We start from the raw sequence: 144,179 nt of genomic DNA, 5'->3' as shown, positions 1-144,179 counted from the left end.
TACAGTTCGATACACAGTTCAAGGTCTACCGCAAAAAGACTCAGCCCAAGACTACAAAAGTCGAAGTTGACGGTCTTAGTGAAGCTGTTGTCCCCAGGGAAGTCAACTCACCAGGTATGCATATTGCTCTTTAGGACAATGGAAATTCAGGTGCGTCATTGGCACTTCTAGGGACTGCTTTAGCCAAGTAACGTTAACGTTGGGTTAGCCTAGGCTATATCAGCCCTTTGACAATAGCCTATTTTTTTTTTGAGGGGGGGGGCAATATGGCTTATAAATTAGGGTCATGTGGCAGAGGACCATTCCCCAGCTCTGTCCTGGTTTTGCAATCCTTTTTTACCTAAGGAGTCATAGAGTACGTTATGCACTCTAGTAATTCAATATGACCTGGACTTTAGCGCCTCAGTCAGTTTAAGTGAGAAAATGACTTGTGGACCACCACTCAAGTTTATACAGTCTTTTCTCTATTTGATTCTTCCCATACACATTATCCTAGTAGCGACCTGTGCTCATTCTTCTGGATTTCATTCTCATTATTTCTAGATCGATCAATGGTGCTGTGTGTGCATCTCACATACGCCATGCACTGCTTTGCATACAGTCATACATTCGTAGCCAGGCCAGGTGCGTTTTCCAAAGTGGAACAATTAGGAAAGAGTGGTTTTTTTTTCTGTGCCTGGGGTATTGACTCCCATTGGAGTTTACAGGAAGTTGTTGTGTGTAGCAACTCCACCCAATTTCTCTGGCACGCACACTTACTTCCTGATAGGTGAGCTTTCATGGGGACATATGTTGCTTTCAAGACAACTGGGAACTCGGAAAACGAGGTCAAATTATGACGAAATTCGGAGCTCTAGTTTAGAAAGTGGCCCGAGTTCCCGAGTTTGATGAGCATGAAACGATTTTTCCCCTTCGGAGGTCTTTTTTCCGAGTTCCCAGTTGTCTTGAACGCTCGGAAGTCGGGGAGATTTCCGAGTTCCCACTTCGCAGTTGTTTTGAACGCCGTAAGAGACTGGGCCAACCAGTCAACCAGGTTTGCATGTGCACAACAGGATTGATTTGTGTAATCGGATGGAATGTTTTTCTGACCTGTAATAAAGTCGTGCTGAATGCAAATAATGTCCCAGAATATACATGTCTATAATAATGTGTGCTGGGACACACAAACATGCCTACAATACACATTGTCTCTCATTTGAAATGCTATGAACCACATTGTGGTTTTGACCGTCCTATGTGTCCACCCTGCTCCATAGGTGTGGAGAGACTCGGGGGTCAGCTCTTTTTGTCCTGTTTTGTTTGTCCATTCCAGCTCTCATGGTTTCACTCGGTATGTAAATCATAGGTAAATAAAAGCTTGAGAGACCTACAGCAGACCTACTAACTCCCCTCCTAGAAAGGTGATTTTTTTTTTCCTTTGGCAGCTAGGCCCTCATCGTACATTTTATTTATACTTATATTATTGTGTATTGTTGTTAATCATATTTTCATCTTGACCAATGAAGTTCACGATTTACTACTCTTTGACTATAAAAATTGCACTTTTTAAGCATTTAACTTCCCTGGGATATGTGGGACGGTAGTGTCACACTTGACCAAAAGCCAGAAAAAAATGCAGCGCCAAATTGAAATATATTACTATAAAAATCAATCTTTCATGAAATCACACATGAAAGACACCAAATTAAAGCTACACATGTTGTGAATCCAGCCAACATGTCTGATTTCAAAAAGTATTCATGGCGAAAGCACACCAAACGATTATGTTAGTTCAGTACATAGCCACAGAAAAACAGCCATTTTCCCAGCAAAAGATAGTAGTCACAAAAAGCAGAAATGGAGATAAAATGAATCACTAACCTTTGATGATCTTCATCAGATGACACTCATAGGACATCATGTTACACAATGCATTTATGTTTTGTTCGATAATGTGCATATTTATATCCACAAATCTCGGTTTACATTGGCGCCATGTTCAGAAATGCCTCCAAAATATCCTGAGAAATTGCAGAGAGCCACGTCAAATAACAGAAATACTCATCATAAACCTTGATGAAAGATACATGTTTTACATATAATTAAAGATACACTTGTTCTTAATGCAACTGCTGTGTCAGATTTCAAAAAAACGTTACGTAAAAAGCACACTATGCAATAATCTGAGACGGCGCTCAAACATAACAACATTTCTCCGCCATGTTGGAGTCAACAGAAATACGAAATTACATCATAAATATTCCCTTACCTTTGATCATCTTCATCAAAATGCACTCCCAGGAATCCTAGTTCCACAATAAATCGTTGTTTTGTTCGATAATGTCCATTACTTATGTCTAAGTAGCTACTTTTGCTAGCATGTTTAGTGCACATTGTCAAACGCTCGCGCAAATGCAGGCGAACTCGGACGAAAACTTCAAAAAGTTATATAACAGGTCGAATAAACTGGTCAAATTAAGTAGAGAATCAATCTTCAGGATGTTGTTATCATATATATCCAATAACGTTCCAACCGGAGCATTCCTTCATGTCTGTTCAAGTTATGGAGCGCAAGGCGATATCATGAGGAAAGCGCGTGACCAGACCACTGACTCATTCCCCTCCCATCCGGCCCCACAACACAGCATAAGCTTCATTCCACGTTCTACAGACTGTTGACATCTAGCGAAAGGCGTAGGAAGTGCAAACAGATCCATATCTTACAGGGAATTGAATCGGCGATGAGTTGAACATTGACCAGTCTCAGAATTCTCACTTCCTGTTTGGATTTTTTTTCTCAGGTTTTTGCCTGCCATATGAGTTCTGTTATACTCACAGACATCATTCAAACAGTTTTAGAAACTTCAGAGTGTTTTATATCCAATAGTAATAATAATACGTATATATTAGCATCTGGGACAGAGTAGGAAGCAGTTCACTATGGACACGCAATTCATCCAAAAGTGAAAATGCTGCCCCCTATCATAAAGAAGTTAAGCAATGTTTCCTTGTGAATTGAGCTGATCATCGTGACCAGCTTCAGTGTTAAACTATCGTCGGCTCTTTCCTCTTCCCACAGATAAGTTCTGCATGCCCAGGGTAGTGGGTTCCTTCCATACAACTCTATGCACAATGACGACGACTGAACAATTTACGCAGTAAATTTAAACATTTTAAAAAACATTTACTGGGAATAACTGTGCAGATGCAAAGTTTGGTAACAGAATAAAAACGAGGTCTCTCTTACTGTAATTCTGTTACCCAACTTTGCATCTGCACAGTTTTTAAAATGTTAAAATTTACTTTGTAAATTGTTCAAAGTAATCGTTGTGCATAGTTTGAAGTCAATGGTTTAAAAAAAAATTTTTATTTTTTATTTTAAAAACAGTCAGTGAAAAATCTGAGTCAGTGTAATTCTGTCACTGTGTAAATGCCCCGGGTTAAAAGACAGGCCATGTTAGGGTTAAGTATGTTTTCTTGGTAATTAGGCCAACCAATATCATTTTTTCCCTCTACATCTTACATTTCCCCCTGCCCCAACTTGTGTATTGTTGATCATTATTTAATGTGCATTTAATCTCCCAAAGTCCTAACTCCTGAACTGGATTTGGCAGTACGTGTTTTGTTTCAACTCAAACTGCCAAAACACAGAATGATTTTGTCAACACCTTTTTCAGCAGGCTCTACTGCTTAGTGAATTCCCTTGTCTTTTTCACAGCATTCGGTAGTGGTTCTATTGTTGTTGCTTTGCTGTAGGGCAGGGATGGGCAACTTTGATGGGGGTGGGGCCCCAAAAAATCGGAACTCATCGGCTAATTGAGTGACTGACATAACAATAGAAAACCTGCTGATGCACAACCAAATTTCGATAGTGCATCTTGTACACTGAACAAAAATATAAACGCAACATGTAAAGTGTTGGTTTCATGAGCTGAAATAAAATATCCCAGAAATTTTCCATTTCTCTCATTTTGTACACTTTTCTTTATATCCCTGTTAGTGAGCATTTCTCCTCTGCCAAGATAATCCATCCACCTGACAGGTGTGGCGTACCAAGAAGCTGTTTAAATGGCATGATGCCACAGGTGTACCTTGTGCTGTGGACAATAAAAAGACACTCTAAATGTGCAGTTTTATCATACAACACAATGCTACAGATGTCTCAGACTGTATGGCGTCGTGTGGACGACCGGTTTACTGATGTCAACATTGTTAACAGAGTGCCCCGTGGTGGGGTTACGGTATGGGCAGGCATAAGCTACGGACAACGAACACAATTTGGATCTGTACACAGTTCCTGGTAGCTAAAAAATGTCCCAGTTCCTCCATGGCCTGCATACTCACTAGACTTGTCACTCATTGAGCATGTTTGGGATGTGGGACAACATTCGGTCTACAATTTAAAGTGAATTAAATTTGAGTCTCAAGTGTAGTTCTGTTAGCTTGGAACGTGCAAAGTTCTAACGTGCATCACTATGGCAGTTTACTGCATATACTGTTGTCCTTTAAAAAAAATGGTCAAAATAGAATCTTCTCCTTAAGGTCACAAGCCTTGTCAGTGGTCATACACAGAGCATTACGCCTCTTGAAGTGGTAATCTACTGTTCAACAAAGTGTCCCACTCCAAACCACAGAAACCTCCACCACAGTGCACCCCATGGAGGGACAGGGAGACGTGCCAAAATTCATCTGTGGCTTGTGTTCAGACACACTCACTCCACTAGGGTCCTGGTGGAGTTCATCCTTAAGTGCTTCACATCAGTCCAGCAGGCTTCTAGTCCAACTCATGTCTGTTTCCTACTTTATGAGTAGGCTACTGAAAATAGAATTTATGGCTGTCCCCGACAAAAAAAATAATAATAATGTGTTGTCTGTTCTTTCGACCACTCGAAATGTTTAACCATGTATTTTTCCATATATAGACATCCTATGTATTTGCATCAAATCATCTACTGTATATGCATTGAGCTTTTCTGATGCTTTAAGGGAACTGTTTGACAAAATAATGAAGACACACATGACTAAAGGCAGTCCAACCGCAATTGATTTGATTGTGCCGTCTGGCTCAGAACATTTTTAAAAAGACAGCGAGAGACTGTGTGACTAGCACCCGTTGTCTCTCTCCTCCCTGCTGCAGCGACCGCCACAGAACGTCAATGTATAGCGCTGTGCGTGTTGCTGAAGCTGCAACAAAATTACAGCCATTTCTGACTGAAAAGTTACATTCCCGAAATTCCTAATTTGTTTAGGGAAAAACATTCCCTCAACCCTTGCCCTCTTTACATGACACGTTTAGGTGTTGCATTTACGTGACCAATAGGACATATAGCATATCATAATCACATCAATAAATTGGTTAAAATAAAAAATCTGAACACTAACACTTTACAGCAAAATGGCTGCAGAGGGCGTGACAAACTTGAAATGGGGGAATGTTTACTAGTTGTGCAGGAGGTAAAGGGGAAGTCATGTGTGGAATAAATTTGTTTAGTTGTGGAAAATATGGTATGGAGCAAGCTCTGTGTGCATATTAGGCCTATGTGTGCCAAACAGGTGTTAGATTACAAAATAATCTTTCTGACTGTTTGGAATAATGTAAAAAAACACCAAATAAATGATAAGCGTGCCAGAGTTTCTAGTAAAGCCTTCATTACAGCGAAGACTAAACAGTCTCATTCATTCATTAATGCAATTTCCGAAATGGAACGGTTTAGGCCTATTTATTTTTTACGCTAATTATTCAAAGGTCGCTTTGTTTTATTTTAAAACTACAATGCTTGATTGCATTTCACATCATGAATGACTCGTGATGACATGAACGAATAAATGATTGGTACAGTAGCCTATATAAGTATTGCAATATAGGCCTGAGTAAGTTATGGTATTAAAACTAAAACAGGATGTGCTCTTAGGCCTACAGGTCGATGGTGGTTATACAAGGCTGCTATACTAAGCTTACTAATGATAATGACATGATCATAAAAGTAATAACAATAAGGAGATCAAGGAAAATGGAGGAGGATTATTATTATTATAGGCTATTAACCAAAAACTTAAACAGGGAACAGAAGCTGGATCTGTCTTACATTAATATACAGTGCATTCCAAAACTATTCAGACCATTCACTTTATCCACAATTTGTTACATTACAGCCTTAATTTAAAATGGATTGAACAGTTTTTTTTCTTCCACTCAATCTACAGACAATACCCCATAATGACAAAGCAAAAACCGGTAGGAAGGTAAACGATCTAGAGCAGGTTTTCATCAGATCTCTCTGTACTTTGCTCCGTTCATATTTCCCTTGGTCCTGAATAGTCTCCCAGTCCCTGCTGCTGAAAAACATCCCCACAACATGATGCTGCCACCACCATTCTTCACCGTAGGGATGGTACCATGTTTCCTCCAGATGTGACGCTTGGCATTCAGGCCAAAGAGTTTTTAATCTTGGTTTCATCAGACCAGAGAATCTTGTTTCTCATGGTCTGAGAGTCCTTTAGGTGCCTTTTGGCAAACTCCAAGCGGGCTGTCATGCCTTTTACTGAGTGGCTTCCGTCTGGCCACTCTACCATAAAGGCCTGATTGGTGGAGTGCTGCAGAGATGGTTGTCCTTCTGGAAGGTTCTCCCATCTCCACAGAGGAACTCTGATCTCTATCAGTGACCATTTGGTTCTTGGTCACCTCCCTGACCAAGGCCCTTCTCCCCTGATTGCTCAGTTTGGCCAGGTGGCAAAGAATGATGGAGGCCACTGTCTTCTTGGGGACCTTTACTGCTGCAGAAATGTTTTGTTACCCATCCCCAGATCTGTGCCTCGACATAATCCTGTATTGGAGATCTATGGACAATTCCTTCAACCTCATGGCTTGGTTTTTGCTCTGACATGCACTGTCAACTGTGGGACCATTTTATTTATACATGCATACATACATACATGTGCCTTTCCAAATGATGTCCAATCAATTGAATTTACCACAGGTGGACTCCAATCAAGTTGTAGAAACATCTCAAGGATGATCGATGGAAACAGGATGCACCTGAGCTCAATCTTGAGTCTCATAGCAAACGGTTTGAATTAGGGATGCACGATATATCGGTGAACATATCGGAATCGGACAATATTAGGTAAAGATGCGTACATCTGTATCTGCCCGACGTCTACTTTAATGCCGATGTGCAAAACCGATGTCAAAGCTGACATCCATACCTATATAACGTAGGTACATGATGTAATAACGGCATGAAAAATACAGCACTAACCTAGCCCACAATGTCTGCTGTGGGCATCAGGCAGTCAACAAGTCGAGCAGTCATTTGAAAGAGTAAGAACATTTCTGCGAGACAACTCAAAGGCGAAATCCATTAACACCAAGATGATGGAATTAATTGCCCTTGACAATCAACCGTTCTGTCGTGGGTGATGATGGCGTTCGTGACTGGTCGAGCACCAGTACACGCTACCAAGGGTGCTATTTTTCAGATGTTGCCCTACCGGAGTTAACACAGTAATAGCGTCACTGTTATTAGCTTCACGGCATACAATGTAACACCTTTTGGGTCTGCGTGTCAAAAAAGATAGATACACGTCAAATAACACTATTTGACAATAACACTATTGACGCGTTAAATAAGCTTTTAATTTGACATGTCAAAAAAGTTCTATTATAGAATGTTGTGTGTTCTGAATTTGAACCTGCAAGCCAACTGCCACCACTACTATCAGTAGCACTGTCAAAGCTGTACAAAAAAGTATTCTAACACCGGCCACGAACGATGTGTTTACAATACCGCGTTGGTAATAAACCATTATTTGTTCGACCACAACTTCTGGGGTAGCTAGCTAGCTTTAGCTTGGTACCTAGCTAGCAACAATACAACAGGCCTGAAAACAATGACCAGTAGAAACTGCAGTCATTTTTGTTATTCTTAGCAATGATTTGCTGTTCGCCGATTGAAATTGAACTTCAGTTCATGAAAATAAATAGCTAGCCAGCTACTTAACCCTGTTCCCCAAAGCTAAAGTTATAAGCAGCCAGCTAGCTTCATCTGGCTAGTGAAGCTCGACCGGACTGTGTTATGAGTTGTGAAGCTAGCCACAATAAGGATTAGGCACAATAGTGGAATTTGCAGTTTGCCTTCAAAATAAAAGTGCATATTTGAAAGTAATGCAGAAGGTTACAATTGGTGGAAACATACCTTATTTAGACTAGATAATGGTAAACAAGGTTGGAATGTGAAGCAATGAAATGGGCTATTAGTTTACTCCGTGACACCCACAGAACCCAACTGTGAAGAGTTGACGCAAATATTAGCGTTATAGCTCTTATCGCGGGACTGTGACTGTGAAATCACCTCCCCAGTCAGTCTATTGTGTGTATTGACATTCATATTGCACTGCACAGCTTTACCTAAGGATTGGGGGTCAATGAAATGGAGTAACAGTATACTCAATACACTATCTTTTTTCCCAATGTCCTCCTCAGAGTAATCAGACTCAAAAATCCACGCAGTATTGTTTTCCTCAGGAATAGTGTTAAATACACATAGGTTGACAATAAATGTGGCTCAATTCAGTTGTTTCAGAGTCCCGCAATAAGAGCTACGGCGCTAATGTTCTCTGGGTGTCACTGAGTAGACTGATACCCCATGTCATCGATCCACAAACCATACTGTAGGTAAGGCTGTACAGTGAAATAAGTTTGCCCACAATGCAATTCTAAAGTATAATATTTCCAGTGTGATTTCACCAAATTTGTCAGATTAACAAATTGTTATTTGTTGATTTTTATATAACATTCCAACCTCGTTTAGCATGATCTATTCAATTATGGCATAATTCTACTATTTGTATTCATTTGCATCACTGTCAATGACATACTTTTATTTCGAAGGCTAACCGCAAAGTTCACTATTGTGGCTAATTCTTATTGTGTCTAGCTTCACATAGATGGGTTCGACCACCATTAATAAAATAAGAACCGTCTTATAAATTAGGGTTATTTTAGATGATGACACCTGGCTATATAGTTAGCTAGCTAACAATAGCTACCTTAACAGATTGTCGTTTGCTATGTTTTTGGGGAAGAACATTGTTTGCATCTTTACCAGCATCATAGCATACGTGTGGATGAATCGGTGTGACATATGAAATACGAGTGATAGTGTAATAAATACGTAAAAAATTTATGAACGTGTTAAATTATGTGACATGTAGTCCTATTCAGGTCCTGATTGGTCAACAAGCTTATTTAACGTGTATCTTTTTTGACACGCAAAGACCCAAACGGCGTTCCATAGAAATAGGTTTTTGATTATGTTTTACTGGTAATGGGGCCATATGTAAATGTCAACAAAATAGCTTTTGTGTGTGTAACCTTTTTATTTAACTAGGCAGGTCAGTTAAGAGCATTTTTATTTACAATGACGGCCAAACCCGGACGACGCTGGATCAATTATGCGCAGTCATATGGGACTCCCAATCACACCCAGATGTGATACAGCCTGACTTCGAACCAGGGACTGTAGTGACGCCTCTTGCACTGAGATGCATTGACTTAGACTGCTGTGTGTGTGTGTGTGTTAACTATTTACCTGTACTAGAATGCTTAATAGGCCGCTAAATTTTTTAATATTGGTATCGTTTTTTTTAGCCAAGGAAAATATCGACTTTCGGTATCGGCCAAAAATGTAATATCGGTGCATTGATTATTTTTATATATATATTTTTATATACATTTGCAAAAATGTCAACCTGTTCTCACCTTGTCATTATGGGGTATTATGTGTACAATACCAGTCAAATGTTTGGACACATTTACTAATTCTAGGGTTTTGTTTATTTTTACTATTTTCTACATTGCAGAATAATAGTGAAGACATCAAATCTATGAAATAACACATATGGAATCATGTAGTAAACAAATCAAAATATATTTGAGATTCTTCAAAGTAGCCACCCTTGATGACAGCTTTGCACACTCTTGGCATTCTCTCAACCACCCTCATGAGGTAGTCACCTGGCATGCATTTCAATTAACAGGTGTGCCTTGTTAATTTGTGGAATGAATTTTCTTCTTAATTTGTTTGAGCCAATCAGTTGTATTGTGACAAGGTGGGGTGGTATACAGAAGATTGCCCTATTTGGTAAAAGACCAAGTCCATATTATGGCAAGAACAGCTCAAATAAGCAAAGAGAAACAACAGTCCATCATTACTTTAAGACATGAAGGTCAGTCAATCTGGAAAATTTCAAGAAGTTTCTTCAAGTGCAGTCGCAAAAACCATCAAGCTCTCACCAGGACTGCCACAATTAACTCATAGGTCATTTTTAAAGGCTCAGTTGGAACAATAAAACAGAACCAGAACCATTTAATGTGAGTCTCAACTACTAAGCTAGTTAGTTTTACATCATCCTTTTTGAGGTGTAGAGTGTTTGTCATGTGCATAGCTAGTGTTATGATTACCCTATACCAAACCGGTTAAGCGACCTCTATACGATGAGATGAACTGCATTTTTCACAAGGGTTGGCTTGAGCCGTACTCTACAAAGTCTCACCTCGGGATCAACTGCTCATGGTCAGGCTCTTGCGGTTGGAGCTAATATGTATATATCGGATCATATCTGTGCTGTGTCTATTGTAGCTCAGGCTTACTTCCACGACCATCCAATGAACGTCTTCTCTGGTTCCTTTGGGTCATGTGAGCCTTCTGTCATTGTGTTTTCCAAATTCTTATTGGACTAGTAGATGGGAGTGAGAAAGGAGATGGGTAACTCTAGTGAAAATGTCTTGCCAAAGGATCTAGCGTATTCAAATATATATGAAAAAAAATATGTATGTGATCTGAAAACAAGATTGAAAGATGTCTGCAGGAAGAATGGAGTGTCTTTTGGTTAATGAACTACAGTAAATAAGTTGGATTTATTTACGGTAACGGAATTTCATCATCGGTCCTTGAGCTGTACTACACATAAATGCACAATTATGGATATGAATGTAATTCTCTTCATAGTGACGCATCCTAAATAAGTAAACAAAGGTACAAATCTGCAATATCCATTTTTTTGCATATTTGGGTCTTATTCTATACACTGGCTATTATTTTAATGAGCTCCGCCCCCAAACAAGACAAAATTTGGTTGGACCGGACCAAATCTGAACCAATTGTAGACGTTTTAATAAGTTTGGACATCAAAGTAGAGTACAGTAGAGTACAGTCTGCGTGGTCAAAGAGCTCTTTTCATGTCATCCAACAAATGTGAACGCCTGGAGTCTGTTAAACGGCATTGGCACTCGGATTGAAACCGGTGATATTGTCAGTGTCAATAAGGATGCATGAGAAGAAAATAACCCCATACCTACTGTAAAATATAGTGGTGGGTCTTGCTTCCACTGGTCCATTTGTTAAGGTCAATGGCATCATGAACTTTACCTAGTACCAGGACATTTTAGCCCAAAATCTGGTTGCTCGTGGACTGAAGCTTGGCCGCAAGTGGATATTCCAGCAAGACAATAACCCCCAAGCGCGCATGAAAATTGTTAATTGACCACAAAATAAACATTTTGCAATGGCCGTCTCTGTGTTTGAATCCCATTTGAGAACCTGTGGTTTGAATTGAAGAACTACAGACGCCTCAAGTCCTGAACTGGCAGCTTCATTAAATAGTACCCGCAAATCACCAGTCTCAACGTCAACAGTGAAGAGGCGACTCCGGGATGCTGGCCTTCTAGGCAGAGTTGCAAAGAAAAAGCCATATCTCAGACTGGCCAATAAAAGATTAAGATGGGCAAAAGAACAGATACTGGACAGAGGAACTCTGCCTAGAAGGCCAGCATCCCGGAGTTGCCTCTTCACTGTTGACGTTGAGACTGGTGATTTGCGGGTACTATTTAATGAAGCTGCCAGTTCAGGACTTGAGGCGTCTGTTTCTCAAACTAGACCCTAATGTACTTGTCCTCTTGTTCAGTTGTGCACCGGGGCCTCCCACTCTTTCTCTTCTGGTTAGAGCCCCCCCCAAAATGTAATACTTTCTGAAGGCTCTGCTCCAAGTAGGGCTGGGCGATATGGCCTTAAAATCATATTTTTTTCCTGACTAATGGTCGATTCAAGGTACAGTGCATTTGGAAAGTATTCAGACCCCTTTTTCCACATTTTGTTATGTTAGTCTAATTCTGAAATGGATTAAATAGATTTTTCCCTTATCAATCTACACACAATACCACATAATGACAAAGTGAAAACCCAAACTCAACAAATAAAAAAACATATCACATTTACATAAGTATTCAGACTCTTTACTCAGTACTTTGTTGAAGCACCTTTTTAGCAGCAATTACAGCCTCGAGTCTTCTTGGGTATGACGCTACAAGCTTGACACACCTGTATTTGGCGAGTTTGTCCCAGTCTTCTCTGCAGATCCTCTCAAGCTCTGTCAGATTGGATTGCTGCACAGCTATTTTCAGGTCTCTCCAGAGATGTTCGAGCATGTTCAAGTCCAGGCTCTGGCTGGGCCACTCAAGGACATTCAGAGACTTGTCCCGAAGCCACTCCTGCGTTGTCTTGGCTGTGTGCTTAGGGTCGTTGTCCTGTTGGAAGGTGAACCTTCGCCCCAGTCAGGTCCTGAGTGCTCTGGAGCAGGTTTTCAGCAAGGATCTCTCTGTACTTTGCTCTGTTCATCTGTCCCTCGATTCTGACTAGTCTCCCAATCCCTGCCGCTGAAAAACATCCCCACAGCATGATGCTGCCACCACCGTGCTTCATTGTAGGGTTGGTGCCAGGTTTCCTCCAGACGTGAAGCTTGGCACTCAGGCCAAAGAGTTCAATCTTGGTTTCATCAGACCAGCAAATCTTGTTTCTCATGGTCTGAGAGTCTTTAGGTGCTTTTACTGAGGAGTGGCTTTCGTCTGGAAGCCACTTCTGTGTTTGTAAACATTTCTATAAACCCTTTTTTCGCTTTGGCATTATGCGGTATTGTGTGTGTGTGTGTGTGTGTGTGTGTGTGTAGATTAATGAGGGGAAAAAATGTATTTGATACATTTTAGAATAAGGCTGTGATGTAACGTGGAAAAAGTTAGAGGGGGCTGAATACTTTCCGAATGCACTGTATGCATGCATACATACATACATACATACATACATACATACATACATACATACATACATACATACATACATACATACATACATACATACATACATACATACAGTTTCAATATGGTAGACATTGCATTTGTTTTTATCAAGTTTACAAACTATAATTTCAAGTTTATCAAAGTTTCATATCTTCAACTTCTCAGATTCAGTTTTCAAATTCAGTTCTCTAAATTCAGATTAAAACCCAGAGACAACATCCTGGTACTTAGACAGCTAGGAAGGATAAGACCAAAAAGACAACATGAGAACAAGTGGACATAAATTAAAATGAAAAAAAAAACAGGTTCTTGTGATACAGGCATTTGGAATATTGTGCAAAAACAAAGTTATATCGTCCAGCCCTAACTCCTAGGCATGCTCTGAATCCTGAATATGTGCATTTTGTTACTACAAAGATTAGCTAAATAAATTTGTCTTGACACATTGCATCATTGGTTAATAACAGGGAAGCTGATCTCTGATTCGCTGAGATTATTTTCCTATGCCAAAAGTAGAAGTGCTGGCCTATTCAAGTACACTGGCTGGGAAGCATGTGATTTTTACAGCACAGGTCAACATACTGTATCCATGGTGACAGTGTAGTGTGGGATCACTGTAATTCAAACATTTTTGACTAACGTTAAAATGGGTCCCTAGCTGCCAGTTCTGAGGATTCTGCCAGTTCTGAGGATCCTGCCAGTTCTGAGGATCTCCTTCCCAAGATGACATCAGATGACTTTATCGGCAAGTTGTCTATTTTTCTCACTCCTGTTTCTTTTTATTCCTGTTGTCTTTCCTTCCCTGTAAATTTAAATTGATAACTGTTTAGTGAATGATATGCTCTCTCTCCTTCCTATTCTCTCTTAATCTGTCACTTCCTGTTTTAGTGGTGCTGACCTTCAAACTTTTTCTCCTGTCCAATTAGAGCTGTGCCAGGCCAGTCCAGAAACGGGGCCGTGCCGCGCCTCCTATCGCCACTACTACTACGACAGCTCCACCGGCGCCTGCCAGCCCTTCACCTACGGAGGCTGCCTTGGCAACAAGAACAACTATGATACCGCCGAGACGTGCCTCGCCACCTGCACAGGTGCTCTTCAACCTCCCCCTCTCTCACCTCCTCCCATTATTACCTGACACTACTCACCCCCCACCAACGCCAACAGCCTCCCCACCCAGCAACCCCTCCCCCTCTGACATTGACTTATTTTTAATCTTTCCAGTGACCGTCGTCCCTGGCTCTAAGGGAAGGAAAGGGTCTGGTGCAAACAAAGCTACAGATGACAAGCGCATTGAATATAAAGGTAACTGGATAGAGGACATATATTTCTGCAGTATGGCTTTTGGCTAGCTCCTTTTTATGTTGCGTTTCAGTGTAAACCATTCCCCCTGCACAGTGTAGTTAGCTGTTCTGGGATCAGTCTCAAACATGTCCTTCCTGATGTGATTGCCTTTTTCACAAGTTGAGGTTATCAGGTTTGAGATCAGTTCTGATTGTCCCCTGCTCCTCCTCTCCTCCACAGATGCTTGCGTGGTGGCCTCGGACTCGGGCCCTTGCCGTGCTGCCTTCACTATGTTCTACTTTGACCACAGCACTAGCTCCTGCCAGCATTTCATCTACGGTGGCTGCAAAGGAAACAGCAACCGTTACCGCACACTGGACGAATGCATGGCCCGGTGCACTGGAGAGGACGGTAAGGATGGACTGCATTTCAGCGATATGATAAATGGGATGATAATATAAATTGTGTGGTTATGGGAGTGATTTAAGTTAGCTTCAGCCTTCTCACAGAGTTCAAAATCCCCCTTGGAATATTTCACATTTTGTTGCGTGAAAAGTGATTGAAATGGATTTCATTGTGTTTGTCATTGACCTACACAAAATACTTCATAATGTCAAAATGAAAAGAAAATTCGACAAATGTTTACAAATTAATATAAATATTTACCCCTTTGTTTAGGCAAGCCTACATTAGTTAAGGAGTAACATTTGGCTTAACAAATCACATAATAAGCTACATGGACTCACTCTGTGTGAAATAATAAGGGTCGACATGATTTTGTTTTATGACTAACCCTTCCTCTGTCCCCCATACACACACACAGACCAGGGAGCTTTTCAATAGCGTCATAAAGAAGGGCAGTGACTGGTAACAATAACAAATGTAATGTCTCTTTAAGCATGGTCAAGTTAATAATGATGCTGTGGAGGATGTATTAAAGCCATCCAGACACAACAGAATCAGTAGTCTTTCCGAACTGAGCTGCAGGGTAGGAAGGAAATGTCGCCATGAGGCCATTGGTGATTTTTAAAACAGCTACAGGGTTCGATGGCTGTGAAGGGAGACAACTGAGGATGGATCAACAACATTGTAGTTACTCCACGATCGTGCTGAATGATTAGTGCTTTTTGAGGATGGTTCGATATTTTTTTATTTTTAATAATCACGTAATTTTTTTTTTTTTTACATTAAATGCACTCTGCATTATGTGGTTGAATTCTGTAACACGGAATAAAACAATTAACAAACGTCTTATGGTGGTAGTGACTTCCCATGACTGCTTATCACTTATTAACCGTCAGTTATACACAACAAATATTTCATTAAAATAGTCGTGTGAATTACATTTGTTTTATTCGATGACTTTATTTAATTCCAAGTCATCTCTTCTCTATAGAGCTGCTGTCTTGACAACGTCACTATTTTAGTAATTCTTCAAAGTAAATAAGCATACATTCATAACTGCTGAATACCAATACTTTGCGAAGCGACTGCTCTCTATGTATCCCCTCTCGATCCCCACATTCTTGTCTCTTACATAGCAGGCGTAAAAGAAACAGAACGGACAAGTAGCAATGGATTATGGTCATTGTAGTTAGTTTATCACAGAACACGTGATCATTTTGTAGAACATTGGCCTGTTGAAAACATTGCACAGTTCGTGCATGATCATATTTATATCTAGAGCAACTGCAGCTTAATAGTCCTAAAACCCGGAAATGAGTTATCTCTGGTTCGTTCAGCCATTCCTATAGGGAAAGAATAGGGTTTAGGGATAAACTCCAAAAATAAGGTCTGAGGTTAACACCGGCTTAGGAGATCTTTATACGTTTTGTTCTATGACATAATATCCATAGGTTAACGTGACATTTTATGAATTATGAGAAATTCACAGCGACATTAGCTGATGACGATTATCTCATAGAACAAAACGTATAAATTCTCCTAAACTTGTGTTTACAACAGACCTTATTTTTGGCGTTTATCTCAAAACTAAATTTATTTCCACATAGGCTTTGTCCAGCTAACCATGACGGAGTTGAGGCGTCCCTATGCTTCCCACCTCCCGAAACAATTCAGAAGAGTTTGTGCAGTATTATGACATTTTGCAACGTTTTGGACTTCGGTGAGGGTTTTTTCGGGTGTTGGGGCACATTTCTTTTCTGGAGGTAAGCTGAAGTTTGGAGACCAAGTTAACACCCTTTCGTCGGTGATTTGGTCAACAGCAGAGGTTCTTCAATAAAGTCTTCGTTGTCATTCAACGAGAGACGACTCGTTTTCATGCACATCTTTTCATTCAAAAATACTGCACCAAACATCTTGGTTAGATGTAAAATTGCGTGACTAAAATCTCGGCAACGTCAAAATGAATGACAGATTTTTTTTGAATAGTCTTTGATTAATTCTGACTTGGAAGAAGTGACTACAGTCTCAAAATGGACAAACAGTACTATTGCTGCTTTTTTTACAAGTTTTTCAAGCGAAGGTCTTTTAAGGAAGTATGTAAGCACACCTGTTCGGTTCGTCTAGCCGAGTTTGGCTAAATGGAATTATAATAATTGAAACATTGTTCAATTATTTTAAAAAAACAAAATAACCGACATATCAGTTAATCGCTAGGCACTAAACCACAATAATCGCTTAAATAACAGACTGAAAAGAATATGAATATTCTAAAACATGCATTAAAGTAATACTGCAAAAAACAGCAAAGGAACAAAGTTTTTTTGCCTAAATACAAAGCCTTATGTTTGGGGAAAATCCAACAGAACACGTCACTGAGTAACTGCCGCCTTATTTTGAAGCACGGTGGTGGCTGCATCATGGTATGGGTATGCTTGACATTGGCAAAGACCGGGGAGCTTTTCAGGATAAAATAAATGGGATGGAGCTAAGCACATGCAAAATCCTAGAGTTCAGTATGCTTTACACCAGGCACTGGGAGAGGAATTCACCTTTCCTACTTGGAGACAATGAAATGTGAGCGTTCAATGCCTGCGCTCCCATTCCAACACCAAATTGAATATTCATGGTCTTCAGACTTTCAATAGTCAAGTCAACAAGAAGACATTTGGAAGGATGTTCACGTGAGGCAAGGATGAAGTGGATGTAGTGATATATATTTTTCTCTTTTCCGATTCCATCCTTTTCACAGGTGAGCATGGGAAACACAATGGCCGTAACCGCATGACACCAGGTAAGCTAACCTTCCTTAAGTTCTAGGCTGGCTGGGAGGTTTAAAGGGTTGTGTTCTACCGGGTGTGATATAGCAGCACTTAACAGTTCTGAATACAACTTCAGGAGAGTCTCTAAAGAGGTTTGGGATTCACATTTTCTGGGGGGGGGTGTATATGAACTTGGCTTGTGCGAGTCAGAATGGCTCATAGGAGCAGGAGCCCATCTCCTGTTTCTGCAGCTTGAGGTACAAGTACAACCCCCGGACAGAACGCTAGTCTATCGCAGGGCATTACCACCAATCTGTCTACTTAATGCTGAGTGCCTCAGGCCCCATTTGTACGGTCTTTGGTATGACCCGGCCGGGGATCCAACTCCAAACCTTTCAATCTGAGGGTGCGGACACTAACCACAAGCCACTGAGTTGGTCTCATTGATAAAATTAGACACTTATAGACAACACCACGTGATGTGAAACCAAAGAGCGATAACAAACAACCGATACATTCACTGAGAATATACTGTGTAGAAGACCATTAGGAACACCTTTCTTTTGCCTCAATTCGTCAGGGCATGGACTCTACAAGGTGTCAAGTGCTCTACAGGGATGCTGGCCCATGTTGACGCTAATGCTTCTCATAGTTGTCAAGTTGGCTGGTCGGCCTTTGGAACCGTTCTTGATACAGAAGGGAAACTGTTGAGGAAAAACCCAGCAGTGCTTCAGTTCTTGATACTCAAACGGTGCGCCTGGCACCTACTACCATACCTTCTTCAAGGCACTTAAATCCTTTGTCTTGCCCATTCAGCCTCTGAATGGCATACACACAAGCCATTTCGCAATTGTCTCGAGGCTTAAAAATCCTTCTTTAACCTGTCTCCTCTACTTCATCTACACTGATTTTGAAGTAGATTTAATGTCCAATAAGGGATCACAGCTTTCACCTGGTCAGTGGAAAGTGCTGGTGTTCATAATGTTTTGTACACTCACTGTATACTCCCCTACGTATTTATTTGGACAGTGACGCTCCAACTTTTGGATTTGAGATCAAATGTTTCAGCGCCAGTACAGACAGAATGTCACCTTTTTGAGGTTATTTTCATACATACATACTTCGGAAACTATTCAGATCCCTTGACTTTTTCCACATTTTGTAACGTTACAGCCTTATTCTATAATGGATTTAAAAAAATATATCCTCAGCAAGCTACACACGATACCCCATAATGACAAAGCAAAAATGTTTTGGGGGGAGATTTTTGCAGATGTATACATATTTATTTTATTTATTTACATAAGTATTCAGACCCTTTGCTATGAGACTCAAAATTGAGCTTGTGTGCATCCTGTTTCCATTGATCATCCTTGAGATGTTTCTACAACTTGATTGGAGTCCACCTGGAGTAAATTCAATTGATTGGACATGATTTGGAAAGGCGCGCACACACGCCTGTCTATATAAGGTCCCACAGTTGACAGTGCATGTCGGAGCAAAAACCAAGCAATGAGGTCGAAGGAATTGTCCGTAGAGCTCCGAGACAGGATTGTGTCGAGGCACAGATCTAAGGAAGGTTACCAAAACATTTCTGCAGCATTTGAAGGTCCCTTAGAACACAGTGGCCTCCATCATTCTTAAACGGAAGAAGTTTGGAACCACCAATGCTTCCTAGAGCTGGCCGCCCGACCAAACTGAGCAATCGGGGGAGAAGGGTTTTGGTCAGGGAAGTGACCAAGAATCCGATGGTCACTCTGACAGCCCGGAGTTCCTCTGTGGAGATGGGAGAACCTTCCAGAAGGACAACAATCTCTGCAGCACTCCACCAATCAGGCCTTTATGGTAGAGTGGCCAGACGGAAGCCACTCCTCAGTTAAAGGCACATGACAGCCTGCAAGATTCTCTGGTCTGATGAAACCAAGATTGAACTCTTTGGCCTGAATGCCAATCGTCACGTCTGGAGGAAACCTGGCACCATCCCTACGGTGAAGCATGGTGGTGGCAGCATCTTGCTGTGGGGATGTTTTTCAGCGGCAGGGACTGGGAGACTATTCAGGATCGAGGCACAGATGAACGGAGCAAAGTACAGAGATCCTTGATGAAAACACGCTCCAGAGCGCCCAGGACCTCAGACTGGTTCACCTTCCAACAGGACAACGACCCTAAGCACACAGCCAAGACAGTGCAGGAGTGGCTTCGGGACAAGTCTCAATGTCCTTGAGTGGCCCAGCCAGAGCCCGGACTTGAAACCGATCGAACATCTCTGGGGAGACCTAAAAATAGCTGTGCAGCAACGCTCCCCATCCAACCTGACAGAGCTTGAGAGGATCTGCAGAGAAGAATGGGAGAAACTCCCCAAATACAGGTGTGCCAAGCTTGTAGCGTCATACCCAAGAAGACTCAAGGCTGTAATCACTGCCAAAGGTGCTTCAACAGAGTACTGAGTAAAGTGGTTTTTAAATGTGATATATATTTTTTTTCTTCTCAATTTGTCCAAATACTTATAGCACCTTCAAATGGGAGGACTAGATGCATAAAGTGCTTTAATTTCTAAGTGGTAAAAGGGGTATTTATGAAAATACCCTCAAATAAAATATCTGTACTATTGCCTCATATAAAACATTTGATCCAAAATCCTGGAGTATAGAGCCAAATTAAAAGTTTTAGCTTCACTGTCCAAATAAATACGTAGGGGAGTGTACTCAATAAATAAATGCGTTCTTCCTTGCCCTCCAGCGTTCTTCCTGGTGGCTACGCTGGCAGTGATTTCAGCCCTGATCCTGGTGGGTCTGATCCTCATCACCATCCGGCGCTCCAGGCTGCAGCGTGACCACCGCCTCCTCAGCGACAAGGAGGACCTGCTCCCCTACGAGCAGCTGTCTGAGGAACAGCTGCCCGAGGAAGAGCTCCCCAAAGTGGCCACCGCACCATAAGGAGGGAGCCCCCCCCCTCCTGCTCCTGCAGAACGCCATGGAGCCACTGTCGCCTTACTCCACTGTCACTTTCCATTCTAAATATCACTGACCCAGAATGCCTGCATCTGCTGATTTGTCAAGGGATGTATTCATATACAATGGGAAAGTGTTAATTTGTTAATTATGGCTTTTTGTCCGAATAGCCACTGTACTAATTACTTAGATAAATTGACCACCCGAGAGGTGTTTAGGCCAGGGTTTGACGTTTTAGTGAGTGATTTAGACTGAGCTTGACTTTTTCAGATCGTAGTGAATTTCTGCTGCTGTCATTTACTTTTGTTTATTTAAAAGGCTGAAATTTTGACGGGCAGTCTCCCATCACAGATTAATTCTAATCCTGGAGTTAAACACAAACTCAATGGAGAATCTCCACTTTTAAAATGCTTTTTAGTCCAGGATTAGGCACGTCAATGTGTGTCCAGGAAACCCCACCTGAATGTGGTTTTAAAACCTTTTGTGACCTTTGCTTTAGTTAATGAACGATCTGCTATACTATGCACTCTTTTACCTGTGAGATGTTATTTTGTACGCCTATATTCAATGGCAAAATTGCCTTTTTAAATCAAGATATAATAAAGTAAATTTAATGAATGAATAAAATATGTAGTGCAACATGTTTTACTTACAATTTAAATCTTAAACGTGACATGGATGACATGACCATTATTTTTCATGATTTACACTAATACCGAACACTTATCTCTTCCATGTTGAATGTAAATGTTCAGTGGCTTATTGTGGGCTTTGTTGTTCTACTTGAAATGCAGCAGAGAGATGGATGATGTCAACAGTGCGTCCTCTGTATTAACTACTGAATGCATTTACTAAATAAAATATACTGGTACTTTTTTTTGATTGCTGAATGTCTCTTTATAAAGCAAATTCTGTACAATGCAGTGCAAAGTGCCTCACATAATGACTAAAACATAATACATTTATAAATGAGTACATAGATAAATGAAGATGGTTAAACAGTAGACAATTAAAAGTGCCCTAGGTAAAAGGTATGTGCTTTTTCTTAATGTCAACAGTTTGTCAACTCACTCCCATCTGCATGTTTTACTAGAGATTGGAGAGGACAGGGCTGGAGTTTTTCTTACCTCTAGAGGGCAGAAGTGACCATGATACATACCAGTGGTGGAAAAAGTACCCAATTGTCATACTTGAGTAAAAGTAAAGATACCGTAATAGAAAATGACTCAAGTAAAAAAAGTCACCCAGTAAAATACTACTTGAGTTAGTCTAGAAGTATTTGGTTTTAAATATACTTAAGTATCAAAAGTAAAATATAAATCATTTCAAATTCCTTCTATTAAGCAAACCAGACGTCACCATTTTCTTATTTTTTACATTTACGAATAGCCAGGGTCACACCAACATTCAGACATAATTTCCCTAATGAAGCATTTGTGTTTAATGAGTCCGCCAGATCAGAGGCAGTAGGGATGACCAGGGATGTTCTGTTGATAAGTGTGTGAATTGGACCATTTTCCTGTTCTGCTAAGCATTTAAAATGTAATGAGTACTTTTGGGTGTCAGGTAAAATGCATAGAGTAAAAAGTACACTATTTTCTTAAGGAATGTAGTGAAGTAAAAGTAAAAGTAGTCAAAAATATAAATAGTAGCCACCCGGGTGGCGCAGTGGTCTAGGGCACTGCATCGCAGTGCTAGCTGCGCCACCAGAGTCTCTGGGTTCGCGCTCTGTCGCAGCCGGCCGCGACCGGGAGGTCCGTGGGGCGACGCACAATTGGGCTAGCGTCGTCCGGGTTAGGGAGGGTTTGGCCGGTAGGGATATCCTTGTCTCATCGCGCTCCAGCGACTCCTGTGGCGGGCCGGGCGCAGTGCGCGCTAACCAAGGGGGCCAGGTGCACGGTGTTTCCTCCGACACATTGGTGCGGCTGGCTTCCGGGTTGGAGGCGCGCTGTGTTAAGAAGCAGTGCGGCTTGGTTGGGTTGTGCTTCGGAGGACGCGTGGCTTTCGACCTTCGTCTCTCCCGAGCCGGTACGGGAGTTGTAGCGATGAGACAAGATAGTAATTACTAGCGATTGGATACCACGAAAATTGGGGAGAAAAGGGGAGAAAAAATAATAATAATAATAATATATATATATATATAAATAGTAAAGTACAGATACCTCCAAAAGCTACTTAAGTAGTACTTTAAAGTATTTTTACTTAAGTACTTTACACCACTGATACATACTCCCTGGTGAAGAAACTAGACTGATATTTGAGGGCGCTCCTTAAACTGACCCTATTAGTACATTTTACGTGAAGTTTTTTTCTACATCAAAACATCCTATTCAGAATGATCATAGTAATGTAGGTTCTTAAATGCCATTTGTATTTCACTATCAATTTATCACTTTGCACATTTCGTCGCCATGCAAAAAAGCTCATGATAACCTCTTAGTTTATCTTGATGGGGTGAGTCGTTTTGTATTAATTGCAGAAATGGGCTAAACATTTTAATTCCAATTTTGAAAATGACCTAGCTAATTGAGCAAACTTAATTCCGTATGAATTGGTTTCAGGCCTGGGAAATGGTTAGTGATAAAGTAGGTAGTCTACTACAGAGGCTGTGGAGTGGGTGTGGTTCTGTGTTGTGTTCCTGGCTCTTTCTCAATTAATTTATCTTGATTCCTTGCACCCTCTCTCCTCGCCTCCTTCTCAAAATCCATTGGAGGGGAGTGACTTTGGACCTTCTCCTCGAATGCTGTTGAAAAGGAGGCGCAGAGATAGAATGCGAGGAACCACGGAAAGACATTGAGATAGCGCCCCCCAGTGTAAAGTTCACCTTACTCTCCTGTTCCTTTCTGCTGAAGAGGCTCAATACGAAGCAGCTGGCCTCCTTGTCGTTGTGTCCTTGGGTGCTAAAGTCCTCTGCTTTCGCTGAGCTCTAAAATGAGGCCCTAAAGACAAAATTATTAGCTCACTTCCAAACCATGTAAATCCAACTTCTCCTCCCGCAAACACACACACGCAATCACACTCTCATTATTAGTCAATGAGATTCAAACTCATTTCCATAAACAGTCAAACAGAATGATCATTACAATTGTGCCTCGGCTCAGACACAAAGCATGGAGGTAACTGATGATCAAAGAGGATGGTGGGGGTAGGAGGAGAGGGGGATAGATAGAGAAACCAAAGAGAAAGTACAGGGGAGTGTTAGCGATAAGGATGTTGGGTAGAGCAGAGAGACTTCAAAAGCAGAACTCCAACAGCGCAGCATGGGGGATAATGTTTATAGAGAGCCTGTAACCCTCACTCACTGTCTGAAAGCAGATACTCTGGACACTGCCCACCCCTATAACTCTCACTGATTGTCCAAGGTAAGTCCATAGGACACTGTCAGCCCTGCTTCTACAGTCTAATCCTTCTCTTCTCTCCACAGCGTGCTCCCAGGCCTGTAACTTATAACTCTCCTCCTGCAGTTCCAGTGGTGTGCATTATGCAGGGCTTTGTTCAGCCCGGTGTGTACCCTGGCCTTGGTAATCTCTCTCAGTGTTGTTGTCAGTGCCTGTGGTCATCTGTTTTCCATCCGGTGTTGGTGTAATTGTGCTTATTTAGCAAGACACCCCCTCTCCTCCTCAGCCCCCAACCCCCAACCCCTAACCCCCCACCCCCTTTACACCTCCACCACTCACCAGCTGCCTGCAAATTTGAGGGATGCTCTGCATTCCTGGGACATGAGTGTGACTGTGGTCCCCCCTTTTCCCATTCTCCAACAAAAATGGTGTGTTAGGGTTTGTGTGTCAGGAAGTTATAGATGGTGTGTTTGTCTGTTTGGTATTATGGCAAGGAAAAGTGAGTGAGTTTGTGTGTTTATGTGTGTGTAAGCTCTTCATTCTGAAAGGCACCTCAGTCTGCCCCCCCCCCCCCCCCCCCCCCCCCCCCCCCCCCCCCCCCCCCCCCGACCCCGCCCCCCCCCCCCCCCCCCCCCCCCCCCCCCCCCCCCCCAGCAGGATAGGACCTGTAACAGTGGGCCAGTTCACCCCCGGTACTCCCCCTCTCCTCAAGCCCGCTCCCACCCATCACCTCATCTTTAGCAGGCTGATGACAGAGCCCTGAAACTCCACAGAGCCAACCACAGGAACTGACCCCAAATCAGCCATGCCAGAGACGAGGAACAGAGGAGAGAAAGAGAGAGGGAAGGAAGGAAGGAAGTTATCAAAGGAACGAATTAGAGGGAGGAAGAGTTGGAGAGGTTATGGTGTGATAATAGAAAAGAGTGAGAGACAAAAAGGGAGGAAAGACAAAGGGAATGTGAGGAAATGCGAGAGAAAGAAAGTAGTGAGGTTAAAGCTAGGAAGAATACTTCTCCACTAAGTATGATGTCATGACTTTGGCTCTCTAGAGCGTGGAGGGGAGGTCCTAAAGGGAAGTTGATATCTTGGTAGAAAAGGGGACTGAAATCCGAGTGACCCCGACTAAAATTGAAAGCAGTTGCGAATCCTCTGGAGGACCGAAGTGTTTGCGATCCAGACTCCGCTCCCAGTTCCCACGACACCAAGCGACCTCCACTTCTCTTTTTTTCTCCACTTCCCCTATATTTTCTCTTTCTTTCTCTCATTCTTTCGTTGGTCCCCGTGCCTATAAATGGGAAGTCTGGTGGCATTTTGGACCGTTGGTCATAACCAGTCTCACTTAAAAAGGCAAAACGAAGAGGGGGATGGGTTCACTGGGTTGGAGTGGAATGCTTATAAAAAGCGACCTTGAGATTGATAAAATGTCCATGAAATGGAAAAAGGTTTTGGCGGATGGTTTAGGAGATGGTGAGGTGGCTAGACTACACCATGTCCCCTCTTTTCCTCCAAACACTTCCTGGTATGTGGCTCTATTTCACTGATGATTTTGATTTGTGAAAGTGTGAGAGGAAGAACCGAGAGCAGTATGATGATAGAGGGAATGTGTGGAGGAGGGAAAGTGTTGTCAAAGACATATGTTGGGCAAAGTGTTGATGGGTTTATACATGTTTGTAAGTCGAGGCCATGAGAACCTTTCAGGCCATGAGAACCTTTCAGGCCATGAGAACCTTTCAGGCCATGAGAACCTTTCAAGCATAAAACAAGATTGACAAGATACAAGATATGTTATGTAATGTTAATATAATAATAACAATATATAACATTTAGCAGAAGCTTTTATCCAAAGCGGCATACATTTTACGTATGGACACCGGGAATCGAACCCACAATCCTGGCGTGGCAAGTGCCATGCTCTACCAACTGAGTCAATGATGGTGAAGTGTTGTGTATGGGTATTTTGTCTATTTAACAGTATCCAAGTTAAATATGTGGCTACACCTGTATGAAGAGGTACGTACTGTGTATGTTCTCCCAACCTCTTCATTTCGGACGCCCATTCTATGATAGAGTGCCATTATCACGACTTCCGCCGAAGTCGGCTCCTCTCCTTGTTCGGGCGGCGTTCGGCGGTCGACGTCACCGGCTTTCTAGCCATCGCCGCTCCATTTTTCATTGATCCATTTGTTTTGTCTTGTTCCCTGCACACCTGGTTTTCATTCCCCAATCACACTGCATGTACACTGCATGTATTTATTTATTATTTTATGTCTTTGTGTGAAATTGTTTATGTTACGTGTTAATTGTTGACACGCCAGACTGGTTTGCTTATACCGTGTTGTTCACGAAGATGTTTATTGTTAAACATAAATTATTGTGACTGTTTTGCACTTTTGCCTATGGGCTGGAGGTTTTGACGCAGTTGCATCCGTCTGTTGGTTTCTCCTGCCTCAATAAAGTGTGCGCCTGAACACAACTCTCTGCTCTCCTGCACCTGACTTCGCTACCAGTACGCACACACCTGACAGCCATAACAAATATTGGTCTTTCTTTTAATGCAGACTGTATGCTAAATGCCGCCAGACTCCATGTTACATCAGGGATACGTTTATAACCTATTGTTACCTTGAGATGAAGACCAAATGGCCCTTGATGGCTGTACGTCTCTAAACCTCCCTTGCCAGGACAACAGACCAATCAGGGCCTTGATGGCTGTACGTCTCTAAACCTCCCTTGCCAGGACAACAGACCAATCAGGGTGTTGTATCTACTGCGAGTTAAAGCCAGGTGAAATCTGTGTCGTATTCCTCATGGTAGCCAAGTCGATGTGTGTGGTAAACCTTACAGGCAATTCACTGTATTGATGACATTAGAGGAATGGGAGAGAGGCGTTCTTAGTCGAGCAGCTATTCACCTCCGGGGTAGGACTCTTCAGTTTGGTGTCAAACTTGAGGGAAGTTAAGCTATTTTCAGGTCATTTCAGTTGTGGTGAAACTGAACGACTTGGACTTTTGTCAGAATGACCCTATTGTGTTATTACGAGATGCAATCGTCAGTGTTTAGGAATGTTTTGGTGGAGATTCAAATGTGTAATTAACTGCTAGTCAAACAACATTGTGCGTAGAGACAGGGCAAATTTTTACCACGGTCAGTATTTCATTCTTATGGTTATACCGGTAATGTGGAAACCGTGTTAGTACTTTGCTTGTAACGACATGATGAGGTGAAATTAGCCTATGAAACGCTGGCTATGAAACGCTCTACCCATAATGCTTCTCCTCCTCTCTTGACGTCTTCTCCCAGACACATGTCAGTCACACCACTCAGACACAAACAGGGAAATACTCTGGAGTGAGACATGAGTGGGGTAGCCACTTTGTAGTTTGCCAGCAATGATTACAGACCACATCGAGCTATTGAGCTATTTCATTTGAGCCAATGAAAACAGAGATACCAGGGAGTTTACCTGGGGGGTGGGTGTGAGAAGCGACTGTACTCTCTCATTACCCTCAGAGACACTTCCAGGGCGATCCTGCCGCAGGGAACAGATGAGTAATAGATAATTGTGCAGACATAACGGATGATTCATTGTAGGCAAGGCGACAAAGTTGACACTGGCACAGTAATGAGTTCAAATGCGGCTACGTACATTGCACAACTGTAAGATTATTCAGTCTTATATGAATAATCCATGTTTACTGTTCGAAGGTAGTGCCGCTGGTTTGAATGTGACTAGCTCTCTGTATGCATATGACCATGTTAGGTAACTGAAGTCATCTAAGAGCTGGCTTTTATTTCCCATCCACCTGGAGGGATGGAGCTTCATCTGACACTTATATTTGGCTGAATCATTTTGTGGTTTGAGCTGTAAGGTCTAAGTGAAACCAGACGAGTCTCCTCAGGCCACAGGCTCGGAGTGGGTCTTTCACCACGGTTGTGGAGGTAGAGAGAGGACCCACCGCAGGGAAAAAAGATGAGAGGCTTTTAAAGGTGTGCTGACAAAGGTATTATGAACAGGGAGACAATAAGACAGTGTAACAAACTCTCTCTCTCTCTCTCTCGCTCTCTCTCTCTCGCTATCTCCCAGACAATCATGAAGTACACACATTCCAGACTAACCAACACATCCTAGTAGGCTACAGAGATATTTACATAAATAACTTCCCAGACACATCATCATATGCTACGGTCACAAGAAGCAGGCCTCCTTACTGTCCCTAGAGTTTCTAAGCAAACAGCTGGAGGCAGGGCTCCATTTTTATGGAATGGTCTGCCTATCAATGTGAGAGACGCAGACTTGTTCTCGACCTTTAAGTCTTTATTGAAGACTCATCTCTTCAGTAGGTCCTATGATTGAGTGTAGTCTGGCCCAGGAGTGTGTAGGTGAACGGAAAGGCACTGGAGCAACGAACCGCCCTTGCTGTCTCTGCCTGGCCGGTTCTCCTCTCTCCACTGGGATTCTCTGCCTCAAACCCTATTACAGGGGCTGAGTCACTGGCTTACTGGTGCTCTTCCATGCCGTCCCTAGGAGGGGTGCGTCACTTGAGTGGGTTGAGTCACTGACGTGATCTTCCTGTCTGGTTTGGCGCCCCCCCCCCTTGGGTTCGTGCCGTGGGGGAGATCTTCATTGGCTATTCTCGCCCTTGTCTCAGGATAGTAAGTTGGTGGTTGAAAATATCACACTAGTGGTGTGGGAACTGTGCTTTGGCAAGGTAGGTGGAACTGTGATTTGGCAAGGTAGGTGGGGTTATATCCTGCCTGTTTGGTCCTGTTCGGGGGTATCGTTGGACGGGGCCACATTGTCTCCCGACCCCTCCTGTCTCAGCCTCCAGTATTTATGCTGCAATAGTTTATGTGTTGGGGGGCTAGGGTCAGTCTGTTATATCTGGAGTATTTCTCCTGTCTTATCCGGTGTCCTGTGTGAATTTAAGTATGCTCTCTCTAATTTTCTCTCTCGCTTTTTCTCTCTTTCTTTCTTTCTCTCTCTCGGAGGACCTGAGCCCTAGAACCATGCCTCAGGACTACCTGGCCTGATGACTCCTTGCTGTCCCCAGTCCACCTGGTCGTGCTGCTGCTCCAGTTTCAACTGTTCTGCCTGTGGCTATGGAATCCTGACCTCTTCACTGGATGTGCTAGCTTGTCTCAGACCTGCTGTTTTCAACTCTCTAGAGACAGCAGGAGCGGTAGAGATACTCTGAATGATCGTCTATGAAAAGCCAACTGACATTTACTCCTGAGGTGCTGACCTGTTGCACCCTCTACAACCACTGTGATTATTATTATTTGACCCTGCTGGTCATCTATGAACATTTGAACATCTTGGCCATGTTCTGTTATAATCTCCACCCGGCACAGCCAGAAGAGGACTGGCCACCCCTCATAGCCTTCCTCTCTTGGTTTCTTCCTAGGTTGAGTCACACCTTTCTAGGGAGTTTTTCCTAGCCACCGTGCTTCTACACCTGCATTGCTTGCTGTTTGGGGTTTTAGGCTGGGTTTCTGTACAGCTCTTTGTGACATCAGCTGATGTAAGAAAGGCTCTATATAAACAATTGATTAATATACAGTATTGTAAACAGTCATTCAGACACACACACACATCCTAACCAACTCGTACCCTACTATTTCCACAGTGTGAACAGGAACCATGCTTATGCAGCAAATACCACTTGACTTGATCCAGTCACGCACGCACACACATGCGCGCACACGCACGCACACACACACACACACAGAGAAACATACACACACAGATACATACAGTGGGGCAAAAAAGTATTTAGTCAGCCACCAATTGTGCAAGTTCTCCCACTTAAAAAAATGAGAGAGGCCTGTAATTTTCATCATAGGTACACTTCAACTATGACAGACAAAATGAGAAAAAAAAATCCAGAAAATCACATTGTAGGATTTTTTATGAATTTATTTGCAAATTATGGTGGAAAATAAGTATTTGGTCAATAACAAACGTTTATCTCAATACTTTGTTATATACCCTTTATTGGCAATGACAGAGGTCAAATGTTTTCTGTAAGTCTTCACAAGGTTTTCACACATGTTTGCTGGTAGTTTGGCCAATTCCTCCATGCCAGATCTCCCGTCTAGAGCAAGTTGATGTTTTGGGCGCTGTTGCTGGGCAACACGGACTTTAACTCTCCTCCCAAAGATTTTCTATGGTTGAGATTCTGGAGACTGCGCTAGCCCCTCCTTTCCGTTGCCCGGGCGGTTGTATTTGGGTCATATGTTCATGCTCGTAAAGACCCAGCCAACGATTGATTCTTCAATGCCCCTTTGCTGATGCGATAGGAGGTATTTTCACTTAAATCTCTACGATACATGGCCCATTACATTCTTTCCTTTACCACGGATCAGTCGTACCCTGGTCCCCTTTGCCCAGAAAAACAGCCCCAAGCATTGATGTTCCAACCCCCATGCTTCACAGTAGGGTATGGTGAATTCTTTGGATGCAAGTAAAAGCAATTCCTTTGTCCTCCAAACACAACGAGTTGAGTTTTACCGAAAGTTCTATTTTGATTTCCATCCTGACCATATGACATTCTCCCAATCTTCTTCCCTGGGATCATTCCAAATGCTCCTCTAAAGCAAACTCTCAGACCGGGCCTGGAACATGTAAACTGGCTTAAGCAGGGGACCACGTCTGGCACTGGGCAGGAATTTGAGTCCCCATAGGCACGGACCGTAGTGTGTATACTGAATGGTAGGCTTTTATTCTTTGGGTCCCAGCTCTCCTGCCAAGGCCATTCAACTAGGTCCCCCGCTGTGGTTATCTGATTTTGCTCACCGTTCCTTTTGTGATCATTTTGACCCCCACGGGGTAATGGAGCTTGCGTGGAGCCCCAGATCGAGGAGATTTCAAGTGGTCTTGTAATGTCCTTCCCATTTCCTAATAATTGCCTCTCAACAGTCTGAAATTTCATTCAAACCAAGCTGCTACCTATTGCAAGAATTCAGTCTTCCCAGCCTGGTATGCAGGTCTACAATATTTGTTTCCTGGTGTCCTTCTGACAAGCCTCTTTGGTCTTGGCCATTAGTGGAGTTTTGGAGTTGTGACTGTTTTGAGGTTTGCGGACAGTGGTCTTTTTACTGATTAACAAGTTCAAACAGGTGCCATTAATAACAGGTAAACGAGTGGAGGAACAAAGAGGGCCTCTTAAAGAAGAATTGCTTACTAGGTCTGGTGAGAGCCAGAATCTTGCTTGTTTTGGTAGGTGACCAAATACTTATTTTCCACCATAATTTGCAAATAAATATCATAAAAAATCCTACAAAGGTGATTTTCTGGATTTTTTTTCTCATATTTGTCTGTCATAGTTGAAGTGTACCTATGATGAAAATTACAGGCCTCTCTCATCTTTTTAAGTGGGAGAACTTTGCACAATTGGTGGCTGGACTAAATACTTTTTTGCCCACTTAGCTGCAGGGAAGGATAGGGGGTTTGCTGCACCCCCTGAAAATCGTAAATGAAATGAAATATATATTAAAAACTTGTTAATGGTATTATGGCAACTGGGCCCTTTTACATGTCGCTGTATTAAGCGGACCGATTATAGGCCAATCTGCAGCGGTGGGAGCAGAAAACCCTTTTTTCCAGCCCCCCCCAGAGAGAAACATCACAGCACAAGTATAATGCCAATACAGGAAAAGAGGGTGGAGACCAAACAGTTAGAGGAATGAGTCTGCACTTAGGGGCTAAATCGAGGGCCCCCCGCCTCCCGGTTAAGGGGAGCTGCACTGTATTCAATTAGTGTGTATTCCACATCCGTCTGGTGTTCACCCTTCCATTGTTCTCCCTCTACGTCCACACCCCCGCTCCTTACGCTCCTCATCCACTGGCTTCCCAGTTGAAGCTCGCCATCCGCTACAAGACCATGGGTGCTTTTGCCTTACGAGCTGTGGAGGGGGAACGGCACACTCCGTAACACTTCCACGGCTCTGAATTCAGGCCCATACACCCAAACAAGGGAGCACTGGCGGTTCATCATCTGAGCCTTGCTCAGCCTTCCTAACCCCTCATGAGAGAAAAGAAATACAAGCTCCCGCTCAGCCCCAGGTCCAAAACCTGTATCGCTGCCTCTGGCACCCCATGTGGTAGCGAACCAAACTCCCCACGACGCCAGGGTTATCAGCGGAGGTCAATCAACCTATCCGGAGGACACCTGAAACCCCACCTCTTTAAGGAATACCTAGGATAGGATAAAGTAATCCTTCTAACCCCCCCCCTTAGAGTTAGATGCACTATTGTAAAGTGGTTGTTCCACTGGACATCATAAGGTGAATGCACCAACTTGTAAGTCGCTCTGGATAAGAGCGTCTGCTAAATGACTTAAATGTAAATGTAAATGTATTCACCACATCATGAAAATACATGTCCCTTTCCCTGACCTCCTCTGGGTCTTTTAACCCTTTCTCTATCATGATGTAGGTAGTCACATGTTGTCATCTGTGGTAGTCACACCCTGGTCTGTTTCACCTGTCCTTGTGCTTGTCTCCACCCCCCTCCAGGTGTCGCCCATCTTCCCCATTATCCCTGTGTATTTATACCTGTGTTTTCTGTCTGTCTGTGCCAGTTCGTCTTGTTTGTCAAGTCACCCAGCGTTTTTGTCTCAGCTCTTGCTTTTCCCCAGTCTCTCTTTCTCGCCCTCCTGGTTTTGACCTTTGCCTGTCCTGACTCTGAGCCCGCCTGCCTGACCACTCTGCCTGCCCCTGACCCTGAGCCTGCCTGCCGTTCTGTAACTTTGCCCCACCTCTAGTTTACTGACCTCTGCCTGTCCTTGACCTGTCTATTGCCTGTCCCTGTTGGATTATTAAACTGTTGTTTATTCAATGTTGTCTGCATCTGGGTCTTGCCTTCAAACCTGATAGGTAGAGCATGGCGCATGCAATGCCACGATCGTGGGTTTGATTCCCGCTGTGGGCCACCCAAACAAATAATGTTTGCATGCATGACTGTTAGTCGCTTTGGATATATAATAATACATGACTTCTCCTTTAGGGGCTCTCCTATTGTCTGATGGGTTATTGCTGTCTCAGCGATTAGCAACCACGACTGCAGACCGTCTTGCTCTCCCAGACTCCAACATCTGTCACGAGTTTCAATCTCTGTCGGCCTCCCTTTCTCTCTCTCTCTGTTTCTTCATCCCAATGTTCCCATATCTGGTGAGCTGGAGCCAGGATCCCTGCATAGTGAGAGTAGTAATCAAAGCATTGGGTTCTTATTCGTCCTCGTATGACATCAGAGGGTGATGTAATCTGCCAAATTAGACACACAGTTAGAATGTTCTACCACAGCCCTCTCTTTTCCCCAAAGAGACCCTATAAAGTACACATCTTAATGTGCGTTCTAAGCATACGAAACTGAGAGACAAAGGAAAGAGATGATGTGTGAAATAGTTTGGAGACACAGTTAAGCCATCTTGATAAACTAATCTGTCTGTCGCTATCTTTCCATCTCTTTGTTGTTCGCTTAGTCTCACAATCTTTCTCCCCCTCTCTCAAATCTGTTCACTCCTTCTCAATCACTCTCCCCAATTCCTTCCCCTCCTCCCTCTCTTCCTCTCTTCCCTCTCCCCTGCTCTCTCCAGTCTCACGCTAGAGGATGTGACAGTGTGTGTGGGGTGGAGGCTGTTCATCTCTTCCCCCTAACCTCTGCCCCACACCGCCCTCCCTATGACGCTACTAGCTTGACACACCTGTATTTGGGGAGTTTCTCCCATTCTTCTCTGCAGATCCTCTCAAGCTCTATCAGGTTGGATGGGGAACGTCGCTGCACAGCTATTTTCAGGTCTCTCCAGAGATGTTCGATCGGGTTCAAGTCCGGGCTCTGGCTGGGCCATTCAAGGACATTCAGAGACTTGTCCCGAAGCCACTCCTGCGTTGTCTTGGCTGTGTACTTAGGGTCGTTGTCCTGTTGGAAGGTGAACCTTCACCCCAGTCTGGGGTCCTGAGTGCTCTGGAGCAGGTTTTCATCAATGATCTCTCTGTACTTTACTCCATTAATCTTTCCATCGATCCTGACTAGTCTCCAGTCCCTGCCACTGAAAAACATCCCCACAGCATGACGCTTTACCGTAGGGATGGTGCCAGGTTTCCTCCAAATGTGACTCTTGGCATTCAGGCCAAAGAGTTCAATCTTGGTTACATCAGACCAGAGAATCTGGTTTCTCACGGTCTGAGAGTCTATAGGTGCCTTTTAGCAAACCCAAGCGGGTTGTCATGTGCCTTTTACTGAGGAGTGGCTTCCGTCTGGCCACTCTATCATTATGGTCTGATTGGTGGAGTGCTGCAGAGATGGTTGTCCTTCTGGAAGGTTCTCCCATCTCCACAGAGGAAACCTGGAGCTCTGTCAGAGTGACCATCAGGTTCTTGGTCACCTGCCTGACCAAGGTCCTTCTCCCCCGATTGCTCAGTTTGGCCGGGCGGACAGCTCTAGGAAGAGTCTTGGTGGTTCATAACTTCCATTTCAGATCTGTGCCTCGACACAATCCTGTCTCGGGGGCTCTATGGACAATTCCTTCGACCTCATGGCTTGGTTCTTGCTCTGACATGCACTGTCAACTGTGGGACCTTATATAGACAGGTGTGTGCCTTTCCAAATCATGTCCAATTAATTGAATTTACCACAGGTGGACTCCAATCAAGTTGTAGAAAAATCTCAAGGTTGATCAATGGAAACAAGATTAGGTATTATGTATTAAACTAGATTATGTATTATTTCTTACAATGTTCAAACTGAAATGGTCCACCCACACAGACAGTGTAGTGAAGAAGACGCAACAGTGCCTCTTCACCCTCAGGAGGCTGAAAAAATGTGGCTTGTCACCTAAATCCCTGACAAACTTTTACATATGCACAATTGAGAGCATCCTGTCGGACTGTATCACCGCCTGGTACGGCAACTGCACCGCCCTCAACCGCAAGGCTCTCCAGAGGGTAGTGCGGTACAGGTGCATCAAAGCTGGGACCGAGAGACTGAAAAACAGCTTCTATCTCAAGGCCATCAGATTGTTAAACAGCCAACACTAACTCAGAGAGGCTACTACCTACATACAGACTCAAGTCATTGGTCACTTTAATAAATAGATCATTAGCCACTTTAAATAACGCCACTCTAATAATGTTTACATATCTTACATTACTCATCTTATATGTATATACTGTATCTTATACCAGCTATTGCATCTTGCCTATGCCGCTCGGCCATCGCTCATCCATATATTCATATGTGCATATTCTTATTCCACCCCTTTAGATTTGTGTGTATTAGGTAGTTGTTGTGGAATTGTTAGATTACTTGTTAGATATTACTGCACTGTCGGAACTAGAAGCACAAGCATTTTGCTACACTCGCATTGACATCTGCTAATCATGTGTATGTGACCAATAACATTTTATTTTATTTTGACCTGAGCTCAATTTTGAGTCTCATAGCAAAGGTTCTGAAAATTATGGAAATAAGTTATTTCATTTTTTTTTATACATTTGCAAATATTTCTAAAAACCTGTTTTTGCTTTGTCATTACAAGGTATTGTGTGTAGATTGATGAGAATTTGTATTTATTTAATCCATTTTAGAATATGGCTGTAACGTAACAAAATGTGGAAAAAGTCAAGGGAATACTTTCCGAATGCACTGTACATGGGGTTCATGTAGCTGTGAATGCTCATGTCAGAGAGGCTTTCCTTAGAGGCTCTTCCTGATCCACACTTTATGGGTGGTCAGTAATCATATGGCTCTGCACAGCTGCCCCCACCAAGAAGACCTCAGGGACTAGATTACAGACAGTTAGTACAACTCCACCAGGTCCACTTATTCAACTCTTCCCTTTGTAGACTAATGACCACAACTGTTTGGGGAGTTATTTTTTACAGTGTGTCAGTGTAGTGTGTCTTGGCCCTGTTGCTAATGTGTAGATTTATCCTCATTAAGGTTTGGATCCCATGTGGGGTGATACCCCCCCCCATGGCGCACCTCAACTCCAACATTTTCAGACACCATTTAAGAGTGTGAGGGTTTTGAGATAGAGGTGAGAGGGGGGTTTAAGGACAGGGGTGCAAACACTGTAACTGCCACCAGCTGTGGCAATAGAACACTATTGGCAAAGCACTTCTTATACCCCTGTTGTCATAGCAACGTGTGAAAGGGAGGGCAAAGGGGTAATTTTGCTGAACTTCGGGGTCCTTGGCAACCCACTGCTGGACGGTGAGCATCGTCTTCTAGTTTCAAGATGCACGGGGCAGGAAGTTGGGGGACTGTTTTCTTGGCCAAAGGCTACGACCATTTCCTGTTGTTGGTCTGGTCACTGCATGCTCAGGCCTGGGGTCGATGGGCCCTGTGTCGTTTACCGTGCTCATTGTCAAAATATAGTGTCAACGCTACAGTATGAGCCGCACAAAAGCTGAAACTGGGAAAGCCCATGTGTGCATTACACTATTAGAAATCAAGGTGGAACCAAAAAAGATTATTGAGAGCGATGCCATAGGGAACCAATTTAGGGTATCTGAAGAGCCATAAATGTGATGATTCTTTGAAGAACCAAAAAAGAAATAATCCAAAACGAGAAACGTTTCAGCTCTCCAGACTGGAATTGAATAGTCCTGCTGAAGGGTTTTAAGCCTTATTTGCATATATCCCAGGGTGCATTTTGAGTAAATTTTGGAGTTAACAGTGCCACCTAATACTGTGTTTGCAAGTAACAGAGACATGTATGGATATCATAAGGTGAATGCACCAATTTGTAAGTCGCTCTGGATAAGAGCGTCTGCTAAATGACTTAAATGTAAAATGTTTGTTGCATTCATTCACTTTCAGTTCTGTGGCTTTCACCAAGTGAGATCCTAAGTGAATAAGGGTGTCATTAAAATGTTATTATTTAAGACAATACAATACATTTTTTCATAAGGCCTTCTTTTGGGGGCCTGGTTTTAGCCTGAAACTCATAGTTTACAGGCAACATCAGGCTTGGAAGTCACATTATGCTGGCTCGCAAAATGATGTGTAATTCCTATTCAGCCAAAGTGTGGATATCCAACATTATTCATTTTTACTCACCCGCAACCTGCATTCGAAATGACTGCCAGGGTTAGGAAAAATAACATATGTGTAACACTTCCAATGGTAAGATGAAGGAGTCAGGTGCAGAGAGCAGGGAGTTCCGAGCAAGTGGAATTTATTATTTCAACCAGGAATAATCAAATGAGAAGGCTACGCCACACAACAAAGGGCGCATCAAAAATACAGTCCAACKTATAAAGGACAGAATCCACTATCTAAATCATCACCACCAAAAAACAGAATAACAAGCCCGCACAAAACCCAGCGGGCTTACTTCCCTTAAATAACCAACCCACAAAACTAGGGAAGCTCAAGGACCACGAAAGCGATGACACCCGCGCAACCAGTCAAAGAACCCCCAGCACTTAGAACTCAAACCATGACAAACAAGATGACGCAGGAAAAGCCCCACTCGATGCAAGACTCGTGTGAGAGCCGAGAGAATGGATCGACGAGCGACGAGCGCCGCCCGAAAAGGACGAGGCACCATCTTTCGGCGGGAAATTCGTGAAGCAGTTATCCCCGCCTCTGACACGAACAGAGCGTCCCAGAACTAGCGCGCCGACCCCCGGCCCTCTGAGGACGACTCCGAGGCGAAGCGCCAGGGACATCCGGGGTTGGCGACGGGTGGAAATCAAACCAAGAGGGAAGATCTAAAATGTCCCTCCCCGCTACCCAGCACCTCTCCCTCCGGGCGCCTACCGCCTCCAACAGATACAGACAGGTACGGCATGGGCCCTGTCATACCCTCGGACTTCCTCGTCGGAGTGCAGGAATCGCGTCCCAGGTACTGTGTCAAATACAGACTCCCGACTAACTGAAAATGGAGGTGCACTCCTCCATAATTAACACAGAAGGGGGAGCCTGAAGGAGGACACTTGCCTCTCGGCACGCGCGCTCGGCTCACTTCCTGTGCACAATGAAGGGATTCAGCTTACGGCACGAGCGCCTGAGTTGACGAATAAACACAATGAAGACGTGCCAGTGAATATGCGGAGAGATTCGCTCAAGACCGTGATATGCTCACAGTCGTGCATAACAGCACAGCTGTATGCGGCTTCCTTACAGAGAGGCTGTGCTACATTGCCCCGTCCACACACTCGCTCGCGCCCGCTATCCGGCAGGCAAGAGCGGAGGGGCAGGTTTCTCTGAAGAGTCGAGATAGCCAGAACAGATCCACGCTGGAGTGCGAGAGACAACGCGCGGGCCTCACTGCAAGTGGCGGTTTCGAGCGCTACTTCTTCTGCCATATCACGTTGGCCTATCCTGAGAGAGATCACAGTGCGCCACATGCGCCTACACACGCGTGCGTCCCTAAGGTAGCGTCTGTACCCGAGGCTCTCCAATACCACCGCAAGCCCGCCAGCTTATAACGGTTCTGGTGCTCCATTGCCATTGACGCACCTAGAGAGCCAGGGACCACGGCTTACCCCAGGAGACTACGCGACCATGTCGAAATAGGCGGAACATAGTGTCACGTACGATTGAGAAGAGTGGCGGAGCGAGTCTGGGCTCCAACTCTGCCCACGTCAGGACGTACCTCGACCTTACTCCTGAGACCGGTCTGGCCAATACGACCTCAGATAACCTACCCACCTCCTGGTTTACTCTTTCCACCTGCCCATTACTTTCGGGGTTGATACCAGAGGTAAGGCTGACCGAGACCCCAGACGCTCTAAACGCCCTCACAACCCGGGACGTGAACTGGGGACCTCGATCAGATACGATGTCCTCCGGCACCCCGTAGTGACGGAAGACGTGGGTAATAGAGCCTCCGCAGTCTTGTAGGCCCGTAGGGAGACCAGGCAATGGAAGGAGACGACAGGACTTAGAAAACCGATCCACAACGCCAGAACGGTAGTGTTCCCCTGTGGAGGGGGAAGATCAGTCAGAAAAATCTACCGATAGATGAGACCATGGCCGTTGTGGAACCGGAGGGTGTGTAACTTCCCTTCTCGGCAGGTGACCTAGGAGCGCTTACTCTGTGCGCGATACCGAGCAGGAAGACAGTAGGATCTCGTACTATAGCCAAGGTGGGCACCAGTATTTCCCTAACCACCGCATGTCCTCTCAATCCCGGATACCGAAGCACGGTAGTGTGTAGAGCCCACCGAATCAATCGATCAGACACACAACACAAGCGGTACGTACCTCCGGCCAGTCGGGACACTGGGACGGCACAGGTTCTGCCCTTAACGCGCCGCTCGATGTCCGCGTCCACCTCCCATATACAACCGGGGCCACCAGACAGAGGCTGGAAGGATGGGAGTCGGATCGATGGGCGGTCATCCGTGTCATAAAGACGAGACAGCGCGTCGGCCTTAGTGTTGAGGAACACTGGCGGTAAGAGATTGTAAATCGAAAACGGTAAAAAAACATGGCCCAACCTAGCCTGACGCGGATTCAATCTCTTCGCCTCTCGGATATACTCCAGAATTGCGGTGGTCAGTCCAGATGAGAAAAAGGGTATTAGCCCCCTCAAGCCAGTGTCTCCACACCTTCAGGGCTTTTTACCATAGCTAGCAACTCCCGGTCCCCCACATCATAGTTCCGCTCCGCCGGACAGCTTCCTAGAAAAAAAAGCACAGGTGACGGAGCTTCGGTGGCGTGCCCGAGCGCTGTGATAGCACGCGCTCCAACACCAGCCTCGGACGCATCCACCCCACTATGAACGCTAACGAAGGGTCCGGATGCGCCAATACGGGAGCCTCAGTAAACCTTACCTTCAACTGGTTGAAGGCTCCATCTGCCTCGGCCGACCCGTAGACGCACGCCCCCCTTCAGCAGTAGGTAATGGGCGCCGCCACTTGACACAAAACCCCGGATAAAACCTCCGGTAGTAATTGGCAAACCTAAAAACCGCTGCACCTCCTTTACCGTGGTCGGAGTCGGCCAATTACGCACGGCGGTTAACGCGGTCACACTCCATCCAACCCGAGGTGGAATGACGATATCCCAGGAAGGAAACGGCTGATTTGGAGACAACATTTCTCAGCCTTGACGTATAGGTCATGCTCCAGCAGTCGCCCAAGCACCCTCGCGCACCAGGGAGACATGCGCGGCGCGTGTGGCAGATAGATCAAGATGTCATCAATATATACTACCACACCCTGCCGTGCAGGTCCCTGAGAATCTCATCTACCAAAGGATTGGAAGACGGCTGGAGCATTCTTCAACCCATACGGCATGACGAGGTACTCATAGTGGCCTGATGTGGTACTAACGCTGTTTTCCACTCGTTTCTCCCCGAATACGCACCAGATTATACGCGCTCCTGAGGTCCAGTTTTTGAAAAAACCGCGCTCCGTGGAATGATTCCATCGCCGTAGCGATGAGAGGTAGTGGATAACTAAATCCCACTGTGATTGAATTTAGACTCGATAATCAATGCACGGACGCAAGCCTCCCTCCTTTTTCTCACAAAAAAAGAAAACTTGAGGAACGGGTGACATGGAGGGCGAATGAACCCTTGTCCCAGCTTTCGTGACATATGTTCTCCATAGCCAACGTCTCCTCCTGTGAAAATGGGTACACGTGACTCTGGGAAGTGCAGCGTTCTCCTGGAGGTTTATCACGCAATCCCACTGTCGATGAGTGTAATTTGTCGCTTTTGTCTTACTAAAGCGATAGCCAAATCGGCATATTCTGGGGGAATGCGCACAGTGGAAACCTGGTCTGGACTCTCCACGACGTGGCACCGATGGAAACTCCCACACACCTACCTGAACACTCGTCTGACCACCCCTGAAGACTCCCTGTCTCCAGGAATGTGGGAGGATGTGGAATGGCTAGCCAGGAACCCCAACACACTGGAAACCCAGGTGAATCAATTAGGTAAAAACTGATCTGCTCCCTATGATCCCCCTGGGTTACCATGTCCAGCGGAATCGTGGCCTCCCTGACCAGCCTGACCCTAAACGTCGGCTATCTAGGGAGTGCACGGGAAAGGTGGGTCTACTTGCCACCAGCGGAATACCCAACTTACGGGCGAGTCCGCGATCCATAAAACTCCCAGCTGCGCCTGAGTCGACTAGCGCCTTATGCTGAAGAGCGGGGAAAACGCAGGGAAAAAAATAACCAAAAACATGTGACCAACAGGGAGCTCTGGGTGAGTCTTGTGCCTACTCACCTGGGGTGGCCGAGGAGTATTCCGCCTGCCATCCCGACTCCCAGATGGACTCCTCCAGCACCGATCCGAAGTGTGTCCTCTCCGGCCACAATAGGTGCAAGAGAAGCCACCTCCTCCGGTCCCCCTAGATGCAGCTCCTCCCAACTCCATCGGAGTTGGAGCGGGAGGGCTGGGAGGTGGAACTGACAGGACCCCCTCTGAACGCCCGCGGCAGCTAGCAGGTTGTCCAGTCGTATTGACATGTCAATCAGCTCCTCGAGGGAGAGTGTATTGTCCCGACAGCTAGCTCCCGACGGACGTCCTCCCGAAGGCTACATCGGTAATGGTCCATCAGGGCCCGTCATTCCACCCCGCACCAGCAGCCAAGTCCGGAACTCCAACCGAGAGTCTTGCGCACTCCTCGTCTCCCGTCTGAGGTGAACAGTCGCTCACCCACCGCACGGCCCTCCTGAGGATGGTCAAATACGGCCCGAAAGCGGGCGGTGAACTCTGGGTAGTGGTCTCGAACCGAGTCTGGACCGTTCCAGACCGCGTTAGCCATTCCAGGGCTCTACCCGTCAGACAGGAGATGAGGAGGCTAACACTCTCCTCTCCCGAGGGAGTCGGATGAACAGTAGCCAAGTAAAGATCCAACTGGAGCAAAAACCCCTGACACCCAGCCACCGCTCCGTCGTACTCCCTCGGGAGCGCGAGACGCAACGCGCCGGAACCAGACGCCGACGTGGAAGGAGTAGGTTGCGACGTCCGTGAAGGAGCTGGGGTAGTCGTCGGGAAACCACTCCTCTCCCATCGCTCCATTCTCTCCATCATCATGTCCATTGCCGACCCAATCCTATGGAGTACGGCGGTGTGATGGAGGACACGCTCCTCCATCGATGGAAGAGGGGTGGTTGCTGCTTCTGCTGACTCCATGTAATGGTGCGGGCTTCTGTAACACTTCCAATGGTAAGATGAAGGAGTCAGGTGCAGAGAGCAGGGAGTTCCGAGCAAGTGGAATTTATTATTTCAACCAGGAATAATCAAATGAGAAGGCTACGCCACACAACAAAGGGCGCATCAAAAATACAGTCCAACATATAAAGGACAGAATCCACTATCTAAATCATCACCACCAAAAAACAGAATAACAAGCCCGCACAAAACCCAGCGGGCTTACTTCCCTTAAATAACCAACCCACAAAACTAAACTCAAAACAGGTGCACCCAATCAGTCCAAACTAACAGAAACTAAAGGAAAAGAAATCGATGGCAGATAGTAGGCCGGTGACGACGAGCGCCGAGCGCCGCCCGAACAGGAAGAGGCACCATCTTCGGCGGGACTCGTGACAATATGAGGCTGTCTTAAATATCGAAACTGGTACAACCATTTCAATAAGTGCAATAAGTCCAGGTAACAGATTGGAATAATTTACAAGACTAATTATTCCATCAATATACACGCAAAAACATATATATCAAAAAAAAAATATCTAAAAATCAACCTGCAATAGTGCATGCTGAGAAATATGATAATGATAGGCTAGCTTTTGGTTCAATTCTGGTTATTAACACCAACACTGCGTTTTGAATCATCATGATGATTTGGCTGTTGACACTTTGCTTCTTGAAAGTCCAATATCTTTCAAACTTGACTGCTGACATGCAAAACATTTTGGGACTGATTACCAAAATATTGTTTTTGAGTGGAGTTTTCCTTATCAGGTAAGAGATCTCCAAGGAACCTTAAGAGCTGAGGAAGAACCATTTAAGAACCTTTATTGTTATTCAGTGTAGGGAAAGGGGAGGGGTTACTTAAAAAAAACACATGGTAAAGTTTTTTCCAAGACCCAGAGTTCTCTCTGAATAAAAGTATTACTGCTTGTTCTTATCTGCTCTGGAGATTCTAATGTAAAACATGACACTAATTATTTTACGTGCTTGGTAAGCTTGTTGATGAAGGAACATGTTCTCCTAGATAGCATCCATTACATCAGAAGATAATGAAAAAACTTATCAGCTTTTTAACTTCCATCTTGAGGAAGAAATTGTTCAGAGGGATAGGAATTTGGACACCGGTAATGTTAAGTAACAAGAACAGCCACATCTGAATTGTTGCGTCACTTGTTCTTGAAATGACAAACAGCAGAGGACTGCTTCCACTGACACTGTTCCCTCATACTTCTCAAAATATCGGCCTAACTACAGCCTCTGTCGGATGCCTGTAATTCCCTCCACTGTAACAGGCCTAGAGCTAGTGACTGTCAGCTGTGTGTGTTCCCTAGCACGTGCTCGGACTCATCCAGGTAACCTACGCAATCCCTCCTCAGGGATGTTCAGCTGCCATTTTAAAATCAAAAAACCCTTCCAGCTCACTCACCTTATTACTCCAGCCAAGCTGTCCCACCTCGGCTGTTGCTACAAGTCTGACGTGATGACTGGTTTCCCACAGCAGGTGCCTGACAGGGTGATTAGTCAAAGGGCCAATCCCTGGCTTCCCAGGGTGAGAGGTGACCTGTGCTGGAAAGCGGGTGTGTCTGTGTAAACCACTGGGTACAGTAGTCACCTGAGGGCTGCCACTCAGTCACTCATCATAGTTCGGATGGAGCTCTGTGCAGTTAAACAGCTACGGGTCAATGCCAGTGACCAGGCAAGGGTAATTAAGAGTAACATGAGCCTGCGCTACTCTGGGCCCGGACAGTGCTAGCTGCTAGTGGTAACAAGGCTCACAGGGCCAGGCAGGGGCTAAAAACCACCGCAGTGTATATGTAGGTCATTGGGATGCGTGTGGCTTTGGCTGGGCCCCGGGCCTAATCTACGGGCTTGCTCCAGTCAAGCACTTTCAGCTGTGGTGGAGATGGAGCGTGTGTTTTTCCCCCTGCACTCTGCGGCTGGTGGTTTAGGTTTAGCAATGCTGGCTGCAGAGAGACTGGCTATAGTCCTGTGATATTTCAACATAGTGGAATGAATGATATTCTAACTCCAGGGGCCAGAGATTCCTCTCTTTAATCACCATTCCTGCTGTTCATTTTGATCTCGCTCTGTACTTTGAGGTGCATATTAAAAAGCTATATCTAAGACCACATGGACCTGTTAGAGGAGTATTGTTGCGTGGTGAAATATGTAGCCTTTCCTCTCCTTCAACGCCTGTCCTGTACAATTCTCCTACCATCTTTCCTCCTTGATAAACTATTCAGCAGCTTCAGCGCAAGCAGGTCAGTCGTTGAAACAATGCTAAACCATATTACGACTTCTGTTTGGCTTCCCTCCCCTGACCTAGAATGGAATGCAGGATTCTCTGGATAGTTTTGACTATTGGGCTTGAAAGCCTCTACATGGTTAAAGCACCAGTCACCCATCAGACATCTGCAGACCCCCTCTGGCCCAGCTTCCTGCTAGCTTCCTGTTTCTACCCAAAATGCACTGGAGTGGAGCGTCATGGGATGGCATTACGTTCAGCTATATCTGAAGTCCAGAATGTTCTGTGGAATCACTTAGAGTTTTTAGCTGTCTGCTGCAAATTCCGTCTGGTCGTCAGAGTCAGACTGGGTCGGATGCGTCAATGTAACCTGCTGGGTCTTCAACAGTAATGATATGGGAAACGGTTCCACATGGCTGCAGTGTGTGATTATTATCAATGAAAAAGTATAGGATTATTGGTATTGCAATAGTAAATCAAAGACGGTATTTGATGGCATAACAGATCAAGGAGCGTAGAATATGGTCATCGTGTGGAACTACAGTAGTTTGAGCTGTGCTTATTTTATTGACAAAGCACTGTAATCATTTGACATTCCGTGACCCCTAGCATGAGTATCCACGCCAATGTGCTACTGGCTCCTCATTTGAATGGAATGTTAGCAGAGAAATATCTCATCTGTGGCGCCAAAGACTCACATGAACAGAGCAAACATGGCATTTCTCTTTATCTTCCCAAAATAAACCTTGTGCCCATGCAGACTGGTCAACTCCTGTTCAGTCTGATCCATTTCAAAGCAGGGATGCTGTTTGTTTGTGTTGAAGTCAGATGTGCCTTTGGAATGTCTTACGCTTCCCCTCCTCTACCCTTTCTCCCCACACTCTCATTATACTTAGTGGGTCTCTGGCCATTGCACGTGTTTGTGTTGAGTTGTGCATGACTGAATGTGCTTGAGTGTCTAAGCGTATACAGTGTACAGTACGACAGAGTGTGCAAATATGGACCTCTAAAAATGTGGGTCTTTTGTATCACAATGTTTCATTGGCTCATATGATTAACAATACATTTTCATCTTATTTTTTTTACACAGCTGTTAATTGGTCACCACTCTATTATATAGAAGTAAAGACAAGTACAGTAAAATTACAAAGTAAGTAAATACAAAACAGTGACTGATGTTACTACTGTGTAATTACAGGTAGGCTGTAAGAGCAACTTAATGTTAAATGCTCCTATAACGACCGTAGTCAAATGAATTCAAAGGAATGAACTGTACTATTTCTATAGGCCAAGGCCACACTATCATTTCTACTAGGTGAACCCACAAATGGTTTCCTGACGTGTCCAAGATAACCTTCTGTGTTGTTGGTAATGAAATACCTGTCCAGATGTCAGAGTACATCAGTTGACTATGGGAACCCCAGGCTATGAGTGAGGACTCACATCGTTTCGCCTACCTTATGTTGCTATGTCTGAACCGTGACTGACTCACACCATATTAGGACGATTTTGCTACTATAGGCTTTTATGTGTTTCAGGGGTAGATTCTCTAAAAAGACGTTGGAGGTGGCTTATGGTAGAGAAAGTAACATTCAATTTTCTGGTAACAGCTCTGTTGGACAATCATGCAGTCAGCCTGCTAATTGCATGCTCCCTCAAAACATGTGACATCTGTGGCACTGCACATTTTAGAATGGACTTTTATTGTCCACAGCACAAAGTGCACCTGTGTAATGATCATGCTGGGACCAACACTTTACATGTTGCGTTTATATTTTTATAGTTAAGGACCTAATGAATTTATTTCAATTAACTGATCTCCTCATATGAAATGTAACTCAGTAAAATCTTTGAAATTGTTGCATGTTGTGTTTATATTTTTATTCAGTATATACTGTATATATAGTGTTTATTTACAGTCGGGCCTCAACTTACTATTGAGAGTAAAAATAGTCGCTAACAGTCATTCAATTTTTAAAAAATTGATTGGTAGTGTAACGAATGTCGTCGGGAGAAGAGGACCAAGGTGCAGCGTGGTAAGTATTCATAATACTTTTAATAAATACGAACACTTGAACAAAAACAAAGCGACAAACGAACAGTTCTGCAAGGTGCAATACACAAAAAAAGGAACTAAGTGTCACGATCGTCTTTAGGTGAAAGAGAGGACCAAGGCGCAGCGTGATATAAATACATATTTTTAATAGAAGAAGAAACGAACACTAATACAAACTAGACAAAACAACCGTGACGCTAACAAACAAAAGTGCAGACACAAGCAACTAACGTCAAGACATAGACAATTACCCACAACCTACCTAATGCCTATGGCTGCCTAAATATGGCTCTCAATCAGAGACAACGATAGACAGCTGTCTCTAATTGGGAACCAATCCAGGCAACCATAGACTTACATAAACACCTACACTGAACACAACCCCATGAACTCTACCAAAACCCCCTAGACAATACAAACACCCTAGACTAGACAAAAACACACAAACATCCCCCATGTCACACCCTGACCTAACTAAAATAATAAAGAAAACAAAGATAACTAAGGCCAGGGCGTGACACTAAGGTCAGGGCGTGACAGGTAGTTAGTCTAGCCAGCCTAAACAACAGTACTTTCCCTCTTTTACAAAACTTTTCTGTCAATATATTTTAATAAACCGAATCAGAATTGTTGGTGCAAATGCCAGCTTGCCACACGTTTGCCGGTGGCCCTGCTGTGCTGATATCTGCAACATGGATAGATAGAAATCACCACATAATGCTACAAATAAAGAAACATATCCTATATGCATGTTCTATTATCTCAACATTTCAAGTTAGTATTTTGACATTTTGAGTTTGTGTCTAAAAATGTCAACTTAATATCGCACATTTTCTGTTAGTATCTGGAAATGTTGAGATAGTATCTGGAAATGTTGAGTTAGTATCTAAAATTTTTTAGATAGCATCTCAAGATTTTTAGATAGTATCTTGACATTTTGAGACAGTATTGATCTTTTTTGTTTTCGCGGGCGGAATGGGCTTCCATAGCCAGGAGTTCTTCCAGGACCTGATTTTAAAAAATGACCTGATTAGAAAACCTCTGTCTATCAGTGTATCAGTGTTCTGTTACTTGTCATGTGTTGTGTTTTATTGTGGACCCCCTGGAAGAGTAGCTGCTGCAAAATCTAACAGCTATCCAATTAAACAAATAAACATATTATATTATAAATAGCCTATTATATTAAAACATTACATTCTAAAAATGTTTCACAGCTGATTTATTACTATGTCATACCCTTCAACTAAGGCCCAGAGTTTTACCTGCTTAGGTTAGCCTACCAGATCAGGAAAATCTCTTGGCCACACCACAGAAAAACAATCCCCCCCACCACTACTCTGGGATGCCACCTCTGAAATCGCCACACAAGGTTACAAATTAAGAAACAGATTTGTATGATCTACTGACAGAATGTCTACATACTATCTAATACTGTTGACGTAGTACCTAAACATTTAGACTTATGTATCTCGCATTTTCAACTTATTATCTAAAAATGTTGACTTGCGTATCTCAACAATTTGAGATAATATCACAAAATTCTGACTTACATACATACATGTCTCTCCATTTTTTTTGCGGCTGAGTATTTTTCTCCGTTCATACAGGAGTAATAAAGCCCTAGTGCACTAATTTTGTGGAGGGATTTTTTTCAATATACATATTTTTATATGAATTATTTGTGTATTGTGATGTATCAGGGGGTGCTGCAGCACCCTCAACACCCTTAATTACCGCGGCTATGCACACAGGCCTACTGTTAGACACTATAATACTATTAGTGTATGTGTAATGTAGTACTGGTAATCAGAGACGTTCGCGACGCCTTTTCAAGGAGGAAAGAAAAGGAAAACCATATACGTGCATGAGTTTTCAGAGGCGGTGGGAAATCGGACTTGTCCTCGGACTCGGAGCACTTTTATCAAGTGCTGGGTGATTATGTTGAGGAGACCTAGAGCTGCATAGATGTGTCACAATTTCCCAGGATTGTCATACAATTGCGAACATCGATCAGGTGAAGCAGTGATTCAAGCCAAAGGGGATGGTTCCTGGCATCAAGCAACAAGCGAGGCTTGTGCCAAGAAGGGGAAAGACCAAGAATTGAAAGCGGGGTTTAATTTCTCGTTTTTTGGAAGTCTTGTGCGCCGAAGACAGCGAAATCAAACTGTTTTCCTGTTAGGGAAAGGCGTTATCCACCCCAAAGCGTCCGGACTGTGTGATACATCAACAACATAGTAGAGTGACAAGGTACAGGTTGAGTCAAAGGAGTTTATCAGAGTGCGGTGGGAAGAGGAACACTGATCAAGACAGCAGCACAGCAGCATAGGTGTTCATGTCTCCTCTCCACACACCTGTAAAGGTAAGTTTATGCTCTCTATAATAATGTATTATTAGATGATAATGCCAAGTGATTTATTTAGTTTCACCTCACTGAATGACAACGTCGCATGATTAACACCCCTGGACAAACCTATGATAAAAACATGTTTGTGTCTTTTGTTTCTCTGTTTTATATACATGTTATTAATAACTATGTGCATACTCTATCCTCTCAATCTACATACTTTAAGCTATCCTCTCTATCTACATACTTTACGCTATGTAGGCGTATTGTTTCATATTGATAATGGCACGTGTTTGTCTGCCACAAAGTGAATGAGGATAGCCTTTGTATAGTAGATACGACACAGACAGTACAGTATATGTGTTACTGATCATATAAACGATTTACTGGTGTAATAATAACAAACTTTCTGAGCATGTCAAACAAAACGAGTGAATGTGACTGATCATTTGGCGGCCGCGTTGAGTCATTGATAGCATATTCTAATGAGTACGCAGAGACGTGATCAAAAACCCACAATTGAATCAAAAATGATTTATTTGGCCACAGTAACATTTCTGTAGTTATTCACCATAATCTTCACCACAATTTAAAGTGTTTAATGGAGTATTTCTTTGCCGGTTTTGAAAGCCTGTCCCCGACCCTCTTGCCAAAACCGCACTGTAGCCTACAGTACTGCATTGCAAGGGAATGTCCACGATCTCACTCAGAGATGCTGAAACAATGTTTTCATTGCAGACTTTTTGGTCTGGTTTCCTGGACATAGATTAAGCCTATAGTCCTGGACTAAAAAGCATGTTCCTTAAAGTAGCTCAGGAGGGCCCTTCTTGCTCAAACAACATGAAGTTCTCCAGCAAATCAGCTGGAAAGTAATCTATCCAGAGTGGACAAATAAAACCTCTCAGTACCCCTTATGATCTTAATTAAAGCCATAAAGATTCTATCAAAATACTAGAGGGGCTGTGTCATACTATAATGGGGCAAAAATGTCAGCCATCCTGTTCGGGGAGAAATCCAAAACCAGTCTCATTGCAAATGTGATGTGATGTGATGTACCAGAAATTGTGTGATAGAACTATAGCCAACCTAAAATATTGTCATATAATTATGAATACAGTTTATACCGTTTTTATACACATTTTCTGTATAAATAGCCTCTAAAATATATACCGTAGCATTGTTGGATACTTGTTTTTGCTTGTCTTGAAGGGCATTCTAGAGCGTGCATTATTTCCCTATAACAGATGGTATATTAGCACGGTAGAATTCAATGGCTGTAGTTCATTCATACTGTACATGTTCTATGTTAGAGCTGCTTTTGAAAGCAAAAGTCAAATTTAAAACGTTATTGGCATTGTTGATTTCGATTTTCATAATAGTGAGCTAGGACTGATGGTTTAGTTAGCTAAACAATCAAGTCTATTTGTTTGTTTACCAAGCCAACTACTGTAGCTATCTAGTAAACTTGCTAGCTACTTCAGTGGGTTTTGAACACATTTCTACCTGTCACGACTTCCGCCGAAGTCGGCTCCTCTCCTTGTTCGGGCGGCGTTCGGCAGTCGACGTCACCGACTTTCTAGCCATCGCCGCTCCATTTTTCATGTATCCATTTGTTTTGTCTTGTTCCCTGCACACCTGGTTTTCATTCCCCAATCAATCTACATGTATTTATTCCTCTGTTCCCCGTCATGTCTTTGTGTAAGATTGTTTGTGTTATGTGTATTTTGTCTATTGGTGTTTTGGTAAATGTTCCGTGTTTTGGGCACGTGTTTGTGCTTTTGATATTTTACCGGAATAAAGTGTGCACCTGTTCACTTCACTCTGCTCTCCTGCACCTGACTTCGCCTCCAGTACACATCAAGTGACACTACCGGCAAGTGAACAAATGTCTAGCGGCAAATGTGTTAAATTATAGCAATGGTATAAAAGGGATAATCAACTTAGCGCTCTATGCGTTCTCTGGAAAATAATGCAACTCTTTGGAAGGTTAGTTATTTTCCGCTAGCAAGTCCTTGAACACACCTTCCACGTCGTTCATTATCTTCCGTAGAGCTAGCCCCTCGTTGATTATCCCTTACGTAAACAGACCATGAATGTCTCAAATGTTGTTTTATTGGAAAGCTGTGAGTCCTATTATATGATACAATATCACTACTTGTTACATTTACGACTTGTCTAAGTCCTCAACTGAATTGAGTCAGTGTATGGCTGTGGAGATTGACTGCATTGTTTAAATAGAATGTTGGCATATTGGCAGTTAATTTGAAAAATGTATCATTCGTCTGAAACTGTCAGTCTAGCTAACACGCATACAGTGCAGACATTTTATTCACATTCATTGTTTTACACAATATCTTATAGCAGCACTGGTTAATCACAGTTGACCAACTCCCTGACCAACAGGGCTGACCTTTGGACCATCATAAGAAGGGTCATGGCCATTCTACTATTCTAATTCCTAATTTTATAATTGAGCACTCCTCCCCATTCCCTCTCTTGGCCCTTGACAGCATATTAGTCATGGGAGAGTTCATGGCAGAAAAAGAGGGTGAGGATTGTATTTGTGTAGTAATAGTTTAATCTGAAACAATCACAGTCATCCCTGGGTATATTGACAGTTGAAGTCGTAAGTTTACATACACTTTAGCCAAATATACTTAAACTTTTCACAATTCCTGACATTTAATCCTAGATATAATTCCCTGTTTTAGGTCAATTAGGATCACCACTTTATTTTAAGAATGTGAAATGTCAGAATAATAGTAGAGAGAATGATTTATTTCAGCTTTTATTTATTTCATCACATTCCCAGTGGGTCATGAGTTTACATACACTCAATTAGTATTTGGTAGCATTGCCTTTAAATTGTTTAACTTGGGTCAAACATTTCGGGTAGCCTTCCACAAGCTTCCCACAATAAATTGGGTGAATGTTGGCCCATTCCTCCTGATAGAGCTGGTGTAACTGAGTCAGGTTTGTAGGCCTCCTTGCTCGCACACGCTTTTTCAGTTCTGCCCACACATTTTCTATAGGATTGAGGTCAGGGCTTTGTGATGATCACTCCAATACCTTGACTGTTGTCCTTAAGGCATTTGCCACAACTTTGGAGGTATGCTTGGGGTCATTGTCCATTTGGAAGAACCATTTGCAACCAAGGTTTGACTTCCTGACTGACTGATGTCTTGAGATATTGCTTCAATATATCCACATCATTTTCCTGCCTCATGATGCCATCTAGTTTGTGAAGTGCACCAGTCCCTGGTGCACCAGTGCACCAGTCCCTCCATAACTTGATGCTGCCACCCCTGTCCTTCACGGTTGGGATGGTGGTCTTCGGCTTGCAAGCCTCCCCCTTTTTCCTCCAAATATAACGATGGCCATTATGGCCAAACAATTATATTTTTGTTTCATCAGACCAGAGGATATTTCTCCAAAATGTATTATCTTTGTCCCCATATGCAATTGAAAACCGTAGTCTGACTTTTTTTATGGCGGTTTTGGAGCAGTGGCTTCTTCCTTGCTGAGCGGCCTTTCAGGTTATGTCGATATAGGACTTGTTTTACTGTGGATATAGATACTTTTGTACCTGTTTCCTCCAGAATCTTCACAAGGTCCTTTGCTGCTGTTCTGGGATTGATTTGCACATTTCGCTCACCAAAGTACATTCATCTCTAGGAGACAGAACGCGTCTCCTTCCTGAGCAGTATGACGGCTGCATGGTCCCATGGTGTTTATACTTGCGTACTTTTGTTTGTACAGATGAACGTGGTACCTTCAGCCGTTTGGAAATTGCTCCCAAGGATGAACCAGACTTGTGGAGGTCTACAATAGTTTTGTCTGAGGTCTTGGCTGATTTCTTTTGATTTTCCCATGATGTCAAGCAAAGAGGCACTGAGTTTGAAGGTAGGCCTTGAAATACATCCACAGGTACACTTCCAATTGACTCCAATTATGTCAATTAGCCCATCAGAAGCTTCTAAATCCATGACATCATTTTCTGGAATTTTTCAAGCTGTTTAAAGGCACAGTCAACTTAGTGTATGTAAACTTCTGACCCACTGGAATTGTGATGCAGGGCTTTATAAGTGAAATAATCTGTCTGTAAACAATTGTTGGAAAAATGACTTGTGTCATGCACAAAGTAGATATCCTAACCAACTTGCCAAAACTATAGTTTGTTAACAAGAAATTTGTGGAGTGGTTGAAAAACGAGTTTTTATGACTCCAACCTAAGTGTATGTAAACTTCTGACTTCAACTGTATAGTCAAGGTGGATGACTTAATATCAGCCAGGTCTTTAGCAGGGATCAACTGGTTGGAGCTATGTTCAAAGAACATCCCTCCTTCAATGTCACTCACTGCCAATATAAACGGGCAAGATTTCTCCTACAAACATGTTGTGTGCATATGCACCTAGTCAATAGCAAACACAGATTATTCACTGGCATTGAACTGAACTGAAATAGAGTTCCTTGTCTTCTTTGACAAGCCTTCTGAAGATCTTCGTTGGACAATTTCCAAACGCGTGATTCATCATTATTTTCTCGTCCAGCACAGTCCGGACTTACTAGACAAGCATTTGAGTGTTGGCAAACACTTGACAGGCAAGGCCTTTGGTGTGGCAATCTTAATAATTCCTCTCTCACAGCAAAACATCTATGAAAACACGCAGTGAACTGTGTCTTACTTATTTTGAACATGGCCATGTCGCGCGATCGTATACATCATCTTGGGAGCTGGGCTGAAGCCGGAGTCTTGTGGGAGAAAGGGTATTGTTTGGCTATTTGGACCATATCAAAGGGAATAATGGGAATAGGAATTGGTCATGGAATTTGAACGGAGCAACAGGAAGCGTCTCAAACCCTCCCTCTCTGCCCTGAGTTTTCAGGCCCCTGCAATCTGGCGCTTACATGCAGATAAGTCCTGTTTGCTTTGAAAGCTGGCATTCCGTTCCTTCCTCAGCCCAGTTCCAGCCTTTTTGAAATAGAAAACAGCCCCCTCTCTTTCAGCAACTTGTCCTGTCTTCGTTCCTCCTAACCCCCTAACTTCAGGAGTGTGAGCCCCCTTCCCCCAAATGCAGAGGGAATAGACGTAATCCCCATATCCTTCTGGAGCACAGGTCTCCAGCTCCAGGAATTTGGACGAGCTTGGACTGATGAGCTTCCCAGCTCTGTGCAACTGGGTCCCCCAGCAGAAGCAAAGAGACAGCCTGCAAATGCCAGCAATGCACATCTGATTATACAGCACAGTCAGAAACCTGCACACAACAATGTACTCTTAGTTTGGCCTCTAGATTTTTATAAACTCAGTGATGTATGGAAACAGAAGTATGTCTTATTGGTCTATGTGGGTTTGCCTGCATATGATGAAAGTATATGTCTTTGAATGGCAAGATATGGTGATCTGTATTTTGGTCTTATGTCCGTTGAAGCAGACACACACGACTCTGATTTGACAGTCACTTTTTAGGACTCTCTACATCCTAAATTAACAATAATTGTAGAGCATTTGGCTGGGAAAGAGAAAGAACTACCATATTCCTCTGAGATAAGCAGCCTCTACGCTGCTCAGAATAGGATACCGCAATATTACGGACCTCACAGCTCACTTAGTTCCCCTCTCCTCTTTCTCCTCTTTCTCCTCTTACTCCTATCCTCTTTCTCCTCTCCTCTCCTGTTTCTCCTTTCGTCTTTCCCCTCTTTCTCCTCTCCTCTCCTCTTTCTCCTCTCCTCTTTCTCCTTTCGTCTTTCCCCTCTCCTCTTTCTCCTCTCCTCTTTCTCCTCTCCTCTCCTCTTTCTCCTCTTTCTCCTCTCCTCTTTCTCCTTCGTCTTTCCCCTCTCCCTTACTCCTCTCCTCTTTCCTCCTCTCCTCTTTCTCCTCTCCTCTTTCCCTCTCCTCTTTCCTCCTCTCCTCTTTTCTCCTCTTCTCTCCTCCTTTCTCCTCTCCTCTTTCCCCCTCTCTCTTCTCCTCTCCTCTTTCTCCTCTCGTTCTTCTCCTCTCCTCTTTCTCCTCCTCTTTCTCCTCTCTCTTTCCTCTCCTCTTTCTTTCTCTTTCTCCTCTCCTTCTTTTCTTCCCTTTCTCCTTTCTCCTCTCCTCTTCTTCTCTTTCCCTCTTTCTCCTCTCCTCTTTCTCCTCTTTCTCCTCTCCTCTTCTCCTCTCTCTCATCTTTCTCCTCTCATCTTTCTCCTCTCCCTTTTCCCTCTCCTCTTTCTCCCTCTCCTCTCCTCTTTCTCTCTTCCTCTCCTTCTTTCTCTCTTTCCTCCTCCCTCCTTCTCCTCTCCTCTCATCTTTCTCCTCTCCTCCCTTCTCTTTCTCTCTTTCCCCTCTCCTCCTTCTCCTCTCCTCTCTTCTTTCTCCTCTCCTCTTCTCTTTCTCCTCTCCTCTTCTCCTCTCTTCTTTTCCTCTCCTCTTTCCCTATTTCTCCTCTCCTCTTTCTCCTCTCCTCTTCTCCTCTCTCTTCTTTCTCCTCTTTCTCCTCTCCCTCTTCTCCTCTCCTCTTCTCCTCTTTTCCTCTCTCTTCTCCTCTCTCTTCCTCCTTCTCCTCTCGTCTTTCTCCTCTCCTCTCCTCTTCTCCTCTCCTCTTTCCTCCCTCTCCCTCTCCTCTTTCTCTCTCCCTCTTTCTCTCTCCCTCTTTTCTCCTCTTCCTCTCCTCTTTCTCCTCTCCTCTCTTTTTCTCTCTCCTCTTTCTCCTCTCCTCTCCTCTTTCTCCTTCTCTCCTTTCTCTCTCCTCTTTCCTCTTCCTCTTTCTCCTCTCCTCTTTCTCCCTCTTTCTCCTTCTCTCTTTTCTCTTTCTTCCTCTCCTCTTTCTCCTCTCCTCTTTCTCCTCTTTTCTCCTCTCCTCTTTCCTCCTCTCCTCTCCTCTTATGTTTGGGAGCCCTTTGGTTTTCCTTGAGGCAGCTGGGATTTTTATTCCCACGTGCCGGTGTGTATATTGTGTGTGGTGTGGTTATCCGATTTTATTCCCATGTGCCGTGTGTGTATATTGTGGTTGTGTGTGGCTGTGAATGTGAATGTGTTCATTTTGTCTGTCAGGTGACTCAGGACCACACTGTCCTCTTGGGAAGGTTTTCCATGAGTCATCAATCCACCTCTCCCTCTCACGGCACACACACATAAATGTCTCCTGCCCCGGGTCCATGGCCCCCACTCTTTCCTTGCGACCCCTTCATTGTAAATACCCCCGTCTCCCCATCCTCACTCCTCCAACTTACCTCCCCATCTCGTTCCCCACTCTTCAGCTCTTTCTCTCCCACGTCTCTCCCTCCCTGGCTCCATGTACTGTGTATGACACCTTCTGCCTTTCCTGGCACCTCTGTGCCCATTAACCCCCCCCCCCCCCCCCCCCTACAATACAGTACAAAGACAGCAGGCTGTGTTGTCACCCCCTACAGTACAGTACAACACCACACAGACAGACACACACTTATTCTCTTCTATAGTACGTCTCAGCATCTATAATTAGTCCCGTACATGCATGAAGAGAAATGGAATTTCCCTCCTGGCACGCTGTTTGACTGTCTCGTGGATCCCAGTGCCTCCCCCATTGCCTTTCCTTATGGCCCCATTCTTTACTACAGCCGATGACACTTTTATAGAGCTCCAGAAAGTTTGGATGTTACAGCTTTACCGGGCCAATTTGATGGATTTTCTTCCCCCCTTAAGTTCTCTAGGGGATTGATGGCCAGAAAGGAGCAGAACACAGGATAATTCTAGTCTCTTCACAAGGTTGATGTCAACTACCCCATCCATGCCGGGTAGTGTCCCTGTTACACCAACTTTTCCCTGGTGGCGTCGCCACATTGTTTACTTGGTAATTGCTCACATGTAGCACGTTACTGAAGAACACAGCTGTTATTTTGATGGAGCGGCTGCTTAACGTAGTTAACCAGAATTGCAACTTCTCCGTTTTGGACAGAGGGCCCTCTGAGAGTTGTGGTTGTGCGTGAAATAAATAAACAGCATAATTTCATAAAACGGGCCTACATAGGCCAACAGATGTTGACCCTAAGTCAACCCGGCTCAAAACAGAAAGCCTGTCCATCACACCCAATTGAAAATCTTCTCAAATCACATTTAGTGTTCGTCGTTGGCCACAGCAGCACGACTGCGTCCGTCTGCTTCAAATAACTTCCGATGACCAGTCCAGATCATAAATAAAGTGTCTGCTATGAAATGGCACATATTACACCTATATATTTCGCTAACATTTAAATCAATGAGCTTTTAACCCTTGCTCCTCCGAACCACTGAGTCTACTGTAATTCACCATGACTCAACAAAACTCAATTTATTATCCGCTCCTGGTCAGCTGACTCGACAGAAGAATATTGTCTCTGACTAGAATTCTGAGGGTCATATTAATTTAGCGCTTGAGACGACTGAGTGTTCAGCTCATGAATTGAGCGCCGAGATAACGAAGAACAACTGTTGCACGGCAGAACCATGAGCGAACAGAGACAACGTACCGTGTGCCCTACATACAGTCGCTTATACTCCACCACTGGACCGGTCTCTTTAGACTACCAAGCTTACCTCTCTTGACCAAACACTTTCAGTTTATTCTATGTGCCTGTGTGTATATTTCTGGGGGACTGTATGAGTTTGTCTATGTGTGTTAGTGTGTGTTCCACATGCGCGTGCCGTCCCCCTACCCAGCGGTTTCCATTAGGATCGTGGGCTTGTCCAGCCCTCCCTCCCTGCTCCCTCCCTGACACAGAAGAAGCCCTTTGTTGTCTGAGAGAATAAGGAGGTGGCAGGAGAGAAGAGTCTGGGCTGTGGCCCACTATGGGCTGCTGGGCCTCTCTGATCCAGAGGGAACATAGACTCAGCTGGTCCTCTGACAATGGCCGCTGCCCGCTCTGCCTCTGGATGGACAATGGCGCGGCCTCTCTGTCGCTGATGCGCGCCCCCGTTGTTGTGGCCCCTAGCGGTCATCGTCCCTCTCTCTCTCTCTGTATTTATTTGTGTTTTTGTAGCCCCCCCCCCCCATCCCCCTTGCCTCCAAAACTGACCCCATCTGTGACCCTGTCAACTGTTGAACATCCCAAGGTTGCCCCCCCCTCTCCCTCCCTCCCCACACGCATACTGTGTGTTCAAGAGTACAGTGTGTGCGTGTGTGCGTTCCAATTGTTCAGTAGGTTGACCGTTTCCCTCGTCACATCCTTGACACAGATTCCAGGGAAGTTTGATGAGGTCATAAACACTGCGCTGTGAATTTGCTTATCTAAAACAGCAATCTCACAAATCCAATGTTACCTAGTGATTTTCCCAGGATCACTTTGTGTGTTTTTGGGATTGTGACATCAGTTATCTCAAGTTAGTAGAGCTATAAGCTGTCAGCTCAAATGGTAGAGCTGAGGAACCTATGGCAGTGGGTGGAGATTTACAACAGTTCAATTGTTGTATTATTGTTTCTAGTAAATTTAGCTAGCTAGCTTTCTGGATAGCCAATAATTGTTTGGAATCCTATCTTGCGTCATGCCTATAATTTTGAGATAGGACATAACGGCCAGCCAGATGGGACCAGTCGGCTGGAATTGTTAATAGGAATCAACTATAACGGCTCGACTGACGTCTGCAAGGTTCTGTGGATTGGATCTATGTGTCAGGTTTCAGGTAAGACCCAAGTGCGGACTGTGTTGAAGTAACAATGTTTATTGTAACAACAGGGGCAGGCAAACGACAGGTCAAAGCAGGCAGGGGTCGATAATGCAGAGAAGTGGCAAAGGTACAGGACGGCAGGCAGTCTCAGGGGCTGGCAGAGTGGTCAGGCATGCGGGCTCAGAGTCAGGCCAGGCATGGGTCAAAACCAAGAGTACAAGAAAAAGAGAGACTGGGGAAAAACAGGAGCTGAGAAAACGCTGGTTGACTTGAACAAACAAGACGAACTGGCACAGACAGACAGAAAACAAAGGTATAAATACCCAGGGGATAAGTGGGGAAGATGGGCGACACATGGAGGGGGGTGGGGACAAGCATAAGGACAGGTAAAACAGATCAGGGCATGACACTATGAGTTCAACAGCATAAGAGACACTTGATCAATGAGTTCAAAAGCATAACAGACACTTGATCAATCAATCAATCAAATGTATTTATAAAGCCCTTCTTACATCAGCTGATGTCACAAAGTGCTGTACAGAAACACAGCCTAAAACCCCAAACAGCAAGCAATGCAGGTGTAGAAGCAATGCAGGTGTAGAAGCACGGTGGCTCGGAAAAACTCCCTAAAAAGGCCGGAACCTAGGAAGAAACCTAGAGAGGAACCAGGCTATGAGGGGTGGCCAGTCCTCTTCTGGCTGTGCCGGGTGGAGATTATAACAGAACATGGCCAAGTTGTTCAAATGTTCATAGATGACCAGCAGGGTCAAATGATAATAATCACAGTGGTTGTATAGGGTGCAACAGGTCAGCACCTCAGGAGTAAATGTCAGTTGGCTTTTCATAGCCGATCAATGAGTTAAACAGCGCAACAGACACTTGGTCAATGAGTTCAACAGCGCAACAGACACTTGATCAATGAGTTCAACAGCACAACAGACACTTGCATTAGAATAACAAAGTTCAGAGCATGATAGTTAAGCTGACTGCAGAAAATGAACTTTAGAGTGGATGCCTGGAATTAGAACACACAGTCATTTGTACTGGATTTTACGCGTATGATTAGACTCGTGGTGGTTTTGATTAGAGTCATATAAACGTTTGTTTAACTAGGAATAGAGCTTTATCTCGTATGGCCTTAATGAGACGCATTATGGTTTTGTTTCGAGTAACTGTTTTATGGAAAAGGAACACATCCGTTACTTAAACTGTACATCCCTATAGAAAAGTACAGGCCTGAACTAAGTTAAAAATATACAACTCAAGGCTGTAGTCAGTGAAAAATGTACATCTAGTGCAATTTTATTTCGCTAACACAAACAGGCAAAGAGTGACACAATCACACATACACTGACACAATCACACACAGCCACACAGAGCACACACAGAGCACACACAGAGCACACACAGATGCATGCCCATGCGTACACACACATGCACATACACACACGCTCTGAAGCAGCTGTTCTGTCCCGTAGCTGTGTTCTGTCAGCGCGGAGGTTGGTGTCTGTCCGTCGGCCGTGTCAGATAGCATAGCTGAGCTGAAAGAGCTCTCGGATGCACCTGGAGCAGCGGCGTGAGAGATGCGACCGAAATGTGCCTCTGACGGGCTATCCTTCATAATGATGTACCAGGAACATTCTAGAGTGCTCAGAGAACATTACAGTACACACAGTTGTACAAGGGGGCTTGGGGGTGGCTGCTACGCTTCACGCTTCAGCAAAGTCCCTCTAACCTCACTGTAACCTCAGAGTTAACCAGATGTTGCCCCCCCCCCCCACAGACAAACAGTATTAGAAACTACACTTAGGAGGTTTTGTGGGGGAAGCAAAGTTAATTCTTACCACAATTCAGGAATTTCCCAGCAAACAAGCGGTGGAGCCAAGAAAATGTATATGGGGTAGACCCACAGGGCCGAGTGGTGTTGTGAAGTATTCTGAAGGATTCATCGTAGTGCTTACAGGAAGAGACGTGGCTTTTAATTAGGTAATACAGTACTGGAAACAGGCCCTGGAAATGAAATGGGGGAGTTGGGGTGAGAGAATTTTTTGAGGACATGGCTTGGAATAGCTCCAGGACAATTTCTTAATTTCTTATGGTTGCAAAAAGTCCAGAACAGATCATTGAACTTGGCTAATGAAGTAACGTTTGTGTTCCATCGCAGACATGAACCATTATGATAGATGGAGAGAGGCCTATGTGGCCTGCGTCATGCCAACACAAACACAAAGACACAGTTCTTTGTTCCCAATATTGAGGCTTTCAATTTGAACTCCTACACAACCCACAGAAAGGTCTTCAGTTGGAGGACAATGACAGATTAGAGGGATTGCTTCATCCCCAGTAGATGAAGCCCTTTCCTTGCTCTGTCATGCTGTGGAATTCTTGGCAAAACAAGCAAGTTAGAAGAGTTCAAACAGAAATGTCAAATTTCGGTGTCAAGAACATTTCCCTCCGATATTGGACTTGGACTACCCTAATCGCTGCCACTCGCCGTACTTCCTCAATGATGTTTCGGCTGTGGAGAAAGTGACGGCCGGGGCAGGTGCCGAGGAAGCCAGGGAAGCTGTCTCCCGGACATAAACAAACACCTCACATCTACTGTAACATGAAGCTCTGAACCTTCCATTGTCCCAGTCTGTAATCCCCAGATATTTTAGGATGACTTCCATCATTCCTGTTCCCAACAACTCTAAAGCTTCAAGCCACAGTGACTAATGCCCTGTGCTCACATCTGCAATCATGAAGTTCTTTGAAAGGCTGGTTATGGCACACATCAACTCTAGCTCAGCGTTTAACACCATTGTTCCCTCCAAGCTCGTCACCAAGCTTAGGACCCTGAGAGTGAACACCTCTCTCCGCAACTGGATCCTGGACTTCCTGACGGGCTGACCCCAGGTAGTGAGGCTAGGCAACATCACCTCCGCCACGCTGACCCTCTACATGGGGGCCCTACAGGGGTGTATGCTTCAGTGGCGGTCAGTGCTCTTTAAGATGAGGGAGGACTATTTATTTTTCATGAGCATGACCTTATTTCTATTACAGCATATTGGATGACTCTCATCCAAAATGCAGGTATGTTTACCCCCTGATCACGTGTAAACACAGTTCACCCTCATAACAGTTCCTTCTCTTCCCTTCGCTTGTAGTCTTCAATGAACAACACATCAGCTGTATGTGACCAGGCGAAAAAACCTTTCCAAGTCAAACCATATCATAACCGCTACACACAGCCTACATCGTTGTCACCATGTTAGCTAAAGTAACATCATAGTCAGCACAGCTAATAGAACTAAAGTGTTAGTAAACCTGCTACAATCATGCAGTAACGTTAGTATACAGTCAGTAAGCAGTTACACCGGCGGGCCCCGGTGGCAATAAATTAGTAATACCAAAAGCTTACCTTGACTTGGAAGAGTTTCAGTGTTGTTGGAAAGTCATAGCCAGCTAGCTAGCATAGCATCCCTCTGTTTCATTGGGCTAAACTAGCTAGCTGCATTTACTAGCTAAGTAAGTGAAACTGAAAGTGAAAAACCATGACAATCTCTCTCTCTCTCTCTATTTCTCTCTTGCTTCTCCTTTATTTTGGAAGAAATACATTTGTTCTAAACTGTTCAACTATTGTCTTTCTCTCTCTTTGAGTCAACTACTCACCACATTTTATACACTGCAGTGCTAGCTAGCTGTAGGTTATGCTTTCAGTACTAGATTAATTCTCTGATCCTTTGATTGGGTGGACAACATGTCAGTTCAGGCTGCAAGAGCTCTGATATGTTGAAGGACGTCCTCCGGAAGTTGTCATAATTATTGTGTAAGTCTATGGAAGGGGCTGAGAACCATGATCCTCCTAGGCTTTGCACTGAAGTCAATTTACCCAGAGAAGGACGGAAGCTAGCTGTCCTCCGGATCCTCACTACTCTGGACGGTTCTGACTTAGAATATGTGGACAACTACAAATACCTAGGTGTCTGGTTAGACTGTAAACTCTCCTTCCAGACTCACATTAAGCATCTCCAATCCAAAATTAAATCTAGAAACGGCTTCCTATTTCGCAACAAAGCATCCTTCACTCATGCTGCCAATCATTGCAGTCTATCACAGTGCCATCCATTTTGTCACCAAAGCCCCATATACTACCCACCACTGCGACCTGTACGCTCTTGTTGGCTGGCCCTCGCTTCACACTCGTCGCCAAACCCACTGGCTCCAGGTCATCTACAAGTCTTTGCTAGGTAAAGCCCCGCCTTATCTCAGCTCACTGGTCACCATAGCAGCACCCACCCCAATAGCACGCGCTCCAGCAGGTATATCTCACTGGTCACCCCAAAAGCCAATTCCTCCTTTGGTCGCCTTTCCTTCCAGTTCTCTGCTGCCAATGACTGGAACGAACTGCAAAAATCATTGAAGCTGGAGACTCATATCTCCCTCACTAACTTTAAACATCAGCTATCTGAGCAGCTAACCGATCGCTGCAGCTGTACATAGTCCATCTGTAAATAGCCCACCCAATCTACCTACCTCATCCCCATATTATTTTTATTCACTTTTCTGCTCTTTTGCACACCAGTATCACTACTTGCACCTCATCATCTGCTCATCTATCACTCCAGTGTTAATCTGCTAAATTGTAATTACTTCACTACTATGGCCTATTTATTGCCTTACCTCCTCACGCCATTTGCACACACTGTATATAGATTTTCTTTATTTTTCTATTGTGTTATTGACTGTACGCGTGTTTATTCCATGTGTAACTCTGTGTTGTTGTTTGTGTCACACTGCTTTGCTTTATCTTGGCCAGGTCGCAGTTGTAAATGAGAACTTGTTCTCAACCAGCTTACCTGATTAAATAAAGGCGAAATAAAAAATTAAAATAAAAAACACACACACTCACACACACTCACCACATACAATCTTAATTTATGCTGCTGCTACTCTGTTTATCATACATCCTGATGTCTAGTGACCTTACCCTATACATCACTCCATCACTCCAGTCTCCCTGCACATTGTAAATATGGTATAGGAACTGACCCTGTATCATAGCTTCTTACTTTCTCATGTTCTTCTTATTTCAAATGTTATTTCTTGTTGTGTTTTGTTTCAACCTCACGTTATTTTTAGCTCACTTTGACATTGTTCACTGCATTGTTGAGTTTAGAGTTTGCAAAGAAAGCATTTCACTGTACTTGTGCACGTGACATTAAAACGTGAACGTCGCTCCGAAAGACTTCCTGTCTGCCAGCGCACAGCCCTGGTCCCTCTCCTCCACAGCGCATGGTCAACACACTGCTATAGAACCAGAGAAGAGCACATTCTTGTTTCACAGCCAAACATTACATACGTTCTGTTTCTCTCGTTTTTTGTTGTGTGTGTGGAGAAAGAAAATAATTCTTCCCAGGGCTGTGCGTGTGCTCCTCTCCTCTCTCCTCCTTCTGTGTTCAACTCTCCTCTCCCCCCGTTCACTCTCCTCTCTCCTCTGTCACTTCCCCTCTCTCCGTTCTCTCTCCTCTCTTCCTCCGGTCTCTCTCCCCCTCTCTCTGTCGCGTCACTCTCCTCTCTTGCTCTGTTCTCTCTCTCCTCTCCTCCTCTCCATTGCCAAATATCACGAACTCTCCTACTCTCTCTTCTGTGCTCTCTCCATGCCCCTTCTTCTCCTTCGAACTTTCAACTTTGGCCTCCCTCTTACCTAAGCCTTTTTCCTGTCTTCTCTCACTCCCCTTCCTCCTCTCCTCCCTTTCTCACTCTATCTCCTCTCTGTTCCCTCCTCGACTGGTATACAAAGGAACTAGCTCCGTCCGTAACTCCTAAGGCCAGCTTCTCTTTCTCATGCCTCGCCTCTCCTGCCAGTTTACCACTATAACCGTCATTGTCTTCCTCCTTTTTCTCTCGCCTCTTCCTCTCTCCCGTTCTCTCCGCGTTTCTCCACCTACTCCCCACACGGGGTTCAAACATGCCTTCCCGTCTTTCTACCTGCATGTCAACTTCCTATCCGCTTTCTCCCGAGCCAATATGCCCCTCTCTGCTTGACATCTTCAGATACACCAGCCGTTTCTCTCGACCTACATATCCTTCCTTCGTCTCCGGCTTACCTTCTTCTATATCCTGCGAATTTGTTTTCCACCTTCCTTCCCTTGTGCGCTTCTTAGTTTAAGAGGCCTCAGAAGTGACACCCAACCAGTAGAGAGAATGTATCCTTGGAACATCCACTGTGTGTCGTGTAAAAGTGGTTTAAAACGGCCACCTGAAAGCGGTGAACAGTGAAAGAATACATTCCTAAAGTCCGTTAAAAGATAGAACCCGAGTGAAGTCATGCCCTAATTCTCTGCTGGTGCACATTGCAGAGTTACACATTACACAGTCTTTTTTTGTATTCCCATCAAAAGGACTGTGTAATGGGGTCCAATTCAGATTTACACTGTAAATGGGGGTCCAGTTCAGATTGACTAAGGTACACACTCTCTTGTGGGCAATAGATAGAAAATACGTTTCTTTGCAGAAATAATCATACTTTCATCGCAGTGCTGTCTGTCCTACAGTATGCCCTACAGTATGCCCTACAGTATGTCCTACAGTATGCCCTACAGTATGCCCTACAGTATGCCCTACAGTATGTCCTACAGTATGCCCTACAGTATGCACTATGCGCCTACCAGTATGCCTACAGTATGTGTCCTACAGTATGTCTACAGTATGCCCTACAGTATGCCCTACAGTATGCCCTACAGTAATGTCCTACAGTATGCCCTACAGTATGCCCTACAGTATGTCCTACAGTATGCCCTACAGTATGCCCTACAGTATGTCCTACAGTATGCCCTACAGTATGTCCTACAGTATGCCCTACAGTATGCCCTACAGTATGTCCTACAGTATGCCCTACAGTATGCCCTACAGTATGCCCTACAGTATGTCCTGTGTTGCACAATGACAACTGTATTTTGCTCATTTCTTTCATTGTTGTGATGTTTTGGTTGATTGTCCTTTACAGGTTTCCACTTCCTGTGACACCATCACACCATGCCTGAGGGGGCGGGCCGAGGCAGCCAGAGAAAGCTCAGCAACCAAGGTCAGAGGTCAACACTGATACTGTCACACCTGTGACGTTATTGTTGTGTAACGTCAGAGTATTCTATTCAACTTCCGATGTTTTAATATACTCTATGTCAATGTATGCAAAAATGAATGTACCGACTGTAAATTCATATTTACAATGTGTTTATCTTGTTTGGTTATTGTCATCTCAGCAGTTTCACACTGTAGCTACAATATAGTTAAYGATGCACTCCGGGATCTTAAGCACAATACATTTGTAACGAATTGCACAAATTGGATTCGCAACATATCACACAAAATGGATGACGTAGTACACAATTGGATGATGTAGTACACAAAAAAACGGGGACCCGTTTTGGCTCTTGAGCACCACTTTCAAAACTACTGGCTGAAACTATACAAAAGTTTGAGAGTGCATCTTTAATGATAAAGACTGAAAGAGCTCAGTAATGAGCTAGCATTATGAAGAGCCACTAAGGTTGATTTTTGGTGTAACATTGGAGTTCTTGTTAAGGGGATAGAATTAGAGTGCATGTTCTGTTTACTGTATGTTTCGTGGCCGCTCGCAAAGTATAATGTTGAACAATGTTTAGGGGTAAAAAGAGAATAAATCTCTCTATTCAGATTATACAGAAAAGATAGGCTACAGAGCACGCCCAAGATAAGGGTGTCCAGTTAGCATAGGAATGACAACATGTCCAAATTGTCAAATTGATGAGAGGGAAGTGGTGAGATTATGGGAGGGCACTGCACGTGACTATATTTAGGCCTTAGTCTGCCCCTCTCCCACACCCCAGTTTCTCCCAACTAAGAGAGTGCTTATATTAACGGAGTCGATCATGACTGAAAATGTTGTGCAAATGCACATACAATGTGGATTGTTTAAGGGTGTTCACTTCTCATTGGAAAGTCCTCTGTAAACATAGGGAAGTTGGAAGGTCTTAGGGTGGCCTAGCTTTGGTTCGGCATTGTGAAGGGTCACAAGGTCAAATTTATGGGATTTATTGTACTGCATTGCAGGGTCATTTATTCCAACATAGAAAATACTGTTTCCCATAATGCAAAGTATATTGTACTGCTTTTATAGGTATTTTTATGGATTCGTTTTTTCACCCTTTATTTAACCAGGAAAGCCCTTTAGTCGTTCCGGGGTCGACTATAGTTTCACTCGCTTCACGGGGTCTCCTTATATGATGTTTTCTTTCAGGTTACTAGTACAGCCTCCTAACTCATTTGTACCGTCTAAAGCATTATCTTTRACTCACTGCCTGTCCCTCAGGTGTATTTAGCTCAAGTGAGAATTTTTGTTTTGCAGAATGCCCAGTGAGTTTCATCTAGATTAACACCCAGAAACACAGTGTGCTTGTTCGTCTGTACTCACGGAGCCCAGTGGAGGCCCACCAGGCGGAGGCCCACTGTACTTTATGTCAAACACATCTCACAGAGACTCAGCCAGAGGAAAAGAGAGCTACTTTGTTGCCCTGTGAGCACTGGGTCAGTGTGACTTGGCCAGTTTGTGGTTAGTCGGACTCCCTACCTCGTTTGATGTTGCTGATGTTTTGGAATCTGCAAATGACCCTTCAAAGTCCAGTTAACGCGTCTCTCATTGAGCTCATTTGCACTTTCCCCCTGTCGCCCCTAGCAACTGCACCGAAGTCAAGCGTGTTCTCAGCTAAAAACAGTGTGTTGTTGATCCCAACCACATCCTCTGGTGGGTTGTCAGGTGCAGGCCTCGTTCTACACACAACAGGCTGTACTGTTTTTGTCAGTTAGCAGAAGATCATCTTCCCCCTAAACTGTGTCATCGGTTTACTTTCTCTTTCCCAATATCAGACCTCAGGATAAGACCCAGATGCAGACAGTTCGAAGTAACAAAAGTTTATTGCAAAAACAGGGGGCAGGCAAACGACAGGTCAAGGGCAGGCAGAGGTCGGTAATCCAGAGCGGAGTCCGAAAGGTACAGAACGGCAGGCAGGCTCAGGGTCAGGGCAGGCAGAAAACTAGAAAACAGGGGCTTGAGAGAAAACAGGAGTACGGGAAAAATGCTGGTAGGCTTGATGAGACAAGACGAACTGGCAACAGACAAACAGAGAACACAGGTATAAATACACAGGGGATAATGGGGTTGATGGGCTACATCTAAAGGTGGGTGGAGACAAGCACAAGTGTAGGTGAAACAGATCAGGGTGTGACACTCAAAGCCCGTCTTTGACACACACATACACATCTGACTTGAAACTCCCCCAAATAACCAGTATTCTAAAACACCAAATAAGGCGAATGCAACATGAAAGGCCAGCATGTCCTTGTGGTTTTCTCTGCATGGTTCAGAGCTTTTTTTCACTTTCAGAAAGAGCAGAAAATAGCAGCTGTGCCAAGCTCTCACCTCCTGTCTGCCCTTGCTTCATAAGTGGCTTGCACCCTGACGTGTACTAAAACAGGAAATCAAAAAAATACTATCTTTTGCCCTATTTTTCTCTCTCTCTCTCTCTCTCTCTCTCTCTCTCTCTCTCTCTCTCTCTCTCTCTCTTGCTCTCTCTCTCTCTCTCTTCTCTCTCTCTCTCTCTCTCTCTCTCTCTCTTCCTCTCTCTTCTCTCACTCTACAATTTTCATCGTCTTGCCTAACACTGCAGTTTCTGTCTCTGTAGTCTGTACAGTCAGACTCACAAAGTGCTCTAGGCAGGCCATTGCCAGATGAACGAGGTGAGATGGAGGTGTGCTGTCGGGGGGGAAAACAATCTATTGTAGTAACTGTTAGTTGAGTTGGAGTGTGGTTGACGTAACTGAGTTTGGTTCGCCGGGCGGGCAGTGGATCCAGGCCAGAGGGTTCAGTGTGGGGTGTGGAGCTGGCTGGTCAGTGGTCTGAGAACTCTGCCTGTATGGGACTGTCTGGGAGKCGAGCCCAAGTGTGTCAGTAGCAGCAGCAGTGTGGTGAATTAGTCGTTGACAGGGACATGGCTGTGGTTTGGATCCGGTAGTTTAAACAGGCTGACCTCATGCGTTCTGGAGGGCAGGAGAGAGGCTGAARTCACTGTTTAGCAGGTAGGTGACTGTTTCTGTTTGCTGGCGTAGGTCTCTAATGGGTTATAACCATCAGTAGATGAAGGCATGCCCCTTTTGGCACTGCAGGAGACTGTTAGTACTGGTGATTGAGTTAGTGGGGCTGTCCTTAGCCCTCATTGGACCATTACTGGATAAATGGAAATAGTAGAGTGTTCAAGGCACTGACCAGTGTGCATATGCTTTATTTTACAGTAATATTTACCTGATTTGACTTTCTGGTTACATGGTCAATTGTTATTACACAATTCTGACCTAATAACTCATTCTTGTTTTTATGGTATTAATGGTACTGTTCACCATTTTGTAGCAGGTAGTTAACAATACTGTGTTTAATTATTATATACTGTGCCAGAAAGTACCCATTGCTGCCACGTAATGTCTTAGCAAATACTAGGGAAATGGCAGCTGCAACAAATATACCGCCGTTTTTAAACTGTGTGGTTCCAGCACTGAATGCTGATTGGCTGACAGCCATGGTATATCAGACCGTATACCACAGGCGTGACAAAACATTTATTTTTTACTGCTCTAATTACGTTGGTAAACAGTTTATAATAGTAATAAGGCACCTTGGAGGTTTGTGATATATGGCCAATATACCACGGCTAAGGGCTGTGTCCAGGCACTCCGCAATGCGTCGTGCATAAGAACAGCCCTTAGCTGTGGTATATTGGCCATATACCACACCCACCTCGTGCCTTATTGCTTAATTATACAACTATGGTTATTAGGTAGGTTAGTGTGCACAGGAATTGTCACCTCAGATATGGCTTTGGCCATATATCCTGTGCTAGCACAATATGTTAACATGTTTAACCCTGATTGCAGCAGTATTGTTCAGTGTGTGACCTGTATCCACTCCAGACCTTTTTGGGCTCTCTGTCAGACGTTCTCTCTGATCTCATCTCAGCCCAGATGTCTGTGTTTTGGTGGGCTGTCTTAAACATTTTGACGCCAGGGGAAAATACTGCAATTGTATATGCCTACCATGGAGCAGCTTTGGTGATACGTCAAGTGTTCCACTTGAGCCCACATGGGTGTCTTGAGTTGAATTCATTATACTCTTACGACTCAATTGCCAGTTTCCCCCCCAAAATATGTGATTACGGTGACATTACTGTATAAAAAATGATTAGTTGAATCAACAAAATCCTACTCATGCTAGTAGCCCAGATTGGCTACACTCTTAGAGAAAAGGGTTCTACCTGGAACCAYCAAGGGTTATTCAAAGGGTTCTCCTATAGGGATAGCCGCAGAACCCTTTTAGGTTGTAAATAGCACCTTTTTCTCTAAAAGTGTTAGTTTTTCTGAATGGGAGTGTTGGGAAACAACAGCTACCGCCCCAGCTTCAGGGTGAGGATAAAGACAATGACAGGTATCATCCTTGACTAAAGCAGTAAATATAGCACTGCGTATGCCCATGGAAACTCTATCCATATACACACACTGCAAGTTTATAGTCTGTGTTAGCCTCGAATAAGGTKATTCCCAATTGGGCAGCCATGAGGTGGATACTCTTCATGGAAAACCACTCAGATTGGTTGTAAAAAATGTCTGCAGTTAGAAAGTATAATAAGAGTTTGGAGCAATTATACTGATTAATCCATTTTTCAATATAATTATTGGTTAACGATGCATCTGCCCTTTTGCAGTCAAGAGTCTTAACATAAATATCCAATGTGTTTATGGGATAAGGGCWATTTGACCTCATTTTAACCCATTGTAAAAACAAAACAATTAAAAAAAGGAATTGAATCCTTGTTTATAATACAATTCATTTTAATAGGATAGCTTATCATAATTGACCTTTTTGTTTCCCAAAGTGCTAAGATTTTTTTATGCACAGTGAGTCTCACCCGGCATCTTACTAAACAGATTACCACCAGTCAAGCATCCACATCTATGTATAGTTGGAGGGCATATTTTGCTGTCTTTCTCTTTTCTCTCTACTGAAGCCAAGTCATTTTCCGTCCATATAAGACTGGAGTCATTCTACTGCTTTTCTTGGAACCAGGCCAACGTAGATAAACACTGCCCTTCAAGTAGCTCACGAGTTTGCTTAAATCAAATTCGGGACAATTCATTCGGCCAAAATGCTTTAGAATCTTGTGTGAATGCCCTCGAGCAAGGAAACCATAGTGAATGTCTACAACAGCTAGCTAATGGTTAAATGAAGCTTCTGATAGATGGGGGTACACACCACGGTCACAGACGCACAATCCTGGCTCATTGCGATTCATAGTGATTCATGATTACTTGGTGGAATATGGGTAACATTTGAACAAAAAAGCAGTGGCCCTTGGTTCTGCTGAAGATTATGTAGCTAAATAAGGAGTTGTTGTTTTCGTTGTCGTCGTTTAAGGGTTAGTGAGCTAGCGAGGCAAGTACCAGTCGTCTGAATTGAACAATTATGCCACAGTTGGCAGTTATGGATTGTTCCTCTCGGTTGGCCCTCCCTTTCTAAAGTGGGCAGCCATTGTAGCACCACCACTTCTAAATTATACTCTCAACACAGCGAAAGTCTTTTTTTGTAGCCTGGGCTTATTTCATGCTCATTTACCGTGACAACCAGTCTATTTTCTTTCCAATTGTTCGATTTCAGACAGAACCGTTCTCTGTCTAGTGTTCTGTTCCCTGTGTTTAATTGGCCTTGCCTGACAACGCTGAGATTGTCCCAGTAAAGGGGGTCACTGGGACCTCAGTGAATCTACTCCACCGACCGGCGGATAAAGCTGGGGGGGGGGGGGGGATTGGTCTCTCTGTTTCCTGTCAGCCCTGATTTGGCTTTGTGTGTTTTTGCATAAAAGTGCAGGAGGTTGCCAGAACAAGAAGATTGACGGCGCGATTGTAGCAACCAAACTGTGAGAGTTGTTCTCGTAGTTGCACCTTTTTTTGACACCCCTTGTTTCCTGCATGGCAGCTTTGTGGTCATGTTCAGAGGAGCACAAAGTAAGCTGTTCCGTCAGCCTGTTCTGACGTTCATGGCAGAAATCAACCTGCACATTAGTCTTGTAGTACTGTAAGTCTTTTGTCTTATTGTTCCCCAAGAGAAGAAGTGTTCTGGCACCTATTTCCCAACTGCTGATGGTTGGTTGGAATAGTTTGTGTTGATTTATGTTGACATGACATTGACTGTCTCCTCCTTTTCTCTCCTCCTTTTCCCCATCTTCTCCCTTCATCCCTCACCCAGCTGCCAAGCGCCCCTCCTCCGTGTCCTCCCTGAGCAGCATTGTGGGTAGGATGYCCTCGTCGGAGCGCGCCTCCCGCGGGAGCTGCACCTCGGTCAACACGGTGTGCTCGGACAGCGACCGCACGGCCAGCCTCAGCTCCTCTGCCTCCTCCGCCTCCCTGCAGGACGTACACTCTTCCTCCTCCTCGCTGCCCTACGGGGCCGTGCCTGCCTACCCCTCCTCGCCGCAGCGCAACGGCTCCGACATCAGCCTGGACCTKACCCCTCTCTCCCAGCTCCCAGCGGGGGCAAACCCTGCCACTGCCGCGTCCCCGCCCAAGCTGTCTCGCTTGGAGAGGGTGGCGCTGGAGATAGTGGAGACGGAGCAGGCGTACGTGAGGGACCTGAAGAGCATCGTAGAGGTAAGAAAGAAYTCCTCCTCTRCCCTTCCCTCCCCTCTCCTCTCRTTTCCTCTCCTCCTGTCCTCAGTACAGTCTGTGTGTCTCCTCTCTGAGATATGGCCTGCTGCTGGTACTGGGCTGAGGGCAGCTACACCTGGCCAGTAAATCTAMCTACGGGCATTACCACCACCATTCCTGGTACTTGGTACCATATTGACATSGAAAGAATAGGGTTTAACATGATCATCATATGGTTTACATATTGGCATGTATACAGTTTACAGTATACATATTGAGTRGATTATTTCTGAATTGGAAATACCAGAATGCCTAATGACTATAATGAAACTGGAACTCATGGATACTGTAGTTGTGTCAGCAGTTTTTCATCCCCTTTCCACGGAAGAACTCCTCGACTCTCCCACCAGCTTCCGATAAATAAAATGTGAACAATGCTTTCATCCCCTCCTCGTTCGGTGGCCATCTTGGAGCCCRGTCTGGCCTCCCCGTGTGCCTCTGTGGCTCCATCCATCAGTGGCCAGGTGGAACGCGAGGCGGGTAAGAGGAGGGCATGGCAGCAGTAAATCCAAGTCATCACTTCAAAAGGATGTTTCATACTCCTATCCGACAGGGTCAGCTGACTTGTGACAATGAGGAGTCTGTGACTGATCACTCACTCACGCTAACGCTCGCGTARGCACACACATACTCACACTCACACACACTGATACCACGCACGTGCGCGCACATTTACGTGCACGCACACACACAGACGGAGGATTCGTTTGAGAAGGAACAGAGTGTGGTCGTTGAGTCAGGGGACCTTTGGGTGGACGACAGTCAACACGTTTATCATATTGCCATTGGAAGCGGAGGGAACTAGAGGATTTAGCTGTGCCCTTTAAGGTAGGTCAGGAATCAGGAGTCTCTCTACGGGATTGAGGAGGAAAAGACAGCCTTAAAGGAATAGAGGAAGTGACATCACTTTGATGTCTCATTTTTGTTTTGGCCAGCGCTCCCTTGAAAAAGTAATTTGCATCTCTTTTCCTGGTTTAGTGTTAGGTTTAGGGTTAGYGTTAGGTTTACGTTTAGGGCTAGGTTTAGGTTTAGATATAGGTTTAGGGTTAGGTTTAGGGTTAGATTTAGGTTTAGGTTTAGGTATTGGGTAAAGGTTAGGGTAAAAGTCAATTTATACTTGATCTGAAAATGTGGTCGGAGGGTTAGGGTTAGGGTTAGGTTTAGGTTTAGATATTGGGTAGAGGTTAGGGTAAAAGTCCATTTATACTTGATCTGAAAATGTGGACGGAGGCGCCGTATGTGTGATGCAATTGCGGAGCTTCCAGAGGCATCCAGAGGCCAAATCAAGCTCCGTACCACATCGCCGTGCGCCTCTCAAATGTTGTAACAATGCGGAGAGCTCTGCATTGACAGGATTGGCTGACGGTAGGTGAGGGTGGGAGGCCCTGTATAAACACAAACTCAATTCCTTGACAACTTCCTTCACAACAGCTCTGCTCCGTTAAGTACAAGAAGTATGAAAGCCCTGACGCCTGCGGAGGCTGCGTTGCAGTAAATGCTGTAAATCAAATCAAATCAAATCAAATGTCATTGGTCACATACACATGGTTAGCAGATGTTATTGCGAGTGTAGCGAAAATGCTTGTGCTTCTAGTTCCGACAGTGCAGCAAAATCTAAAAAGTAATCTAACAATCACACAACGACTACCTAATACACACAAATCTAACTAAAGGGATGAAATAAGAATATATCCATATAAATATATGGATGAGCAATGACAGAGCGTCGTAGGCAAGATGCAATAGAATACAGTATATACATATGAGATGAGTAATGCAAGATGTGTAAACATGGTTAAAGTGACATTATTAAAGTGACTAGTGACCCATGTAATAAAGTGGCCAATGATTTCAAGTCTGTATGTTGGCAGCAGCCTCTCTGTGTTAGTGATGGCTGTTTAACAGTCTGATGGCCTTGAGATAGAAGCTATTTTTCAGTCTCTCGGTCCCGGCGTTGATGCACCTGTTCTGACCTCGCTTTCTGGATGCACGGCCACTTTAGACGTTGGATTGACCATGCAGAGCCTTTAAGGGTTATGGTGGTGTAAGGGTTCAGGTTAGGGACATGGCTAGGGTAAAGGCTCATGGATAGTTAGTCATCTTTAAACAACCTTTTGGTTGTATTTTCTTTTTGGTTTTATTGTGAAAGCCAACCTGATGGACCTAGGGTTAGGGTTGAGGTGSAAGACAGTGTGGTTCATGCAGGTCAGGTCGGTGCTGGAGTGATCTGATTAAGGGGTTCTGCCTCTGCTTTGATGTGGAGACAGAGAGGGAATGTTGCCAATGGCACTCATTAGCAAGTGGAAGTCAGCAGGTGGTGCAATCAGCACCCTGGGAGAATGGTGCTGAGAGCAGAGGGTTAAATGTGCATCTGTGTGTCCGCGGTTGAGAGAGAGAGAGAGAGGGTGGGTGAAAAGAGAGAGGCAGAGAACGTTTCTTCAGGACATGTGATGATAGGTGTGTGGGGTATGTGTTAGAATGCCTGAAATGGAACCCTAGTTCCTTTTGCTTGACAGTTCTCTTGAAGTTCAGCCTTTTACGAGCCAATAAAAAGAGGAGGCATTTGACTGAGCTAGCCTGTGCAGGGATGCCTTCCAGATCACATGTCCATACATTTTGTTTTTGCGGACAGGGATTTGGGCCAGACCACGGCTGTTTTATCGATCTGTGGGCCCCTGAGTTGATGGAATGGAGTTCGCTGTTGGCTGACCCAGAGTGCTGACTGTGTGAGTTGCACATGTGATGTCTATCGGCTCAAGCGTTCATTAGGCTCAGCCTTTACCAGTTATGGAAATCTGGTTTTGATCCAGGGATGATGTCAAAGTTGCTGGTAATAAGAACCAAGTATGATGATGATTGGAGTCTGTGTGTGTGTGTGTGTGTGTGTTTGTGTGTGTGTGTGTGTGTTTGCCTTCTGGTGTGTGTGTATGTGTGAGCTCCCATATTGCTCCTATAGGTCTTGAATGTGCAATATACAGTGTTTTGGAAGACACAGGAGGAGAAAGGGGGAGAGAAAATGGGGAGAGCCGGGGAGAGCGAAGCCCCCTTTCGTTCTCGCTGTACTCCTGCCAAATAGGACAGGAAATTGGGGGTGGGGGTTTGGGGGAACGGAGCGTTTTTAGCCTCTCTTTGGCTGTAACCCCCAGTTTGGGGCACATGAGGAGGGGATGGAGGGGCCCTCGCAGGCAGCACAGAGGGACAAACTCCTTTCTCCAAACTCTGACCTAGTTTCTCAGACAAAGAGACCAAAACCTGCCGGCTGCTCCGGCCTCTCTCTCTCTCTCTCTCTCTCTCTCTCTCTCGCTCTCTCTCTCTCTCTCTCTCTCTTTCCTTCTCTCTTTCATTCTAGCTGTCTTTCTTCCTTTCATAGTGAAACATTTATCTCTTTCTCAATTTCTTCTGCCTTTCTATTGTGTGCTCTATTTGTCCTCTTGCGTTTACCCTCTTATGCTCAATTTCCCCTCTAGTCTCTTCCTCATTCTACTGTCTTCTCTCTTCTTCTGTCAATTTCTCACTCATCTGTCTGTCTCTCTCTCCTCCCTTCCACATATGGGCGCCTAATTGCCACTCCCAAAGGGGTGTGTGTGTTGGTGTGTTGTGTGTGTGTGTGTGTGTGGTGTGTGTGTGTGTGTGTGTGTGTGTGTGTGTGTCGTTGTGTGTGTGTGTGTGTGTGTGTGTGTGTGTGTGTGTGTGTGCTCGCGCGCGCCGCTGTAAGGTCGACAATAATACAGTGCCAGTGTACCCTTGCCTTTAAAAGGTGATGAGTGTGACGGAGCCCCACTTATTTCGCCTCATTTTGCCTACCTCGCCTGTTTGCTTTCCCAGAACCCGGTGGCTCTGGAAACAAAAACAACTGGAGACAAAGCAACAACAAAAAAACTCCACATTTTATCCTCCAGGAATGTACCCTAGGAGCGCTCCACTCTGCTCGACTCCGTCAGGGTTGGGGGCCATTGAAGCTCCCTTCCCGGTCATAACGCCCTGCCATCCCCACCTCTCGCCCCCTCCCACCCCCCTCTCTCATGCATACTTTGTCTGTTTGTTTATTTACACCCGTTTATTTTTGCAGTCAAGTTGGCTTCATCTTATTTTAACGCCTCTTTGTTTTTCTGTTGTTGGCTTGTTCTCGCTGGCCAGAATGGTAACTGGGTCTCTGGGTGGACCGCAGCGGTTACTCAGATCTCTCTGTTAAACTCAGACCAACAGAATGAACAGATACCCTGGATAGGTTCCTTAGTGGTTTCTCCATCGGGTTGGCATCTGGAGAGAGAGTTGTCTGTAGGATGTGGCGTTATCAGATGGGCTTGTTGGCCACTTAGAAAGCCTGCTGGTTATGGGACTATTGGGCCCTGGAGGGCTCTGATAAAGCGCTGACAGCCTAGATAAGGCCTTTTAGCCTGACTACTGATCACTACATTGGAGGTGGTAGACTTGGAGTGTTTTGTGCTCTGGGCCTGTGGATTGGCCAGACACATTTTGAAGCCCCCTTCTTTCCTAAGGCCCTTAGCCCAGCTCGGAGTGCTCTCTCCCAGGCTTCGCGGGGATGTTAGTCTGTGTTTTTAGGGGGGACATATAATTTTTCTCATTAGACTAGAGCATGGCTCTATTTCCCAGGTCAGAGAGAGGAGCACGAAAGGAAAACACAAATATTGTAACTGTCAGGCCTTTGCCACTTTATTAATTGCTAGGTTTGCTTTCTTGGGCTTCTCAGTGTGTTTACAATAAGGATCGGTGTAGGGCTCAAGTATACGTTTTTTTTTCTCACGCAGAAAGCCTTGATGATAGTTCAATTACAAATGACCCTAAGACAGCTAACAGAGAATCATCTGGATGAACTGAAGGGACGACGCAGGAGAGGGACAAAGAAGGGACTTTTGTCCATTTGAGCAACTATGCTTCGGCATTTTGTGTTAGGAAGTCAGAAACAAATGAACATGAAGTATGAATGATGAGATTATGATGAAGATTAAGTTTATTTTGTCAATAAACATACTGACATGAGCATTACAGATCACATTCACAGTATCTCTCTCTCTCTCTCTCTCCTCTCTCTCTCTCTCTTCTCTCCTCTTCTCTCTCTCTCTCTCTCTCTCTCTTCTCTCTCTCTCTCTCAGGACTACCTGGGTTGCATCATTGACTGTGGGACCTGCCGCTCAAGCCGGAAGAAGTCAGCACTCTGTTCTGCAACATTGAGGACATCTATGAGTTCAACAGGTGGTTAGTGTGTGTTTTCTCTGTCTCTGTCTGCTTACATGTTAGACCTACTTCATCCTCACATGGTCACACAAGCTGTTAGCATGTACCAGCCCGGAACTGGGGTCGATGAATTGTTCCTCATGCTGTGTAGATCTTAGCATGGTCGCAGGTAGGCTACGTCTTTCATCTCAGTGCAATGTCTTAATGTGATCAATGCTACCACCTGTCAACGAAAATTGAAACTTTCATTTCACTCGGCTCAATTTCACTCAGCTCTGGTCCGTGTAAAATCCTACAATATGGTGGTGAATCTCTCCTGCAGCTGCTTTAAACCCTACCCTCCTTTCTCCTCTGTTTCTCCGCTTGTCTCTATCCTCTCATTCCTCTGCTCCATGCTCTCTCTCTCTCTTTCGTGTCGAAGCAGCTTTGTGTACAGGCTGCCAGCCTGGGTGGCAGGGATGTCGCTTTAATGTGCTGCAGACACAACGGCTGGCCCAGGCCCCAGGCCTCCACCAGACAGACAATGTGCAGACACAGGGACCACAGGGACAGAGAACACAGCGGACACAGGGACAGAGAGACAGAGAGACAGAGAGACGAGAGACCAGGGCACAGCGACAGAGAGACACAGGGACACAGGGACAAGAGAGACAGAGAGACCAGAGAGACAGAGAGACAGAGAGACAGAGAGACAGAGAGAGTATAAGATAGAGAGACAGAGAGACACAGGACAGAGAGACAGAGAGACACAGGGACAGAGAGACAGAGAGACAGAGAGACAGAGAGACAAAGACAGAGAACACAGGGACACAGGACAGAGAGACAGAGAGACAGAGAGACAGAGAGACACAGGGACACAGGGACAGAGAGACACAGGGACAGAGAGACGAGAGACAAAGAGAGAGTATAAGATAGAGAGACACAGGGACAGAGACCCAGAGAGACAGAGGAGAAGTAATAAGCAGAGACAGAGACAGAAAAGTATAATAGAAAACAGAGAGGAGAGGGGGAAAGACGGAGAGACAGGGAGAGAAACAGACGGGACGGAAGACAGAGAGACAGAGAACAGGAGACAGAGAGACAGAGAGAAGAAGACAGAGAGAGTATAAGATAGAGAGACAGAGAGACACAGGGACAGAGAGACAGAGAGACAGAGGGAGTATAAGATGAGAAACAGAGACAGAAAGGAGTATAAAGACACAGAAGAGAGAGAGAGAAAGATATAAAGACACACCGAGAGAAGAGAAAGGGTGGGAGAGAAGAGAGATGCAAGAAAAAAAAGACAACGAGAGAGACTTGGAATAAGGGTACTATCCAGCGAGCCACGTTATGGTCACAGCAGCTCTCAAAGTGAAGGTAACGTCTTAAGTCTCGGTTCACCAGATTTGCATTCCACAACCACAGAGGAGGCTTGGAAGTTGATTATATGTGTAGATTATGTTCGTACACAGTGCACGCAGGCATATCTGCGCTGCACTCCAGATAGATGTTATCAGATTGCTGTTTACGCTGATAGTAAGATCCATTATATGTTTCCTGGAAACCGTTTACAGAGAGTAAGGAGACAAACATTGGCTCACTATAGTTGCTCAAGCAATTTCACTTTGTTTAACTTGTAGCCTGAATTTTCATACATTTCCCAGTTTCAGGAGCGATGCCATTGGTACAGTATTTATGATTATTGTCTAGAATATTGAATGTGTCAATGAAAAACCTAAATGATTACGATGTCAGTAAGCTCAGTCGAGTGATGGGAACGTTGAGGAGGGAGAAATGGCACGGATGAGTTGGACCCGCGGCTTCCAGTGAAGCCCTGAAGAGTACCGCTCAAATTCTTCATTCCTCAAAGCTTCTCGCCCTGCCCCCCTGCTGACACTGGCTTGTTCACACTTCAGTCTCAGGCCCATGCCAAGTCGTTCTTTTCATTACATACCCCCCCCCCCCCCCCCCCCCCACATGAGTAAGTACTCACACCCTTCTCCAACTCCAATATGCTTCCTGCCCCCGTTATGTTCATGGGAATGGCCTAGCTGTTGCAGAAAGAAACTAGAGCGAGAGAAGGAGGTTCGGATTTCTCCCCGTCTGCTCCAGGCCTGGGAGCAGTGGATAACTCATTGCAGTAACACAGATAAAGTATGTGCATCAAGTGCCAGGAGGTTTATCCCACGCTGCGTTGCTTAGTGGGGCTAGCAGGTCATAAATTAAGTTGGTTTGTAGATGAACAGAATGAGAGCAGTCAGTTCCCTAACAGGCTTCCCAGGAGAGAAAAAACAGACATTGTTTCTAACTCTCTTTTTTTCATCACCTCAAAGTAGCACACTGTTCATCTCAGGAAGAAAAAAAGAGGATTAACCTTCATTTTTTATCCGTCTCTTCCTCAATAAGAAAGAAAAAATCAACCTTTTCTCCCCTTGTCCTTTTTTCTTGTCCTGGCCTTTTTTTCTAAATCTGCATCTCCTCATCGCTGTGTATGCAGCCCCTGTAATCCCATACTGTGTTGTACTGTCTACTTCATTGGCCTGTTCTCCAGGCAGCATACGGTGAATGTCGTTTTGCCGTGGCCCGCTCGCGGTGGACAATAAGCCTGGTGTATGAGTTTCTGGTCCTGCTGTGAGCAGACCGAACCAAGCAGAAGAGACAGGGCCACAGCCTGGTGAACAGTACAGCCAGGCAAAGCAGAACAGACAGACAGACAGACAGACAGACAGACAGACAGACAGACAGACAGACAGACAGACAGACAGACAGACAGACAGACAGACAGACAGACAGACATGCTCTGTACTATTCTAGTAGTTAGTCAAAGGCCAGTAGTGCGTTCAATCTTGTCCATCTTTATTAGATTCACGCTGAGTAGAAACAGTGGCTGAACAGGCCACTATGATAGTCAGATAAGTGCTAAATTGTCTAGTCTGTCACGGAAAAAGGATCCTGCATCACTGGCCTGGTACCTTATAGATTTATCTCTATGGATACGTGACGAATACGTGGAATCGTGACCTCTAACTTTTTCTAACCCAACTCTTAATGAGTGACCGAGAGACAGACACGGAGACAGAGAGATTAGTCAGGCCTGAGCTTATCAAGATGACTTAACCGTCTCTTGCTTAGAATCCCTGCCCATCCTCTCTTTCGTCTCTCTGTTCCAAATCCCTCGTTTGGAAAGTTTGCCAGAGACGTTGAATCCTCTGTAGTCTAATAGAGCGCTTATGAGAAACACAGAAACAAAGAAACAGAGAGACAGAGAGAGATAGAGACTTTACTACTGCACATGAAGATGTTTAATTGCATTGTTTGAGTGCCATGATTTATCTCTTGTATCTGTCTAAGGTCTGGTGCAAAGCCAGCCACGGCTCACACGCAAAGTACATTTCAACTAGAAACGTAGACGTTTCAAAATGAACACATTTTTGTTGTTGTTGCGTGCAGCCCCTGTACAGTATAATGACAATGAGAGGTAGAGGATCTGATAGAATAGCCTAATAAGAAACAAATGTTCTGTATAATATCACGAGTTTCAAAGCTGGCTATGSACAGCGTATAATGATAGTGCATGACGTTACAGTATAAACAGATCAATTACCTCCAGTGGCTGTAGATAATGGTTTTATAACCCGTTTGGTGTACCACCACTATTTCTTACACTGTTGGTATTTAAGTTGTGCCATAGAGTTGAAGTCAATTGGAATGTGGACGTGTGGCACCATAGAAATATAGAAGTAGAATTATTGCAATGGTCTGAGGGGCTTTTCCCCGTTCTAGAAATTATATTTCTATGTGTGACTATGTCTGATTCATTCAACTTCTCATGGAGTAGACGCAATGCTTGTGGAACGTACAGTAGGGGGGCTGGGCTCCTGGGGCCCATCGCTCATATCCCGGTGGCGGCCTGTGTGTGGTGACATTTAGTCAAGCCTGGTTAGTTCCTCCACTACGTGTTGTTTAGGCCTCACTGTGACCCCTGCATGCATGGCTCAGGTCACGGCTCCTATGAAGTCCCACACGAGAGACATAACCCCTTACCCTCTCACTCCTGTCCAGCCAGAGTCGTTCTGAGTGCTAAGCCCCCTCACCTGTTCACAGTCATCCCTGTGACCCGGAGGTCTGCCTGGGAGGGAATCTTCCCTCTTACCCTGGTTGGCTGGGATCCAGGAAGGGCCAGTCCCCCAAACCGTGCTGTCTGTTTTTATCTGCCGTGGCTCGTGTGGGAGTGGCTGGTGTTGCTGAGGATGCGGGTGTCACATGAAAGAAGTTCTCACTTTGAGAGAGGCGGTGAAGTCGGCATGTGAAGATACGCAGGGAATGGATTGGGAACATAAAGCCAGCAAAGTTCAAGTGCATATAAACATTCTGATTTAGGGATGTAGATAGGTCTCTGTTGTTTTTGTCTGGCACTTACTGTGTAGTTGCTAAAGAGGAAACAGATCTGCAAGTGCTCTAATCTAATGCAGAGATCGCACACCGTGAGAGAGGGATGCTTATTAAAGGAGAAAGGAGGGAAGTGAGGCGTACAGGAGGAAAAGAGAAGGGGGAACTGGCTGTATGGGAGGTAAATAAACTAGGGCTCCCCACAAGCACAATGAAAAGAGAGGTTCAGAAGTACGTCAATGGAAAGAATGGAACAAAGGGAGGGAGCGTGTGAGTTCAGTGATGCAGTGCGCCTCGCAGGGGACCCCCCCCCCCCCCCGTTTGACTGTAATGCTTTGTGAAATATATGACTGTAGAAGGATAATCTAGAGGAGGCTCCTCTTTCCTCTCACAGTTCACCCTCTATCTAGAGGAGGAGCAAATGCACATACGTTAATAACCAGATTGTCATGTGTCATCTAGCACAGGGAAGAACAATACACAAATAGTGAGGAAATAAAATCAGTAGGCTTGATTTAAAACTCTAGGTTTTCTCTGACCTCAAATATGGAGCATCTCTGTTAAAAGTCTATGGATGGAGTGTTTTAGTAACGAAAAGCTGAGAAAGCAATTAGTAGGTTTGTTACAAGCATAACTCAAGTCCAAGGCCCTGACAGCCAAATACTTTCCAGGGCTTTTGTCTTAAAGTACCAGGCCCTGCTAGTAAGTGCCAAGCCTTAATTAAATCCAATGTTTGCAAACATGCTGTAGCACTGCAGATGTAGTCTTGTTGAAAGCCCTTTGCTCTTGCAGATGGAGGAAATGTCTCCGTGGTGGAATGTTCTTTGTTCCCTCTTTCTCTTTCTCTTTGTCTGTCAACAACAGGATTCAGACATCAGTCAGGGCCAGTGGCACGCAGAGACACCCTGCTCTGTGGCCATTTGATAAAAACCACCCGTAATTCCCCCTTGCTTCCCGCAAAACCCTAATGACGCCCTCTTACCGCGGAGGGAAGCCGCGAAACAAGCCTCGTCTCCGAGGGAGGAGAGAGTGACGCGAAAGAATGGAGGGCTGCGGTTTCGCTCCAAACGTTTCCCCACATCCATATGAAGGCGAACTCCGGGTGTTTACAGAGCGCCTCTCTGTTTTCCTTTGGAAGAGGGGGGATCCCGGGAGACTGACCAGTCCGGCAGCCCTGGGCCTCTCAGAGATGCGGAGAAGTTGGGCTTCGCTAATGAACTGAGTGCAGATGGGCTGCTCATCACGTCGTGTAACCTCAGATATGGGCTGATGGGGCCGCGGTGAATGACACCTTCAGTTTCAGCTCACTGTCCAGGAATGTGAGGCTAGTTGTCTCTGTCGAGATGTCCCAGTAAACCACCAGAGACTGACATTACAGCCATTAGCCACATCAACCTCCATCTTCTCCTAATCGGAGCCGCAATTCAAAACGCATCGCTGTCCCTCAACCCTCCCCTCCTCACTACTATTCCTTACCTTTTCCACCATCTCCAGCCAAGACAATTCTGCACTGATAGTTTTGATTCATTCAGATACTGAAAGGAGAGACCCGCTGCTCTCTCCCCCAAAATGACATCCATGAAGTAGGATGTTAATCAAAAGTTACAGGCTCCTGGAGAGAGCTTGCATATGTGTTTCATAAGAGTTCTGTCCATGGTGATGACGGGGCTAGGGTGAGCTCGTGGCACGGGACCACAGGTGAAACGGGTGCACGCGGTTATTTGACCCTTGAAGTAAACACTCGCCCCCCGTCCCCTGTTAAAAGTAGTCTGATCCATGTCTGTGTTTGTAAGGTGTTGGGGGAGGCGGGGGGGGGGGGGGGCTGTAGTGGGACAGCTGGAAGGGGGTTCTGGTTGGGGTTGGCTGATGTGGGGCTCGATGTGTCTCATCTGCATGCATTTAGGAGATAGTTTTGGAAGGAAATGAATCCTTTGTGGAAATGGAGTGGGATTTGGGATCCGTCCCTGCCAGGACCGTCTCGACAACCAGCTCCAAGGGCCTCGGTGGAGACGGAATAACAGTCTCCAAACAAAGTTCTCATGAAACTCTCCTAGACCTTGACAAACTCACATGCACTCATAAGCACTGGCCACCGTGTCTACCAAGCAATTGTCTGTGCTGTCCATTTTATATAGCAGTGTATGTGCTCATCATTATGTGTTATGAAGTAGTTGTTACATGGATGTTACAGTATTTGACAGTGATTGTTTTATCATGACGAGAGCTGTTGTACTGGTTTGTAGAGCATGAGTCCCAGGGATGTAGCACAGGGATGTTTCCATGACTTCTGTGTGTTGCAGTGATATGTTTACATTGCTGTACTGGTGTTCTCATGGCCCAATACTGACCTCGTCTGTCTGTCTCTCCCCAAGTGAGCTTCTGGAGGACCTGGAGAGGAGTCCTCATGCGGCTGCCTCGCCGAGTGCTTCATTGAGAGGGGTGAGTCACCACATTGTCGTGATAAAGCACAAACGACCAGTACATTCACATTTTCTTGTGGGTGTTCCGATGTTCTAAACCAGTGTTTCCTGATTGGTTGGTCACAGTCAGCCCCGCTTGGGTCATTGCTTAAGACTGGCTTGCTGTGTAGGCTAATAAAGGCTATGACAATATGGTCTTGTATACAGTAGCTATTTGTTCTCTGGATGCAGAGCGCTGTTAAAATGTCAAGCGAGCAGATCGGTGTGAAACAAACTTTTGTTTCGGGCCAAGTAGAGAACCACAGCTGTTTGAAGTGGGCCACTGACATTGGGTAGTGTGTCAGAGGAAATGTTGTACTTGGGCTATGTGAGTGTGCGTAGGCCCGTGACCAGAGAGGTATGGTGATTTGGTCTGGTTCTGAAGCGGTGGTGGCCGCTGACCCTTTACCCATGTGCTCACTACAGTTGAGTGGGTCGCACACCCGCATGGTGCCGTACTGTAGTCGCCTGAGTAATGACACAGAACCACCGCTGATAAAACAGGAACAGTGAAGGGTCCAATCGACCAGGGAAACAGGCTCTCCTTTGTGTCGGCTGGGAAAATGGCCAGCGTCTATGTCCTGACTCCCGGGTATGCCTCCATATGTGGGGCTGCGGACACGCCTGGCCCTGCCAAAGCTGGAAAAAGACCCAAGAACCAGAATCCATTTACGGCCAGGATCCAAGGATGCCTATTCTTAGTCCCGTCTCCAGCCTGTACTTTCCAGACCCTCTTATCCAGCAGTCGCTATAGTTTCTCTGCTATTGAATGGGCTACTGTTGTGGCCAATTATAGATGGCTGGGGAAAAAAGAGTACATTCGATTAAGCCATTACCGGCAAGGTTATTCTGTGTTTGCGATGCTGCTCTGAGCTAGACTAACCTCTCTAAACAGGTGAGGACAACGGACCACCTCGCGCTGCACTGCAGACTACGTGGAGGTGGCGATATAGGAAATAGTCAGGGCCAGTGTGGAACGCGGAAACGCAATTCAAACGTGACCGTTTCTGCTTGGAATGAGCCGTACGTGCTCTTAGGTTAGTGTAGTCAGACATTGGGTCTGTATGGAGTCAGCTGTAGCCTGTAACAATTCACCATCTGCTAAGCTATGAATCTCCAACCCTAGACCTGCTGGCTATATGTACGACTGAGTGGTAAAGACAAGTATACATACATACACAAGTGTTTGGGAACATAATATTCAGTTGACCTCACAGAACATTATCTAAACCTGTAGCAGCCATTTTGGACTGTTTATGAGTTGTGTGTATGTTGTCTGTCAAGGGTTATTTTTTTAACTCATTTTGTACACTAGAGGGGTCATGTCACTGGTCGCATGTGTATTGGTAGCACAGGTGACCAGGTAAGGGTTAGAATAGGTGACCAGATGGTTAGCACAGGTGACAGGATGGTTAGCACAGGTGACCAGGATGGGTTAGCACAGGTGACCAGGAAGGTTAGAATGGTGACCAGGATGGGTTAGACAGGTACCAGGATGGGTTAGCACAGGTGCCCAGGAAGGGTTAGATAGGTGACCAGGATGGGTTAGCACAGGTGACCATGAAAGGGTTAGCAAGGTGACAGGAGGGTTAGAATGGTGACCAGGATGGGTTAGAATAGGTGCCCAGGATGGGTTAGCAAGGTGACCATGAAGGGTTAGCACAGGTGACCAGGAAGGGTTAGAATAGGTGACCAGGATGGGTTAGAACAGGTGACCAGGATGGGTTAGCACAGGTGACCATGAAGGGTTAGCACAGGTGACCAGGAAGGGTTAGAATAGGTGACCAGGATGGGTTAGAACAGGTGACCAGGAAGGGTTAGAATAGGTGACCAAGGATGGTTAGCACAGGTGACCATGAAGGGTTAGCACAGGTGACCAGAAGGGTAGCAACAGGGTGACCAGGAAGGGTTAGAAAGGTGACCAGGATGGGTTAGAACAGGTGACCAGGATGGGTTAGAACAGGTGACCAGGATGGGTTAGCACAGGTGACCAGTGAATGGGTTAGCACAGGTGACCAGGAATGGGTTAGACACAGGTGACCAGGATGGGTTAGAAACGGTGACCAGGATGGGTTAGCACAGGTGACCAGGAAGGTTAGCACAGGTGACGCAGGCAGGTTAGCCACGGTGACCAGGATGGGTTAGCACAGGTGACCATGAAGGGTTAGCACAGGTGACCATGAAGGGTTAGCACAGGTACCATGAAGGGTTAGCACAGGTGACCAGAGATGGGTTAGCACAGGTGACCAGGATGGGTTAGAACAGGTGACCAGGAAGGGTTAGCACAGGTGACCATGAAGGGTTAGCACAGGTGACCAGGATTGGATAACAAGGTGACCATGAAGGGTTAGCACAGGTGACCGGGCAGGGTAGCACACGGTGACGGGCAGGGTTAGCACAGGTGAGAGGAGAGGGCATACAGTTCTTATCGTATCACATATACACCTTATAGAATGCCTCTCTGCACCTTTCGTACAGGAATATGTGTTTCAGAGCTATTTATATTTATAGACGCAATAAATGGGACCTTCACCCCAAAAGAGTAACGTTTTGTAAAGCTGATTTGTGGGATGTGGACAGCTCTCTCCTGTGCAGTCATAGGGAATCGCCACTACAAAGCCTACTTAAATGTAAAAATGCATTAGGTTTCTTTAATTCTTAGATGAGCTGTTGAGATGAGATGTTTCTTGGATGAGAATACATAAGTCGGGGAATGGGGTTTTGTAAGGAGTAAAAACAAAGTGTTTATTTCTGAGTGAGACTGGAGAATGATCCTCATGTGAGGAGAGCTGTCACATAATCCTAGGGGGTTTGTAGCAGAGTGAACATGGAGACCAAAGCTCCGTGTCCCTGGTCTTTCTCACACATCAGTTTATTTTCTCTCCCTTTGTTTAGAGCGAAGCCTTCGACATATATACCCTCTACTGTATGAACTACCCAAGTAAGTCCACACGCACACGACGCCCGCACCACCACACACACCACACACACACACACACACACACACACACACACACACACACACACAACACACACACACACACACACACACACACACACACACACACACACACACACACACCACTGTACTGGTGTGCACTGTCATTTGACCTAGATCATTGAATGATAGCTATTGTGAAGGGACCTGGGGTGAGAATGTAATGAGTTCAACACAGTGGACAAGTGAAGTTCAAAATACACATTTGAAATTGTTACAGTGGTATAAATATACAATTGTATATGATGGTGGGGGGACAGAGTACAGTTGTAATCCCCGTCCTTTATAGAGAGACATGAGTGGAAGGAAGATTATTGCTGATGATCATTAAGTATGTTTACATGCACACAAAAAAWTTGATATTAAACTGACTATGGCAGAAGGCTGAGTGTAACATTACTCATGTAAACACCTTACTCTGCTTATCTTAATCGGCGTAAAGGTCAAAATCCAAGTAAGCATACAGTACGCCGGTTAAAACACCCGTTTTTCTGAGCAATCTTTCGAATTATTAGGACATAAACAGCTTAATCGGCGTACCAGCTGTGTATTTGATCTGCACATGTGCCAGAACCGGGAAGCGCAGGCCTCCCTCTTAAGTGAGTTCGGAAAAACTGAAAGTAAGCATGTTGTAAATAGTTTTCACATACAAATTGTACAAACTCAGAATCAAAAAGTCTTCGCCAAAATAACACGGTCACTGTGGTGGAACGTTTGTTGTGACTGTCGATTTTTCTGCATTTATCAAATTTACCATCAGGTGACCTGATTTCAGATGTGTCCATGTAAACAGGATTATTAGGGAAATCATTCTACTTGCAGAGCATGTAAACGTTTTAAACAAACTATTAGATTAACCTGACTATCTACAATAATCACATTATTGTGTGCACGTAACCGTACTCAGCGTCTTGAATAGATCTATTTGAACTACTCAGTGGTCGGAATGACAAGTGAAACCATCACATTAAGTTCATCCAATGAAAGACTATAGTGACTGATTTAATGATCGCGGTTCGATTCGGTCACTGGTCAAACAGGCTAACTCACAGTGTATTGTGCYTGTAAAACACAAACCCATCACAAGCATTTTAGAGGCGGCGTCTTTCACGGCCCATCAATTCTAATCCCAAGGGCCACTACTACTTGACTGGCAGATGTTTGAATAGGACTGGATCGCTGCCCATCACCATGACGATGCGGTGTTCCACATGCTCCGTGTAAACAGCCTTTCGTGCGTCTGTCACAGAGAATAGAAACAGAATTATATTTGTTATGAGACATTGATGGTGCCCTGACCATGTACGTGAGCTGCAGTATGTGCATTCATCCAGTGATGTCTTAAAAAGACCAGTTCAGAGCTCATACCGAGATATGCTGTTAACAGATATCAGAGCTTTTGCCTGAGAAAGACATCCCAGTCGGACAGCAAGGGGACTGCAGCAGAATGTTTTACTATATGTAAATAGTTGCGTTCAGACAAAAAGAGGCCCCTCTGAAGAGGGGACCGAAGGCATATGCTGAACACATTACTGTACGCTTCACCATGAGATTAAGTGCTGTCTGGCATAYCAATGAGCCAACTGATGAGTCTTACTGTGAACCCCCCCCCCTCTTCCACCAACAACCTCCACCCCCTCTCCTCTTGGATCTCTTTCCCCAGCTCGGTGGCTGTTCTGAGGGACTGCATGAAGAACAAGAGCCTGGTGGGCTTCTTCCAGGAGAGGCAGACCACCCTGTGCCACTCCCTGCCCCTGGAGACCTACCTTCTGAAGCCAGTGCAGAGGATCCTCAAGTACCACCTCCTGTTGCAGGTCAGTATAGGTCATGGCCTGGGTCAGAGAGACAATACAATGATACTGATCCAATAAAATTTGTCAAACTTATTCAGAGAATACGACTATATGTATAAACCCTTTATTTTACACAGAGGAATGGTACAGGGCCCGTTGTAGACTGAGTTTCCCTTCAATCCAAAACATCCTGTTTCTTACTCTGCACTCCTTGCCTTTATTAGTGAGTGATACTCAGCAGACCAGCGGTGCAGCTAGCGAGTAAATAAAGCATAGAGACGCTGTGAAATGAAACAAGGACCCTATCATTAAACGAAAGCCCCCCAAGTCACGCAGACTCTCAACTCATGGCATTTAACTAGCTGTATTTGGACACTGATCAACTACCTAGGCTTCTCTCTCCAAGCGCACCTCTGTGGTGGTTATTCTCAAGTATGGATAGCTGCAGCCCAATGTGGCAAGTGGGCGTGTCGAAAGGAGTGGGTTTATGGAAAGTGAATCGGCTCATTTCAAAGCCGCTAAACCAGTGCAAATGAGGGAGTTCTATTAACCTGAGCCATGGTGCACTGGTTTATGGCCCCATTGCCCTGTGATGTGAACAATAATCTGTGCCGCTCTGTCATGTTGTCAACAAGGCAGCATGGTGAAACATCTCTTTTCCATKAAATATATATTTGAATTGAGGCTTATTGGAATTGATCCCCTCATTGGCTAACGCACCGGTGTTGTATGGAGCTGCTTGACGACCTGAGGTGCTTCCCACTGGGGGGTGTCTTATCACAGTGTCACAGGCGGTAGATAACGTAGCAATTTTTCCCACAACCATCTCGATGTCACTTTGATACACACAGTCAGCAACAACACTGGGACACTGTGTCCTTCGCTCTCGCTCGCCAAGCACTACTGTCCCGCAACGTTGTGGGAAGTAGATARCTAGTAGCCAATATTAGGGTGACAGTCACGGTAAGAACACACGTACAACGCATACAAGCAACAATACACCCATCATCGGTACTTTTAATAAAAGAATGTCAGTTTTATAACTGAAAATGCACAATCATTTGTGTAAACTAAACACTGAAATACAACTCAGACTCATCCTCTGACTTCAAAACAGAAGTTCCAACTCTCGCGGTACGGTAGTTGCCTGGTTTCGACACACCCACTCGTTCGTTCTCTGGTCGCCGTATTGGGCTGCAGCTACCCCTTTCTCGTTATACCGAACCTAATAGAAGCCTAACCTCACTATCACCCCCGTGTGGCAGGAGCTGGCCAAACACTTTGATAAAAGTGACCCTGGCTACGAGATGGTGGAGGATGCCATCATCACCATGACAGCCGTGGCCTGGTACATCAACGACATGAAGAGGAAGCAGGAGCACGCCGTCAGGCTGCAGGTACGGACCACCAGTCAGGCTCTGAGGAAACTACTGTATGTGTTATCTAGGACTCTGAACTGGCTGCAGAGGTCAGAGGTTAAAAGTCAAAAGAGGTTAGAGGTCACGGAGGTCTTTGTACGTCAGTCTCCACTACATCTGTTTTTGAAGGTTAGAGGTCAGCCTTTGGTCAACACAAACACTGCTTTTCTTTTGGCTCTGGCAGGAGATTGAGAGCTTGTTGACCAACTGGACAGGTCCAGACCTGAATGGCTTTGGGGAGCTGGTGTTGGAGGGCTCCTTCAGGGTCCAACGGGTCAAGAAGGAGAGGGCATTCTTCCTCTTCGACAAGATGCTGCTTATCGCTAAAAAGAGGCTGGAGCTTTTCATCTACAGCACCCATATATTTGTGAGTGACGTGTGAACAGCGGAATGAATCGATCAGATGATTTTGTTTCTGTAAATGCTATGGGCATGTATTTTTAGAGATGACGCCTACACCAATCAAAAAAGTGAAATGTTTTCGTTTGTCGCTTTATTCTTTATCGTGTACTGATACCCTTATTTCCCCCCCACTGCCTTTCCTCTCATATTTCACTCTCTCCTTTCCCTCATCTCTCCACCCTTCTCTCCATTCAGTGCTGTAATCTACTTCTGGTAGAAACCATGAAGGACCCCCTGTGTTTTAAGGTGTCCGATCAGACCATCCCCAAACAGCAGCACATTGTACAGGTATGAGTAAACCAAAGAACAGGACATTGTATTGTGTCAGACCAGTGTACCTAAACTACCTTCCTACCCATATTACAGACCAAGAACCAGGAGGAGAAACGCCTTTGGCTGCACTACCTCAAGAGACTGATAGTGGAGAACCATCTTGCCTCTCTACCCCAGAAGGTGAGACATTACGGTCAATGCTGCCGATATGAATGGCAATACTTTTCAGCCAAATATATCACTGAAGGCTGTGGCTATACTGAAACTGAGAATATTGTATTCACTCTGTTAGGTTGTGCTGCCACCTCATGGCTATTTAAAGTTAATGCAAACACTGTCGCAAGTCGAACAATCATTGAAATACCATACATGTATTTTTCAGGCAAGGCAGGTACTCGGTGACAACTTCTGTCAATGTGAGTTTCATGTCATTTCAAACCATCATACTTTCACACACCTTCACTTTTCACTTTCAATTTACACCGTATTTGACACCAATCGTGCACAATTTACAATCATGCACAACTCAGTAACTTTCCATTTCTATTTCACAGCTCCTCAGTTTGATCAGGATCATTTAAAAAAGTCATCTCCAAGATGCAATGAATACCATCGAGGAAGACGCCAATCAGGTCAGGACAAGCCATTCTTACCTGTAATGCACCTAGTATCTCATTTGTGTGTGAACCACTTTTATTTTCTGTTGGATATCTTTACTGGTTTTAAGCACGTTCAAACCCCAAAGTCGGATGAGTGTGACGGCTTCTTTTTTGTCATAAATCTAGCAAATAACAAAGGTCTTTTGCCATATGCCTGTCTGGTCTGTGTTTGCTGAGTAAACTATGTGTGTGTGTGTGTGTGTGTGTGTGTGTGTGTGTGTGTGTGGTGTGTGTGTGTGTGTGGTGTGTGTGTGTGTGATGTGGTGTGTGTGTGTGTGTGTTTGTCCAGAGCCCCAGATTCATTCTAAACACCTCCAGAAGAAGGCCAAGAAGAGCCTTCCCCTGCTTCTGGAGGGGAACCTGTCCTACCACCGCGGCAGGAGGCAGTCTGGTGAGACTTCTTAGAGTAGGAGTGCTGATTTAGCCTCAGTTTAGCCTTTTAGATCATAATGAATAAGATTATATGGACAGATCCTAGATCAGCATTCCTACTCAGGAGGCAGTCTGGTGAGACTTCATGTCTATAGAACAGGGTCCACATTCATAAAGAGTCTCAAAGCAGAAGTGCTGATGAACTATCAGTTTTGCCATTTAGATATTTTTTTTATATATTTATTTTTACATTTAACCTTTATTTAAGTCAGTTAAGAACAAATTATACCAGGGAACAGTGGGTTAACTGCCTCGTACTAGGGCAGAACGACATATTTTTACCTTGTCAGCTCAGGGATTCAATCCAGCAACCTTTCGGTTACTGGCCCAACGCTCTAACCACTAGGCTACCTGCCGCCCCAGTACTGAATTATTAATAAGATGACATGGACAAGGAGCACCTGATCCTGAGACGCTTTATGAACAAGGGCCCAGAGAGGAATCACCTACGGCACATTACTTGGACTAAACGTACAGTTAGCTAGGAAATTTAAATGCATAAATGTAATAAATGGAAATGACTAATTCTTGGATGCTTATGGGTGTTTCTTTCCAGCTCCAACTAAAGACTTCGAAACAGCATTTCATGGTGAGAGTGGTGAGAATGCTTCATAAAGGATTTTTGTTTATCTTGTTTCCTGGTAGTGCCTCAGTCAGTCAGGGCTGAAAGATTTGGTATGTTTTTAATGGAAAGTCAACACGCACTTGTTTGTTTCCCACAAACCATTCCTATCTTCTCGTGGAATCCAGTCTCTTCAAAGGTAAGCTTGATTCAGACTTGTTCCACACTTAACCACCCACACAACTGTCGTACACATAAATCAATCATCAAATGATATCTCATTGGAAATAATTACTTGGCAAGAATTACMATAAGCAATGCCTTGTTGGCGTTAGAAATGCTACTGAATAACAACATCCGTTCCTGACATTCTCCGTCTCCMTGTTTATACGCATGTCCATAGGCTGGCAGCGAGGGGGAGCTGTGTCATGGGGCAGATAGCCTGGGATCCTCAGGCAGCACCAACACCCTGGCCTCCTCTGTGATGGAGGTGGAAGCTGAGGCAGAGCGGCCGGACCCCTGCCTGGGCCTGGATGATGAGGATCTATCCCCCCTGAGCCTCCCGCCCACCCTCTCCATCACCGAGGAGATCATGCAGTTCATTAACCAGAGCCGCGTGCGAGAGGGAATGGCCGAACTCAAGCATGACATAGTATGGGTGGGCTATATTGTCTTTCACAATTCAGACATTGTTAAACAGTTGCCATGGATTTGAAGCAACCTGTGCCACTTGTCTAGTCACTAGACATTAGTGTCTAGTTTTATGAGCTATCAATTCCTTCCTGAGTTAGTGCTGCATTACTCTACCGTGTACGTATTGTAGGAGCTGCAGGGATGACTGACTCTTTTGTTTTTGTTTCTGTCTTTCCACAGGATTCACCCCTGGATGAGTCTCTGGAGGACCAAACAACTGAGCCACCTCCATGTCCAGTTGCTCAGCAAGGCAATTACCAGCCGCTTGCTTCCCCTACAGAGGAGACTTACGAGTCGCAAGACCCCCATCCTAATAGTCCAGAGGAGATAACAGTGCAACTGGAGGAGAGRAGAACCAAAATGGAAGACCAAACTCTTCCACCCCGTCTGTCCAGTGAGTCCTCAGAGGAGGGAGGTTGTGAAGGTGGAGAGTCAACACCTTTGCCATCTGATGTCAAAGAGGAGATGCCTCAGGAGGAGAGCACATCAGCCAAAGAAACCGAGACAGTTGAGGAAAGAACTGCATCAGAGGTGGAGGACGAGCAAACGATCAAAACCACGACACCCCTCTCTCCTGTAAGCCTCCCTGACAAAAGCAAGAGGGAGAAAGAACTCTGCTTTGACCTCCCCAACGAGGACAAACCCTCAGAAACTCCTATCTCTCCTCTCTCCGTCCCAGAGGACACTGTACAGAGCCCTCTGGCGCCCAAGAAAGAGACCCAGCTCACCAAGTCCGACAGGCAGATCATCGAGAAGATCCGCAGCTACTACGAGGCGGCTGAGGCCGAGGCAGGAGAAGCAGGAGAAGGTGACAGRAGCCCCACCCCCAGGAGAAACAGCTTCTCCCTCATCATCCCCACCGGCRTGGTCAAAGACTCTGTGTCCCGCTTTGCTGTCTTTGGCCACCAGGACAGCCTGTGTGACTCGGAGAGCGGGCGCTCCGATGGGGGMGCAGAACCAGAGCCTGAGTTAGAGCTGCCTGACCAGGGAGAGGGAGCCCTCAGCCCAGACTGTTCCTCCACTTCTGCTGCTGGTTCCCAGGAAGATCATAGCCAGGCACCAGGTCAGGGTGAGCCTGCTGTGGAGGAATGTAGCAGGTTTGAGCCGGTGAGCGAGCTCCTCCCCTACAAAGAGTTGATGAAGGAGTGGAAAGAGAAGGAGAAAGTAGGAGCCGCTGTTAGTACAGAGAAGGAAATCACACTTAACCTGTTAACAGACATAAACAAAGAGCCTTCATGCAGTGATGAAGCAGCCAAAGTGATCACAAAAGACCAGCAAGTAATCAACGGCCACGGACCAAGTCCAAGTGATCTGGACGCAGAACCTAAAGAGGCCCAGAAAGACTCCATTGTCCCTCCACTTACAGGCCTCCACGACAGTAAGACCGCCCCAGTGTCCCAGGCTGGGTTGGGCAGAATCAGAGACAGGAGCTCCCTCACTGGGAACCTAGAGGGACTACCCAGCCAGATCAAGGTGGGCCGCTGGTCCCGCCACTGTAAGATGGTGTCCTCCAGCCAGACCCTTGTCTCTTATACACATCTAGATGTGTATAAGAGACAGGGGAACCTAGAGGGCCTACCCAGCCAGATCAAGGTGGGCCGCTGGTCCCGCCACTGTAAGATGGTGTCCTCCAGCCAGACCCTGTACGAGGGGGCAACGGTCGCAGACGTGGCAGGCATAGGCCTGTTCGAGGCCAGCCCCGGTGATCCATGTCTGGTGGAGAACTCGGAGAGGATCCTCAGTAAGGTTCAAATGCTGGCTCGTATGTACAGCGCCAAGGCCAGCATCATGAAGCTGCCACTTCACCACAAGAGGGTGTGTGTGGGTCGTGCACCGTGGACCGGCACCACCAGGCACAGTGTCCCTCAGGCCCAGCTGCCACAGCAGCATCATGGGGAGAAGATTACAGTAAAGAGAGCTCAGAGCCATTCCACTGGTCAGTACCTTTAKCATCCTTTAGGAATGGCTATGATTTGATTTAATAGTGTAGTAGTGATGAAATCTGAAGACTTGTTGGTGTCTTATTGTTTCATTTTCACTGAATTTGTTTTAGTGAACACTATTAATAATGGATTAACACTTATAAACTGTGATTTACCATGTTTGATAGTGAAAGTAAAGCCTTCATATAGTTAGTTAGGAAACACTACGAATAAAACATGACATGTAAAGCCTCCATATTGTGTATCAGTGAATGACAATGTTTGGGATGTTTTTTTGTGGGTTTTACAGGTTGCCAGGAGATGACTTCAGTTTCCTCAGAACCCCAGCTCTTTGGCCACGTCCTTGTCAGTGAACAGCTGTCCCCCACCTACCGCCAGCAGGAGAATAGCTACGTCCTGGCCGGACCCAGGGACAGTGTTTCCAACCTGGGATCCACGTCCATTACCTCTCCACTCTCCTCCCCTTTGACCACCCCACCAAAAAACCCTCAGGTTGGGCCTGAGGAGGTAGTGACGACTGCTGTGGAGGGGAAGCTTATGGAGAACCAGTCTGAGGAAGTAATCTCAGAAGCTGAGATGCAGAGGCCTCACTCCAAGAAGGGCTTCCCAGTCCAGGAAGGCCCCATCCAAGGGGTAAGGATTGAGGTTCCAGCTGATGGTCATCCAGGGACCCCAGAGATGTCTGTGAATCTCAGCAGGACTCAGGCAGAGCAGAAAGGACATCATCTGTACTCCATCAGGGAAGATCCTTCTCTGGGGACAGCAACCTCTTTAGCAGGCCCATGTGGGATCAAGGACAGGTCTCCAGGGGTTGGAGCTGCAGAGGAACTGCTGAAGACCATTCAACAGCAGGCTCCAACTGAACCAGAGACGAGCCAGGTGGTGAAGCCAGACGAAGACAATTTAAACACCAAGATAATGTCGCCTTATGTGGCCAGTGGGGCTGAGAGGGGGAGTTCACCCCAGATGGCCCCTGGTCATCAAAATAAAGCTGAATCCACCAAAGAGAAACCACGAGATGCCACTCTAGATGATCGGGATGTTTCACCTGCATTGCCAAAGATTTCCCCTCACAGCTCCGACACATCTCCCACACAACAGAGGTCCATCTCTGGACTAACTGAGGGGTTAAACCCCTTAGTGTGGCATCCCACTCAGTCACCTATGACTGAACCCATACAAGCAACACATACATCTGGTCAGAGAGTCAAGGAGAGTCAAGTCCCAGAGGATTCCAAAGAAAAAGGGGGCATGGTTCCCCATCCGTGGTCATCGCTCCAAAGCCCGACGCCTATACCTCCGCCAGGGGTGCAGTCCTCTGACTGTCTGCCTAAGTTCACCAGCCAAAGACCACCCAACCTGCACCTGCCCACTAGCATGGGTAGAAGGAGCCTTCCTATCAATTGGAATGGATCAAACAACGCCACACTCCCCAGCCAAAGGTACAGTATTTAATAGGCCTAATAGTACAGTAGTAACACAATTTCACCGGTCCATTGCTTAATTCTTCCACAAAGAGTTCTTGTAGATAATAAGCAGAATCTACCACAACCCAAAACCGATTTGTGAAGGTGCTGGAGGCAAAAGGCAAAACTGGAGAAACATTAAAGAAATTTGCATCTGACTGGAAGAGTGCAGAGACTTTTTCCTGTTTCTCGACTAAGAGTTCTTAAAGAAATTCCATGAATAAGATAAGACAAGATAAGATAAGTACATTGTTATTCACAGAGTAGATGGAAAGAAAGCATTTTAGTGAAATGCTATATGCATAATGATTTATTTTTACTATTTTCTACATTGTAGAATAATAGTGAAGACATCAAAACTATGAAACGACACATATGGAATCATGTAGTTACCAAAAAGGMATTTAACAAATCTAAATATATTTTACATTTTAGATTCTTTAAWGTAGCCAATCTTTGCCTTGATGACAGCTTTGCACACTCTTGGCATTCTCTCAACCAGCTTCACCTGGAATGCTTTTCCAACAGTCTTAAAGGAGTTCCCACATATGCTGAGCACTTTTTGGCTGCTTTTCCTTTACTCTGCGGTCCAACTCATCCAAAACCATCTCAATTGGGTTGAGGTCGGGTGATTGTGGAGGCCAGGTCATCCGATGCAGCACTCCATCACTCTCCTTCTGGGTCCAATAGCCCTTACACAGCCTGGAGGTGTGTTGGGTCATTGTCCTGATAGTCCCACTCAGCACAGACCAGGTGGGATGGCGTATCGCTGCAGAATGCTGTGGTAGCCATGCTGGTTAAGTGTGCCTTGAATTCTAAATAAATCACTGACAGTGTCACAAGCAAAGAACCCACACACCATCACACCTCGTCCTCCATGCTTCACGGTGGGAACCACACATGCGGAGATCATCCGTTCACCTACTCTGCGTCTCACAAAGACACAGCGGAACCAAAAATCTCAAATTTGGACTCATCAGACCAAAGGATAGATTTCCACCGGTCTAATGTCCATTGCTCGTGTTTCTTGGCCCAAGCAAGTCTCTTCTTATTGGTGTCCTTTAGTAATGGTTTCTTTGCAGCAATTTGACCATGAAGGCCTGATTCACACAGTATCTTCTGAACGGTTGATATTTAGATGTGTCTGTTACTTGAACTCTGTGAAGCATTTATTTGGGCAGCAATTTCTGAGGCTGGTAACTCTAATGAACTTATCCTCTGCAGCAGKGGTAACTCTGGATGTTCCTTTCCTGTGATTGTCCTCATGTCAGCCAGTTTTCATCATAGCGCTTTATGGTTTTTGCAACTGCACTTTAAAAAAAAATCAAAATTCTAAATGGCTCAAACGCATTAAGAAGGAAAGAAATTCCACAAATTAACTTTTAACAAGGCACACCTGTTAATTGAAATGCATTACAGGTGACTACATCATGAAGCTGGTTCAGAGAATGCCAAGAGTGGGCAAAGCTGTCGTCAAGGCAAAGGGTGGAGAATCTCAAATATAACATATATTTTGATTTATTTAACACTTTTTTGGTTACTACATGATTCCATATGTGTTATTACATCGTTTTGATGTCTTCTATTATTCTACAATGTAGAAAAGATTACAAATAAAGAAAAACCCTGGAATGAGTAGGTGTGTCCAAACCTTTGACTGATACTATAAGTATTCACACCCCTGAGTCACCACATGTTATAGTCATCTTTGCCAGCTATTACAGCTGTGAGTCTTTCTGGGTAAGTCTCTAAGAGCATTGCACACCTGGATTGTACAATATTTGCTAATTATTCTTTTTTAATTTCTTCAGACTCTGTCGAGTTGGTTGTTGATCATGGCTAGACAGCCATTTTCAAGTATTGCCATAGATTTTTAAGCCATTTTTTTTCAAAACTGTAACTAGGCCACTCAGAAACATTCAATGTCATCTTGGTAAGCAACACCAGTGTATGTTTGGCCTTGTGTTTCAGGTTATTGTCCTGCTGAAAGGTGAATTTGTCTCCCAGTGTTTTTTGGAAAGCAGACTGAACTAGGTTTTCCTCTAGGATTTTGCCTGTGCTTAGCCCTATTCCATTTATTTTTATCCTTAAAAAAATCTCCCTAGTGCTTGCCCGATGACAAGCCTACCCATACCATGATGCAGCCACCACCATGCTTGAAAATATGAAGACTGGTACTCAGTGATGTGTTGTTGGATTTGCCCCAAACATAATGCTTTGTATTCAGGACATAAAGTTAATTTCTTTGCCACATMTTTTGCAGTTTTACTTTAGTTCCTTATTGTAAACAGGATGCATGTTTTGGAATATTTTTTATTCTGTACACGCTTCCTTCTTTTCACTCTGWCATGTAGGTTAGTATTGTGGAGTAACTACAATGCTGTTGATTCATCCTCAGTTTTCTTCTATCACAGCCATTAAACTCTGTAACTGTTTTAAAATCACCATTGGCCTCATGGTGAAATCCCTGAGCGGTTTCTTTCCTCTCCGGCAACTGAGTTAGGAACGACGCATGTACTGTATCTTTGTAGTGACTCAGGTGTATTGATACACCATTCAAAGTGTAATTAATAACTTTACCATGCTCAAAGGCATATTCAATGTCTGCTTTTTTWAAATCCATCTACCAATAGGTGCCCTTCTTTGTGAGGCATTGGAAAACCTCCCTGGTCTTTCTGGTTGAATCTGTGTTTGAAATTCACTGAGAGACCTTACAGATKATTTAATGTGTGGGGTACAGAGATGAGGTAGTTATGTTAAACACTATTATTGTACACAGAGTCCATGCAAGTTATTATGTGACTTGTTAAGCACATGTTTACTCCTGAACTTATTTAGGCTTGCCATAACAAAGAGGATGAATACTTATTAACTCAAGACATTTCAGCTTACATTTTTTWATTAATTTGTAAACATTTCTAAAAGCATCATTCCACRTTGACATTATGGGGTATTGTGTGTAGGCCAGTGTCACAAAATCTAAATTTAATCCATTTTAAATTCATGCTGTAACACTACATAATATGAAAAAAATTCAAGGGGTGTGAGTACTTTCTGAAAGCACTGTAGATGCAAAGTATGTGAAAAGGCCCCTGAATGTCCACAGCTTTAGAGGTTATATTGAGTGGTAAAATTATCCATAGTTCCTATTTTGCTGTATAATAATAAATCGTTTTATTTTGTGTACATCGCTGCTAAGAGCTGAGTTGTATATARAAAAGTATACATGGACTGTCAAAGTAGTTTATATTCACAAGACTGAGCCATCGCTGCCTGCAGTCCTCTCCTCTCAATCCTGCTTCTCCTCAAGCCAGTGTTGTGGCATTAATCAGTCCCTCCAGGATTTCGCAGGGATTTTTTGTGATATTTTCCATGGCAATATGCAGTGATTTAGTCGAATTTGTAGCAAATGCATTGACGAGGATTTTATTTTTGACGTGTGGCTTGATTGAACCATATTATGCAGTGATTGGTTGAAATTCCGAGCCCTCTTTTTGTACTGTGCTGATGGGTCAGGTTTATGCGATAACATTGCGATGATTTGTCTGTTTTATGTGGAGATAGTGCAGTGATTGGTCAAATTTGCAAGCCCTCGCATATTATGTGTGAAATTGTTGATTTTGCTCAAAATGTTGCCATCGTAGAATTCTGGAGGGACTGATAAATCAAGTCCATTCATTTCCTCTTCTCTTTCCTTTGGTTATAGACTACCACCTGCTCCACTGAAGTCCAGAGAGGCAGGCCAGGATCCATTACTCCCATCCATCCATGCCTCAGGGTTGTCCCCCATCAGACAGCCTTCCTCCCAGTCTTCACTGGAGAGATCAGCCACCCTGCCTCCAGGTATCGGCCATCCCATGGATGCCAAGCCCCCCTCCGCCTTCAGCCCCAGTCTCCACCATCGCTCTCCCTCCCCAATCAGGGGACTCCCCTGTTCCTCTCCCACCCCTTCTGCCTTGACCAAGTCCCTGGCTGCCTTCTGCATCAGCCAGTCCATCAGCCAGAGTCTGGCCAAGAAGAACGCTCGCCTCCAGGACCAGGCCACCCCTCCCCCAGACAGTCCAGCCCCTCTGGCTCCCGCTCCCACTGCATCCCCACTCAGGATGAGGTCTCCCTCCCCCAAACTCACCTCTGGCCCTAGCGGCCCCCCTCAGTGTCCCCCTTCCCCTCTCCGGTCTACTTCACTTCGCTCCAGCCCATGCGCATCCCCATCCCCAGCCCTGTCCCCCCCACCATACCGCAGGCAGCACTCAGTCTCCCCAGCCCCCCCAGTCAGCCTGCATCAAACCGCCTCTTCCTCWGCCTCCCCCCAGCCCAGGCCTGTTGCCCTAGACCAGCCACGTCATATTGGTTTGAATGGAAATAGCAACAACAACAACAACACCACTAACGGAGGATTGGCCGTGAATCACCGGAAGCCACCGTTAGCGAGTGCCAATAGTATAACCCATCCCCATGATTCTCTTTGGAGTGGTTCTACTCACACTTCCAACAGAGTGGCAAGGCCCTTCTCTGCCTCGGAGCCCAGCTCACGAGTGCCGTCCCCCTCTCCCTCCCCATCTCCATTCAGCAGGATCTGCTCCCCACCCCCTGTCCAGAATCATACAGGCACTCTGATGAACAAGCCCCCCAACCCTAGAAGCACCCGGGCAGGAGGGGCTAGCCCCTTCAACCACCTGGGCCTCTCCCTGGAGCTCCCCAGGGCCTCCTCAGCCTGCTCCTCAGGCATCACCTCCCCTCGTATTACCTCCCCTCCACCCATCGGGGTTCCTGACAATGTGTGGGGAGTCGCCGCTCCTCAGCCGCGGAATGCATTCCCTTCCTCCTCCATAGCCTCAGCCACATGGAGAGATGGCTTATCTCCCTCCCCCTCCATTCAGAGAAGCTACAGCACCACCTCCCCTCCCCCATCTGGTTTCTCCTCATGCTCTCCAACCCCTTCTCAGAACCTGCGGAGGACCAAGGGGAGCAGCCTGCCCTTCCTCAACCTGGCTGACCGACCACCCAACCCAGTCAGGAATGGGAGAAGGTCATGGGGAGAGAGCGGAAGGCGCAGGGCTGTGGGTGCGGAGCAGGAGTCTGGGCTGATGAGCCCCCGAGGGGGATCCTACACCAACAGTGGCTCCTACAGCGGCTCCAACAGCGGTTCCCCATCCTGCCTCAGCCCCGGCACCTTGTCCCCTGTCAGACTGGCCCCTGGGAAGAGCAACCACGGCGGGCAACACTTCACCAGCATTGCCTGGCCCGACGTACGAGAACTCCTGACCAAGTATGACAGTGGAGACAGCCCTGACCGGAGTGCTCCGACCTCCCCTGTCTGGCCTCAGGATGAGTGGGGTGACCCGGACCTTGGGGAGGACAGTTGCCGGAGCCGCCTGATCTGTGCCTATGTGCCTCGGGCCTCCCCAGCCCCAGACATGGGCGCACCCATCCAGTGCCCTCACAGGAGTGAGCCAAAGCCAGAGGACACCTCCTCAATGCAGGCAGCCAGAAGGACTCTAAAGACTAGCTATGCTACCACTGTGAACCTGCAGATTGCTGGCAGTGGACGAATCACTTCCTTCAGCAACACCCAGGTGAGCTTGAGCCAGACCTTAGCCCCTGTGGTAGACAGCCAGGGCAGACGGAGAGTCAGCATAAATGCCTGCAACCTCACCCTTCCTGTTCCCCAGAACTGCAAGAGGCTGTGAGGGGCTGCGACTGGGGGACCTCCTCCAAGGTGCCTTATGCCTCAGTGAAAGTCTAAATAGGCACTTTACCCTGAAACAGTGGTGTTCATAGGGATCCTATGAGATATAACTCCAGGTCATAAGGTAATGAATTACATTAGACTTAATTGGACAGTAGACTGAATCACCTGTTCTTCCAGATGACAATCTGACAATGTCAGGGATTCTGCAACCAACTCCACGTACCACCGTCCGGCCACCTACATCACTGTCCAACAGGACACTGACTGAACCCACAGACAAATTAGTTGTCCGGTGTCGTTTTTATTAGTCTTTTTGTTCTTGTTTGTTCTTTCAAAATGAATTCTGTTTATTCTGTTAAACAAAAAACAATGTATTGTTTACCAAACTCCTGTGTTTGTGCTTGTGGCTGGCATGGTGAAAACGGTCAATTATTTTCTTTTATTTATGAAGTAGTCTTATTTTGTCTGCATTTCTGGCACTTAACTTTGTCTTTATTTTGCACAATGTCCTCAGCTGTGTGTGTAGTTAAGACGTATCTGTGAAGGTAGGTTTTATTTCACACCAAATCATGATGTTATGTGTTCGAACCTATGTAGTTGTATCAGTGATCAGTGATCTATGATTTATTTGGTTACATAAGAGCTGAAAATAAGGGAAAATAAGGGCAACAAATTTCAGGGAAAACAAAATGCAAGAAAATGGATGTTGTGAGTCATTCACATGCATTTTTTTATTGCTGTACAACACAGTGTCTTCAGGCTACTATGTCCCATTTTGATAGTATAGACCTAGCTACTTTTTTAAGTACCGTATTTAAATATCAGTTTTGAAATTGTGTGAGCTCCTGTGGTCAAAAGACTCAAAAAACAACTACTGTGTGTATTACTTATGTGTATTTCAGTTATTTGTACTCCAATAATAATAAAAAATATTAAAGACCCTTTGATGTTGTCTGTCTCCTGTATAAATCCTCCAAGTATACCTATTATTATTGATTAGTCAATATCATGGAAAACATAGTTATTAACACTGAATGCCAATTTTTCCATGCCTACTTTTCCGAAGGAAAATAGTTCCCTGGACCTGGTCGACGTGCCTGTGTCAAGGTCGATCGGAAGTGGGTGAATGATTATGAATAATAGTGATGGAAGTTCGGCTCTTTTTACTGACTCGGATCTTTTCGACTCGTTCAGTCAAAATAGCAAATCTTTCGACTCATTTCGTTCACTTGAGTCATTAATCCTGCTGTAGAATTAATTGCATCCGGTAGGTCAAACGAACGACTAAAATGAACGATTCAATAAGATAAATGAATCATGACTCTCGAGTCAGTATAAAAAGTAGCAAATCGTTCGCGAACTGCACATCATTAATTAAGAACTGGGGTTGTGTTTGGGTTGGACTCTAGGCTACGCTCTGAGTGTAACTGAGCATTAGACATTTCAGGATTTTGTTGCAGTACAAATATGATAGATTTTAGCTACACAATTTGAACTTCAACTGTGGATTTTAAAGTTACTTTTGTTTTCACTTTGTACCTACATACGGCGCAAACTTCAGTAGACTTTCAAGCTGATTTACCATGTCCGGGTAAGTTACCGCTATATGTGTGAACCAGTAGCCTACTGTAATAGAGAATAATGTTGTATTTCTTTTGAGTACCCATCCCAAATACCACTGAAAAAACGGAACTATCTTCTTTGCATAAATCGCGCGGGACGTCATGTTACAGTAGGCTAGGCTGTATGAGATTCATATTTTTGATATATTTAACTAGGCAATAATTTCCCGTAAAATAGATTTCATGAATCATGTGTTTATTTTAGCCCTGGTTGCACACGCTTTCAGGTGAATGTTCAAAGTGCAATAACGAACAGACATTGCTTACATACCTATCCTATTAGATTCTAAGCTGCGGGAGGATCTCAGAAAATCGATTTTCTTCACTACTACAATTTAGGGCCGATTATCCTGTCTTCACAACTTCTAGAGATATTTCAACAAAACGATTTTGTGGTAAATGTATCACATTTTTTGAAATGTTGAAAAAAATATACAAGCAGGAAAGCCTTTAGGATAAATAAAACAAGTTTTAGATCATTTTTGAATAAAGTAGTAATATGTTGGATGACTGTGTTGGGGGCAACTCGCCCTCCCTCCCTAGTACACTACTGTTACATCATGTCAATTTCATTATAACATCCTTTTGCTCCCAAGTCAGGTTTGGTGTTCATAAATTCACTCTTAAGTGCCAGAGTGTGCTCGTAAATTCACAGCCTTGACAGTGTTAGTTCGCTTCGCTCTCGGAGCGTTCAGAGTGCACGCTGACACTGGACGCTCACGCCGAGTAGTAGGGTTGATCTGAACGTTCTGACAACGGTCATATTCAACGGGTGTTGCGCGTTCGTAAATTCGCCAGTTATTCTGCGCTCCTTCACACTCAGGCAAGAGTGCTCTGAAATCGGAGTAGATAGCCAGACTGAATTTACGAACACACCCAACACTTCTCTCCCAGTCCAGAGGACTGTGAGGTGCAAGTGGAGATTTGGCAGGAGGAGACCTTATGTCCCTTACCTAGGGACACTAGCGGTTCTGAAGAGGGGCCAGGGGGGGACAGTGCCCCTGTGACAACAATTTTGGACCCCCTGGTGGCTCCCCTTAATGTGGAGTATGAAATACATTTTACACAACTAATGCCTGCAATGCAGTGAAGAAAACGATATGACAACAATAACGTCTAATGTAACTGGCCCCTCTAACAGTACAACTGGCCCCAGCTTGGCCCCCCCAGTTTAAATGGTCTAGAACCGCCACTGCCTAGGGAGCTAGCTGATGGTTAGTACGTGTCCTTTGGGCTGCAAAGCTCATTGGGCAAAAGTGTTCTAAATACAAATGAGGGCTTTTAACTAACTTTTATGACTTGCTCATTTTATTATTAGATGGTTATGTGTTTATTTATTAATTTAGTTATTTGATTTAGAATTGTAGGACCCTGTCACGTTGTATAAATGATAGGAAACAGGCGCAGGAATACGAATATGTTTTTTATTTACTTCACCCAAGATAGCGCATGTCGGGAACATGACGGGGACAAAGCCAAAAACCAACACGTAAAATATAACACAAGGCTGTAACCCAAACAAAGAGCGAGGTGTAAACAACGAATATATATACACAGGACGAAATCCGTAATAACAAGAGCACAATAACGCGTAGTACCAAAGCCTAAACAGCACAGGTGCTCACAAGACCAACGGACATGGAACAATAACCGACAAGGACAGAGGGCACCTATATACACATACTAATCACGAGGAATGGGAACCAGGTGTGTGTAATGAGACAAGACAGTCCGGGCTTGGCGGTAACGATCCAGTTCAGTGACTCCTAGAAGGCAGGTGACGTAACAATCTGCCGTTTCCAGCTACAATAGTAATTTACAACATTAACAATGTCTACACTGTATTTTTGATCGATTTGATGTTATTTTAATGGACATAAAATGTGATTTTCTTTAAAAAACAAGGACATTTCTAAGTGACCCCAAACTTTTGAACGTAGTGTATATATATATACAGTACCAGTCAAAAGTTTGAACACACCTACTCATTCCATTGTTTTTACTGTTTTCTACATTGTAGAATGATAGTGAAGACATCAAAATTATGAAATAAAACATGAATCATTTAGTAACCAAACTTGTGTTAAACAAATCAAAATATATTTTATATTTGAGATTCTTCAAAGTAGCCACCCTTTGCCTTGATGACAGCTTTGCATTCTCTCAACCAGCTTCATGAGGTAGTCACCTGGAATGCATTTCTATTTACAGGTGTGCCTTGTAAAAAGTTAATTTGTGGAATTTCCTTCCTTGTTAATGCATTTGAGCCAATCAGTTGTGTTGTGACACGGTAGGGGTGGTATACAGAAGATAGCCCTATTTGGTAAAAGACCAAGTCCATATTATGGCAAGAACAGCTCAAATAAGCAAAGAGAAACGACAGTCCATCATTACTTTAAGGCATAAAGGTCAGTCAATCTGGAACATTTCAAGAACTTTGAAAGTTTCTTCAAGTGCAATCGCAAAAACCATCAAGCGCTATGATGAAACTGGCTCTCATGAGGACCATCACAGGAAAGGAAGACCCAGAGTTACCTCTACTGCAGAGGATAAGTTCATTAGAGTTACCAGCTTCACAAACACGAGCAATGGAAAGCTGCCAGAGCGCGTGGGGGCATTGCTTACGTCCACGATGACAGGCTCATTGTCGACCCTCCCTCCCAGAAGCCTGGAAGGGATGAGAGAGCCTATGGGTTTGCAGCTTCAACCCCTCAACACAGACACACTAATTGATTAATGGATTGCTGAATGTATATTTTTTCTCTTGCTTTGTTTGCTCTTTTCCATATTATGTCTATCTCTGATAAGCTACCCAGGAAAGGGCTGAAAATAGTACATATTGATATATGTAGCCTTAGAAATAAGCCATATTAGCCATTTCTGAGACTCACTTAGATAATTCATTTGACACAGCAGTAGCAATACAAGGATATAACATCTATAGAAGAGACAGAAATGCTTACGGGAGAGGTGTTGCTGTATATAGCCATATCCCTGTAATGCTTAGAGAAGATCTTATGTCAAGTGGTATTGAAGTGTTGTGGTTGCAGGTTCACTTGGCACATCTAAAGCCTTTTCTTTTGGTGTGTTGCTATAGGCCACCAAGTGCTAACAGTCAGTATCTAAATAATATGTGTGAAATGCTTGATAGTGTATGTGATTTAAACAGAGGTCTACTTTCTTGGGGACCTGAATATTGACTGGTTTTCATCAAGCTGTCCGCTCAAGAGGAAGCTTCTTACTGTAACCAGTGCCTGTAATCTGGTTCAGATTATTAAAGACCCTTGCTCCCTTCGGTCTCAATGTAGACTTTGATCTGAAGCCATTCTTGTGATTTTGCTATTGCAAATGTTTGTAGGCTTATGTAGCCAAATCGTATCTATGATCATATGCTATCCAATTATGTTTTTTATATGCTATTTTAATAATGACAATGATATCAGGCCACACCCGGACATGATTACAGACACCTGTGTGTGTCTTTTGACACTATATAAATGAGTCACCACGCAGTGTTTGTCATTATACCCTGATGAAGACAGCTTGTCTGTCAAAATGTTGGACATTAGGTTATTACATTTTTGCGTCTTAGCTCCTAGAGTGTGCGGCTCTCCTTTATTTTTTTCAGGTTATTTATCAACCTACCAGGGTGTTTACAAACACTACAGGAACAAGATCATCCACATGTATCGATCACATTTTTACTAATAGTGTAGAACTGTGTTCTAAAACTGTATCTGTACCCATTGGATGCAGTGATCACAGTATAGTGGCTATATCCAGGAAAGCCAAAGTTCCAACAGCTGGGCCTAAAATAGTATATAAGACATCATACAAAATATTTAGCTGTGACTCTTATGTGGATGATGTTAAAAATATTTGTTGGTCTGATGTGATTAATGAGGAGCATCCAGACGCTGCACTTGATTCATTTATGAAATTTCTTCTTCCAATTATTGATAAACACCTGTTTAGAAACTGACTGTTAGAACTGTTTAGGCTCCATGGATTGGTGAGGAATTGAAAAACTGTATGGCTGAAAGAGAAGGGGCAAAAGGAGTGGCTAATAAGTCTGGCTGCACATCTGACTGGCTGACTTACTGCAAATTGAGAAATTATATGACTAAACTCAACAAAAAGAAGAAGGAAATGTTTTATGAAACCAAGATCAATGATATAAAGAATAATGGAAAAAACTTTGGATTACTTTAAATAAAATGATGGGCAGAAAAACAAATTCAACTCCATCTTTTCATCGAATCAGATGGCATCACAAAACCATTTGATGTTGCCAATTATTTAATGATTACTTCATTGGCAAAGTAGGCAAACTTAGGCAGGAAATGCCAACAACGAACCGTGAGCAATTGTATTCATGCATAAACAAACTAATAATGAAAGAAAAGCGTTGCAAGTTAGAATTTTTCAAGTTAGTGTGGGAGAGGTGGAAAAATGATTGTTATCGATCAATAATGACAAACCTCCCGACATTGACAACTTAGATGGAAAGCTCTACTGAGGATGGTAGCTGACTCTCTAGCCACTCCTATCTGTCATAATTTTAATCTGAGCCTAGAGGAAGGTCTTTGTCCTCAGGCCTGGAGGGAAGCCAAAGTAATTCCGCTACCCAAGAGTGATAAAGCGGCCTTTACTGGTTCTAACAGCAGACCTATAAGCTTGCTGCCAGCTCTTAGCAAACTGTTGGAAAAAATTGTGTTTGACCAAATACAATGCTATTAACAACAAATCAAATCAAATCAAATTTTATTTGTCACATACACATGGTTAGCAGATGTTAATGCGAGTGTAGCGAAATGCTTGTGCTTCTAGTTCCGACAATGCAGTAATAACCAACAAGTAATCTAACCTAACAATTCCACAACTACTACCTTATACACACAAGTGTAAAGGGATAAAGAATATGTACATAAAGATATATGAATGAGTGGTGGTACAGAACGGCATGGCAAGATGCAAGTAGATGGTATAGAGTACGGTATATACATATGAGATGAGTACTGTAGGGTATGTAAACATAAAGTGGCATAGTTTAAAGTGGCTAGTGGTACATGTATTACATAAAGATGGCAAGATGCAGTAGATGATATAGAGTACAGTATATACATATGAGATGGGTAATGTAGGGTATGTAAACATTATATTAAGTGGCATTGTTTAAAGTGGCTAGTGGTACATTTTTACATAATTTCCATCAATTCCCATTTTTAAAGTGGCTGGAGTTGAGTCAGTATGTTGGCAGCGGCCGCTAAATGTTAGTGGTGGCTGTTTAACAGTCTGATGGCCTTGAGATAGAAGCTGTTTTTCAGTCTCTCGGTCCCTGCTTTGATGCACCTGTACTGACCTCGCCTTCTGGATGATAGCGGGGTGAACAGGCAGTGGCTTGGTGGTTGTTGTCCTTGATGATCTTTATGGCCTCCTGTGACATCGGGTGGTGTAGGTGTCCTGGAGGGCGGGTAGTTTTCCCCCGGTGATGCGTTGTGCAGACCTCACTACCCTCTGGAGAGCCTTACGGTTGTGGGCGGGCAGAGCAGTTGCCGTACAGGCGGTGATACAGCCCGACAGGATGCTCTCGATTGTGCATCTGTAAAGTTTGTGAGTGCTTTTGGTGACAAGCCGAATTTCTTCAGCCTCCTGAGGTTGAAGAGGCGCTGCTGCGCCTTCTTCACAATGCTGTCTGTGTGGGTGGACCAATTCAGTTTGTCCGTGATGTGTACACCGAGGAACTTAAAACTTTCCACCTTCTCCACTACTGTCCCGTCGATGTGGATAGGGGGTGCTCCCTCTGCTGTTTCTGAAGTCCACAACATCTCCTTTGTTTTGTTGACGTTGAGTGTGAGGTCATTTTCCTGACACCACACTCCGGGCCCTCACCTCCTCCCATGTAGCCGTCTCTCGTTGTTGGTAATCAAGCCTACCACTGTAGTGTCGTCCGCAAACTTGATGATTGAGTGGAGGCGTGCATGGCCACGGCAGTCGTGGTGAACAGGGAGTACAGGAGAGGGCTCAGATCGCACCCTTGTGGGGCCCGGTGTTGAGGATCAGCGCGGGTGGAGATGTTTTACCTACCCTCACCACCTGGGGGCGGCCCGTCAGGAGTCCAGGACCCAGTTGCACAGGGCGGTCGAGATCCAGGGTCCGAGCTTGATGACGAGTTTGGAGGGTACTATGGTGTTAAATGCTGAGCTGTAGTCGATGAACAGCATTCTCACATAGGTATTCCTCTTGTCCAGATGGGTTAGGGCAGTGTGCAGTGTGGTTGCGATTGCGTCGTCTGTGGACTATTGGGTCGGTAAGCAAATTGGAGTGGGTCTAGGGTGTCAGGTAGGGTGGAGGTGATATGGTCCTTGACTAGTCTCTCAAAGCACTTCATGATGACGGAAGTGCTTTGAGAGACTAGTCAACAACAGACTTTCATCATGCTTATAGAGAAGGGAACTCAACATGTACCTCATTGACACAAATGACTGATGATTGGTTGAAAGAAATTGATAATAAGAAGATTGTGGAAGCGGTACTGTTAGATTTCAGTGCAGCCTTTGATATTATTGACCATAACCTGTTGTTGAAAAAACATATGTGTTATGGCTTTTCAACCTCTGCCATATCGTGGATTCAGAGCTATCTATCTAATAGAACTCAAAGGTTTTTTTAATGGAAGCTTCTCTAATGTCAAACATGTAAAGTGTGGAGTACTGCAGGGCAGCTCTCTAGGCCCTCTACTCTTTTCAATTTTTACCAATGACCTGCCACTGGCATTAAACAAAGCATGGGTGTCCATGTATGCTGATGATTCAACCAAATACGCATCAGCAACCACAGCTAATGAAGTCACGGAAACCCTTAACAAAGAGTTGCAGTCTGTTTTGGAATGGGTGGCCGGTAATAAACTGGTCCTGAACATCTCTAAAACTAAGAGCATTGTATTTGGTACAAATCATTCCTGAATTTCTAGACCTAAACTGAATCTGGTAATGAATGGTGTGGCTGTTGAACAGGTTGAGGAGACTAAATTACTTGGCATTACCTTAGATTGTAAACTGTCATGGTCAAAACATGTAGATTCAATGGTTGTACAGATGGGGAGAGGTCTGTCCATAATAAAGAGATGCTCTGCATTTTTGACACCACACTCCAAAAGGAAAGTTCTGCAGGCTCTAATTTTGTCTTATCTTGATTATTGTCCAGTCGTGTGGTCGAGTGCTGCAAGGAAAGACCTAGTTAAGCTGCAGCTGGCCCAAAACAGAGCGGCACGTTTTGCTCTTCATTGTAATGAGACGGCTGATATAAATACTATGCATGGACAGTCTATCTTGGCTAAGAGTTGAGGAGAGACTGACTGCATCACTTATTTTTATAAGAAACATGAATGTCTTGGAAATCCCAACTTGTTTACATAGTCAACTTACACACAGCTCTGGCAGACACACTTACCCCACCAGACATGCCACCAGGGGTCTTTTCACAGTCCCCAAATCCAGAACAAATTCAAGAAGGCGGTATTATATAGAGCCCTTATTGCATGGAACTTCCTTCAGTCTCATATTGCCCAAATAAACAACAAAACTGGTTTAAAACAACAGATAAAGCAACACCTCACAACACAACGGCTCTCCCCTATTTGACCTAGATAGTTTGTGTGTACGCAGAGTAGGTGAACGGATGATCTCTGTATGTGTGGTTCCCACTGTGAAGCAAGGAGGAGGAGGTGTGATGATGTGGGGGTGCTTTGCTTGTGACACTGTCAGTGATTTATTTAGAATTCAAGGCACACTTAACCAGCATGGCTACCACAGCGATATGCCATCCCATCTGGTTTGCGCTTAGTGGGGCTATCATTTGTTTTTCAACAGGACAATGACCCAAAACATCCCCAGGTTGTGTAAGGGCTATTTGACCAAGAAGGAGAATGATGGAGTGCTGCATCAGATGATCTGGCCTCCACAATCACCCGACCTCGACCCAATTGAGATGGTTTGGGAAAAAATATATATTTTGAAAGGGTGGCTACTTTAAATAATCTACAATCTAAAATAGATTTAGATGTAGATTTTTAAACACTTTTTTAGTTACTACATTATTCCATATGTGTTATTTCGTAGTTTTGATGTCTTCACTATTATTCTACAATGTAGAAAATAGTAAAAATAAAGAAAACCCTTGAATGAGTAGGTGTGTCCAACATTTTGACTGGCACTGTATATGTATATATATATAGATTTTTTTAGTTTTTACACTTATTTCACCCCTTTTTTGGGTAGGCACAAAACTACTTTCATACAAATGTTTTAACCTGAACCGGTTACCTTCAGATAGGTCCCCTGACAGTTGTGGGGGTCGTAGAGCCTTCCAGAGTCTTCCATAGAATGGTAGGTCAGACGTTTTCGCGAGAACCTATTTTCTGGATGTCTTATGGTCTGACAAACACCGCTCCAGCTCTGCCACCTTTCACTGCAGATGCGGAAGTGCGCCATCGGCGGATGGGGTGGATTGAGACGCATCCAATGCAAAAAATATATTTTGATGGGGATTATTTTATTATGTTACTGTGTCAATCGACTCATAAACTAATCCTGAAATCCTTTCAAATAATGAGTCAAATAAGCACTAGGACTTAAACATAAGTAACAACCGTGAGTGAGCTGGTAGACACACTGGAGAGGTGGAAATTACACTTCCACGCTTGGATGTGGTCGCATCCGTGCGAGATACAAATTCAATTTGGTTACTTCACTCAAAACTGTCTATTTTTAAGGGCACCTAAAACCATGATTTGGTCAGTAGCGCCCTGATTTCTGCATTAAAATGTTTGCCCTGCCCCAGCTTCTCCCTGTGCACTCTGAGTAGTAAAAATATATTATTTTTGCGCAACATTTCACAATGCAATAGCACGATAAAAACAGTAGGCTATTGTTCAAATCAAATTGTATTTGTCACATGTGCCGAATACAAAAGGTGTAGACCCAGTGGCGATTTTATCATGTAAATCTTGGTGGGGCAAACTCAAAAATATTTGGGGAGATGCATGCCAGTAAAGCCACTAAACAACACAACACTAAACAATACATTAATTACACTATAACGGTAACAAACGGTGCCCACAAACTGTTAGGGCCGACATAAAGATGTCCCAACAGCAGAGCTTTCTTTTCAGCACCATGGAGTGAATCCTTACTGCTGCTACACCTGGCTATCAGCAGAGCCTTGTCTGGCAGTGAAACAATTAATTCAGCCTCATTTACTGCCCTTTTAAAAAAACATAGCTGATATGTCTGACTTGTTTAAACAAATGGGGTTTCTACTGACAATTGAGATGTACAAACTAAGGCATAAGGGGACGATGAGCGGATAAGAGGCCATCCGTAATTTCAATTAAGTTATTAATGAGCGAGCTAGGACGGACGTAGTCAATATAACTATTTGTTCAGCACCTTTGAAACATAGAATTCAGAACATGGGTCGTTCTTACAGTATTCTCCCTGTACACTAAGTCAGAACTATAGGATAAATAAAGGGGGCATATAAGCAGACAATGAACGCTCTTACAATAGGCTACATATACACCACCAAATGCTAACAGCTTACGACACAACATACAGTGCATTCGGAAAGTATTCAGACCCCTTGACTTTTTCCACATTTTATTATGTTACAGCCTTATTATAAAATGGATTAAGTAGGCTTTTCCCCTCATCAATCTACACACAATACCCCATGATTTTTTTTTAAACAGAAATATTACATTTCTATAACTATTCAGACCCTTTACTCAGTACTTTGTTGAAGCACCTTTGGCAGCGATTACAGCTTCAAGTCTGATTGGGTATGACGCTACAAACTTGGCACACCTGTATTTTTTGAGTTTCTCCCATTCTTCTCTGCAGATCCTCTCAAACTCTGTCAGATTGGATTGGAAGCTTTGCTGCAGAGCTATTTTCAGGTCTCTCCAGAGATGTTTGATCGGGTTCAAGTCCGGGCTCTGGCTGGGCCACTCAAGGACATTGAGACTTGTCCCAAAGCCACTCCTTTGTTGTCTTGGCTGTGTGCTTAGGGTCGTTGTCCTGTTGGAAGGTGAACCTTCGCCCCAATCTGAGGTCCTGAGCACTCTGGAGCAGGTTTTCATCAAGGATCTCTCTGTACTTTCCCTCAATCCTGAGTAGTCTTCCCGTCCAAACATCCCCACAGCATGATGCTGCCACCACCATGCTTCACCGTAGGGATGGTGCCAGGTTTCCTTCAGACGCTACGATTGGCATTCAGGCCAAAGAGTTCAGTCTTGGTTTCAACAGACCAGAGAATCTTGTTTCTCATGCTCTGAGAGTCTTTAGGTGCCTTTTGGCAAACTCCAAGTGAGCTGTCATGTGCCTTTTACTGAGGAGTGACTTCTGACTGGCCACTCTACCAAAAAGGCCTGATTGGTGGAGTGCTGCAGAGATTGTTGTCTTTCTAGAAGTTTCTCCCATCTCCACAGAGGAACTCTGAAGCTCTGTCAGATTGACCATCATGTTTTTAGTCACCTCCCTGACCAAGGCCCTTCTCTCCCGATTGCTCAGTTTGGCCGGTTGGCCAACTCTAGGAAGAGTTTTGGTCGTTCCTTCTTCCATTCAAGAATGATGGAGGCCACTGTGTTGTTAGGGAACTTAAATGCGGCAGACATTTTTTGGTAACCTTCCCCGGATCTGTGCCTCGACACAATTCTGTCTCGGAACTCTACTGGCAATTCCTTCAACCTCATGGATTGGTTTTTGCTCTGACATGCACTATCAACTGTGGGATCTTATACAGACAGGTGTGTGCCTTTCCAAATCATGTCCAATGAATTGAATATACCACAGGTGGACTCCATTCAAGTTGTAGAAACATCTTAAGGATGATCAATGGAAAGAGGATGCACCTGAGCTCAGTTTCGAGGAAGGTGGTTTGGCGGTATTTCGTGGGCAAATTTTGTCATCAAACTATGGTATTCTCTGAATTTATGGTGCTTTAAAGACAACTGGGAACTCGGGGAAAAAAAGGTTGAATCATGATGTCAGTGATGTTCAGGTTGGGGCTTTAGAAATTCCGAGTTGGTTGACCGTTCAAAACATATTTTCCCAGTCAGAGCTTGTTTTTTCAGAGTCTGAGATTTCCCAGATCCAAGTTTCCAGTTGTTTTGAACGTGGCAGAAGTCATGTTGGATTGATAGCATGGCCAATGTTGAATATTTATAATTTTAAGCTTGGAAAAGAGACCCTTATACCCAGACTTGGACCACACACCCACTCCACTGAATAGCAGGCTAGTGCTTGCTTTGTATCGCTTACAGTTAGCCACTGATTCCTTCAAAACCACTCATTGTTGAATTTCCAATTTCCAATTTGTTGTGTAATGTTTATGTCCAGTGGCAGATGAGCATTAAAAAAATGTATCTACAATTTATCTTCATATGGCAAGAATTGAAAATGATTTGACAGTAGATTGTCGACTTGATTCATGATGATGACTGCTAGCTTGCTAGTTAAGATTTTGAAAGTTTGATGTTGACAAGATCAGTCCAATCAAAACTACGGTAGATATAACATGATTTGACGTAATTTTATCTGTGGCCAATGACCTTGAGCCTTCTTGGATGGACACGTCTAATGTAACTTTATGGCAGCACCCAAGGGGCTTGAATTTTCGAGCTCTCCCTGTAGATTTTGCAGTGACGTATTGTCCCCATGAGTGACAGAACACTGCAATCACGGCACAACTAGAGAACATTACCAACCCCTACGCCCCGTATTTTCCGCTGGCTGCCTCACCACCACAGAAAACACAGAGCTAGGCTGAAACACCTGCATTTTGTAGCTGCCTTAAAAAAAAAAGCAAAAAAAAAGACATGTTTGTATGGGACTTTATTAACTCAATTATCTTTTTTTTTAAACATTGTTTGCAAACTGATATGTGACACGTATTAATGCCAAAATAACATCCAAACAGGCAACTTTTTTTTTTTTTTTTTTTTACCAAGACAGAAAATAATCAAAACATTCTTTAGAAAGTTGCCTGGTTTGCTAGATTGACATATATTTAATTCATTTTTAAAGGGTGGGTTTCTTGGTGTTGAAATACAGCAGTTATACTATTTTGGACCATCAGGCTGCTGATGTCATGCAGCCTGTCGTTTTTGTGTTTATACTTTTTCATAACGACAACGATAGGTTTGATTTCGGACAACAATAGAATGTTCATGATGTCACTGCAACAACTGTCCACAGACATGTCGATAGACAAACTTTAAACAAGCCTTAAGGTGTATGGCAGGCCAGTAACTTTTGCAACTAAATCATTTTACGGTGCATGGTCGCACACAGACTTTTATGGGTACACAAGGTGCCACCGGTGGATTCAAAATGAGTAGCCTAACAATTATTTACATGGCCCCAGTTGCATTTGCAAACAAATTATTTATGAAATCAATAATATGTAACATGTGACAGTTCTTAATTGACAGTGAGCAGTGAGCAAAGTAACCATAGACGGGAATTGACAATGGCTTACTATTAGGCATTCATCCATATAAAACAAAGGTCATTTCTCAAGAACGTTCCAATTTCCATGGCAGCCTTGTTCTCCTTTTAAATTGTATTTATTTTTTCAAGTAGGATACATAATTAACAAAATGTGAATAGCACAGAATAAATAAATAAAAAATAATCTTTTATAATCAGCGCCGAATGATGTATGACATCGCTTACATAAATGACAGTAATATTCTCTCCATAATCATTGTTCACTTAAACAGTTACTCTCTCTCTCAACAGTGAGGAGCCAGGAGGCAGATGCTGATGGCTTGCCTCGTCTCTTCTGCTGCGCTGCTTTCCAGGACACACAAGAGAGATGCTGCATAATAAATCAACAGGAAGATAGAAGACAGAGTGTTTTACCCCTCATCCAAAAGTGGGGAGCCTACTGGCTAAGGAGGAGGCACGTAGCTGGAGTCTTGCCTCGTCTCCACTGCTTCTGCCCAGGACACACAGGGGATGCAGTGTCACTAAGAAGGCTGCAGTTGACATGGACAATATGCTGAATCCCAAAACAATGGAGGATTTTAAAATAGTTCTCTTCATTTTAAGCTACTTCTCTACTGATCTGAAGCTGCTGTGAAAGAGTGGGCCCATGCCATGCTGAGGAGACAGAGAACTGACACTCTTCTAACCGTTTTGCTGTGGCTTCTCTTCTTCGCCGCCATGACAATGAAACAGACATATGGAAAATCCATGTGCAGTAAAGAACTTCCCGGAATTGTGCGAAAATGCATTGAGGAAGTTCACAAGATGGTATCAAGATGTTTTCAGTTTTTTCCCACTTGTTTTTCATATTACCTCAAACACTGAGTTTACTAAACATTAGGAACACCTTCCAAATATTGAGTTGCACTCACTTTTCCCCTCCGAACAGACTCAACTTGTCGGGGCAGCAACTCTACGAGGCGTTGAAAGAGTTTCACAGGGATGCCAGCCCATGTTGATTCCAATGCTTCCCACAGTTGTGTCAAGTTGGCTGGATGTCCTTTTGGTGGTGGCCAATTTTGATACACACGGGAAACTGTTGAGTGTGAAAAACCCAGCAGCATTGCAAGTTTTGACACACTCAAACCGGTGCACCTGGCACCTACTACCATGATTGAAGTGTATTTAACAAGTGACATCAATAACGAATCATAGACTGACCAGGTGAACCCTGGTGAATGCTATGAAAGAGCAGGTGTTCCTAATATTATGTACACTCGGTCTATGATGGAATAGAATTCAACACACTGTAGAATCAACATCAGCACACAATTACATTACCTTTTGACTGTTTGTTTTTATGTTTACATTATCTGTGTTGTAGCCTGTTTTTTTCTTTCTTACCAGGAATCATTTGATTGCAGACTGTACACCCCAACTTTGGCTGATTATCAGGTATGTGGTTTATTTCTGTTATTTCTGCATTAATAACACAGTCGCTCGTAAAAGTCTCTACACCCGTTGCACAGCCTTCACATTACGCTGCCCTAAAATAAAATAAAATAAAATATTTTTCCTACCGATCTAAAAAAACATTTTATAGGAAATGTTCCAAATTAATACAAACTACGAAATTAAAATGTATTCATTGATGTCAACTCTATCCCAGAGTTAAAAATTAGTGGAAGCACTTTTGGCAGCCATTACAGCTGTGAATCATTGTGAATAAGATTCTACCAACCTTGCACAACTCTTAGGGCAACATATCCATTGTTTTTGTCAAAATTACTCAAGTTAATAATTTTGTTTGGGAATTGTTGATCAGCAGTATTCAAACCTTTTCACAGATTTTCATGAAGATTTAAGTCAGGAATGAGAATATACCATTCAGAAACACTCAACACCTATTGGAAAGCCATTCTGTTGTGTTTTTGGCATAAACATGTGTAATTGTGTAATGCTCCCCAGTCCCTGCCAGGGACAATCATACCCATAACATGATGCTGCTGTTGGGGTTCGTTTCCTCGTTCCTTGTCAATCATTGGCTCATTGGTGAAATTAGCTATCTTTAATTAAATCATTCAAAAACCTTTATTAATGCAATTGCAGACAGAGGTTGACAACAGGAACATAACGCATGTTTCCGAGTAAGTTCTGCATCAAAGAAAAGGTCCCAAGTTCTTTTATTAAACCCGAAGTCCAGCCCTAGTTATGTCACTGCCTACGTCATTATCTTTTACTCATGAGACCAAAACCATGCCTACTCAACATTAACTCTTGTTTATATAGCTATCTAAAAGCTTAGCAGTAAATATCCACGTTGATTTACAGTGGAATCTCTGACTAATCTCTTATCTCTTACACTCCCCTGCAGAGTTCTGTCTCACAGTCACACATTTCTCAGACAGTTTCTTCATTAGAGGCAGAGAGACTAGAAAAGTACTCTGAAACAATATTAAACCTCATAATGTATATATATTGTTAATCTGTAGTCTAGGATCCTATAAATGTAAGGAGGGTGGGGTCTTATAACCTCTCCCCTTCTATTAATACAACATAAGCATAATCAATTGTTATAATATATCAAACATTTGGTACAGTCCCTATCATGACACCCTAGGTGAACCCCCTTCATTTCCCTCTTTGAGACTAAATAGTCTCACACCTTCAATCATAATATTCTCCTCTGAAATCAAATAGATTAGGCAAATCCCCCGGATCCATTTGATCCCAGGGATGGCCTTCTAAAAGGAGAAACAACTCCTGAGGTTCCTGAAATGCTGGTGGGGTGGGGTGAGTCTGGCTATACTCCCATTTCCTCTTGAGTCCTGGGAAAAACCACACAAGTTGAATAAACAATGAGATTAAGAGAAACTAGAAATGCCCCAGTATCCCCTTCAGCACGATTTGTATCCGCTTCCAACAACACCATCATTCCAGCATGTTCAAGAGCAGTTGCAGTCATTTTCTTACAGATATAAACAGTAACCAAAATCACCAAACCTCCTACAAGTATAGGAGTAAACAATGAAAACAGAGTCAACACAACTTTTCCCACCACATTCCCAAATTTAGCATTAAACCAGTCACCAATTTTGTCAAAAAAAGATTTTTCAGATTTTGAGAGAGTTTTAAGATCAGCAATCTTATCAATTATTGCAGTCATATTCTCAGAGGGAGGAGCATAACACAATTTTCAGGATCAATAATACCTAGTGTGTTACAGTGTCCTCCTTCCTTTGCCAAAAGATCATCTAAAGCCATCTCATGGCGGCTGACGACTGCTTTCAGATTTTGGACATCTAATGAGAGCTGGCTAAATCCTCTGATTGTTAAATTCATATGGGCCTGGAAAGAATAGGTTAAATTGTTTACCCACTTTCTTAGGACAGCCACACCCCAGGAGGGTATGATTGACATACCAAAATCTCACCCGGGTGTAGAACAGAACCTTAGGCTTCCTGATTGTCTGGGATGAGTCGTTTGGCACGCTGCAGTAGCCCAGAGTTGGTTTTACCTGTCACATTGAAAAGATCGGTGACCGGAATTCTTAACATGTACATTTCTGTTCTCCCCAAATAACAACACCCCCCCTCCCATCCAGGAGGTAAAATGAGATACCCCTTGTCACTGCATACCCACATCCATCCAAAAGGTGCTCCCATGCCTTCCTCTATCCTAGAAAGGTTTACACCTGTCACCTGTTGCTGTAAGTCTAACACACTAAAATGCCCTTTAGCATAGTTTCTCCTATCACTATACTCTTCTCTCAGTTGACCCATATATTCATGACAAGCTCTAGTGTCTCCCATATCTTCCCTCTACCAAATTAGGTACGTTTGCTCCCTTCTTGTGACCACCCCAACATACATGTGTCCCATAATCCCCAAATGTTCAACAGTCTTTCTAGCCAAGCACTTTATTATACATAAAGCAACAGCAAAACACAGTCGTCCTACCAGGAGTGGAACAATCATGGCAGACAGGAACATCATTACCTTACCCATCACGTTTCCAAATACACTATTAAACCAGTGTCCAATTTGGTCAAAGATGGTGTTGTCAGCTTTTCCCAGAGTACAACCTAATTTAACCAGTTCATTTATAATAGCTGTCATGTTGTCAGAGGAGTCAGGAATCAACATGACACAGTAATCCTCATCGTTTATTCCAAGGGACCTGTAGGCCCCTCTGTCTTTAGCCAATATGTGCCATTTCGTCTCTGGTCATTACTGCCTTCAAATTCTGCACATTTAGTGACAACTGAGTACTTTCAAGATAGTAGGGCCTGCATGGAGTATGTCAAATTGTTAATCCCCTTACCCTTTACTACAACTCCTACACCTAGAAAACTTACTAGGGCTGCCTGCCATCTCTACCTGAGACAGCACATATCCATAAGCTTCATTATTTTGAGCCACTGCTCTTTTAGCTCTGAAATTCGATCTGAAACTAATTTGCAAAGAACTGTTCAGCAACTCAGAAGCGAGTAATGTTGCTACTGTCAGTTCAGTTTTCCCCAGATAACAACACCCTTTCCATCCCCTGGGGAGGAACATGTAGCCATTACCCCCACAGATCCAGAGATGATCTGGAGGTGTCTCCATGCCTTTGCCTATGTTTGACATATTTACCCTAGTTATCAATTGTTGCCCATCCAGTACATCAAAACTACTGGTATCTGTTTTTAGGCCTGTGTAAGACAGGCAATTAGTGGTGTTTCCTACATCCACATTCCCTGAGTTGCAGATACAAACGGGGGGAGTTATTGTGGGTTTTAATCCTGCCAACACAACATCTCCTTTATCATTTATGGGCTTTACACTACCAGTCAGATACTCTCCCCATTGTACTTTTGGAGGTCCTATGCATTTAATCAGCTGGGAATTGTTACCTGGTTGTACACTAGGAACCTTCTTCTACCTTGGCCATTTAGTCTTAATGGGCCCACCCTCCTTAAATTCTTTAGCTGTATCTGAACTATTACCTATTGTCTTATTGGATAATCCACATTCCCATGCTGCTTCCTTTCCCCTAGTGACCAACATCAGAATAGTATAATTGCTGTTTCTTTGTCGAACCCTGGTATTGTTCCTTTGCATAAAATGGAGTAATTAACATCCAAAATCATTCTTTCCAATTGGTACTACCTGGGTTTCCCACAGAAAGGTTGTGGAGCTGGGTTCATGGAAAATCATTACCCGTGTGCCAGATGTGTTCCCCCTCCCCTGTAATCCCATGTATGTCACTGTTTTCCCCATTTATTATTCTCCACATCCCCATCCACAAAGGGAACAGGTAGGATTTGGAGAGCAACAAAAACCCTGCATGTGTGTTTCCATTGTTGCAGTTTTCTTGATTCACAACCATAGTGTGTGTATATGATGGTGTCCTCGACATCTGATGACTCTTCAGGTTCTGTGGTTGAACCCTCTGTTGGTTCTTCTGACCTTTGGTCTCGGCCCTCTGACTGAGGTCTTCCCCGTTTCTCCTCTGTGCCTTCTCATCGGTGGATCTTAGCCTCTTTTGTTGCCATGGTCACCTGGAAGGTTCCCATCCATCTTGGCTGGTTCCATTTTCTTTTATGGACTCATAGTTTCACCCAGGCTCCTACGCAGATGGTCAGAGCATCATCTGGATCCTCACCTGGTGATTGGTTCTGCACCCACCTGGTAAACCTGTCAATTATCACCAGGCAGTATCTCTTTCTTTCTTTTTGCTCTACCATGTCTATGAAATCCATAGCTAGGTGGGCAAAATATCCTTTTGGAGTGGGGTACTTCCCTGGTTACAGTGGATTTCCCTTGTCTATGTTATATAACAAACATGTCGTGCAACGATAAATGAACTGTTTTACGTGCTGATTCAAATTTTGGGTCCAATTTTCTTTTGGGTCCAATTTTCAAATATTCTCCTCCTCCTCCATTCTCCTCTCATATCCCCCTTTGACGAATGGCTCACATGGTTGATGGTAAACAGGGCATGCCAGACAAAAGATGTAGCCATAAGCCAACCTAGGACAGAGAGCACACCCTCTCTCCCTCCACAGCTGGTGAATGAGGATATCAGCCTGCTGCTGTTTCTCAAGATCACCGTCATTGTTGATTCTGAGGGAAATAAGAACTTTTGGTGTTCTAATTTCCCATTGGCCATCCTCTGTCATTAGCAAAGTTTCCACTTCCTCTGCCAGGCCCAAAATTTCCTCTGCCCCTGTTGTAACCTCTTCTTCTTCCATTTCCCCCACACTGTGAACTCACATGCCCCAACCGCCCACAGGTCCAGCATTGAGTGTTGTTCCAGTCACGAAAAACTTTGGCGGGCCCATATCCTCTCCCATACCATGTTTTTGTGTCACCATAAGGCTGAATGGTGAAAAGCCCATACCCTGCAGGCGCCAAGTTCACAGGTGTGACAGATATGACTGTGGGGGAGGTGCAGGCTGTGGTTGTGGTGAGACTGTAGAAACAACTTGAGCAGATGTCTAGGGTCTTCCAGTCTGTTCCTTTTTGTGGAGTGTGTTGGGGTGACGATGGAAAACTTCCTCCAGGAACTGTGCCTCGTTTTTCTTTCATCCAATTCTACTGTTCTCATGTCGCTTGTTGCTGCTGTTGTGCCGTCCACCTCCTTTGTGGTTGCTTCTGCATTTTCTTCTGTCAGTGGCATGAGAGGGTAGATCTGTGTATAGTCACCCAGGGGTCTTCTGGGTTGATTCTCATACGGCAGCGGGGCGCTGGGGAGTACTCCTGTTCTGCCTCTGTCCTGACCCAGTTCTTTCCTCCCGAATTCTATTGTTCTCTCCATCTTTAGTTTGGTCACGGTAGCCTTGTTCATGAAGATCTGTCCTTCAGCATCATCATTTCAATCACAGTTTCTGATACAAGGGTACTCGTCTTTATCCCCTTCTTTTTGTCCATTTTTCTTATCTCCTTGACTAAATCCAACCTAGTCTTGTTGAATGAACCAACCATTGGATATCTATTTTCTCCTGCCATCACTGTCCAGACATGCCATTTCATAAAAGAACATTTAAATTCCACAGTAGGAAACTTTTTTTGCATATATTCAACAGGCGTGACAGGCTTCATTGCTCCTCATTCTGGTTTGACTGTGACATGGTGCTCCGGCTTTTTATTTAGATAGTCTGGGTGTTTTCCAATTTCTATAGGGTTATCCTAAAGTGGGTGTAATATGTAGTAATATGCCTATATAAATTCTTATCTATCTTCTTTCAGTGTGTGTTAAATAACAGTGGTTGCTACTGAAATCATAATTCTACTCTCACTTACTCCAGGCTATAGTAAATGGTTCTACTAAACTCAAATATACTTTACACATGGGCCTCACAGAGACACCCGCATGCCAGACTTCAATTCCTAATGTTATATCTTATGGGTGTATAGTAACAGTAATATGTTATACACCAGTACTGTCCTATGGTAGGAAAGTGTCATGAACAAATTGTCACGCCCTGACCTTAGAGATCCTTTTAATTCTCTATTTGGTTAGGTCAGGGTGTGACTAGGGTGGGCAGTCTATGTTTTCTATTTCTTTGTTGGCCTGGTATGGTTCCCAATCAGAGTCTATCGTTGTCTCTGATTGGGGATCATATTTAGGCAGCCTTTGCCCACCTGTTGTTTGTGGGATCTTGTTTTTGTGTAGCTGCCTGTGAGCAGCCCAGAACGTCACGTTTCGTTTTCTTCTGTATTGTTTTTGGTGAGTTTCATATTTATTAAACATGTGGAACTCTATGCACGCTGCGCCTTGGTCCATTAATTCAACCAACGATCGTGACACAAATACGTTCAACCTTTTATTAAAATAACTTCTGTCCGACTCCTAACTTTTTATTCCACTATTGGGCCATTACCCAGTAAACCCCGCCATAATCCACAGACAAACAATCAATGAAACATACAACGCACTATTCATAAACAACTCAACTCATTCACTGGGTACCTCTTCAAAATAAACACTACAAAAATAAAATAACTCGTTTTCAGTAAAGATCGCCCGCATTACAACCCAAAATAAAATAGAAGAGTTGAGTATTATAACCACCTCTCCAAAACCCAAATAACATTAAGTAATGATCGCTGCATTACCTCCCAATATATAATGGATGATTAACGCTGAACCACCTCTTCAAAACCCGGATAATTGTCGCTCTGAATTACCTCTAACAAATAAAATTAAAACCTGGGCAATTGTCGCTCTGAATTACCTCTAACAAATAAACAAAGAACTAGTCTGAGTAATTGACGCTGAATTACATCTAACAAATAAAATTAGGTGATTAACGCTGAATCACCTCTGCCAACTAGTATTGGGTAATTGTCGCCAAACTATCTCTAACAAATAAAATCAAAAAACATTCATCCTATATCGACATTCTGGTTTGACTGTGACATGGTGCTCCGGCTTTTTATTTAGATAGTCTGGGTGTTTTCCAATTTCTATAGGGTTATCCTAAAGTGGGTGTAATATGTAGTAATATGCCTATATAAATTCTTAGCTATCTTCTTTCAGTGTGTGTTAAACCCCTAGGTGAACCACCTTCACTGCAAAATACAGAGGTTAAGCAATATTAATTTCACTTAACATTACTGACCTGCATGACCAAGTGAAAAGACAGAAGGCTGTGTTAAAAAATGTTAATGCCGAAGACACACCAGAAGGGCTTTCCGGTGGGGATTGAGCAATTTTGAGCAATGTTGACAAATTATTCACACCCCTTGACTTTCCACATTCTGTCTTGATTCAATAACTATTCAACCATAAGCCATAAAAAAAAATTGTTAAAAGTTAACAATGTGAACAAAAAAAGGTACTAAGTGCATGGTAAACATACTGTAGATACAAACAAAAATGTTATGATATGATAAGTTCAGCTGTAATCATTTGCTTAACAAGTCACAAGTTGCATGGATGATTTTTGAATGACTACCTCATCTCTGTACCCCACATATACAATTATCTGTAAGGTCCATCAGTCAAGCAGTGAAATTCAAACACAGGTTCAACCACAAAGACCAAGGAGGTTTTCCAATGCCTCGCAATGAAGGGCACCTATTGGTAGATGCGTAAAAAAAAGCAGAGCATGAAGTTATTAATTACACTTAGGATGGCGTCCTTCCTAACTCAGTTGCCGGAGAGGAAGGAAAACGCTTAGGAATTTCACCATGAGGCCAATTCTGACTTTAAAACAGTCACAGAGTTTAATGGCTGTGAAAACTGAGGATGGATCAATAACATTGTAGTTACTCCACGATACTGTTACGTACGCCTCTTGGAGGAGGGAACGCAACAACTTGCTACATCTCAACTCCCCGTGGAGTGAAAAAAAGTATGTGATCGTAGGTGCGGGGAAGTACGACAGAGGCAGAGAAAAATACAGTTTACAGGGATTTTATTATTCCTTAACACGTTAAGAGGGGAAAAGGGGCTGGACGGAACCAAAGCAAAGAAAGTAAAAATTAAAAAGAGTCCCCTCTCCTACCCTACCTGCCTTCCCACTACTTACCTCATCTTTAGCACCACCTGGCACGCTAACCAAAATACAGGGGTTGGTCCGCCCAGGTCTTGCCTAGTGTACATAGACAGATTAAATACTACAGGTTATGTATGTCCGCAGTTTAATGCCTTTTTAGCTGAAACTTTATACAGCAAAATGTGAAGACTGTGCAAGGGACGTGTAGACTTTCACTAGGCATTGTATTTGACCAAATTCTGGAGACATGCAGTTCCAGTCAAAGTTTGGACACACCTACTCATTCCAGGGTTTTTCTTTATTTTTTATATTTTCTTTGTGGATTGTGGAGGCCAGGTCATATGATGCAGCTCTCCATCACTCTCCTTCTTGGTCAAATAGCCCTTACACAGCCTGGAGGTGTGTTTTGGGTCATTGTCCTCTTGAAAAACAAATGATAGTCCCACTAAGCACAAACCAGATGGGATGGCGTATTGCTGCAGAATACTGCGGTAGCCATGCTGGTTAAGTGTGCCTTGAATTCTAAATAAATCAACCACAGTGTCACCAGCAAAGCACCCCCACACCATCACACCTCCTCCTCCATGCTTCACAGTGGGAACCACATGTGTGCCTTGTTAATTTGTGGAATATCTTTCCTTAATGTGTTTTAGCTAATCAGTTGCGTTGTGACAAGGTAGGGTTGGTATACAGAAGATAGCACTATTTGGTAAAAGACAAAGTCCATATTATGGAAAGAACAGCTAAAATAAGCAAGGAGAAACGTAGTCCATCATTTTCTTAATTTTTTTTCAATTTCACCTTTATTTAACCGGGTAGGCCAGTTGAGGACAAGTTCTCATTTACAACTGCGACCTGGCCAAGATAAAGCAAAGCAGTGCGACACAAACAACAACACAGAGTTACACATGGAATAAACAAACATACAGTCAATAACACAATAGAAAAGTCTATATACATTGTGTGCAAATGAGGTAAGATTAGGGAGGTAAGGCAATAAATAGGCCGTAGTGGCGAAGTAATTACAATTTAGCAATTAAACACTGGAGTGATAGATGTGCAGAAGATGAATGTGCAAGTAGAGATACTGGGGTGCAAAGGAGCAAAATAATAAATAACAATATGGGGACGAGGTAGTTGGATGGGCTATTTACAAATGGGCTATGTACAGGTGCAGTGATTTGTGAGCTGCTCTGACAGCTGGTGCTTAAAGTTAGTGAGGGAGATATGAGTCTCCAGCTTCAGTGATTTTTGCAATTCGTTCCAGTCATTGGCAGCAGAGAACTGGAAGGAAAGGAGGAATTGGCTTTGGGGTTGACCAGTGAAATATATCTGCTGGAGCGCATGCTATGGGTGGGTGCTGCTATGGTGACCAGTGAGCTGAGATAAGGCGGGGCTTTACCTAGCAAAGACTTATAGATAACCTGGAGCCAGTGGGTTTGGCGACGAGTGCGAAGCGAGGGCCAGCCAACGAGAGCGTACAGGTCGCCGTGGTGGGTAGTATATGAGGCTTTGGTGACAAAACGGATGGCACTGTGATAGACTGCATCCAATTTGCTGAGTAGTGTTGGAGGCTATTTTGTAAATGACATCGCCAAAGTCAAGGATAGTCAGTTTTACGAGGGTATGTTTGGCAACATGAGTGAAGTATGCTTTGTTGCGAAATAGGAAGCCGATTCTAGATTTGATTTTGGATTGGAGATGCTTAATGTGAGTCTGGAAGGAGAGTTTACAGTCTATCCAGACACGTAGGTATTTGTAGTTGTCCACATATTCTAAGTCAGAACCATCCAGAGAGAGGCATAAAGCAATCACAGGTGTTGATCAGGAGAGCTAAGACAACAACAGGTAAATGGCGATGAATGGGCAGAGAGGGTCAGTTAGATACACACAGGACCTGAGTTCGATGCTGGGGCCAATAGATAAACACAATGAGGTACCATGTTAGTGAACATCCAGCAGGCATCAGCTGTGTAGCCGAGTGATCATAGGGTCCAAAGAGCAGCAATAGGTGAGTCAGGGAGCAGTTTGGTAGTTGCTACTACGCTAGGCGAGCGGGAGACACAGCGTTCAGAAAGCTAGCGGGCCGGGGATAGCAGATGGGTCTTCGGCGACATCGCAACAGAAAAGCCTGTTGAAACCACATCGGACGATTACGTCGGCAGACCAGTCGTGATGGATCGGCGGGGCTCTGTGTCGACAATAAAGGGTCCAGGCCAATTGGCAAAAGAGGCGTTGTAGCCCAGGAATTAGCTGGTATTCTTTATCGGCTAGCCGGGAGATGGGCCTAGCTCGAGGCTAGCTCAAGGCTAACTGGTGCTTGCTTCGGGACAGAGGCGTTAGCCAACAATAGCGACTCGGTTGCATCTAGCTAGCTGCGATGATCCGGTGTAATAGTCCAGAGCTTGCGGCAGAAATCCGGTGATGTGGTAGAGAAAAGCAGTCCGATATGCTCTAAGTTGATATCGCGCTGTGCAGACTGGCAGGTATTGACCAAGCTGAAGCTGCTGGTGTCCGAGCTAAAGGTGAAGACAGCTAGCCATGGCTAACAATGACTAATAGCTAGTAGCTAGTTAGCTGGCTAGCTTCTGATGGAGGTTCCAGTTATAAAGTATAAAGATAGCAGATCCGTACCACATTGGGTGAGGCGGGTTGCAGGAAAGTATATTTAGTTCGTAGATGGAAAGTGAGATTAAAATATATATGAAAAAACCCCAGAAGAAACAGACTATTTACTATTTACACGGGACAAGACAAACACACGTCCGACTGCTACACCATTACATTACTTTAAGACATGAAGGTCAGTCAATCTGGAAACACTTTTTTGCCTACTACATTATTCCATACTTGGTTGGTTTTGATGTCTTCACTATGTCATGCCCTGACCATAGAGTGCTGTTTATTCTCTATGGTGGTTGGGGCGTGACAATGACTAGGGTGGGTTATCTAGGTGTTTAATCATCTATGTTGGCCTGGTATGTTTCCCAATCAGAGGCAGCTGTTTATCGTTGTCTCTGATTGGGAATCATTTTTAGGCAGCCATTTCCCCTTTGTGCTTTGTGGGATCTTGTGTTTGTGTAGCTGCCTGTGAGGAGTCCAGAACATCATGTTTCGTTTGTGCTTGTTTGTTTGTTTTGTATGGTGAGTTTCGATTTATTAAAATATGTGGAACTCTACGCACGCTGCGCCTTTGTCCATTCATTATAGCGATCGTGACACACTATTATTCTACAATGTAGAAAATAGAAAAAATAAAGAAAAACCCTTGAATGAGTAGGTGTGTCGAACTTTTGACTGGTACTGTATAATAAATGACTGAAGGTTAGACAGTTAGACACAATATTGAACTATAATTGTTGGATTGTACCATCCTGAGTTAACTGAATTGTTTTGAGGCTTCCATGCTCCGGCCTGATTATTTATTTTTTACATTTATATAATGGGATTATAACTCAAAGCATTTTACATGACATGAATGTAACTCTCCTCTCTCTCTCACCACCAAAGAAAGAGACATCTCTGGATCTGTTATATCTGTTCTGGAGGCTCTCATTGCTACAAAACCCTCTTGACCCCCACCGTGTTGTGTGACTTTCTTACAGATGTTTTACATCCATTGTTTGAGTTTAATTATATCCCCTACTCTCTTCAGCAGAAGTGCCCCACGTCCACACTCGCATGCTTTGAAAAAGAAGTGAATGTCCTGGTGTTAGAATCTGGGAATAAGTCCTCACCTATATACAAGCCAAAACTAGCCATCCGGCTGAAGTCCTTGATAAAACAGGTAAGCCAATCAGTGTGAGTCAGACACAGGCCAGCTGCATTTGAGGTGCATTGGGATGTTTTTGATTCTACCTTGTCCTTTGGCTGTCTTAGTACACTTTCATTCCAGCTATAGAGCATTTTGTTGTCTTGGTGAAAATGATGAGAGTCTGAATAGCTGATTTGGACTCCTGCGTTACTGTTTGCTTATACTATTGTTATTCTCAGACAGTTCTTACACATTTGTTTCACATTTTCCATCTGTGTTTATAAGAGAAACATAAGGTTCATGTCGCCATTGACATGGCATGTTGTGCTATTTACTCAGATGTGGTTATTTTAAGATACAAACCATCTCAATGGAATAGTTTAGAAATTCCAGCACTACTAAGGCTGCTTTTACACAGGCAGCCCAATTCTGATATTTTGGACATTATTGATGAGAACAATTAGCACTGTGATTCAAACCGGCAACCGTCCGGTTGCTGGCCCCCTTCTCTAATGTACTGTATATAGTGATCAACTGAAATTCCAAACTTTGAACAAGCATATCACCTGCCCCGTTTGAGCTACAGTCAATGTCAATTTGTATACATATATATATACATGGACGTTTGTTTCCCATTTTTGTTTCCCATAAGGACCTATAAACATTAGATTTTCCGCAAATTAGACTTATTGTACCCCACGATTGTAACGGCAGCCTTCCTCCTCTTCGTCTGAAGAGGTGTAGCAGGGATCGGACCAAGACGCAGCGTAGCTCGTGTTCAACATGTTTTAATAAACAAGACGAAAACGTGAACACTTACAAAATACAAAAATAACAAACGTGGCAAACCGAAACAGTCCTCTCTGGTGAAACGAACACAAAGACAGGAAACAACCACCAACCAACCCCAACACAAAACAAGCCACCTATATATGATTCCCAATCAGAGACAACACAAAACACCTGCCTCTGATTGAGAACCATATTAGGCCAAACATAGAAACAGACAAACTAGACACACAACATAGAATGCCCACCCAGCTCACGTCCTGACCAACACTAAAACAAGTAAAACACACAAGAACTTTGGTCAGAACGTGACAACGATAGATATCTTTTTAAATAAAATGCTGCTACTCTTCCTTCCTATATGATTTGATGACACTAAATAACCGCCTGGTCTTTTGTCACGAAACTTTGCACAATGATAGAAAGTCACTCCAAGGCCACTCCGATTGACCACATGGTGGATTGGATGTGAGTATGGTGTGCTTGGCCCCCGGAAATGCCACTTGCAGCTATATTTTTTTATAACTGATATTCCGATTTAGCCAAAACAGTAAAGCATAACACCACTTCGCAACAGTTCTGATTACATATCTGCCTGTTCAGTAAATGTATGTCAAATCGCATTCATTTTCATTGTTGAAATTGAAATTTGAAACCTTGGTTAATTGTTAAAAACACTGTCTTAAAATGTCATGGCTTGCGTTAGGCAAATTAACATAAATGTGCCTATATTATATATTCTCAACATAGTTTTTTTTGCAAGTACTTAATAATAATTTAAGGTGAGTAACAGTGAAATAACAAAAAATCCCCTAGCAGCGTCTTACATGCCTACTGTAGAAACCATTTGTGTATGTGTAGATGATAGACACCAGTGGATTGATGTGAATATTTAACTCTCAATTCATTGACATCGACCATTATGTTACTATCAGTATAGTCTAGCGAGACTACTATCAGTATAACTGTCCCTCGTCTGCCCATACAAATAAATCCTGTTTTACAGCGCATTCGGGAAAGTATTCAGACCTCTTGACTTTTCCCCCATTTTGTTACGTTACAGCCTTATTCTAAAATTGATTAAATATACTTTTTTTCTCATCAATCTACACACTAAGGTCGCATTTGACAAAGCCAAAACAGGTTTATTTATTTTTTTGCTAATTTATTCTGAATAAAAAACAGAATATCTTATTTACATAAGTATTCAGACCCTTTGCTATGAGACTCAAAATTGAGCTCAGGTGCATTCTGTTTCCATTGATCATCCTTGAGATGTTTCTACAACTTGACTGGAGTCCACCTGTGGTAAATTCAATTGATTGGACATGATTTGTAAAGGCACACACCTGTCTGTATAAGGTCCCACAGTTGACAATGCATGTCAGAGAAAAAACCAAGCCATGAGGTCGAAGGAATTGTCTGTAGAGCCCCGAAACAGGATTGTGTCGAGGCACATAGCTGGGGAAGGGTACCAAAACATTTCTGCAGTTCCCAAAGAAAACAGTGGCCTCCATCATTCTTAAATGGAAGAAGTTTGGAACCACCAAGACTCTTCCGAGAGCTGGCCACCCAGCCAAACTGAGCAATCAGGAGAGAAGTACTATAGTACTTGCATTATCATAATATTAAAATAATGACTTCTCTGTCTCTTGCTTTTTCTCACTCGCTGTATCATAGAGCCTCTCTTTTTTGACTATGTTATGCATATGTTGTGAGTGTTTTCCTCTCTGTATTGCAGAAGGAAGGTGCCAACTGTCCAGACTGTGAGGTCCACAGAGAAAGGGCAGCAAAGGATTTCTTAACAACATTGCAAACAATTCTGGAGTGGATGAACAATCATGGGTGTAGCCAGCCAGCCACACAAGTCACATAAGTGCAGAAGGCTACCTGAACAATTGCTATATGTAGAAAATACTATACATGTATTGTAATGTACCAGACCACCGCTATCTTTCCCAGAGGGAGTAGCTGAGGATCTGCCGGGGACATCATCTCCTTCACTTAGAATAAAAGTCTGTCTGATCTATGTTGTACGTTGATGCACAAGGCACACACCAGGGTTTGAATACAGTGTGTCATATTTAGTGTATATTACTTGAGATTAAGCTCTTTATTTAATTTTTTTTATTTGATTTTGAATTTTAGGACCCCTTTAGGTATCAAAAAGTATATACAAATGTTTTGATAAAATATTGAATTTGGCCTTTACTACTATAGTCCATAGAAACGCATTGACTAACGCATTCATAAATGGCCAAAAAATACAGTAAAAAAATAAGGTTTTGAAGTGTCTGTCCTATATCTAGGAGATATAAGAAAGCTCAGGAAATATTTTGGGATTTTTTACACATATTTAACCCCTTATTTTTGTTGGCACAAAACTACCTCCATACTTCCATTAATTTGTATGGGTTACCTTCAGACGAGTCTCGTGACACTTGTGGGGGTAGTACAGCAAAACTGAGAGCACCATCATGTTTGTGAGAGTCTCCCATTTCCATAGAGTGGTCATAGTTTGTAGGCCAAACTGTTCGGACGCTGTAGACGTTTTCTTGAGAAGACAGAATTTTGGGATGTCTCCTGGTCTGAAAAACACCTCTGTAGCTCGGCCATCTTTCAACAATGATGTGGAATGCTGACATAGGCGGATGCAGTGGATTGAGACGCTGCAAAAATCTGATATCTCTTAAACTGACAGATTTGGATGGGAATATTTGTATTATGTTGCTTAGATTGACTCACGGTTGTGTCAAGGACTGTATTTTTTTGTTATTATGTTTAAAATGCATATTGATTTGCACTAACCTGTGCATCTTGCTCATTTCTTACCCCATACACAATTGACCATTCTTGGATTGAAAAAGGCCTCTGTTTTTACTTTTTACCCTCTCATTTCATGGTCAATTGACATCCTCATCAAGTTGTCTATCCAGGTCTCTTTGGAATGAGAAATGATTTACCTGGGCAGTGTGTCTAAACATTTTTACATTACAAATGTGTCTTGGCTTGCTGTCATGTCTGTTCCGTAAACCTGTAATATTAGTTGTAGTTTTGATACACTTTTCAACATTAACAACAGTAACATTAACAACATATAAACTGTAGTCAAATGTACTCAAATGTTAACCCATCAGAGTCTAAGCCCTGTCTAAGCCGGAGGAGGGGGAGTTCCACTAAGCTAATTGGAATTGTTTTAAGAAAGTCATACCAAGGATCATTTAGCTATTTGATTAGGAATTTTAAGACCCCTTGAAGTATGAAAAAAATATATTAAAAATTTTTTTGATGAAAGATTATTTTGGGCCTTACTGGTATTAGCCCATACAAACACATTGAATAACAGATTCACTACATGGGACAACAGATAGTCCCCAAAAAATATCACAAGTAAGTTTGTTCTGAAGTGTCTCTCCCACATCTGAGAGATATAGGAGAGACAAGGGGTCTGAATACTTTCTGGAGGAACTTTATATACTTTATTGAGCCCTTCAATGGTTATTTGCAGTTCCGAAAAGGGTTCTTTCCTCTTTTAGTGATAATTAAAATATTTTGGGGTGTGGTTTGCTCAGAGCTCTTTTTGTACAATCTTGAGTGAGTGTCATTTCAGTCGATCTAATCTGGTGTGTCATGCCACAATGTAAAATGACTATGACCAGTGAAGGTGTCTTGTGAAAGACTCATGTATGGCCTTATATGAACAATTTTCCATAAATGTTATATAAAGAACCATTAACAAAAGGGTTCTATATAGCACCAAAAAGGCTTGTAACTATAGTTGAACCCTTTTTTGGTGCAATTTAGAACCTTTTATTAATGATTTTTTTATAGAACTTTAGGTAATGGTTCTTTATAGCACCATACAGGTTCCATTTTGAACCTTATGAGCATGGTTCTTTATTGAATATTTAAAAAAAGGGTTCTATATAGCACCAAATACAGTTCCGCTATGTTTACAAGACAAAGAATCCATATTTTCCACTATTTAGAACCTTTTTCTGTGTGTGTAGCCAGTAGGGATGGGAATTGCCAGGGACCTCACGATACGATGTTATCGATACTTAGGTGCCGATTCAATATGTATTGCGATCTCACGATTGTAACAATATTGCTATAATAACCATCATATTGAAGTAAACTTGGAGTCACAGAGGATATGTTGTATGGGCCTTCCACTATGACTTAAGAAAGCATGCCGTTTTTTAGGCTACAGATAAAATAGGCCCTATGTTATGATGAACTTCATAGGGGTGGTGAAAGTGCATGGCGTTCCTTTCCAATAAATATCGAGGGTCTTTTTCTGGTGATATGATGATCAATGCTTGACTGCCATTTGACAAATAAAAACAATCTCGCTCCACTGACCACGTTTCCATCCACAGTTTTTATGCTTGAGTAAAGTGTGGTGGTTCATTTCTTTACTATCAAATGAGGAGAGACAAACTTATCAAACAAGTCAGAGTTATACTTCAACTAAATCTTTAATAGTGAGAGCTTTGCAATAGCAATGGCTTGTCGACGAATCACCGTCTCTGATGATTCGTTGAGAGCGCCGAGACAAAAGTATAAAGGTCTTTTATAGCAAAGATACACCCCTTTCAACCTACATGACGACCAACAGATATATAGAATGGGTCACAAGGTTAAGATCTGTATGAAAGATACCTATAATACATAGCAGACAGTATCTGCTGTGTCAACAGTTTTCATTGTATAGACCAGTGTCTGGCCCTCCGACTCCAAACTGGAACCATCTCTCCCTCGTACGGTATAGAACAGAAACATTAACTCATGCTCTGGAATGCTCTTTAGGTTTCATCACCCAAAAGACATCGTAAATCTCCCCTGTCAGTGTTTTCTCCCAGAGGCCCATCCTCAGTAGAACACACACACAATAGTTAACAATACTCTATTCTGTTGAAATAAAACAACCATTTAATGCAATAAAAGTATTATAACATAATCTTGCAATTTTGCCACCATAAAAGTCATACTGTATAAAAAGAAAATCAATACAGATGTGATGTAAACAGGAAGTTAAGGTACAATTTTATAAATGCCTTGAATCGTTTGACATGGTGGGATATTTTTGTGTCAGTAAAATCAATGATGTAAAAATGCTGGTGGAAAAGTCTTTATGCTCAAATATGTACATAATAACCACCATATCGAATTAAACTTGGAGTCACGCGATGAAATCACATTTGGTCCTCCCTCTATGACTCCGGAAATCATGCAGTTTATTAGGTTACAGATTAAATAAATTATGATGAACTTCACAGGGGGGTGAAAGTGCACGGTGATGAATTTGATGCTATTTTCCAATAAATATCCAGGGTCTTATTCTGGTGACATGATGATCGATGCTTGACATAATAATCTCATAGTGTACAGTGCCTTCGGAAAGTATTCAGACCCCTTGACTTGTACCACATTTTGTTACGTCACAGCCTTATTGTCACATTCTGACCTTAGTTTCTTTTTATGTCTTTGTGTTAGGTTGGTCAGGGCGTGAGTTGGGGTGGGTAGTCTATGTTCTGTTTTCTATGTTGTTGTATTTCTATGTCTGGCCTGATATGGTTCTCAATCAGAGGCAYCTYTCGATCGTMGTCTCTGYTTGAGAATCATATTTAGGTAGCCTGTTTTCCCCATTTTGGTTGTGGGTGGTTGTTTTCTGTTTAGTGTATGTTCACCTGGCAGAACTGTTTCATTTTCGTTTTTTCCTCGTTGTTGTTTTGTGTAGTGTTCAGTTTTAATTAAATATGACGAACACTAACCACGCTGCATTTTGGTCCTCCTCTCCTTCCACCAACGAGAATCGTTACACTTATTCTAAAATGTAATAAATAAAACAATTTCCTCAGCAATCTACACACAATACCTCATAATGACAAATTAAAAACTGGTTTTTAGAAATGTTTGCAAATGTATCAAAAAACAAAACAGAAATACCTTATTTACATCAGTATTCGTACCCTTTGCTATGAGACTCAAAATTGAGGTCAGGTGCATCCTGTTTCCATTGATCATCCTTGAGATGTTTCTACAACTTGATTGGAATCCATCTGTGGTAAATTCAATTGATTGGACATTATTTGGAAAGGCACACACCTGTCTATATAAGGTCCCACAGTTGACAGTCACTGACAGAGCTCTAGAGTTCCTCTGTGGAGATGGAAGAACCTTCCAGAAGGACAACCATCTCTGCAGTACTCCACCAATCAGGCCTTTATGGTAGAGTGGCCAGACGGAAGCCACTCCTCAGTAAAAGGCACATGACAGCCTGCTTGGAGTTTGCCAAAGGGCACCTAAAGGACTCTCAGACCATGAGAAACAATATTCTCTGGTCTGATGAAACCAAGATTTAACTATTTGGCCTGAATGCCAATCGTCACGTCTAGAGGAAACCTGGCACCATCCCTATGGTGGAGCATGGTGGTGGCAGCATCATGTTGTGGGGATGTATTTCAGCGGCAGAGACTGGGAGAATAGTCAGGATCGAGGCAAAGATGAACGGAGAGATCCTTGATGAAAACCTGCTCCAAAGTGCTCAGGACCTCAGACTGGGGCGAAGGTTCACTTTCAAACAGGACAAAAACCCTAAGCACACAGTCATGACAACGCAGGAGTGGCTTCGTGACAAGTCTCTGAATGTCCTTGAGTGGCCCAGCCAGAGCCCGGAGCCGATCGAACATCTCTGGAGAGACCTGAAAATAGCTGTGCAGCAACGCTCCCCATCCAACCTGACAGAGCTTTAGAGGTTCTGCGGAGAAGATTCTAAAAAACAGTTTTTGCTTTGTCATTATGGGGTATTGTGTGTAGATTGATTAGGGGGAAAAAACAATTTAATCAATTTTAGAATAAGGCTGTAACCTAACAAAATGTGAAAAAAGTCAAGGGGTCTGAAAACATTTTGAAGGCACTGTAGATGTATATAGCCTACCAGCACAGCCTACCCACACTGTATCTGCGAGTTGTTGCTGGAGTGCAGGTGCCAAGACCAGAGTAGGCACATTTGCTATTTAATGCGACAGTTTTTGTGACAAAACTGTCAGTGGAGTTGAAAATTAACTTTAGATATTTATTCAATACATGAAAACTTCAGTGAAAAAGTACATTTTGTGATGCACAACATCATCATGCACTGATTTTTCTACAGATTTTTCTCAGCAACAAGTCCTGGAGGAACCATCACTGGTCGGGAAAATATGCACATTTACTTAAAGCGGATTTTCAAGTATTTGCATAAAAATCTGTTAACAATTAGATGCAATTAGTTTTATTCATAATATTCTCATCATGTAGGCTGGCACCCATACTGTATCTGCAAGCTGTTGGCTAGAGAGCACATGCCACACTATCTACTGTCGTGGTAATTTCCTGTATTACTAAATGAGGAGAGTTTACAAACCACACACAAGTCAGAGTTATATTTAAACTTCATCTTTAATCAAATGAGCTTCACCATAGCCCTTTGACTCTCAGATCAATTCAGTGTCTATAAATGAATTCTCTGAGAGTGCCTATAAGAGAATACAAAGATCTTTTATAGCCAAGATACACCCCTCTCAACTTACATGACAAACCACAGATCTCAGAAACTTCACAAAGGGCCTTTTACTTGAGAGAGGAGTATCCCATAGCCAGATAGCATTAGCTATAAATTATCGTTCAGTTTGCTCTCTAAGATGAGGTTCTAATCTCGTTCTTGGTACTTCATAGTACCAAAACATTACCTCATCCAATGGCATATATCAATTGTCAACTTTAGATACTCCCATCTCAAATACATCCCCTCCTGTACAAGCTCACTGAGGGGAGTGAGCCTCTAGGTCATATACTAGGTCAAGATAAGTTCAACATCAGAGGGGTAATACAATGGTTCCAGACACTGCCATACTCCTCCCCCCAATGGGAAAAGTAGGGAGTGACTGGAGTACAGACATTGTGGAGCCCTTCACATGATTTAACAGATACATTAACATACAGTATGAAGACAATGTTCAAACCTGTTCACATATGAAGACAATGTTCCATTCTGATATTCTGCATATTACCAGACATGTAAAAGACAAGCCTGACCTCTCCCCTCTCTGGGCCCCAAGTGACTTTTCCCTAGAGAAGAAAGGAAAATGCAACTGCCGACAGTATAGTCCAAAAAGAGACATTCTAATGACAAGTATCTCACATAAGCATATTATGAAAGTAAATAAAACATCTTATTTATCTGTTACCTAACTAATTCTGATTCAGCTACGACACTACCAAGAGAGTTCTCATCTATATTATTCGTAGCCATCTATTTACCACCACAGACTGATGCTGGCACTAAGACCGCAATCAACCAACTCTATAAGGCCATAAGCAAACAAGAAAATCCAGAAGCGGCGATCCTAGTGGCTGGGGACTTTAATGCAGGCAAACTTAAATCAGACTTGGCACTCCAGTACCGTTTGCCGTGCGGTAGCAGAGAAAACAGTCAATGACTAACAGTCCTCTGACACCGCCTGGTGTAGAAGTCCTAGATGGCAGGAAGCTTGGCCCCAGTGATGTACTGGGCCGTTCGCACTACCCTCTGTAGTGCCTTGCAGTTGGAGGCTGAGCAGCTGCCATACCAGGCAGTGATGCAACCAGTCAGGATGCTCTCAATGGTGCAGCTGTAGAAGCTTTTGAGGATCTGCGGACCCATGCCAAATCTTTTCAGTCTCCTGAGGGGGAAAAGGTTTTGTTGTGCCCTCTTCACGACTGTCTTGGTGTGCTTGGACCATGTTAGCTTGTTGGTGATGTGGACACCAAGGATCTTGAAGCTCTCAACCTGCTCCACTACAGCCCCGTCGATGAGAATGGGGTCGTGCTCGGTCCTCTTTTTCCTGTAGTCCACAATCATCTCATTTGTCTTGATCACGTTGAGGGAGAGGTTGTTGTTCTGGCACCACACGGCCAGGTCTCTGACCTCCCTATAGACTGTCTCGTCGTTGTCGGTGATCAGGCCTACCACTGTTGTGTCATCGGAAAACGTAATGATGGTGTTGGAGTCGTGCCTGGCCGTGCAGTCATGGGTGAACAGGGAGTACAGGAGGGGACTTAGCACGCACCCCCGAATGGCCCCTGTGTTTGGGATCAGTGTGGCGGATGTGTTGTTACCTACCCTTACCACCTGGGAGCGTCCTGTCAGGAAGTCCGGATCCAGTTGCAGAGGGAGGTGTTTAGTCCCAGGGTCCTTAGCTTAGTGATGAGCTTTGTGGGAACTATGGTGTTGAACGCTGAGCTGTAGTCAATGAATAGCATTCTCACATAGGTGTTCCTCATGTCCAGGTGGGAAAGGGCAGTGTGGAGTGCAATAGAGATTGAGTCATCTGTGGATCTGTTGGGGCGGTATGCAAATTGAAGTGGGTCTAGGGTTTCTGGGATAATGGTGTTGATGTGAGCAGTGACCAACCTTTCAAAGCACTTCATGGCTACAGACGTGAGTGCTACGGGTCGGTCGTCATTTAGGCAGGTTACCTTAGTGTTCTTGGGCACAGGGACTATGGTGGTCTGCTTGAAACATGTTGGTATTACAGACTCGGACAGGGAGAGGTTGAAAATGTCAGTGAAGACACTTGCCAGTTGGCCAGCGCATGCTCGCAGAACACGTCCTGGTAATGTGTCTGGCCCTGCGGCCTTGTGAATGTTGACCTGTTTAAAGGTCTTACTCACATCGGCTGCGGAGAGCGTGAATACGCAGTCTTCCAGAATGGCTGGTGCTCTCATGCACATTTCCGTGTTATTTGCCTCGAAGCAAGCATAGAAGTAGTTTAGCTCGTCTGGTAGGCTCGTGTCACTGGGCAGCTCTCGGCTGTGCTTCCCTTTGTAGTCTGTAATGGTGTGCAAGCCCTGCCACATCCGACGAGCTCGAATTGGGATCATGTGTATACTGTGCTAATGCCAATACAAAAAAAAGTAAAGGAGAGCACTATACAATATGGTGAGCTTAGCAAATTATGCGTTTTTGTTTAGCCGCCAGCTTTATGCATCTTCGCCATTATTATTACAAAGTAGGTGTTCTGCTGTGGACAAGAGACCCAACACCACTGAAATAAAACTCTTTGACGAGACTGCACCAATTTAACCACTGCTTGAACCAGGATTTCGAACCCTCGCGGGAATTTGATTCGTACCACTTCCAAATCTCGTGATTCTGTGTATCGGAGGAAGACGTGGAAGTGCAAAAAAAATATCAACGTAAAACCATATTTTTGTTTTAGTTAAATCCAACCCAAGACGCGCGTTTTAGAAAGGTAATACATAGCTTTGCTTGGAATGTATTTATTAAAATATACTTGAAAATGTGGGTTGTTTGCTAGCTTAACGTTAGCTTGCTAGCGTGATTCGGAGGTTACTAGGCCTTGCCTTCTATCAACATTGTACATTCTCTGTATGTTTCGGTGGTTTACATTATTTTAATAAACTAACTAACTACAACATGTATTGTTGGAGAATAACTTAGCTAAGCTTGTTATCCTGAAACATCTTTACTCCAGCTTTTTGGCTAACTAGCTAGTACAGTGCTAGTTAGCAGCTAGCAATTATTTTGTAAGTCTCGCCCAAAGAAGGACTGTTTGAACTAACAGTTAACGTTAGTTAGCAAACTAAAATCATTGTGTTTTTCAACTCAGTCTCTTTAGAGGAGGCTGCTGCTCCAAGAATGTCGGACAGTGAGGACAGCGACTTCTCTGACAACCAGAGTGAACAAAGTAGCGAAGCCGAGGAGGTGGACAAAAATGAGGCAGAGGTAAGTTAGCGAACACGGGTCTGGCTAAAACTGCATACTAGTTAACAACACTAAGCCGTCTTATCTAACTAACGTTCGTTAGTTAGCTGTTAGCAGGTTGGTCACATGGTAACATTGTAATTCGTGTAAGATAGGGTTTCCAGCACTGTTATTACACACATAGTAAATAAAGACCATAAGTAATGTAACAAGCAGCTAGCTATCTGTAACAGCACAGTGCTAACCTCAGGCTATCCAAATAGCTAGCCTGACTGTGCATGGATGGACCTTACACAGTTGAATGGGTGGGTGGAAGAGATGCACCTGTGCATGCATAGCCCTCGATTTTCTACTGTATCCGAATTGATGCTAACAAATCTCCTAGGTTGGCTCCAAATTGATATTGCAAGTTTCACTGCATTTGACATAACTTGTGAGTGGTTTGAATGTTTCCCCCTAAATAGGAAGATGGGCAGGCAAGTTTATCTGGCAGTGATAAGGCAGCAGAAGAGGAAGGGGAAGACTTGGCAGATGAGGAGGAGTATGATGAAGAGGAGGAAGAGGACGATGATGACCGTCCCAGAAAGAAACCCAGGCATGGAGGTTTCATCTTGGATGAAGCCGGTAAGCCAAATCTAAACTCTAATAATACCATCACGGTGTAGAATAGTTGTCCACATGTTCTTGCTCACCAGAAAGTTTTCATTGAATGTATCTGAAATTCTCCCTTTCCCTCTTGTTTGTTTAGATGTGGACGATGAGTATGAAGATGAAGACCCGTGGGAGGAAGGTGCTGAGGATATTTTGGAGAAAGGTAAGGTCACACATGCTGCCTTGTTTGAGGATATCTCACACCTGAGAGGGAGTTATGAATGAACAACGTTGGGGCAGTAGTCTGTTGCGGAGGACTCAGTTCATGAACTTTGTTGCGTTTAAATTATTATTAGAAAATGACTTTCCTATGGGTGGTGTGCAGATGCTTAGGCATGATGGATTGTTTGGATTCCAGAAGGGACGGGAAGCATTACAAGTACAATCAAAACATCTAAGCCAAAATTATTATATGTGAGAGTATTGACTGTGTTCTTCCTGCGCTAATAATTCCTTTTCTTGTGCATGCCTCCTTCAGTTAACGGTAAATCAATTCCAGATTTTCTGCTGTATGTTTTCCTTGTATCTAATTAAATGGATTAGTTATCTCTCATTCAACAAGTCACATTCTGTTATAACTCCACCCACATTTCCGCACTACTGCACATCTAACGGAGCACAGATGGCAAATACATTATTGGGATCTCCTATAGTAACTGGGCTACCTGTATGAAGTAATACATTAGTGTATTGTATTTGACAGCTGTAACCTATTTACTAGTCAGGAAAATATTGTAGAAATGTTGTTGGATGGTATGTTAACCTGACACCAGCAGAGTTATGTCAATAACTTGTCAATAATCTGACCATGGTGTTCTAGGCACTTAGGTGATCAAAGAGGGAACCAAATGTGGCCATTTGCCTGAAATGCTACCTGTTAGGAGAAAGCTAATATATGTGTGAATTAGCTAACTGATATTGTTTAAGCTTTTTGTGGCACATCAATCAGCCATATCACAAAGACTCACAATCATCCACATTACAATCGTCCACACTATAATCATTCACACTACAATTATCCACATGACAATTATCCATAGTCTCATGTGCCATTTGGTCTAGTCTTATACTATCATTAATGTTTATTTTTTCCTTTCAATTGTTCCTACCTGTGCCCATGTCACTCTGTGTGCACAATCTCATTTGGTTCGTAATGTGTGTTCCTCCCTCTACCAAAACCTGGCTGGCCTGGAGCAGAGGAAGCCGAGGGTAAGTGTTATCCATCTTCTTCCAATAGGAAAAAGACCCACCTACCACTTGCGGCTAGACATGCGCTGCATTCGGAAAGTATTCAGACCCCTTGACTTTTTCTACATTCTGTTACGTTACAGCCTTATTCTAAAATGTGATCCTCCATAATGACAAAGCAAAAACAGGTTTTTAGAAATGTTTGCAAATGTGTATATACAGTTGAAGTCGGAAGTTTACATACACCTTAGCCAAATACATTTAAACTCAGTTTTTCACAATTCCTGACATTTAATCCTAGTAAAAATTCCCTGTCTTAGGTCAGTTAGGATCACCACTTTATTTTAAGAATTTGAAATGTCAGAATAATAATAGAGAGAATGATTTATTCAGCTTTTATTTCTTTCATCACATTCCCAGTGGGTCAGAAGTTTACATGCACTCAATTAGTATTTGGTAGCATTGCCTTTAAATTGTTTAACTTGGGTCAAACGTTTCAGGTAGCCTTCCACCAGCTTCCCACAATAAGTTGGGTGAATTTTGGCCCATTCCTCCTGACAGAGCTGGTGTAACTGAGTCAGGTTTGTAGGCCTCCTTGCTCGCTCACGCTTTTTCAGTTCTGCCCACACATTTTCTGTAGGATTGAGGTCAGGGTTTTGTGATGGCCACTCCAATACCTTGACTTTGTTGTCCTTAAGCCATTTTGCCACAACTCTGGAAGTAAGCTTGGGGTCATTGTCCATTTGGAAGACCCATTTGCGACCAAGATTTAACTTCCTGACTGATGTCTTGAGATGTTGCTTGAATATATCCACATAATTTTCCTGCCTCATGATGCCATCTATTTTGTGAAGTGCACCAGTCCCTCCTGCAGCAAAGCACCCCCACAACATGATGCTGCCACCCCGGTGCTTCATGGTTGGGATGGTGTTCTTTGGCTTGCAAGCCTCCCCCTTTTTTCTCCAAACATAATGAAGGTCATTATGGCCAAACAGTTCTATTTTTGCTTCATCAGACCAGAGGACATTTCTCCAAAAAAGTATGATCTTTGTCCCCATGTGCAGTTGCAAACCGTAGTCTGGCTTTTTTTATGCCGGTTTTGGAGCAGTGG

The 144,179-nt window shown here is 43.9% G+C and overlaps 4 protein-coding genes and 1 pseudogene across 7 annotated transcripts in view; all 5 read left to right on the top strand.

Annotated features, from left to right (window-relative positions):
* Positions 1-21,380, top strand: part of LOC111949422 (kunitz-type protease inhibitor 2) — a 21,888-nt gene extending 508 nt beyond the window's left edge. Inside the window, exons 1-7 of one of the 2 annotated variants that reach the window (XM_023966570.2) lie at positions 1-114; positions 13,785-13,853; positions 14,035-14,196; positions 14,330-14,410; positions 14,630-14,800; positions 17,544-17,585; positions 20,293-21,380. The exon at positions 1-114 is cut by the window's left edge and continues 508 nt beyond it. In XM_023966570.2, the coding sequence (XP_023822338.1) occupies positions 1-114; positions 13,785-13,853; positions 14,035-14,196; positions 14,330-14,410; positions 14,630-14,800; positions 17,544-17,585; positions 20,293-20,489 (836 nt within the window). In that variant the 3' untranslated portion in view covers positions 20,490-21,380. Of the gene's footprint in view, positions 115-13,766; positions 13,854-14,034; positions 14,197-14,329; positions 14,411-14,629; positions 14,801-17,543; positions 17,586-20,292 lie in introns of both variants that reach the window. The other variant, XM_023966569.2, reaches the window with a different exon arrangement.
* A 26,738-nt stretch (positions 21,381-48,118) lies between these two features.
* LOC111949405 (pleckstrin homology domain-containing family G member 2-like) lies at positions 48,119-91,729 on the top strand (annotated as a pseudogene).
* Positions 91,730-91,957: 228 nt separating this feature from the next.
* On the top strand, positions 91,958-103,277 carry LOC111949730 (serine/arginine repetitive matrix protein 2). Its single transcript, XM_070433962.1, has 5 exons — positions 91,958-92,738; positions 92,943-93,197; positions 93,413-95,168; positions 95,465-96,617; positions 100,348-103,277. The coding sequence occupies exons 1-5, from the start codon at positions 92,655-92,657 to the stop codon at positions 102,329-102,331; spliced, it is 5,232 nt and encodes a 1,743-aa protein (XP_070290063.1). The 5' UTR covers positions 91,958-92,654; the 3' UTR covers positions 102,332-103,277.
* Positions 103,278-103,587: 310 nt separating this feature from the next.
* On the top strand, positions 103,588-134,840 carry LOC139022796 (interleukin-15-like). 2 transcript variants are annotated; one of them, XM_070434010.1, is made up of 5 exons: positions 103,588-103,924; positions 116,759-117,274; positions 117,854-117,901; positions 129,589-129,720; positions 132,218-134,840. In XM_070434010.1, the coding sequence occupies exons 2-5, from the start codon at positions 117,119-117,121 to the stop codon at positions 132,350-132,352; spliced, it is 471 nt and encodes a 156-aa protein (XP_070290111.1). In that variant the 5' UTR covers positions 103,588-103,924; positions 116,759-117,118; the 3' UTR covers positions 132,353-134,840. The 2 variants fall into 2 exon arrangements, with proteins under 2 accessions (XP_070290111.1, XP_070290112.1); XM_070434011.1 differs by having other exon boundaries at positions 103,589-103,924; positions 129,592-129,720.
* A 5,824-nt stretch (positions 134,841-140,664) lies between these two features.
* The window catches only part of LOC111982767 (transcription elongation factor SPT5), a 19,756-nt gene continuing 16,241 nt past the window's right edge, over positions 140,665-144,179 (top strand). The window contains exons 1-5 of one of the 2 annotated variants that reach the window (XM_024014358.2): positions 140,665-140,756; positions 141,135-141,250; positions 141,694-141,853; positions 141,978-142,043; positions 143,078-143,089. In XM_024014358.2, coding sequence (XP_023870126.1) covers positions 141,164-141,250; positions 141,694-141,853; positions 141,978-142,043; positions 143,078-143,089 — 325 coding nt within the window. In that variant the 5' untranslated portion in view covers positions 140,665-140,756; positions 141,135-141,163. Of the gene's footprint in view, positions 140,757-141,134; positions 141,251-141,693; positions 141,854-141,977; positions 142,044-143,074; positions 143,090-144,179 lie in introns of both variants that reach the window. The other variant, XM_024014357.2, reaches the window with a different exon arrangement.

Source organism: Salvelinus sp. IW2-2015, linkage group LG22 (assembly GCF_002910315.2).
Source record: "Salvelinus sp. IW2-2015 linkage group LG22, ASM291031v2, whole genome shotgun sequence".
Classification (NCBI taxonomy): Eukaryota; Metazoa; Chordata; class Actinopteri; order Salmoniformes; family Salmonidae; genus Salvelinus; species Salvelinus sp. IW2-2015.
This window is presented reverse-complemented; position numbering and strand designations above follow the sequence as displayed.

Excerpts from the sequence above, each read along its gene's own strand:
- LOC139022796 (XM_070434010.1), top strand. The coding sequence starts at position 117,119 with ATGCTGAGGAGACAGAGAACTGACACTCTTCTAACCGTTTTGCTGTGG. Across the intron at positions 117,902-129,588 it reads CAACTTTGGCTGATTATCAG|CAGAAGTGCCCCACGTCCAC; the intron begins GTATGTGGTTTA and ends TACTCTCTTCAG. Across the intron at positions 129,721-132,217 it reads TGAAGTCCTTGATAAAACAG|AAGGAAGGTGCCAACTGTCC; the intron begins GTAAGCCAATCA and ends TCTGTATTGCAG.